Below are 144,179 nucleotides of genomic sequence, written 5' to 3'. Positions count from 1 at the left end.
TGGTTTGCGGTGTGGTTCCGTGTCTGGTTTTCTTGTCCACTTTCTCTTGCGGGGGTGGTTTTGATTTTCTAGCGGTGGAGGAGGTGGCCACTTCTCTCCTGATGATAATGAATTGTTTCTCTATATGTGGGTAGGATCAGTATGAGGGAGGTGGTGAAGGTTCATTGTACATAGGAGTAGTTTCATTGTCCAGACTAGTCTGAGAGTTTCTCCACAGTTGTGAAACTTCAACATTCTGTAATAATTGTTGGGTCTGATGTGTAACCCATGAATCAAAATGTTGATGGACGTATTATCAGCTGTTTTCCTAAACTCATGCTGCTGACTATGTGAACCAGGAAATTGGGGTTATAAAATCTCTTGCCATTCATTAATGTGTAAATTAATTAATTAATGCATCTCAGCCTGGTATGGTAACTTTTCTGCTCTGGACCAATGGAACCTACAGAGAGTGGTAAACACTGCCCAGTCCATCACAGGCTCGTCACTTCCTTCCATCCAGTCTGTCTTCATGGTGCATTGCATCAGGAAGGCTAACAGTATCGTCAAGGATGCCTGCCACCCTGGCCATTCCCTTTTCTCTCTTCTACCTTCTGGGTGAGAAGATACAGGAGAAGCAACAGGAGCTTGAAAGCCCAGATGGCCAGATTCAAGAACAGCTTCTTCCCCACTGCTATCAGACTCTTGAACCAATCACCTCTTCCACATCCCCTTCCCGGTGGTGCTGCCACATTCTCAAACCCTTAATTCTACCTCTTCTGTTATTGTCACTTTTTTAAAAACTTTTTTTTGCACTACTTCAGTTTGCACTACTATACTGTGCACAATTCCGTTGTTTTGAGCTCGTCACTATTTATTGTTGTATTATTACCATGTATAGTATTTACTCTGTGAGCTTCACGCGAGCAAGGAATTTCATTGCACCCAGGTGTGTATGACAAGAAACTAATTCAAATCTGAATTAATGTATAACCTTGGGAGAGTTAACTTATGTATTTCTATTTAAAATGGCAGTAAGAGCACCTTGAACATAAAGTACCCCTACCTTCTCTTTAAACATTTCTTCCTCTTCACATTGAACAAAGTTGCCTTTTACAAGTTTGTTTCTTATTTCTAACTGTGCTGCTCCTTTACCCACTTGTATCTTGTGGAGTGAAATTCGATTCTAGATCTGGTATTTCCTGCGGAGAGCAACACTTGGAGGAGGGTAGAAAGGAGGATGTTTGACCCTTTGAGCAGCACTCACTAATGGGAGCACAGAATCAGTGACTTTGCCCTAAAATGCTGAGGCTTAATGCAGCCTGACACATCATCTTTGTTCACACCACTAGGTGGAGACTGTTAACCGAGGTCGTGAAATGAACAATAGCGATCATATCTTTCAACCAGCATCCCAGTCACCGACATCACCATGCATACGTCCTGTCCCATTGACAGTACAGACCTACCACCAGTGATTGTCGCAGCAGCTTACAGTTACATAACATCCGAAGATATTTGACATAATGAAGCAAAACTTTGCCATAAGCCAGATATGAAGTTATAATGACAAAGGACTAAAAGCCTGGTCAAGAGCCATCTTTTAATGCCTTGAAAAGTATGGAAGGTAACAGAGAGGTTTATTGAGGGAGCTCCTTGTCACTAAAGGTAGGGTCAAAAATGGCAGGCAAAATGTATTCAGATATGATACGATGTATTCAGATATGAGAATCTTAGATAGTCACATGAATGATAGAAAAATGGAGGGCTATGTGGGAAAGAAGGGTTAGATAGATCTTAGAGCAGGATAAAATGTCGGCACAACATCATGGGCTGAAGGACCTGTACTGTGCTGTAATGTTCTATATGACACGAGTCCACAATAAGGATGCAAAAACAAACTGAATTCTGCTCCCTACTAATGTAAATATTAGGTAAATAGTAAGTAAATGAGTGCAGATAGAAAGTATTAACAGATGAATTGTCCATAATTGATCTTATCACCGTGGGATAGAAGCTGTTCTTGAGCCCAGTGGTACGTGCCCTCAGGCTCCTGTATCTTCTGCCTGATGGGCGAGGGGATAAGAGACAATGACCCAGATGGGAGGGGTCTTTGATTATGCTGCAGCAGTACAGTGTAAAGACATAAAAATCTATAAATTACAAAAGTAAATAAATAGTGCAATAAAAAGGAATAATGAGGTTGGGTTCATGGGCCGTTCAGAAATCTGATGGCAGAGGGGAAGAAGGTGTTCCTAAATCATTGCGTGTGGATCTTCAGGCTCCTGTACCTCCTCCCTGATGGTAGTAACGAAAAGTGGGCATGACCCAGATGGTGAGGGTTCTTAATGATGGATGCCATCTTCTTGAGGCACCACCTCTTGAAAATGTCCTTGACGTTGAGATGGGTTGTGCCCATGATGGAGCTAACTGAGTTTATAACCCACTGCAGCCTCTTGCGATCCTGTGCATTGAAGCCTCCATACTGGGCAGTGATGTAACCAGTCAGAATGCTCTCCATCGTACATCTGTAGAAATTTGCAAGAGTCTTTGGTGACATACCAAATCTCCTCAAGCTCCTAACAAAGTAGAGCCACTGGCGTGCCTTCTTCATGATTGCATCAATGTGTTGGGCCCAGGACAGATCCTCTGAGATGTTGACACCCAGGAACTTGGATATCAGAAGTTGGAATTAGCATGCTGAGGCAGGTAACAGTGATAATTAGAGCTGTATTCCATCTTCCCCTGTGCGCTCTTGGTCTATAGTGAAGTAACATGCAGAATAATGTGGAAAACACGGAGAAATCTAAAAGTTCTGTCTGGTTTATTCAGGGTCCTACTCAGACAGTGCACATGTGCACAACTATACACACGTGATCAAATACACCATGCAGTGTTGTCACAATTATTCACATATGCCACAGCAACCATAGCTAAAACCACCTGCAAATTTTTAAAAGAAATTCAGGAGAGGAATTACCATTGTTATTTATTAATGACAGAGAAATAAAATGACAGAAATTTCTTAAATGTAATGATTGACCTATTTGTATTAAATTAATTTTTCCCCTTGAGAGGCAATTCTTTGAAAAACATTTCTCACACAAATCCTATGAAAAGCAGAAGGTAACAGTCAGAGACAAACTCAGTTTGGCTTTAAACTTCATTGGGCTACTGTTGTTTAAAAAATCTGCTGAGATCATGTGTAAGAGGTTTGTGGATTATTTTACATCAGTTTTCACATTTTTTTACAATATTTTCCAGTGCAGACACACAGGATGTTACAATATTTTATCCAGCATACAGTCGACAGGAACAGCAAAGGGAAACATTCAGAAAAGAGATTGAAGCTGATTTCATACTAAACTATAGCTTTAAAAAATGGTCTGATTAATTTCATTGGTACATGGATTGGAAAGGTTTAGAGGGATATGGGCAAAGCACGGGCAAATAGCATCTTGGTCGGCATGGACATGATGGACTGAAGGGCCAGTGTACATGCTGTATTACTCGATGACTCTATGATCAAATGTAACCTTTGCATGGAATGGATTTAGACATACAACCCCTGAATCAAACCTGCCCCCACCTGCTCTGCAACATCACTGACATTCTTAATTCCACCCCCCACACACACACTTTTAAACCCCTACTTTCCATCCATATTATACTTTACACCCTTAAGTGATGCCTCTGCTCTATTACTTTTTGCTTAAGTCAAGCAGTCTCTACCTGGCTTTGTCTGCAAGCTTCTTAATGACTGAAAAAGAGCTGAGTTCAGTATTAGGGAGTGATCTTTTAAATTATTTAATATTCTCTGCAGTTTGCATTCAAATGTGTTGAAAGACGAAAGTTTTATGAATAACCTTTGCTGCTTGATTTTGATCCCTTTCCTAGATGGATAAAGCAGGGTAGAGCAGCTTGATACTACATTGAGCATCTTCACCACTACTGTACAATTATCTGGCTATAGATGCCTGAGTAATATACTTTATAACTTCAGTCACACTAGGTATAACCATAACCTACATTGCTGCCTATAACTCCTACCTAAAGGAGTTGCTATCTATAACAGAGGCAGCTTCCTTCTGTTTATTACCTGCGATAAAATAGTAAATGCTATTAATAATACACAACAATAGCAATCAGAGGAAGTTGACCATTATAAAACAAGATTATAGGCAAATTTGACAACCTTCCATTGTGTTTGTATAATTTAGTGTATTTTTAGTGATTGGTTCTCCAACATGGATTATAATTTTATTTGCTAGTGTTAATGCCACTTCAGTATACAATGCAAAGGCCTGAATAAAACAACATGCCATTTGTGTCATACTGGTTGATGTTTAGAAAACTTTCTAACAGGTAAAAATTGGTCCTGTGGATTGCTGGAAGCCTTGGGTCTTCTGAAGACTAGATATTCATGCTCAAGATGTCTTTATCACATATTGGATGCCTTTCCTTAATTGGTGAGATCAAACTTTTTATTCTAGCAATATGTAGCAGCTTTGTTTTTATAGTTATCATTTCTACGGAAGATGTTTTAAACTTTCCTCCAAGATTACTTTTAATGATCTAGCCCTTGATGGTTTATCCACTGCAATGACCCTAATGCCATTAAGAATAACCTTTTGCAATGTCCTTCTTAATCAGCTGATGGGCTCACAATAAGAGGATGAGGATTAAGGTTGCCATCTGTGAAGCTTTCACTGTTCTCCTGTGGGAGCTGTGCTGCTCTACCTGGGCTGCGTTTGTCCTTCAGGTCCTCACAACTGCAAGAAAGGACAAAAGAGTTAAACCTATAGTCTACTACTGTTAGTTCAACCATGCTTCTAATTCTTAGCAACACAAGAGAACGCAGATCCTGGAATCTGGAGCAACACACAAGGTGCTGGAGGAACTCAGCGGGTCAGGCAGCATCTATGGACGGACGTGGATCATCAGCATTTCGGGTTGATACCCTTCTGGACATCCAGATGAAGGGTCTCGACCCAAAACATTGATTGTCCATTTCCCTCCATAGATGCTGCCTGACCCACTGAGTTCCTCCAGCATCTTGTGTGTTCTAATGGTTTTGCCTTTGATTATCCTCCAAATTAATTACAGTCTTCCAATTTTCTATCATTTGCATAACTAATAGACATGGAACATGTGGGAGGCTCTAAAATGCTGTACAGCATTCACTGTCGTCATATAGGGAACACAGGAATAGCTTTGAGCACAGCAAGGTTACATAAACAGGAGTAACATAACTAACCAGGACATCTGTTCAAGGTTTTTGGGCGGAGGTTAAATATTAGGCAAGACAGAATGAGAACACCTTTACTATTCTTTGGCTGATGCCACAGGATCACTTACAATACATCCACCTGAGAGAGAAGGAAAGGAATCTATTCAACATTTGATCTGGAAGATTAAATGGAGGAACAGGGGGATTTTGGGGTCCAAGTTCTTCCTATGAAGCAACATTGGGATCTTGGGATCCAAGTCCATAGATCCCTCAAAGCTGCCGCACGTTGGTAGGGTGGTTAAGAAGGCTTATGGTGTGCTGGCCTTCATTAGTTGGGGGATTGAGTTCAAGAGCTGCGAGGTAATGTTGCAGCTCTATAAAACATTGGTTAGACCACATTTAGAGTATTGTGTTCAGTTCTGGTCATCTCATTATAGGAAGGATGTGGAAGCTTTAGAGAGGGTGCAGAGGAGATTTACCAGGATGCTGCCTGGATTAGAGAAAATGTCTTATGAGGAAAGATTGAGCAAGCTAGGGCTTTTCTCTTTGGAGCATAGGAGGATGAGAGGTGACTTGATAGAGGTGTATAAGGTTATGAGAGGCAGAGATAGAGTGGACAGCCAGCACCTTTATCCCAGGGTGGCAATGGCCAATACCAGAGGACATCAGTTTAAGGTGAGTGGAGGAATGTTTAGAGGAGATGTCAGAGGCAGGCTTTTTACACAGAGAGTGGTGGGTGCCTGGAACGCACTGCCGGCGGTGGTGGTAGAGGCTGATACAATAGGGACATTTAAAAGACTCTTAGGTAGGCAAATAGATGTAAGAAAGATGGAGGGTTTTGGGCTGTTAGGAGGAAAGGGTTAGATTGATCATGGAGTAGGTTTAAATAGGTCAGCACAACATTGTGGGCCAAAGGGCCTGTACTATACTGTACCATTCTATGTTCTATGTAAGATGACAACTGTGACTGAGCAATGCTCTCCTGTCACTGCTCGAAAGTATCAGCTGGGATTATGTTTTCAAGTGGGGTTTGAAACGTTCTTAATCAAAGACAAAAGTGCCACCAACAAGCCAAACTTAATGGAACCAAAGAATAAGTGTGCTATGGGACTGAAAATAGACCTTCTGCCTCCTGTTTTATGGATGTATTCAAAACATGTTGGGGATTAGCTTAGTGGACAGATGTCATATACCCAATGAACTCATCAGATCTAAACTTAAGTTAAATAATTGTTCATGCGACCCTGTGTCCTCCCTGAAACTGTCACTGGACTCCTCACACATAATAAAACCAGAAAGTTCTGGCAATACTCGGCAGGTCAGGCAGCATCTGAGGAAAGAGAAACAGAGTCACCATTTATAGTTGAAGACCCTTCAGCAGAATAGGGCAAGAAGAAAACAAGTTAATTTTAAGTTGCAGAGAGGGTGAGGGAGGGATGGATAGGGTGAAGGGAATACCTTTGATAGGGTGAAGCCAGGGTTGCTGTGGGGATAAGCTGTAGTTGTAGTCATTTGGTTGACAGGTTTTATGAGGGTCTTCAACCTGGTAAGTTAACTCTGTTTCTCCTTCCACAGATGCTGATGTGTGTTCCTGACATTTTCTGTTTTTATTTCCAATTTCCAGCATCTACAGTTTTTAAAGTTTCCCTTACACACAATGCCTGCTTCGTCCTCGGTCGTACAGAAGTTTGTTATTTCAGAGCCAAAGCTGGGCTCCTCTGCTCAGGATTCTGAAGGTGATCCTTACCGAGCTCAAATAGGGATGGGCAACAAGTGCCATCCTTGGCACTGATGCCGACATCCCAAAAATGCACATAAAGTCTCGGACACAAATCGATGATGGAGGAATCAGAACTCCCACCCCAATAACCATCTCCCAGCTAAAATCTCCCTAATAATTTCAACCAAATGTAAGAAGATAAAATGGATAGCATAGCTCTTTTGTCAAAAAATTTACACCAGAAGATACACAAAATATGGAAGCTTATACATTCGCAGAAAAAGTTACCTGGACATTCTCCTTTTGCAGTTTTAATGCTTTCATTTTTTTGTATCTGGCCATTTCTTCCATCTGCAAACCGTGAGTACTTTGCCTAAATAAAACCATGTTTAGTTGAGATGAGTTGTTGCTGGTCTTAGAACAGTAGAAGCAAAGCAATTTGTAGTCCAGACATTTACAGCAAAGATGGATGCCAATTGGCCCACCATGTCCATTTAGAACAGAATAGTCTTTCCTTCTTCACTTTCAACCACTCAGTCAATTTTTATAGCATCTGCAAATATCTAAATAATGCTCACACATTTAAGTTCCAATCTTGGACATACACCACAAAAAGCAAGTGAGTCAGCACTGAGTTCTGAGAAACCCCCATTCAAACAGCCCACCAGCCAACAGAAACACCATCACCGAGCCAATTTTGGATTCAACTCACTACTCTCCTTTGCATCCCATATGATTTTATTTTCCTAATCACTTTGTCAAGCACCTTGTTAAAATATCTGTAAAGTGCATGAACTGGACTATGCTCATCAACTCCCCTTGTTACCTCCTTCAAAGTGTCTCAATCCAGTTAGTTCGACATGACCTTCCTCAACAAGTCCATGCTGATTGTCCTTGGCCATGCCTCTTTAAACAATGACAATAAAGGCTACTCAGATTTTTTTCTAATTACTTGCCCACTACCAATACTAGATCTTTAATTAATCAGTCTATCCCTTTCTCCCTTTTTGAATAGCGAGACCACATCAGCAACCCTCCTCTCCTTTGGCAACATGATGGTAGTTAAAGAGGATGTAAAATGTTAATCAGAACTACAATATTGGTAACACAATTTTAATTGTTAAGGTACTACCATGAAGATCTGTCATTACTTTACTTACCCAGGCTTCAGTTCTGGAGGATTTGGTAGAGGCTTGGTAAAGCCAGTTTTCCCCACCAGCCAGTAGGTCTCATCAAAGCCTGTGCCCTTTCAGGAACAGAGAATGACACTGTATCAGTTATATTTTCAGTGCCAATGAATACAAAGTGAGGGAAACTTACTAGGAAGCAGTAGAAGGAAGTTAGTGCATACCTTCAGTTCAGTCTTCTCCCTCAGCTCCACCTTATAACCCTCATTCAGACTTATAAGAATTTTAACAGTTGTATGATTGACATGAATACGATAGGCTATAAAGAAAAGCATCAAAGTTATGCGACATTTTTTGATGCATTGCATGAGCTGTAGTATCCTTTCACCTAACTTCCATCACCATCACCACCCCAGCCCCCCCTGCCGGAAATACATTCAACATACCAATCACAAAACAGAAAGCAAGACCATGTCTTTTTAAATTTTTTTTATTTCTCTCTCATGAAGGCTACATTATACTATCTCACAAAGGAACTTTTGTTCATTTATGAACTAGTTACCGTTATGAGGCTGTGCAAACAGGTAAGGCATCACAACCAATCCTATTCTCACCTAGTACCCTCTACCCAGCAGAAGGCCTTGGATAACAATTGGTATGGAAATGCTTGGTGATTATTCCCATTCTAAACTGATTAAAACCAATGACAGACTTGCAAAGCTGACAGCTGAAACAAAGTGGACTGGAGTGTGAGCCTAGAAGATTCTCACAGCTTAGTCGTGCACTATCTCCCACTGAGTCAAAGATGACGACATGTAATTCAAACAATTTGACATTAGTCAACAATTATGCAGCCCAGCAAGCCAAATGGGATAATCTGATAATCTCACGATTTTCCCCTCATCTACATCTTTCCTTTCTAAAACTTGAAAATTGCAAACCTGGAAGTCAAAGCAGGTTCTATATTTTATACTCAATCGTTCTATAACTGTTCATTCTTGAACAAATGATGTGCTATAAAGTGCCCTTCTTGCATTGCTAATCAGTCATCAAAGTCGGTCACTCACGTTGCCCTGTAGATTCCATGCGTGAGGCTGTAGTGACGGTGTCTCCGAAAAGACAATAGCGTGGCATGGTCAGACCCACAACTCCTGCAACTGATGGTCCTGCAAAAGTCAATATATTGTCATATCGGTCACAAACAGAGGAGGTGAAATTTTTTTTGGAGCTGCATTATATAAATGGTAATAGGCAATAAGCAAGATCTTGAGGATATATTGCATCTTCACCCAATGTTCTCCCTCTGACTCATGCTCTGGAATGGTACCAAGATGCCAGCAGCCCTCTGCTTCCCTGTGCAAGTGGGCGATCTTCAGATATTTAACGGAAGCTAGTTAATCACAGAGAGTTTCACAGTAGTTCTGAAACTTAATCTGATATGCATGCACATACATTTTTCAGCAGGGTTTACTGATGACAATCGGGAGTGGGAACTTTGCCCGCCTTGCTCTTCCACATTGCCTCTCCTCCATTTGAGGCAGATCATAGCCAGAGGTAATATTTCTAGCTACTGCCTACTTGGTTGAGATGAGTTGTCTCAGGAGAGATCATGGATTATTATTCAATCAGTCTTCCCACTTCTAGTTCAATAATTCTTGCCTGTTTCCTCATTTGAATGATTCATTTCTACATCTGGAGGTACTAACTATAGTGTAGGATACTGAGACAGGTCCTTTTTCTGCTCTACAATCTTCCTTTTCTCCAAAAGCTCATGGCAAGTTTGTAGCTACAATTAACAGATGCAAATGGTTGGCTTATTTTCAGATGGTTAAACTCAATGCATGGTTAAAAGGAAAAAATGCCATTAGGAGTCTGACATTTTTATTAGGAAGTGTTCATAAAAGAAAGAAAAATTCACTTATATATTCATTTACATTTATTAAGTCCTGATGCAGGGTTTTGACCCAAAAAGTCGACAATTCCTTTCCTCCCACAGACGCTGTTCAACCCACTGAGTTCCTCCAGCAGACTGTTTGTTGCTTCATTTATATAGTGTCTTTCATACCCTCATATTGTCCTAAAGTGTTTTAGATCCAATTATTATTGAAGTGCAGTCACTGTTGTATTATAGGAAATAAGCACACCAAGATCCCACAAACAGCAATGTCATATTGCCCAGGTAATTTGTTTTATGGATGTTTTCTGAATGATAAAGTTTGGTCAGGATGCTCTCCAGAACTCCACTGCTTTTATTCAAAGTGCTGGAACTTAAGCTTCTAACTGGGAGGTTTTGTTTTAACATCACATCTGAAAGAAAGTATTTGCAATACTGTAAGCAATATTACTAGATCATGGGTAGCACCAGATGACTTGGCCTCATCTTCAGGCCCATTCCACCCAGTTCATTCGGATCTACTAACCAACAGGATAGGCTCAGAACCCAATATCTACTAACACCCAACTCATCCTGATTACTGAGCATTCTGAACCAACATCACTTCTTCACTGAAGACTCCTGACAAGATATAGTTTGCAAGTGTACAGCTTTATCAAATATTTAAAGAGCTGTATAATGTCATCAGCATGGTTACTAAACCATATAATCATCTAATCTGTGATGTAACATTACACTGGAAAACTTACTGATCTCAAAATCTTCTTGCGTGGCATAAAGTTTTTGTGCACATATGTAAATTCAGTCCAGGTATGTGCATCACACTCGTGGGGACCACTGGACAAATGGAGTGACCACAGACAGTGTACAACTCATGCTCTATATCCTTTTGCACAGTACACACCCACAATGATGCATGACAGCCACACCAAAGCAGGCCTTAACTGATAGGTTGAGGCAGCTCCAGCATTAGCTAAGGGGAGCCCATCTTACCTGTTCGGACTCTGTGGAGTCCAAGGTATTGTCTAGCAGTTATATCCTTTGATTACATTACTTAGCATTTGCCCCAACCACTAACCCTGACTCCTGCTCTATTTGTCACACTCACTCCTGGACTTGTATCCAATTAGCTCTGTACTCAGCCAATCAATCCAACACTGATGTAGCGGTTAGCATAACATTATTACAGTGCCAGCGACCTGGGTTCAGTTCCGGCCACTGTCTGTAAGGAGTTTGTATGTTCTCCCCGTGTCCTCCGGATGCTCTGGTTTCCTCCCACATTCCTAAGATGTACAGGTTAGGAAGTTGTGGGCATGCTATGTTGGCGCTGGAAGTGTGGCGACACTTGTGGGCTGCCCCCAGAACACTCTACGCAAAAGATGTATTTCACTGTGTGTTTCGATGTACATATGACTAATAAAGATATTTTATCTCATCCTGTCCCCAATTGCAGCCCCTATCCTCCATACTAACCCATCCTCCAACTCTTCTTGGCTCTTTCCCCATCTGCTGAGCCACAACCCAAATTATTTCCTCTGCCACAGTGCAGCTTGGTGATGGAAGATTTTTCTTCACACAAAGTGTGCAAGTCCTGTTGTGTCCGGCATTATGCTTTAGGCTTCATGCCTTTCAATGCTGGGGGTATTGTAAAAAAACTAGTCCAATCTACTCCATAGATTTACCTTAATGTGCCTTTACAGGCTCTGTAGAATTTTGAGTTTATAAACTTTATGAAATCCAAACAAACACAGTTTAAAAAAAACATTTTTATGACGAGGGTTTTGCACTCTTTTATTAAAATTATACACTCTGGAGCTATTTATTACAGGATCATATCAAGACTGCCACATCAAAATGTCATAGTACACATCACGATGAGGAAAACATTAAGGATAATTCCCTGTATTTTACACCAGTTCTATTTCCACTATTGCCCTGCAAGACATGGACTATAAATAATGTCTCTGTTTCTGTACTGCTATGGAAGAGTAAGGATTTGAAGAGCTGTCAGTAAAAAGCCTCTGATATAAAATATAGCCTAAATTGAATTCTCTTCCTCCTTTACTCTCCTGTAGTTATAGACACACTTGTAACACACTGAGTGGCTACCATGTGGTACCCTACTTCACATGCAGATGTGTACAGCATCAGAGACATAGAGCCGTAGAGTTGTACAGCACAGAAACAGGCCCTTCGGCCCACCATGTCCATGCTGACCTTTTTGCTCATCTACACTGATTCCATTTGACTGCATTAGGAGCTTATTCTTCTATGCCTTGCCTTTTTCAGTGTCTGTTAAAATGCCTCTTAAAAGTAGTAACTATGTCTGATTTCACCATGTCCTCTGGCGACACGTTCTAGATATCAACCATTCTCTGTGTAAAAACTTATCCCTCAGATCCCCTTTAAAATTCCTTCTCACCTTAAATCTATGCCCTCTTGTTTTTGACACCCCTGCCACGGGAAAAAACATTCTATCTACCCTATCTATGCCCCTCATAATTTTGCATTCCTCTATCACATCACCTCTTAACCTCCTTCACTCCAGGGAAAACAAGCCCAACCTATCCAATCTCTCCCCATAACTAAAGTCCTCCAACCCAGCAACATCCTGGTGAATCTCCTCTGCACTCTCTCCAACTTAATCACATCCTTCCAGAACTGCAGACAATACTCCAAGTGTGGCCTAACTGGTGTTTTGTGAAGTTGCAACATAATGTCCCAACTCTTATATTCTATGCCCCAACCTATGAAGGCAAGAATCCCATATGCCGCCTTCACCATAGTTTTACATGTACACATTGTCACATTCTCTTATGACATAAAGGGAGGCTATTCAGTCCATTAGGTTTATGCCAGTTTGCAGAGAAATCCCATCAATCCCATTATTTCCCTGCAACCTATTTTCTCTCACACGTTCACATGTAAAATATTATCACTTGCTTGCCATGCAGGGAAGTTATCCCTGGTGTCCCAACCAATGTCATTCAACATCTGGTCACAGTCACATTAGTGGTTAACTGTGCCCAAATTGGCCGCTGGAGCTCCTTGCCCTATGGGGACATGTGGCCCACTATAAAATTACAATTGTTTCTTTATTTCCAATTTTGTGTTATCACTTTTGATTATTCTGCATACCAGGGACAATTTATCAAGGCTTAGAGCCTCGCTAGCAGTAGACATAGATTGGACTATCAGAGCAACGACATCATAGTTCTACATCCATCTATATGTTTAGAGTTAGTAAAGTTCCAGGCGGGATGTGGAGCATTGCAAAGCTATCCCCAGCATTTGATCCCCAAATGCTAATCCTTCCTCTTTGCCAGTCACTCTTGCCATATTTTTATATTTTGCTATTGTTATCTTCCAAACTACATAAACTGATTCCTGCTTTAACAAAAATGAATGTGAGGCATAAACACTAATATCATGCAGTGTTTACGTCAGATCTTTCCCGCTCACAATGTGCCCCAACAGTGGGTGGCTTACCTGAGTGCAGCCCTATCCTTATTCTGACTGGCACATCTGGCATGTGTCTCATTTTAAAGGTGCCCACTGAACTCAGGATATCCAGAGACATGTTTGCAATCTCAGCTGCATGCCTGTTACCATTCCGCTTTGGAAGGCCAGAGGCAACCATGTAAGCATCCCCAATTGTTTCCACCTGTGTGGCAAACACAAAGATTTTAGCATTTTCCATATTTGTCTCTGAAATATTCGATCCTGGCCTTTACAGTCTGGAAGTAATAACAACATTGAACAGATACTTGATCAATCTACTAATACCTCAATCCAACTTTTCTTAATTTCCCATGTTGATAGAAGCCATGTTTCCTGATCCTGACTTTGCTGAAACTGCTCTGAAAATGGGTGCCACTAGAAACATAGGTGATTTTCCTTATCTTTGGAATGTTTTGACCAACATCCTTACTGATTATATAATTAACAATAGTTCACATTCCACTCTACCACTGCTGGTTCTTTCAAGGAGGACAATAAATGTCTCAGATAGAGAATTTATCAGTTGAATTCATCTGTTTCTGAGGATCGGATTATACTTATCCCATCTTGGAGAAGTGGTTTTATTATTGATTAGTTGAGCCATGGGAAAAAAACATAAAACTTATTAATGCAGAGAGATGAGCTTATGCACAAGTTAAAGCGCTCTATTCATCGGTGAAGTATCCATTGTTATCTGAAGTTATTGCACCATTCTTTAAAAATTGTTCATAATTTTCCATCTTATGTAACTTCCATCAATTGGAAAAGATGGGTTCAGAGAAAATAGGATTTTATTTCTATTGTATATTAATCTGAAATAGCCAGACTTCAAATAGAGAAGGCTCTCACTATTGAGATTGAGAGCCATACTTGAAAATATTAAAGAAAACCCTTTGCTGGCAAAGGAAATAGGTTTAAAAGTGTTTATGTATGCAGCTTAACAGACAGAGGAATGTTTACTGTAGTGCTCCAGTGACTATAAATTAATTGTTAAATGCAGATGGCCCTTTGTTGCAGGATTGCCAAACAAAATGGTGATGCATTTAAATAAGGTAAGAGATCTCTATGAGTGTAAAGACCAAAGGGAGGATGTAAAATTGATTCACTAAGGTAGATTCTCTAAGTTAAACCAGAGATTTGGAGTGTCAGTTGTAAGGAGACACCACAGAAATTAGGAGTCTTTTCATTTGCACTGAAATGGTTAGGACTAGATCGGAACAGACGAGTTCAAATTCATGGGGATTAATCATACCATATATACAAACCTATTTCAAGCTGTAATAACTGCAATTATAAAGGGCCCTAATGAGAAAGCATTTAGAACATTGTCTACATATCTGCTCTCCCTATCCAAGGAAGAAAATGCTTGCGAAAAAAGAGAGTGTAATCACCAGATTGAATCCAGGGATGAATTAAGCTTGACAGGGTAAATGCAGGGATAAGGTTTTCCTTGGCTAATGTATCCAGAATGGCAGCCTCAAAATAAGGGGATGGCCATTGAGGACTGAGATGAGAAGAAATTTCTTCACCTGAGGTTAAGTGAATCTCTGGAATTCTCTCCCAAACAGGGCTGAAGTGTTTCAGTTGCTCAGTGTATTCATGGCAGAGATAAATGGATCTTAAGGGAATCAGGGAAAATGGTTCAGTACAGGAAAGTGGCACTGAAATAAAACATCAGCTATGACCATATTGAATGACAGAGGAAAGGTGAAGGGCCAGATGGACAACTCCTGTCAACTTCTATTTCTTATGTAAGGCATAAACTTAAGATTACTGACAAAAAAATGAGGAGAGAGAATTATCTGATTTACACATCATTAAAATAATTGAATTCAGAAACAAATGAATCAATGGGTTATTCAATATATAAGAAAATAAAGGATTTTTTACATTTACTGATTGCATTAATGTCTGTATAAAGAAGGCTAATATTCGTGATGGTTCTATTGTCGTAAAATATCATTACTTTTAGTCATACTGTTTCTATTCTGTTCTATAATCCTTACGCAGAATTCCATCATTGTAATGTTTCTGTTCCATAACAAACATAGGAGTGGAAATCCCTCAATCCCAATTTATGGATGATCTTTACCCCAGCTCTGTTTTGCTTTGCTCCATATTGAGGCTCCCCAGTGGCACAGCTAATAGAGCTGCTGTTTCATTGCTTCAATGATCTAGGTTCAATGCTGACTTCCAGTGCCAGCTGTGTGGAGTTTGCACATTCTCCCTGTGACTGTGTGGGTTTCCTCTGGGTGTAGCAGTTTCCTCCCACATGCCAAAGATGTGAGGATTGGTAGGTTAATTGGCCACTGTAAATTGCCCCTGGTGTGTAGATGAGTGGTAGAACCTGAGGGGAATTGATGGGAATGTGGAAAGAATAAAATAGGATTAATGTACGTGGGGGCTTGATGGTTGGCGTGGACTCAATGGGCTGAAGGGCCTGTTTCTGTGCTCAATAACTCTGATTGGGACTAGCTTAGATGGGCATATTGGTCAGCATAGATGAGTTGGTCTGAAGGGCCTGTTTCTGTGCTGTATGACTCTATGACTCTATATCCTTTTATATTTGCACTAAACAAAAATATCAGTCTCAAAGATTTCAATTAGCTTAGTAAACAGTCTGTTTGGAGCAAAGCATACTAAATTTTGAGCAACAATCAGATAACATTTTACAGGGAGGGAAGAACGGAAGAAACCTGCATGGTTCAGAGGTTCTCAATGTGTTCATTCCTGTGGGTATTGCTGTGGAAACTGGGCAGACAAAGGATTGTGTCCTGGCCTGCTTAGTTCTTAGTCTGACTTGATCCACACAGCAAAATACCAAGATATCTTTCAGTAAAAGAGATAAAATCAGAGGCAGTCGCGTCTTTCAGATGAACACTGATACCTACTGGCAATGAATTCACTTCATTGTTGTGCCTTATGATGTCATGTAACAACAAGTGAGCTATAACCTGGCTGGCAACACACTCTCAATAACTTGTTATCTTACATTTCCCTCATTTATAGGTGCAAAACACATGTACCCTTGTGTGACCTCCTTACCAAAGGCTAGATTTATGCAATAGGATTGAGCACAATCATTTTTTTAAGATTTAGTACACAGCTTGGAATGATAGACATGATATAGCCTTGTCCTGGACATTTGTTACACACAATCACCAACCTTAAGGAAAGTGGCAGCCTTGAATCAGCCAAAATATTGTTTTATAGGAAAGCAGAGAAAACTGTAAATCAGGTAAATCTTTATAGCTTCCTTAATCTGCTAGTGGCTCAAAGCAATTCAACATTGGTTGGAGTCTTCACTTCTGGTAAGACAACATTGATCAGGACCTGAAGGTCCTGTTAGAGATTCATGTAAAACCTTATCTTCCCATCAATGTATATGTTCATAGTCTTAAGAACCCCTCTATTCCTGTCACCTGGTGCAAAACTACACCACAAATTGATTAATGGTGGTAGCAAGAGACAGTTAACAGTACTATTGGAACCACTGAGGGCTTGTTAACCTATAGCTAAATAATATTGATTGATAACTGCTGCTCCCATTTACTTACCTTATAGACGTCATGATTTTCCAACACTGCATCAAAAAGCGTATAGAGGTCATTCAGTAGGTCGACCACTTCGATGGGCTCACTCATTGCTGATATTGTAGTAAAACCTACAATGTCGCTGAAATACAGGGTTACCTGGTCAAAGTACTCAGGCTCAACAGTACAGCCAGTCTTCAGGGACTCTGAAACTGATCTAAAATTGAAGTACTGTCTTATTACAAAGCTTCTAAGAATGCAAAACTGTGACAAATTTTGAACACACTAAATCGTTAGTATGTTGTTGACTTACAACATAGGGAATCTGGATTTGCCAGGTTCAAACATGCTACGGAGTTCTAATGCTTGCTAAAGAAAAAGAACTTTAATAATTTCAGATAGTACATTTTTAAATTATTGGTAGCGTCCTCTGGTAAAATTCATGATAGGATTTCATAAGTAATTATAAGCAAACAACAGGGTCCATTGGGGAAATAAAACAAAGCATTTCTTGGCTCCCTGCAATACCATAAGTAACCTTATGTCATCGGATGTAGCATTATATCAATGGGCATGTGAAAGTACATGCAGGAAAGGGAAATTCACAAGCAGGAGTGCACATACTGATTTATGTTTTACTTGGGCGCATTCCCATATTCACCAATGCAATATGATCCAAATTTAGGCACCAAATATTAGTAACAACCTTTCCCAGGTTAGAGTGACCAGCTGCAGAGTGATGTTTCCTATATTTTCTTCCAGCTGTGTGCATTAGGTCCACATTCACATAAAGATCCTGTGCTACACCAGAGTGTATCCTTTCATTTCCTATATACTGCCATATAGTTTATGGGTGTCACTGCAGTGAATTTTGACCAGATAATCAAGCATGAGGGGCAAGGCGCCCACTACCATTCTAAGGTTTAACCAGCATCCTATGGATCTACCTTTCAGCAAGATTCAATGAAGTGAGAACCTTGGTTAATTTTTTTTCTCCCCACTAACCTAGGTACACTTAAAATCAAATTATGGTGCCCAGTCCTATGTGGGATTTGTTAACAAGGAACAGGCCAGGGATGAAAATCACACATCATATTGTGAAGTCAAATCCTGAGCCATGTCTTGAACTTTTAAAGGAAAAATGGGAATGATGAAATAAGTGTAGAAAGTTCCATCAAGATTTGCAACTAATGCATAGCAATTTGAAAAGCTCAACAAAAGGTTATACTCACTGAGGTAACATCTGGGTCAGGAGTTTCTCTGTCTTCTGTTTCTCTATTTCTAATTCCTCAGTTCGCTCTCTTATCAAATCTTCTAAATTACTGGAATATTGTTCAAGCATTCTCAGCATAGAGTCAATGATATTGGTCTTTCTGCCTTTGTTAATGTTTCCGAACTGCAGAAGCAAAAATAGATGTGTGTAGGTAGATTATTCACACAAAGTCATCTGAAGAGATTAGCATCTAAAGGAAGAGGAAGGGTTATAGTAAAATGGAACAGGGTTTCTATAACTGAAATCAGTCTAATTTAAAGCAGAACCTACAACAAGGTAAATTATTAAAATCTTACGTTATCAAAGACCTCATCAAAGGATGGTCTTTTTTCCGGTAATTCATTCCAGCACTGCCTCATTAACTGAATACATTCCATGGGAGCCTGATCCGAGGTAATAATGGGCCTGAGTAAAGGGGGAGGCTTTTTTATAGTCTGGATAATTTCTGCAGAATGGAATTAATGTAATTTCAGTAAGTTTCTTTGCAATTTTTTTAAAGTGTTTTCTTCTTAAGTCATTGACTGCCTGACTTGTTTCACAACAAACAAAGAAAAGGGAAAAAAAAACAAATGCTGGAATCATGATTTTGTTTTAAAAAATCAGAAAAACCTGAACAGATCCTTTGATATCTATAAAGTGAAAAGATGGGTTAAAATTCAGGTGTATTTTGGTCAGAACTGCAAGATAATGAAGCAACTTGGCGGATTGGAAGTATAGATTCTTCTTGGTCTGAAAGGTTTAATTGAGTAATTCCAGATCACACATTTTCAAATAACACCTTGCAGGTTTCAAAATATCCAAAGCGTGATTAATTAAGCCCTTTCCAAATATTGGTGGAAACAGCAGAGATCACTATGATAAAATCTTAAAATACTCTGATTAAACAATATAAAGACACTAACAACGCAATCACTCACAGCCCTTCTGGCCTATTGAAATCAATAGAGTTGAATTCCCTGACTCAGGTCCAATCAGGCACAGGTTGTTTGAAGACACAAGAGACTGCAGATGTTGGAATCCGGAGCAACAAACAACCTGCTGATAGAACTCGGTGGGTCGAGCAGCATCTGTGGGGGGGGGGGGGGGGGGGGGGGGGGGGGGAATTGCTGACGTTTTGGGTCTAAACCCTGCATCAGCATGAGTGCAGAGGGGAAAGAGCCAGTATAAAGAGGAGAGGGGGAGTGATGAGACAGGGGCCAGAGGTGACTGGTGGGCCGAGGGGGGAGGGGGTGATTGTTTGAATACTTTCCCACTGTATGTGGTGGGGAAATTGCAGAATCCTTGTACTTCGCTCCCACATTCCATCATTGGAGTGCCTGGTTGCAATTCTCTGCAAAATTGTTCATCTGTTGATGGATCAGGGAACAAATGAGGAAAATCTTTTTGAGGGAGTTCTTATGATCTGGAATCCAATGCCCCATAGGGTTGATGAAAGCAAAATCAATCAGTGGCTTCAGATGGGAACTGGATAGGCTATTGAGAGAGATAAATTTACAGGGCTATGGGGAAAGAACGGGCAATGGGAATGATAGGATTGCTCCACTAAGAACCACCAGACACTTGAAGGGCTGAAAGGTCTCCTTCTGTGCTGTAATAATACTGATTTTATGATTCTATAGAGAATACATTTGGCCCAACATTTCTGGTCAATGATCTTTTATCTGTTACCCTGCAGGTCATTGATCTGAAATGTTACCTCACTGTCCACAGATGCTGCCGGACCTTTTGTATATCTCCCGCATTTTCTGTTTTAACCCTCCCTTGCCCAGAGAGATCAAGGCCTACTGTAACATGCAACTGATAACAGACTAATAGGATGTAACTCAGAGGGACCCAAGGATTGAGCCAAATCTATGCATATTACATTTCTATTCCAGACGATACACTTAATGTTTAAGCCTTGGGGGTTGGGTTTGCAGGTGGGGGTCTCTGCATGTTCTTAAACCACATAAATGAAATACTTACCTTCTGCAGACATTTCAAACATGCAATATGGTGGGCCTCGTACAACCACCTCCTGCATTATTATGGAGAAACTATAAATATCACTTTTGAAGGTGCCATTCATTAAAGGGTTGGGTTTTCGTAGTATCTCAGGAGCAGTCCACAAAAATTCTGAAATAAGACAAAAGTCTATTATTCTGGAAGTACAATATCAAGACGTTGTATAGATATAAAAAAATCAGAAGAGGCTGAAATATTAGTTGCTACTGCTCTGATCATCTAAGTTATAAGGCTTGTTCTTCTTGGATGAAAGGAGACTTTGAGGTTATTACTGAAAATCAAAGCCAGTTGGGGGAACTAATTGAAACCAAGTAACATTGTGAAGAAGAATTAGGTAGAGTCTATCAATATTTATGATTATGCGATCATTCATTTCATTCACTGAGTTCATACTTTGCAGTGTTACTCATATTCAACTTATTGGATAATTCTAACTATTCCAGTGAAAAAAATGATTTTACCAATAGTACAAGTTAAAAACTAAGACAATTATGTTGTCAGAGATACATTGAAGAGAACAACAGGTGGGGTAAGTGTTAAACATAACTTGGGGCAATGTGGGAGCATATAGAGTTTGGTTAAGGATAGTGATGGATAGTTTCTGATCATTTTAACCTCCTGAATTAGGGCTTCTCATTTATGAATAATAGCTCCTTGGGTAAGCCACTGGATCATCATCATCAGGATCTGTGAAGCATCCTTATATTTATTTCTGAAATCAAATAGGAGGAAATCAGCTAAAAATGTAATTATACATGCCAGATCCAAATCAGAAAAATAAATAAAACACTAACCTGCACTTACCTTTATACTCAACATTGGTGACCTCATTCATGGCCAGTATAAAGTTGATGGGCCAAGGACAAAGAACTTAGTATGTTAGTAGCAAATCTACTGGTGGGGCAGGAGGTCAGATTCACCAACATCAAACCTCGCCTTGTCTCTGAGAGCCAGAGATGAGCTTCCCTGTGCGGATGAGATGGCCAGTGGTTCTCTTCAAAATTGCCAACCACTGGTTAGCACAATCCAGTCCAGTGCATTTGTCCAATGAAATTTATTTCAACAGAGGCATTAACCCATTTAAAATGGATATACTTACAAGCTGCTAAAACAGTGAAAGATGGAATGTAGAGTCACAGAGGAATACAGCACAGAAACATGGTTGGCTCACTGAGTCCACACCAATCATCAAGCTCCCATATTTAACTCTAATTCTACGCTAACCCATTTACCCACCTTCACCCCCTCCCCCAGATCCTACCACTTATTTACACACAAGGGGCAATTTACAATGGCCAATCTATCCTACCAGCTGCTGGTATGTTAATAATTCTATGCAGATCTTTTCATAGTGTCATTTCAAGGCTCAAAGTAAAGTTAGGCTGCAAAGTTCATCATTCGCAGAAGTGTGGTAACCAGTTACTGTGGCAACAGTCGTGTTGGTCATGGTCCTTCTGCATGAAAATTCTTATCCGCTTCAGCTTGTCGTATGATTGCATTTGTTACATTAATGGCCAAGAGATCCATTCTATTTAAATGGAAGGACCCTATACCTCCTACCACATTTCAATGGTTTTCTCAAACTATAACATGTTTAAACTTAGAAAAAATTAGGAGTGGTACTGTTGATCCTTCGCTTAAATTTGAGGAAGTTTGGAGTCCATTTATTCAGTATTTCCATATGATGTAAGCAGACCTTTTTCAAATCCCTTTCAATAACCTTTGAATATAGAGGAGCGGAGCTAATGACATAATAATGTTTTTTTTTAACCGAAGAAATATCAGCCCAGCTTTTTGTTTCGAAGTTTTTGGTTTGCTTTTGTTTATTTTTTTTTAATTTTGGGGTTCTCTTTTCATATAATTAAATTTCTTTTCAAATTCTTTTGTATCATGTTCACTTAGTAAGAGATTAGGAGGTTCAGATTATATATTTTACTCCCTGTGAGTGTATATGTCAACTGTTATTATTGTTATCCCGATCTCTTCGCACCATGTGTATAATCACTATTGTTATGTATATTAATTTGAAATTTAATTTGAGATTTAATAAAAAGATTGAAAAAGAAAGAAAATTCAATGACACTTGAGGCCTACAATGTCAGGCATCACTGCTCCATTGTGGAGTGTGCAAAGGAAAATAACAGATATGTCCAGGAGGTTATGGAGTGAGAGAGGTCTGGCAGTCAGGGATGGGGTCTTTGGGATAGGGATTGGGAGATCTGTGGGTGATGGGGTCTGAACATGGGAATGGGGGATGGGAGTTGGGGAACCTGAAGGAATATAGATAAGTAATCAAATTAATGTTGGGTCCCTAGCATTAGGCTGTATCAGGCTACGACTGACTCTGCAGTTCCCAAAACCTGGTTAGATTTGAAAATACCTAAGGAAAGGCACCGTTCAGAACTAATTTCCCTGGCAATATGCTAAAGGAAGTCTGCACAGTGAATGATGTCATTAGGTGCACAAACGATTCGTAAGCATAGTCAAATGTCCAGATTGGTGCCATTCAATCCAGAAATTATAGCAATCACATTCTACTTTGTAAAAACTGACTTTCACACAGGTAGCTGTACACATCCAAATTCCAAGAGCTTACAGCATGCCAACCAGGCATAGCTCATAGGACAAGTTGCTCATGGAAAAAAACATTACATAAAGCTATATCAAGGTGAACAACTAGGAACCATGCTGAGAGCAGTCTCCTCTGCTTGCTTTACCTTCTGCTGGAGGCTCCATCAATGGAATGTTCTGGGTTTTCGCCACCTCAACATAGCCATAGTCCGTCACTTTAAGCACAAAGCGGCCATCCACCACACAGTTGCGTGACTTCAGGTTTCCATGTATGTAATTATGATGGTGCAAGTACCGCATACCCTGTGGTAATAAACAAAAGAAAAATAATATCACTGTTTAACTAAAAGCTGTAAACAATTTCCAGTGAGTAACCATAAAAGCATTCTTACTCCTCAACAAGCTGTGTTGTGTACATTACATCATAAAAATGAGTGCTATGTCATGGTAGTTTGGTTGACAATTGGATGCCATGTTGAGCTGTATCTGAATGTGTTGGCATTGTCCTTCACGGTCAACTACTGAAATACTTTGTTTTGGTACATGTGTATGTAAAGTCAGTTTTACAAGACACAAGGGTGGACTTGCACTGCCCCTTTGTTTGTCTCCTATCCCCCCTCATGACCTTTCTGAGCTCATCTCAACTATTAGTCCTTCCTCCTCTTCCCTACCATTCAACTTCTTCCAAGGCTTTCATGTTAACTGATATTGTTAACAGTCTTCTCTCCTCAAAACAGGAGGGAAACTTTAAAAGTGCTTTCTTTGGAGATCATAAAGAATCCAACTGAGATCATTCTGAAGAACAGCAGCAGTGTTATTGCTGATGTCCTGCTCAACATTAATCCATCAGTCAACATCACAAAAATAGTTTATCTTGTCATTATAATGTATAAACTAATTCATGGGGAGCTTGCTGTATACAAATTGGTGGTTATATTTCTTGCATTACAGCACTTTAAAAGTATTTAATTGACTATAAATCTCTTTCAAAGTCCTGATGTTGTTACTGGTACTTTATCATCTCTATACCAAGAAGAAAGGGACTATTTATCTATCATGAATATCATCTACCTTGATCAGATCCAACAGAAGTGATGACTTGAACATCCAGTCCAATTTTACATCTTCATTTCTCAGTAGATCGAGCAGGCTCCCACGAGTGCAGAATTCTGTCACGATAGCAAGCAACCCACAGTCATGGAAGAAGCCAAGGAAAAGGTTTATGTTTTCATGTCGTAGGTCCTTCATCTAAATCAATAAAAATCTATCAATCAGGTTAACAACAGAAAAGATGGATTAAAATCAATAAAATTAATATGAGTAGTCTTTCCAGTGTATGCTGTTAAATGTAAACTTGCCAAATGAGAATGCTGGCTGGATATGTATGCTTCATCATTGTACTTCAACAAACCTGCATCTCTACCACAAAGGAGAAGTATAGATATTCTTTACTCCTTTGTTGTTGGCTGTGCTTATTTAAATGTTTTGCCCGGTCTGCCCATCAGGTCCCAATGGAGTAAGATGTAAAGCAGCTATTGACAGCACTTCCTAAGAATTTTCAGTTGTACAATGGTCTCATAAGCTGACTTGCTTTTATTTTTGTCTTTCTTCCTCGTATGGAAGTATCTCAGTTCCACTTTGGTCAGCTGAAGCAAGACTGGGAAATATCAGTTCTGGAAGTTGCAGGACAGGCATATGTCATATATGTCATACTGCTCTTTTGTTGATTGCAAAGGATGTCGTGCTGCTTAACTGTTCTATTGTCTTTAGCCAATTAGTTTAGTGAGTTCTCAACTACCTTTTTGTAACTATTTGGATAGCCTATTGTTTAGAACCTTTTGATCCAGTAACCTAAATTATACCGAAGTAAGTCATATCCCATGAATGGGATTTCAGCTTTATTTAAACAAAAATAAAGTCAGCCAAATATTTTTCAATTAAACCACAGATCCCTTATCAGATTGACAGCCAGTGGGTGGGATGATGACATTCTGAGTTTTATAAAATTGCTTCTCGCTAATGACATGTATTTATTTTAAAATATGCCATACAGTACCTTGAGATGCCGTTGAACAGTATTAGTTCAGACATATAACCTCCTCAATCTGCATTCATTTAATGTCATATACAAATTTTTCTATTCTGTATATTCCCTTCACCTACGTGGGGTTAAGGGAAATAGTTTTATCAGGAGTACAATAAGATGTGCTACAGAATATTGAGGAATATGGAAGGATGTTATTTATCATGCAAACATTTAAAAAACTGTGTGAAGATAGCAGAAATAGTAATTTAGCATAAGCATGCTAAGCATTCAGATGACATTACTAAGAGTAACCTCACCCTAAAGCTCAGTAATGGCATTGGCTAACAGTCCCATGCAACCTCCCTCCCCTTTGCTCATCCTAGATAAGATATCTTTATTAGTCACATGTACATCAAAACACACAGTGAAATGCAGGTTTTGCGGAGTGTGTTCTGGGGGCAGCCCGCAAGTGTCACCACGCTTCCGGCACCAACATTGCATGCCCACAACTTCCTAACCCGTACATCTTTGGAATGTGGACGGAAACCAGAGCACCCGGAGGAAACCCACACAGACACAGGGAGAACGTACAAACTCCTTACAGACGGCGGCCGGAACTGAACCTGGGTCGATGGCACTGTAAAGCATTATGCTAACCGCTACACTACTGTGATATATCTTTAACTGATGGTGTTTATCCAGAGGAAAATCAAAAGAAGTATTCTATTCAACCTTCTAGAATAGCCTAAAAGGGATGAACTTGGTCATAACCAACCATTAAAATATTAATCGTAATTAATCCTGCAATATAAAATATTTGTTTATTAATCCTGTTTCAATAGCACCATTGAGCAAGGAAAGTGCCTTTAATTTGCCTTTATCAATGGTCCTATGAATAAATCATGAGGCATCAGGTATTTGGGGTCCTGAGACTTGCAGCAGGCCAAGGAGCTGAGAAAACAGGGCAGCCAGGTTAGCCTGAGGGAAGTATCATAAAACTTGTACATGGAAACTCCCTTCTTAAGGTGCACTGGGTGGGAGAGTGGGGTGAGGTGAGGTTAGGTGAGTAGGTGCTGAGAAAAATGGCACAGGGTTTAGGGTGAATGGCAGGGAACCTCAATAAAATGGCGACTGGAGTCTGTGGCAATGTGGTAGCTGGAAAATCAGTATTGGTGACAACATAATAGCCAATGGGGTGAGGCCAATAGAGTCCACGACAAAATGGCAGCTAGGGCTCCAAGAAGATGTTTTGGGCTGGATTTGACTGCAAAATTGTGTTTTTTTTTCATTGATCTGCAATTAATGCCAAAAAATTAATCAGTTTATTTGAAATCACTTCAATTGCAAATGATTGCACAACTTAAATTTTAGTTTTAAACTTACCATCTCAAATACAGCTTTTGTGCTTGGTTTTATGTCACCAAATTCTTCATAAGGGAATTTTTTCAGCCAAACCCAGTCACCCTGGAAAGATTAAACTACCTGGATTAGGATGTATGCTTTCCCATTCGGGGTGCTTTTATTTAGAACAACAATTGCATTTAGTAAAAAAGACGTGCTAAGGTGATGTTAATATTGAGAAGACCTTTTATGTCCATTTGCCAACCACTTATAATGTTGTAATCCACCAAAAGCTGTTTTCTGCAACATGCTACAGTAACAGGCTTGGCAGGTTTCTGCATTCATTTGCCTGCTAGTTTTCACCTGTTGTTTCACTTGGGATTTTAAAATTGCTTATACCTTTTAAATTGTGTACATAATGGTTTAAATGTTGAAGTTTACCAACCTAGACTATTTCTTCAGAAAACCCTCTGCAGTGGACATTAGTGTTGTACGTGTACATCTGCTGCATTGGACTAATGATGCAATGCACAGCTGTGTACACCACAAGCAGTGCTCCATAAAGCATTCTCTATGTGCCTCTCCAAGATGGGGCCACATACTCAATAATCATAATAAAGACAGAAAATGTTGGAAATACTCACCAGGTCATTATGGGAAGAGAAACAGAGTCAGTGTTTCAGGTTAAAGACCCTCTGTCAGAACTGGGAAGAAGTCAAAAGAAGCTTGTTGCACCACAGGGATAGAGTGGGAGGGGAAATGTCCCTGAGAGGGTAAAACCAGGTTGACCATGGGGATAAGCTGTAAACAAGGCTATCTGGTCAATAGTGAATGGTAACAGAGAGGGAGAACACAAACAAAAGTGCCTAGACAAAAGAATGTAGGAGTTGCAAAGTACAGAGCAGAAGGACATGCCAGGCAGGTCAGGTTGGCATGTCATCTCCTACCAGATGAAAAAAAGGGAAAAAAAAACAAACAAGCTGAGCCAATATCAATTCAATAACCAAAGTCAATAATCAATGCAGATGCACAACTAAGGGTTTCTTGTACAAATTTTGTGGGGATGGGGCTTCAATATCAACCTGGCACTTATCAATGATTTCTACATTAGAGCATAAGAATTATGTACATTATAACTAGAAGGCCACATATGTACAAATGATATAAAGATTACCTCATAAACTGCTACATTTGAATTTTCATAGGTGGCAGGTGTAAGGCTTCTAAGTGAGTATGATCGTATTTGAGATTTCCTACTCCTTGTCTCGGAAAGACTTTGTGCTCCTTCGCTAAGTTGACTGTCCTCAGTGCTGATTTTCTTAAAATGAGACGTAAGAATTTAGGACGGGATAATATAAGGGATGATCATGGAGGATACTGATTTTATTCATTCCTTTAAGATTCATTTTACAAATTCATATACTATAATACAAATAATCTAATCTATATATGCAATATAATCAGTAATCTAATTGAATAGCAGTCAAACTACAAACCTTTTTACTCATCTGTGGATTTATAAATGTCACATCATTGAATGTCAGTAAAATCCTATCAGGGCCTTTCATTAATTTTATCTGAATTATTTGCCGCCTGAAAGTGTAAAAAACAGAAATCAGACAAAAGCAGCAAAAGAATCACATCACTTAGCTATGATGGCTCCACTCTGTTTAATTTTTAATCATACACAGTCTTGTTGTAACCTGAAGACAAAAGAGACTGCAGATTATGGAATCTGGAACAAAAACAGAATGCTGGAAGAACTCAGTGGGTCAAACAGCATCTGTGGAGGCAAAAGGTGGGACTTACATACCAGTCTCCACCCTATCCCTTTGCACTGCTATAAATTGGCTATCTTTCCTGTTCCCTCTCAGTCCTGATGCAGGGTCCTGACCTGAAATATTGACTTAAATCTTTTGCCTCCATAGATGCTGCTTGACGCACTGAGTTCTTCCAGTGTTCTGTTTCTTCTTGTAACCTGCCCTCATGGTGCCAATCTTGCTCAGTGCTAGGACTCTTGTCTCTGTGTCAGTATGTTGGTGCATCAAGTTCCAATCCAGAGACTTGAGCACACGATCTGGGCTGGTATTTTAGCACAGAGCAGGTAGGGTGCTACGCAGTCAGAGGTGCTGTCATTTGGATGAGAAGTTGGACCGAGGCCTCTCAAGTGCATGTGAATATTCCAATGGTCCCTTTAGAACATAGAACATTACAGCACAGTACAGGCCCTTCAGCTCATGATGTTGTGCCGACATTTTATCCTGCTCTATGATCTATCTAACCCTTCCCTCCCACATAGCCCTCCATTTTTCAATCATTCATGTGGCTATCTAAGAGTCTGTTAAATGCCCCTAATGTATCTGCCTCCACCACCTCTGCCGGCAGTGCATTCCAGGTACCCACCACTCTCTGTGTAAAAAACTTACCTCTGACATCCCCCCAATACCTTCCTCCAATGCCCCTCATTTTAGCCATTGTCGCACTGGGAAAGAGTCTCTGACTGCCCACTCGATCAATGCCTCTTATCATCTTGTACACCTCTATTAAGTCACCTCTCATCCTCTTTCTCTCCAAAGAGAAAAGCCCTAGCTCGCTCAACCTATCCTCATAAGATATGCTCTCCAATCCAGGCAGCATCCTGGCAAATCTCCTCTGCACCCTCTCTAAAGCTTCCACATCCTTTCTATAATGAGGTGACCAGAACTGAACACAATACTCCAAGTGTGCTCTAACCAGAGTTCTATAGAGGTGCAACACTACCTGGCAGCTCTTGAACTCAATACCCCGACTAATAAAGGCCAACACACCATACACCTTCTTAACAACCCCATCAACCTGCGCGGCAACCTTGAGGGATCTATGGACGTGGACCCTCTGTTTCTCCACACTAGTCCTGCCATTAACCTTGTATTCTGCCTTCAAATTTGATCTTCCAAAGTGTAGCACTTCACACTTTTCTGGGTTGAACTCCATCTGCCACTTCTCAGCCCAGCTCTGCATCTTATCAATGTCCCATTGTAACCTACAGCAACCTTCTACACTATCCACAACACCACTGACCTTCGTGTCATCTGCAAACTTACTAATCCACCCTTCCACATCCTCATCCAAGTTATTTATAAAAATCACAAAGAGCAGGGGTCCCAGAACAGATCCCTGCGGAACACCATTGGTCATTGACCTCCAGTCAGAATAAGCTCTATCTACCACCGCCCTCTGTCTTCTATGGGTGAGCCAATTCTGAATCCACACAGCCAAGTTTCCCTGGATCCCATGCCTCCTAACTTTCTGAACGAGCCTTCCATTAGGAATACCTTATCAAATGCTTTACTGAAATCCATGTACACCACATCCACTGCTCGACCTTCATCAATGTGCTTTGTCACATCCTCAAAGAATTCAATCAGGATCATGAGGCACAACCTGCCCCTCACAAAGCCATGCTGACTGTCCCTAATCAGCCTATGCTTCTCCAAATGCCCATAGATCCTGTCTCCAAGAATCTTCTCCAGTAATTTGCCCACTACTGAAGTAAGACTCACTGGCCTGAAATTCCCAGGGTTGTTCCTATCTTGAACAAAGGAACAACATTTGCTACCCTCCAATCATCTGGCACTACTCCTGTGCCCAGTGAGGACGCAAAGAACATCGCCAAAGGCACAGCAATCTCTTCCCTCGCTTCCCATAATAACCTTGGATATATCCCGTCCGGCCCCAGTGACTTATCTATCCTAATGTTTTTCAAAAGTTCCAGCACATCCTCTTTCCTCACATCGACATGCCCTAGCATATCAGCTTGTTGTACGCCATCTTCACAAATGTCAAGGTCTCTTTCTCTGGTGAATACCGAAACAAAGTATTCATTAAGGACCTCCCCTACCTCTTCTGACTCCAGGCACATGTTTCCTCTTTTATCCCTGATTGGTCCTACCCTCACTCTAATCATCATCCTATTCTTCACATATGCATACAACACCTTGGGGTTTTCCTTAATCCTACTCGCCAAGGCCTTCTCATGCCTCCTTCTAGCTCTCCTAAGTCCATTCTTAAGCTCCCTCCTGGCTGCCTTGTAACTCTCCAGGGCCCTGTCTGATCCATAAACAAAGAGTTGGGTCCTGGCAACTTGGCCAATGCTTATTTCTCAATCACCATCACTAAAACAAATGACTGGTCATAACTGTACATTTTTTCCTTTTCTTTCTACTCTGTTCCACTATTAATTCCACACCACTCCAAAATTGTGGCACCATTTTATGCTACATTTCATTAAAATTGTATCTCATTATTGGTTTTATTCTGTTTCACTTTCAACATCACTGGTTTATTGTTGGCTGTTCTACGTAAGAACATAAGATATTGGATTAGGGAAGATGTGAAATGTTTTGGTCAGGTTATGAAGTCGATTTTCCATTTCTGACTGGAAAGAGTGCCATTGAAATAGCACACATCATCCAGCTAAAGCTGGCATTGAGTTGGAGTTTAATTTGAATGTTTATACCGTGTTCTGTAGTTTATACTTTGTATAAAATATCCTGCCTCCAGATCTGAGCCAAATGGGCAGTCATCCCTTCAAGTGGAAAATTAATTCCAAAGACAAGGCTGCAGCAGCCTCCTTACTGGAATGGCAATTGAGTCCTAGTGACTTAATAAGACATGAACTTGAATAAACTTACAAAACTCCAGCCTGTTCCTCAAGCCTGCAGATCAAAATTGGGATCTCCATAGGCTACAACCTGCTCAGTTTTAACTACTAAGTTTCTGTTTGACATGTAGGGTTAAAATCTCCTGATCTTGTTGATTCACATTCATGTGATGGCAACAACACACTTGAGATCGAAAAAGAGAATCATTTTTAACCGCTAGACCTTAAATTTCATTAAACTTTCACTATTAAGTATTTGCCAAGGACTATACCTTATAAAGCAAGCAAGACCCGCACCGAAGAGCATAGCAAACATAATCAACAGTGGCACCGTGACAGCATAGAAAGGATCAATGCCTAAGACAAAAATATGGAAAGGTAAGTCAAATGACATAAGAATAAAATTAAAGAGAAATAAAAGTTTTCCACTCATGAATACTAGAAATATATGCAGGTTTATTTTAACGGTCCTTTCCATTATCCCACATGTGGATGGCCAAAAATGTACAAAAAGACTATTTCTAACCTGGGATTGGATAAGATAGCTTTGTCATCTCACTACATGTTGTGTGAAACAATGTTCCAAAGTAAAGGTGATCATTGTCAATTCCCCATTGCACCTGTTTTCAGCAAATAGGTACTCTGGAACAGGGATTTCCAGAAGCCCCTGACAGAAGATGACCTTGGTGCCCAACCCTTCAATCGATCCTGCTTTAATCATCTACAGGAGCATTGATGAAATGCATAGATACAGACTAGGCCTTATAAGGCAACAGAGGCAATGGAAGCCCAATCATGCCCAACAAAAGTTCTCTGAGGAAGTATCAGCCAGAGCCGATAGAGGAGAACCCTAGAGATAACATTTGGATTTTCAAAAGGTGTTCAACAACGTGCTACATGAAAGGTTATTTCACATGATAAGAGCTCATGGTGTTATCCTAAACCTCCTACTACATTACAATGGTTTTCCCAAACTATAACATGTTTAAACTTAGGAAAAATTAGGAGTGGTACTATTGATCCTTTGGTTAATTTTGAAGAAACTTGGAGCCCATTTATCCAGCATTTTCATGTGATGTAAGCTGACCTTTCCGAATCCTTCTCAATAATTTTCTATTCGAATATAGAGGAGCGGAGTTAATGACATAATAATTTTTTTAATCGATGAAATATGACAGCTCAGCTTTTGTTTAGTTCTTGGTCAGTTTTTGTTTATTATTACCATTCATTTTGTTTTGTTACTTTTTTTTAGTTTGGGACTTTTTTTTCTTATATAATCAAATTTCTTTTAAGTCTTTTTCATGTTCAATTATTAAGAGATTGGGAGGTTCAGATTACATATTCTACTCTTTATGTTTGTATATGTTAACTGTAATGATTGTAATCCCGGTCTCTTTATAACATGTGTATAATTACTATTGTTATGTATATCAATTTGAAATTAATAAAATGATTGAAAAAGAAAGAGCTCATGGTGCTGCAGGTAATACATTAGCATGAATAGAGGACTGGCTAACCAGAAGAAAGAGATGAGGGATGATAAGAGGGTCATTTTCAAGATGGTAATCTGTAACTAGTGGGTGCCACAGTGATCAGTACCGGAACCACAACCAGTTGTATGATGTAGAGGAAGGAAGGAAGTGAATGAATTGTAGCCAAAAGTGCAGAGTGTGTAGAAGTATGTGGGAGGCCAGCTGTGCGGAGGATATGAACAGTTTACAGAGATGTATTGATTGGTTAAGTGAATGGACCAAAAATTGGCAAATGAAATAAAATTAAAGTAAAATGTGATGTTGTTCACCTTGGAGAGAAACAGATTATTGTTTAAATGGAGGATTGCAGCACGAAGAGATATGGGGGCTCCGAACATGAAAAACAAAGCTAACATAGTGGTGTTGAAAGTAATCAGGAAGGCTAATGGAATGCTGGCTTTTATTTGGAGGGGGATGAAGTATAAAGATAGGACAGTCTTACTTTACAAGGCACTAGTGTGACCATATTTAATGTACAGTTTTGGTTTTTGTTTGCACCTTAAGGAAGGTATAATACATTTGGAGGCAGTTCAGAGAAGGTTCACAAGGATAATCCTGGGTGTGGAGGTTTATGGACAAAGGTTGAACAGGGTGGGTCTGTACTTATTGGAGTTCAGAAGAAAGAGAAGCAATCTTCTGAAACAAATAAAATTCTTAGGAGACAATGGGAGGATGTTTCCCTCTTGAGAACGTCTAGGATGTGATGGCATAGAGTAAGAATAAGGAGGGACTGTTTAATATTGAGATAAGGAAGAATTTTTTCTCTCAAAGAAAGTCTTTGGATTTCTACAGAAGCCACAGAAGCTGAATCTTTGGATAGATAAACACTGAAATAGATAAATATCTGATCAATGATGTAATCAAGGATTGTAGGGAGGGGCAGGGAGTGAACTTGAGGAAAGTTGGATCAGCTGAGATATTGAATGACAGAGCAGGTTTGAGGGACCAAATGGCATACTCTTGTTCTCATGGACTTATAGAACACAAAGGAACAAATCTTAGACAGCTTTTGGAAGATCTAAATTGTTTTTGATGTTTTATAATTCACTGGTGCTTGCCCAAAACTGTAATATGCATATTAATGGATATTACATTCATTTAAAGGGGCAGACGGTTGGGGTGTGATCACACTAGTCTGCTTCACTTGGAAGCTGTTACAAAGATGTGCAGGGTGAGGTTTGGAGACCTCAATCACTAACAGAATTTTGAAACCATAAGTGGAAAAGCAAAATTATTTTCATTCAGTCAAAAATAAATACCTACTATAACAATTCCAGTCTGTTCCTTAGAACAGATGATAATTCTGAGAGTATTAGAATTATAATTTTAAAAATGTATAAGAACATCTGTGAAATGTTTAATTTGTCATTTGTGAGGGAAAACAAATTCTTAAATGATACTAAAGAATCAGAAGGACAGGTCACTTCACCTCCTGTGCAGATTTTCCCACGGATGAACCAACATGCAGAGTCGGTTTTTGGCAGGACTCCATTAGGAAAGTGAATTACTTGCCCTGTTAACCATATTAAATCCGCTTCCATATCAACAAGGTAAGTGCGATGCAGTTCATTTCCTTCGCCATCAGTGTCCAGGATTACATAATCAGCGAAGCTTTCCCCAGTTTTATCTGTCCAGATCTTTTGGTTAAAGCCTTCAAACCTGATGTTTTTGGAAAATTTTGCGATGTTGCTGCCAGAGATCCAGGCTCTGTGTTTTTTACTATTGTGCATAGCTTTGGCAAGAAAGTAGATTGCATTGTAGATTGTTCCAAACAGAGGTGACACCTGGTGAGCAAAAAAAAACTGTTTGAAAGCCTTTTCTATTTTCAAATCCACCATTGGCAGTGGGATGTAATTAAATCATGACAAGTTTACATTAGCAGTTTCCATTGAGTACGTGGGTATTGGGATTTATAAAGCAAATATTAAAAATGAGGATAGAACATATCATTGCAAAATAGTTCATGAATTATATGTACATGCCAGGATGTAGCTATATGATATAGAATTATGGAAATTTATGACACAGAAAAAGGCCATTAGGGTCATCATGTCTATTCTGGTCCAAAAAGAGCTATTCAGACTAATCTTACTTCTCAGTTCTCAGTCTATAGCCTGGAGGCTATTGCACATAAAACACTCATCCAGGCTCTCTTAAATATGCCCAGGATTTCTCTTTCCTCTGTATTTTCAGGTAGTGTGTCCTAAACCTGCTCTTTGAATTAATGCAATTTGATTTAAATCAATTAACCTTTCTGCTATGGGAGATTTCTGATTCATCATGAATGATAATTCTATACACCTTTATTAAATCTCCCCTTAGCATCTCCTGTTATGAAGAAAATAACCCAGTGTAGCAAATCACTCTTCAGAGCTAATCATTTTCAGCCTGGGCAACATCTTCTGAAATTCCTCAGAACCTTCTCCTGATGCCAGCACATTTTGGAATGTAGTGGTCAGAACTGTACAAACAAGCTAGCAATGGCTAAATAGTAATATGTGTAGTTGTAACATGTACTCATTGATCTTATGTCTTATGTTTTGACCAATACAAGGAAGTATCCTGTACACCTTCTTAACCACCTTATTTGCCGATCTGTGTGCCTGCCCTCCAAGTTTCTTTTTCCTTTAAAAGCACACAATATATTGAGTATTTCTTTGACTTGTCTGCTTCCATCACGTTTCTCTAGATTGGATTTCATTTGCCATTTTTCTGGATTCCTTCCCCACTATCTGCTGCATGAATAATTTTTGTATCATCAGCAAATTTCATGGTCCAGCATTGATTCTAAATCATTGATAAATACATCAAAAACAAGGCACCTAGCACTGAGCCCTGTAGGACCGCCCCTGCGAACAGCCTTTCAGTCATTAAAACCCATGCCAATGAATACTTTTTGCTTCCCACTACTGGCTCAATCTTAGATCCAACATGGGTCCGATGGGACAGTTTGCAGTATGGCACTTCTTCAAAACCAGTATAGATTTTCTACTAATTTGACTGTACTTTTGTATGTACTGCTCTCATTCTCAAAAACCTCAAACATGACTTCCCTGTAACAAATCCATGCTGTCATTAATTAATCCGCGTCTTTCAAAATAATGATTTATATAGTGCGTCGTTTTTTTTTCTATTAATTTAGCCACCATCAATGCTGGGTTGACCAGCCTATTGCTATGTCTTTTTGCAGTAGAATGTGATAACTTTTCCCGTGCACATTCTGCTTGGCCTTGACACTTAGATCAAGCAGAATGGTACAACTGTACAAAGGATATGTGACTTAACAGTTAAATGCACTAAACAACATGGATATTGAGTCCAGAAACCCAAAGATTCCAGAAGTGTGCTAATCTCAGATGTTGTACAGAAGGATGCTTCAACTTTCTACTCAGGAAGTAAGTTCCTCCAAATAATTGTTTTTCACAGCCGGTAAGAAAGCAAGAATGGCCGTTAGGATTTGGGATTAGTAGGAACAATCAAATGGTTTTCTGAAATGTGTGGTTCAATTAATCCGTGAGAACAGGTTACTAGGGCAAGGAACCTGAATTAATTATACCCCCACCTCACTTCACTGTCAGTAAAAGTGGGGAGATGGTTATAAAATTGAAAAAAAAATGTTCAAAATCAAGGGTACCTGCTCAGGCTTCAAATGTGTTGCAATTTCCTGCTTTTGCACATGTTCCTGAAATGCCTGATGAAATGACTTTCTTGTAGAATCCATAGTGATAGTCAGCACTGAGTCATAAGCCTTCTGTAGCTTGGAGTTATTCACCAGCACTGGGTAGGGAGTGTTTTCATATGGGAGGCTGTATAGAAGAGTATCATATGGTATAAAGATGTAGCTGCCATCAGTCATCTGCAAGTCATGGGCAACTTCCAAAACCTGTTTCTGAACCCTGCCTCCAATGAGAACTGAATGCATACACATGATGATCACTGAAAACATACAGAAAAATTGTATTATGAAGGTATTATTGTAGATTAAAGATTCATAATCTATTTTATTGTCAGAAAAGCTATTATATCTTCCAAACACCACTGGCTTGAATATACTTATTGCTCAAGTTTTATAATCTTATACAGTTCCATGCAATACTCAATCACCCTCCATACAAAACTGATATAGTCAGCCAATCACATTTAATTTTCCTTGTATTGAGAAATGCAGCTGAAAGGCCAAATGTCCAGGGTAGAAACACTTCTAAAATGATCAAGAATATGATGTCACCTGTGGCTCAGTTGGAGCACTCTTTGCTCCAAGTCAGTTTCAGTTTAAGTCTCACTCAGAGACATGAGTGCATAAATCTAGGCAAGCACTCTGTTAAAGTACTAATGGAGTGCTGTCATCTGGGTGAGATGTTAAATGTGCTTTCTCAAGTAGATATAAAAGATGCCATAGGACTACTTTCTGGAAGACTAGGGAAGGTTCATCTCTTAGCCCAATGATATTTATCCCTCAATCAAAATTTCTAAAACAGATTATGTGATTATCACATACTGCTTACAGTTGCTTGCTTCCACAAACTGGTGACTGCGTTTCCCACAGTATGTAAACACTTCACTGTGTTGATGTGATGTGTTGAAAGGTTGCAATAGAAATGCTTTATTTTCTTCTGAGAAAGAAGAATCATGGAGGGTACTTACATTTACACTGCACCTTTTCATGTCCTCAAGGCATACCCACACTTCAAGGACTGCAGCGGTTCAAGAAGGCAGCTCACCACCACCTTCTCAAGGGCAACTGGAGATGGGCATCAAATGCTGGCTCAGCCTGCAAAGCCCAAATCCCTTGAATGAGTATAAAACAAGGATGTCTCAATGCATGAATTGTTGCATTATAGTCTCTGCAGCTACGAAATCAAGGGTATTGAGGGGCTAAGATAGAATGTATTGAAGCAGAAGGTGGGATGAAGTTTTAAATTTAATAGAGTGAGAATTCACAAAAGAAGCAGTGTTCCTAGGAGGGTTTATTGGAAGCAGAGGAAGAAGTGAGAACAAGCTTTAGGACAATCATTGCTACTTAACTGAGCAATACCCAGTAAATGTAATAGAAAAAGTTCAGACTTGTTCATTTGAACACAAAGGAATTGTTGATGCCATGTGGTAAGTCAGTGCCACAGTAGTTGTTACTCCAAACAATTAGCCAGCACTGAAAATTAGCTTTATAAGTATGAAGTTTCACGTCTTTGGAATTAATCATTGCTGGAATTTTATTTTAAAGTGCTTAATTTTGTTTTACTTTTTCTGTCTCTTTTATCTTTCTCACTCTCTCTCCTAAATCTTTTTCATTTCTGCTTTTACTTCACTGTCCATATAATATTTTACATTGACAAGATTTGGAATTTAAGAACGCAAAGAGGGCACTTTCCTTTATTGATTGAGATATCAAATATAAGATTAGGGAGTCTCTGTTTCTGATAAAAAAAGTTAAATAAGCCTCAGCTGGAGTAGCATGGAACTGTTCTGTTCACCGCATTATGGGAAGGAGGTGATTGTCCAAGAGGGAGTATAGAGAAGATTTATGAAGATAATGCCAAGACCAGAGAATTTTAGGTATGGGGAAAGTTTGGTCAGTCTGGATACTTTTTTCTTTGGAGGCTGAGAGGAGAAAAACATGATGATGCTGGAGGAACTCAGCAGGTCAGGCAGCATCCGTGGAGAAAAGCAGGCGGTCAACGTTTCAGGTCAGTACCCTTTTTCAGGACTGAAAGGAGAAAAAGGGGAAGCCCAACATATAGGAGGGAAAAGCAGAGCAATGATAGGTGGACAAGAGAAGGGAGGCGGGGTGGGCAGAAGGTGGTGATAAGTAGATGCAGGTAAGAGATAGTAATGGGCAGGTGCCGGGGAGGAGGGGAGAGCAGATCCACCGAGGCATGGGTCAAAGGTAAGGAGAGAAAGGAAAAAAAGGTAGAAAAAGGTAGGTTAGGAAAGGGAAGAAGAGATGAAGCATGGTGGGGGGGGGGGGATTACTTAAAGTGGGAGAAATCAATGTTCATGTCATTAGGCTGCAAGGTTCCAAGACAGAAAATGAGGTTCTGTTCCTCCAGTTTGCGCTTGGAATTGTCCTGGCAGTGGAGGAGGCCGAGGACTGACATATCAATGATAGTGTGGGAGGGGTAGTTGAAAAGAGGGGATAGGAAGTAACTATTCACCTTAGCAAAATGATCATTAACCACGGGACTGTAGCACTTGGAGTTATGGAGGAAGTGCTGGGGAGTAGGATTACACTCGTTAACTCTTCTTTGGTCAGCACAGATACGTTGAGCTGATTTCTATGATTCTTTGATTCTATATTACATTTCTTAGTTTAACACTGCTGGTCAAAGACGAGCTATCCAGCCTAATTCAACTTCCCAGCTCTTGGTCCATAGTCATGTGCATTCCACGTACAACGTACATGGTATACATCACACACGGGCTGATCAGCATTTATTGTCTATCCCTAATTGCCCTTGAGAAGGTGATGAATGTTACATTGTGAGTTTGGAAGAATAAAATAGAAGTTATAAGAATGGTTTCATTATTCATCCAACAACCAGGTAAAGATACACTGAAAAACTGAGCAGTGCTGAAAATTTGCACAATCCTTCACTGTTAGAGTCTTCTGCTAGTTCAGGGGTCAGCACTGTGCTAATCAATAGAGCACACGTTGTAAATTTACACTGATTAGTTCAACTCCAGATAAAAATTTATACATACCGCGAAGTTTGTCAAGAGATTTTATTTTCTCTAGAACTTTTCTGATACTCGCAGGTTCTTTGGCCATTGGCAACACAATTCGCACAGGCAGGCCTCGTTTCCTGAGAGCACTACCCAAGTTCACAGCTGTATCCACCCAAATGTCTTCAGCTGATGAGATGATGGCCACGTGTGCCCACCGGAAGTATTTCATCACTTTGAAGAGAACTTGTGTTGGAGATGGCAATGTTCTCGCAAATGTTGGGTAATTTATGGCATCATCCAATTCATAATTAACACAAGCCCATGAAAATATAATTCTATTCCAATTTTTCCCCAGAAGGGAAGCAGCATCACAGTAGCCTGGATTTACTGGGCCAATGAATCCAGACACTATGTCTGAATACCCAAGAAAAGCAACTAGTGCTTTGGAGGTTTGACAGTCTTCATTTAATATCACATAATCTAAGTGGTTGCCAAGATTTAAAGAAGAATCCTTATTGATTTGATCAATAGCCAATTTAGCAGCAACATCTGGAAGAGCTTTGGCAAAAATAGGGTCACATGCCCAGGGTCCAATGACCCCCACCTTGTATGTTATACAATGTATAGAACAAGGAAAAGTTAGTGCAACCAGAATGGTCCAATAAAAATGGAATGGGGTCAAAGTATAAGATGCAAACTGTTGGAGCTTTTTCTTGTCAATCCAGATTGGATGGTTTGATAACTTCAAGATAATGCTATAGAAGTAGGAAGAACACTGTAACATGGTTATCCTACAGCAGTCCAGATTAAAAGTAGGAAAACGCATTTAATGCTTAGTCCAAATTCTTTCAGAAATACTTGCAGTGTCCTGCAAAAGAAAAATAGACACAGGTTTATTCTTCCTGCAAACGTTCACATATTTTCATTTATCCTTGAATGTATATTTTGATATTATGATAGCATTGCTCTTCTTTGTCCGGATATACTTTCCTACATATCCTTACTAAATCTTGTATCTTTGCTCTGCTCAATCAATGGCTAGATCCAGGCAGCTAAATCCCTGATGAAGAGGAGCATCAGAGGAAGTACATTGTGGTGGTGACTATGCATCACTTATAATGGGGTGAACATATTTGTTTAGGCACCCGTGATTTCTTTTATGGCTTATATATGAGCAAAGGTCTTTGACGGAAATAGAAACTGGCACTCAGTATTCATTGCAACACCTCTTCAATTTGTTGTTTTCTAACATCTCAAAGCTAATATGATCCATACTTCCTTCGGTCTGCGTTCCTCTTTTAATCTTACAGGCACTTAAAATTCAAATTCAAGCATCACCCAAGCACTGCTACTTCAATTTATCTCATCCACTTTCCTACACTTCTTGACTTGTGGCCTGTTGTCCACAATCCAGCACAGTTTATTATTCAAGCTCAGTGCAAAGCATTCCATTGTCTTCCAGTACTGCAAATTATTTGCTGTTGTGATCTTTGATAATTTCTATGAATTAAATTGGATGGATAAATCTAAGTCGGGCTAAAATGGATGAAATTATAAAGATGGCTTCCAGTACAAAGATACAGCAAAGTTAATGTTTAATTATAAATCCTATGCGAAGATCTGTACAAAATCAATGTGCCAGATCTTTCATATATTTTGCAGCTGGATACACCAATTATGCTGTCCAATTGACAACATCTCTAAAACATTGTGCATTGAAGATTTTGCACACTGCACAACTGAATACACAAAAGAAATGATCTGCAGAGTTGAGAGGCAGAAGAAGCAAAAGGAAAATGCTGAAACTTAATATGCCAAGTTGAAAGTAAATGACTAATGGAACATTGTAATTCTGTTCATTTATATCCTAATATTTCACTGCAATTGTAATTCTAACTACTGTTATTAAACTAAAACCCATATCTACAATTCATTGTACAGCTTCTTATAATGATGACAAAGCTGGATTAATCCACCAATATCATAGTCTAAAACATATTCCTTTGTGCATTTTATTAACATTGTTATGAATGACTTTTAAAATATTGAATAGAAAGTTAAACTTACCAATTTTTAAGGTGATGAAAGGAGTCTGTTACTGGCCTTCATTCTCAGTTTAACAAGGTCTAAGACTTTGGATGCTGATCTGATTAAATTCTATCACAATAGATTTCTTAACACCTTGAGCAATTCAACAGTACTGAAACAGATTCCTCACTCTTTTTCTCTTCATTATACCTATCTTAGATATACACGGTAAAACATTTATCCATAAAATGCATTTGCAAAGGAAAAAAGAACCTCGTTAGATATTACAGATTGCAGCTTATGTTCTGGGCATGGAATAGCAAATACTTTAAACCAATATATACCAAAGCTGTGTAGGTCAATGACCTTAAGATTAGTTTCAATTGCACAGCAATACTAAGTCTCAGAGCAAGACAACAGGATAAGTGTAATTAATAAGCATGATGTGTCTGTGCATTTATGCCAGATAATTAATGGTACTGTATCAACCCCTAGATCATAGTTGCAGTTTCTGACCACTAGATGGGTCTGTCAAATAAGTTTCCCAAATCTATTTCCATCTTGTGTGTACAATGTAGAGACTGCTGTGATTAAATATCCAATAATGTATCTGGTACAATGTATGTAACTATGGTACCGCGGTAGTTTCTTAGCGTTATTAACCTTGTGTTAGTGTTTATGTGAACAGTTTGGTGATTACAGATAACACTGGAAAGATGGTGTTTAAGAATAGGTAACGTATTTAAAATTCTAAAGACAACTATGTTGAAGTAATGATTGTAAAACAGGATATGAACCAGGTGTATATTAAGGCTCTCTGGAGAAATGATCCGCTGAAATCATCAGTGCTGGATTGAATGCTTCAGAGTGATTAAGTACAAGTTATAGTGAAGACTTTTGTAGACAAAAAGATGAAGACTGAGTTTATTACAGTTAGTCAAATTTATACTTGTATACATATATCTGTAAATAATTAGTTTGTAATTTGATACATGTTTCTACTTAGTTAATGAGGTTTGCAGACTTATTACCTTTTCTTAATAAAGAAAAACAATGCAATGTGCGTAAGTGTACGAGCACCATGCGATATACCTTTTGTAAGTAACACTGCTGTTACTTACAGTTTATGCCGTCAATGAATGTTCTACCTGTTATTTGTTTTTTCAGGCAGCAACACTAAGAAGCCTATAGACCCTATATATTTTATATTTAAACAATATACTTACATGGTTACTGAAAGGACATCACACTATAGAATACCGAATAGTCTGCTAGTTGTTAAAAGAGTGAATATTTCATAAGCAATAGAAAATGTTGTCAATTACTACCTGCATTTCTAAGTCTTTCCACAACCATCCTTCCCACAATGTGTCTTGCACTTGAAAATGCAAGTAAGTCCAAAAAGATGGTATTTATGGGAATCCGGAGATCAGGACAAAAAATGGACTCTGGAAATGAGAGATTTCATATGAATTTCATCCCTCTGAAGTTGATTTAATGCAAACTAAACTACTGCATAACGTATTTATGTCTGGTTGTACTATATAAAGGATTGCAATATCATTCCTGTTCACACTGACCCATGCTGGCTCTCAGATCCCCAATACATGGTAGTATGAACTAGATTTTTTATTTGTCAATAGGAAAAAGCTTAATGAGGAATCCCTATTTTTGTTGCATTGAGCAGGATTTTTGATTCTTTTCTTAGGAAGTGAAGGTAAAGAATGATCTGCATCAGCTGACGCCCATGATTCTACATCTTAATCCACAACAGTTTAAACCCATTGCAATTATCAGTGCCCGGAAATATAAGTCATGGGCTTAAGTTTCTTGCAGAGGCATAATTTTAACGATACAGTGACGAAACATACTCAATGTGTACCGATTTGTGTACTCTTATGAAACATACTTGGTAGACAAAACTTAAGCTCATAAAGTGCACACAGTGGAGAAAAACGTCTGAGGAATGGCCCATGCAAGTACTATCAAATAATGGGCACTCAGCTAAAGAAAGAAATTTCAGGGGTGACCAAATGCTTGGCTAAAATGGTAACACACATGGTTTCAATGAGGCTCCTAAACAAGGTGAAGGGCATAGCAAGGAAAAGGGAGTAGAGCAATGGACTTCCAGAATGTGGCATTTGGTTGTTGAAAACACAGATATCATTGGTGGAATAGAGGCCAGAATTAGATTGTGGAAACAGAGGGAAGTTTTGATAAGCAGGTTGGAGGCTACAGAGATAAGGAGGGGAAATGTACTTTCTAGTTATTGGGGAGCTGAGAACCAACATAATTATGGTTCAACATAATTAGGAATGAGTCATGACAGAGTTTGGATTTTGATCTTGCTGGAAGAAGCAGAAGTACAAAATGCTGGAAACACTCAGCAAGTCAGGAAGCATCCGTGAAAAGAGAAACAGGTCGAAGACCCTTTTGTGAGAAGTGACCCAGGATCACAGCTAGAGGAAACTGCAGCTCATCAGTTTTAACAAGAAAACATTAATGTATATGAATAGATGGCAATTATTAAAACTCAAAAATCATACAAAAGACCACATCAAATTGAAATTATGCTTCAGAGAATTTGAACATCTCCATTTATGCCAAGAAACTGTACAGAGTCACGGTCTTTTTTCCCAGGATAGTGGAATCTAAGACAAGAGGGCATAGGTTTAAGGTGAGAGGGGAAGGATTTAAAGGGGATCTGAGGGGCAGGTTTTTCACACAGAGGGTGGTGGGTATATGGAACGAGCTGCCAGAGGAAGTGGTAGAGGCAGGTACAATTACAACATTTAAAAGACATCTGGGCCGGTACACGACGAGGAATGGCTTAGAAGGATGTGGGCCAAATGCAGGCAAATGAGACTAATTTATGTAGGCACCTTGGTTGGCATGATCAAGTTGGGCAAAAGGACAAAGGCTATTTTGTGCTGTGAACTTCTATGATGACCCACCAATAATTACAGGAAATGAGCAATGGCTAACATTTAAACATTTAATACATTAAGCAGCCGGCATCAAAGACCCCTCCCACCCTGGACATTCTCACTTCTCCCCCCTCCCATTGGGCAGAAGATACGAAAGCCTTAAAGTACCAGACTCAAGAACAGCTTCTATCCCACTGTCATAAGACTATCAAACGGACCTCTTGTACGATAAGATGGACTCTTCTCCTCACAATCTACCTTGCCATGGCCTTGAACCTTATTGTCTGCCTGCACTGCACTTTCTCTGTAACTCTAACACTATATTCTGCATTCTGTTATTGTTTTCCTTTGCACTATCTCAATGTACTGATGTGATGAAATGATCTGTATGGATGGCATGCAAAACAAAGTTTTTCACTGTACCTCAGTACATGTGACAATAATAAATCCATTACCAATTTATATTCCTTTAAGGCAAAAAATAACAACAGGATAAGAGGTCCACCCATTTAAAGATAGTAATTGATCAAAGGAAAAAGGCTTATAAATGCCAAAAAAGTTGTAAATCTGGGGATTAGGAATGGTTCAAAATTCATCAAAGGAGGGCTCAGGTACTGATAAGGAAAAAGACAATGGAGTAAGAATAGTCGAGCAAGAAACAGCAATACAGACTGCAAAAGCTTCTATAGACATGTAAAAAGGAAACAGTTAATTAAAGTTATTATGGTCTCTTGCAGACTAAGATGACATTGTGGAATAAGAAAGTGCTGAGAATATTTGTGTCTGTCTTCACAGAAGACACGGAAAATCTTCCAGAAATAGTAAAGAATTACAGGTCTAGAGGGAATGAAGAATTTAAAGAAATAGCATTACTAAAAAAAAATTGGCCCTGGGGAAATTAAACAGATTGAAAAGCAAAAGTTCCCCAGGACCTGTTGACTTGAATCCTACGGTGTTGAAGGAGGCGGCAACAGAAGCAGTGAAAGCACTGGTTGTCATCTTCCGATATTCCATAGATTCCAGAATTGTTCTCACAGAGATAATCCACCATTTAAACTAGAAGGGAGAGGTAAAACATGAATGCACTAGTTAGCCTGCCATCAGTAATAGGGAAATTGCTGGAATCTATTATTAAGGAAGTGGTAACAGGGTACTTAGCAAATAATAATAGGATTGGGCAGTGTTAACATGGATTTATGAAAGGAAAATATACTTGGCAAATCTAATATGAGTCTTTTAAGGTTGAAACTTGATGTATAGATAACAATGAACTGGTTTATGTATATTTGAATTTTCAGAAGGCTTTTGATAAGATGACATTCAAAATATCATTAAATGGATTGAGGATTGTCTAACAAACAGAAAACAAAGAATTGGAATAAACAGGTCATTTTTGGATTGGGAGGCTGTGATTAATGGGATGAATCAAAATCAGATTTATTATCACTGACAAATGTCGTGAAATTTGTTGTTTTGCAGTAGCAGTACAGTGCAAGACATAAAGACACAAAAGTTACTATAAGTTACAAAAATAAATAAATAGTGCAAAAGAGGAATAATGAGGTAGTGTTCACGGGTTCACGGACCGTTCAGAAATCTGATGGGGGAGGGGAAGAAGTTCTTCCTGAAATGATGAGTGTGGGTCTTCAGGCTTCTGTACCTCCTCCCCGATCGTAGTAAAGTGAAGACGGCACATCCTGGGTGGTAAGGGTCCTTAATGATGGATCCTGACTTCTTGAGGCGCCGCCTCTTGAAGAGGTCCTCGATGGCAGGGAGGGTTGTGCCCGTGATGGAGCTGGCTGAATCTTCAATCCTCTGCAGCCCCTTTTGATCCTGCACATTGGAGCCTCTATACCAGGTGGTGATGCAACCAGTCAGAATGCTCTCCACTGTACATCTGTAGAAATTTGCAAGAGTCTTTGGTGACATACCAAATCTCCTCAAACTCCTAATGAAGTACAGCTGCTGGCATGTCTTCTTCGTGATTGCATCAATGTGTTGGGCCCAAGATAGATCCTCTGAGATGTTGATGCCCAGGAACTTGAAGCTGCTCAGCCTTTCCACCACTGTCCCCCCAATGAGGACTGGTGTGTGTTCTCCCAACTTCCCCTTCTTGAAGTCCACAATTAATACCTTGATCTTGCTGACATTGAGTGTGAAGTTGCTGTTGCGACACCACTCGATCAACCGATCTATCTCACTCCTGTACGCCTCCTCATCATAATCTGAGATTCTGCCAACAACAGTGGTGTCTTCAGCAAATTTACAGATGGCATTTGAGCTGTGCCTAGCCACACAGTCATGAGTATAGAGAGAGTAGAGCAGCGGGCTGAGCACGCATCATTGAGGTGCGCCTGTGTTGATTGTCAATGAGGAGGAGATGTTATTACAGATACGCACTGACTGTGGTCTCCTGATAAGGAAGCTGAGGATCCAGTTGCAGAGAGAGGTACAGAGGCCTGGGATTTGAAGCTTGTTGATTAGTACTGAGGGGATAATGGTGTTGCACGCCGAGCTGTAATCAATAAACAGCAGCCTGATGTATGTTTTGCTGTTGTCTAGGTGCCTCAAAGCTGAATGGAGAGCCAATGAGATTGAATCTGTTGTAGACCTGTTGCAGAAGTAGGCAATTTGCAGTGAGTCCAGGTCCTTGCTCAGGCAGGAGTTAGTTCTAGCCATGACCAACCTCTCAAGGTACTTCATCACTGTACATCTGAGTGCTACCGGGCGAAAGTCGTTGAGGCAGCTCACCCTGCTCTTCTTGGGCACTGGTATGATTGATGCCCTTTTGAAGCAGGTGGGAACCTCCAACTGCAGCAATGAGAGGTTGAAGATGTCCTTGAACACTCCAGCCAGTTGGTCGGCAAAGATTTTCAGTACCCTGCCAGGTCCACCATCAGGGCCTGATGTCTTGCGAGGGTTCACCCTCTTGAAGGATGTTCTGATGTCGGCCTCTGAGACAGAGATCACAGGGTTGCCAGATGCTGTGGGGATTCACACAGGTGTAGTGTTATTCTCCCTTTCAAAGCGTGCATAAAAGGCGTTGAGCTCATCGGGGAATGAAGCATCACTGCCATTTATGTTGTTAGGTTTCGCCTTGTAGGAAGTAATGGCATGCAAACCCTGCCACAGCTGTTATGCATCCGATTTAAGTACAGAAACAAGAAGACATTTCTTTACCCAAGGGATGAGGAATCTGTGAATCTCTCTGCTCAAGAGGTTGCTGGAGGTTCATTCTCAGTACCAAGCCTGATGGATTTTAAGTGAATTGAAAGATACAGGATTAGTGTTGGAAAAGAAATAAAGGACTGCAGATGCTGGAATCTAGATGAAAAAACAACAAGACGTTGGAGGAACTCAGCAAGCCAGGCAGCATCCGTGGAGAATTAGCAGCATTAGTGTTGGAAGATGGTCTTAAGGGAAAAAGTCAGCTGTGCTCTTAATGAATGCCAGAGCAACCATAAGGAATCAAATAACCTATCCCGTTTCTGTATTCAAGGTTCTTAAGATCTCAAGACTGACAGAAAATCTTGGTTTATTTGATTTAATGCACAATACCAAACTAATGCCATAAATATGCATATATTTAAAAGGCTCGATTGATTTCTTTTGACAAAGAGCAGTATTTCATGGAGGTAGTGGTCAGTGGCATCAGTGAAGTTGCACTTAGTGGCCTGGCTAACTGGGCTGCTCAGCCACTCAAAATGATCAGCTCATGCTGTTAATAGACAAACCAAGGCCCTCCCTGAGACTGAAGCGTATAACAACACAAACTCTGTACATGCCAGCACCTGAAAAGAAGACAGGTTTAGACAATTCAACACTGTCCTTATTTACAGAAATCACAACATCCAAATTATCTGTACCAAATGCAGTTATTTTAAATAATACAGCAACCTAACAAATAATGTGATTCGTTTAACATTTTTTTTCCTGTACATACAAATCTTTTGCTAAACAATCAAAATTGCCCATCATCACCTGGCCAAGGCGGAACGGGAATTCAGTGTCGGGCTGTTCGGGGAGGTTTCCCGGCGCTGCACAGCGGAAGTGCCGGTGGCCGTTGGAAGCAGAGCGGGGAGGCGGCGAGCGGCTGATGGCCGGTTCCCTGGTGAGAGCGCAGGCGTCCGGGACCGGGCTGGGCGTCCAGCCCGGGGGAGGACGGAACCCCGGAGCAAACCCGGTGTGGGGGCGGCGGCGGATGCGGGGCCCCTACTGAGCATCGTTGCTTCAGGCCGGGGCCGGGGGAGGGTCCATTGCGCGTCCCTGTCAGGCAGGGCGGAGCCGGTGGCGCAGCGGGTTTAGCCGCTGCTTCGGGGCGCCGGAGACCCGCCCACCTCGGGCGCTGTCCTCCCTGTGACCACGTGGGCTTCCCCTGGGTCCCTACTTCCACATTCCGCGGTCGCACCACTGTAGATAAGTGAATGATGAGAGAATGGGTCTGTGGGGAAAGTTGAGTGGGCAATGTTGTTATGAAGTTTAATGTAGTGGTCAACTAGTGGTCAAACTGCAATAGCCAGAATAATCTGACCAATACCTGAGTAATCTCTCTCAACTCTTCAAAATATTCCACATCAATTTGAGAGGACAGTCTGGGTGTTGGTTTCAACAAACATCCCGCTGGAGGAAGTCAGCGGGTCAAGTAGGATCTTTGATGGGGGGTTGGGGGGGAAGGAATTTTTGAAGTTTTGGGTGACTCAAAAGTCCTTCATTGTCAGATTCCAGCATCTGCAATCCCTTGTGTCTCAATCACACACACACACACACACACACCTCAACCTGCTGAGTTCCTCAGAGAGTTATACAGCACAGAAATAAGCCCTTTGGTCCAACTGGTCCATGCTGATCAAGATGCCTCATCCAAGCTAGTGCCATTTACCAGCATTTGGCTCATAACCTTTCCAATCCTTGTACCTGTTCAACTGTCTTTTAAAAGTTGTTATTGTACCTGCCTCAAACACTTCCTCTGGCAGCTCATTTCTCATAAATACCACCCTTTATGTAAAAAAGAAGTTGCCCTTCAAGTTCCTATTAAATCTTTCCCCTCTCACCTTAAACCTATGCCCTCTAGTTCTTGATTCCCCAACCCTAGGAAAAAGACTGAGTGCATTCACCCTATCTGTGCCCCTCATGATTTTATACACCTCTATAAGATCACTTCTCAGTCTCCTATGCTCTAAGGAATAAAGTTCTAGCCTGTCCAACCCCTCCCTATAACTCAGTCCCTCAAGTCCTGGCGATATCCTTGTAAATCTTTTCTGTATTCTTTCCAGTTTAGTAACATCTTTCCTATGTCAGGGTGACCAAAGCTGAACACAGTACTCAATACTGAACACAAATGCAATGTCCTGTACAACTGCACCACGACCTCCTAACTTTTATACTCAATGCCCTGACTTTACAAGGCCAGCATGCTACCAGCTCTTCCAGCAGATTGTTTGTTGCTCCAGATTCCAGCATCTGCATTCTCTTGGGTCCCTGCGTATTGGTTTAATGTGTCAGCTCTAAAAGCATCTCTGACAGTGCAGCTCTCCCTTGGCATTACATTGATATTTCCAGCTAGATTTTGCGCCCAAGTCTCTGGAAGGGTATTCAAGGTCAAAACCTTCTTATCAAAAAAACAAGCTGAACTTATTGAAAATCAAATGCTGGAAATCCTCCAGATCCTGGCAATCTAAAATTAAAAACAAAAAATGCTGGAAATACTCACCAGGTCAGACCACATCTGTGGGAAAAGTAACAGTTAATGTTTCAGGTTGAAAACCTTTGTCAGAACTGAGTTTACTGCTGAAGTTGAGAATTTGGCACTCTTGCAAGTCTTGTACCAATGTCCAACTGTTTCCTTATAAATCATATAACACAGTAACTTCTAATTTTAAGGACTTCAAAACTCATGCAGACCAGGCATGCAGAGCAGCAGATAAATTTGTCAACATCTATTATGAAACAATGGACAAAAGAAGAAGAGTAAGTATCATTCAGGATGTGAACTTCCATAGTTGCACATAGTTTTCTTTATTACCTGTTCTTAATTATGCAATATTCAACTCTGCCAGATCAAGGAAGAGAGACCAAAAAGATCTCTGGAAAAGATAGACGTTATGGGCACCACTGGGTTCAATGTCTACATATTATCATTAATATTGTGCTTAAAGTTTTCTTTTTTAGTAATTTTGTTTCACTTTGGTATTTTTTTCATTTATTATCATTGGCATAATGAGCTATTTTCAGTTACTTCAGCTTCCAGTTTCTATAACAAATTTGATCTAAACTGGTAATAGCCATAATAATAGTCAACATTTCAAAGCTCTACTTACCATTAGCTTTTTTAATATTCTGAACTTTTTCCACTGAGTTATCCAGTTATGTCACTAACAGTATATTCTATTATGTGCTATCAAACTGTAGTCTATACATTGTAATATATACATTGTCGAAGCAACATATTTAAGCAAAATATATGGTTGAGATTATAAAATATACTAGCAAATCCTTGCGATTCACCTGCTTCCCTTAAAAGCAGTTAAACCTCTTCTCTTTTGAGTATGGAACTTGGATGACCTTCTGAATGCAGCAGTGACCAGCAAACCAAATTGTGGCAACAGTTTGAAATTATCATAAGGCAAGGAAGCTGAAAGTGACTGCACCTTCTCCACTTTGGGAAAAGGAGTCCAGGCAGATGTGTGAGGCTATATTTGAGATTGCAGGAGGGCAGAGATGTCGGGACATTTGAGTGTAGTCTCTTCTATTTAAAAGGGAAATGGTTAGTAAAACCTGTTGGCTTTGTTATTAACTCATTTTACCACATCACTGAGTTTGAAAATCATGCTGCAGACAAATTTTCAGCATTCCATTATTTGGGGGAGTATATGCCAATATAAAGTTTCTAGCACAAACAAAATTCCTGCTGTAGATTACATTTCCATCCACTTCATTCTGGATGTTAAAATACTTTGCAGTATGTGCTAGAATGTTTTGTTATGGATTAAGCCTGCTTTTGACTGCAGGTTCTAAGTTGTGCAAAAGAACTTCCAGGCCAGGGTCTTCATCGTTCGTATTGCACATTAAAATTAAATACTTAACTGGCTGAAAGTGGGTCCCAAAATACACTTTTATTGTCTGGTACATTGCATATTCATCTCGTCATATCATTGAAATGCTAGGTTTAATTTTAAGTCAGTTGCAGTAGCTCTCGGGTGCTAATAGTGTTTGAGGAGCTGGAGTTGGCAAGGTGAAAGTCTGAAGGGCAACACCCTAATAATGTGTTCAAAAGATTAATGTTTAGCAAAATAGCCATGCATTATGCTTTCTGCTCTTCCATTTTGTGATTTTATTTTAAACCTGAATTTTATTCTTTCACATAGGGGTTAACCAAATTGTATCTGGATACAGCAACCTTAGTGTGGAATGGCAACACAATTTCAGGCCATCAAGCACTTACTGAATTTTTTGAAATGTTGCCTTCCAGTGACTTCCAAGTAAACATGCTGGACTGTCAGCCAGTTCATGGTAGGCTTCATTCATACTTGTTAGAAATTGTATCAAGTATACTTCTCATAACTGCATGTATACTACTTATCTTTCAGTGCATCTGAGTACTTTTCTAACTTTGCATTTTTGTTAGGAATCTGAACTTGATAATGTAGAAAAATCTGTGCAAATCAAAGCAATGGAATAGTGGTTGCATGAATTGTCCATGCAGTGTGAGATGGCTTCCAGTTATTAGGCATTCCTCCCCTTTAACTGAAGAAGAAAAAAAATTCAGTATCTTTTGGAAAATAAGTCTTTGGAAAGCATGAATAACTTTTCTTTCTCCATAATCTCGTAACTACTCAATTTATTTTCAGGCTTGTTTATTTACCTTTTATAAGCATCTGCTTGCTATAGCAGGATTATTACAGGCTGCAGCCATTTTCTAAGATATTGGCAAAATATGGACGTTAAAGAAATAATGCAATCAATTTAAAATGTTCAAGGCAGTTTATCATGTTTTCTGCAAGGGAACAATAGTTGTCATATCTGGCACCTTCATTTTTTAAAATTTTACAAATGACAGATCTTTATTCTTTATGTCGGATTTGAAATTGGTGGCAAAGAATGGAAGGATATTTTTCCCCTTTCTTTCACCTGCTGTGCTTCATGTGAATTTTTCTTCTCTATCCTTACATAACTGCCACATTTACCTAAATAAATGACAGGAACTTCAGGCATGAACATTGACATCCTCAAGTTGTGTTAAGCTGGTCTTGGTATCAAATGCACCTTGATGTCGGAGTCCCCATGGAATCTAGTGAGAGAGTACAGAGTTACTACATGTGCCCCCAATTTATAATAGGAAATCTACTCAAAATCCTGCTGCAGGTCAGATAATGCACAGACACCATCTCTATTGATGTCAGTGGAGGAGAACAACTGTGAGGGACTAAATATATTTTTGATTTTTCTGTTGGTTTAGATGTTTTCATTTCTTAAATGATATGAATGTTGCTAAATGTAAGAAACATTAAGTTTTCAAAAGTCGGATGAACAAGGATACTTGGCTTAACTTGGTTTTTTACCAATTGTTTTCTGGGCCTCAACAGGAGGAATGCAGCCAGCTTCTTGGCAATTTCCCACGGAATGTCCAAACCCATTTCATAGGTCAGCAGCTCCCTGCTGACTGCAGATTCTGGACCTGTATGTTCTTGTGTAAGGCATGGAATGGCAGATGGATTTTGTTCACTTTTTCACAATGTGCTTGTCCGATGTTACAGAAATTGTCACACTGGTATTGAAGCCATTTGTGTGTTGTCAAGTTCAGATTTCTATATTGATGTCTTACCTTTAGTACTTTGACTAGTTTTCTAAGGGAGATTCTGAGGAATTCTGTACCCCAGAGAGTTGTGGAGGCTAGATAATTGGGGGTATTTAAAAAGAAAGTAGCTAAATTTTTGAAAGGTCGGGGAATCAAGGACTGTGGGAAACTGGCGCAGAATAGGAGATGAGCCCTGGGGCAGGTCAGCCAAGATTATATTAAATGGCAGGGCAGGCGGAAATGACCTACTCCTGCTCTTATTTTCTTATGTTTACTCCACATTAAAACTCAAAGATTAAGATATCTTTATTAGTGACATGTACTTTGAAACACACAGTGAAGTGCATCTTTTGCATAGAGTGTTCTGGGGGCAGCCCGCAAGTGTCGCCACGCTTCTGGCGCCAACATAACATGCCCACAACTTCCTAACCTGTGCGTCTTTGGAATGTGGGAGGAAACCGGAGCGCCTGGAAACCCACACAGATACGGGGAGAACGTACAAACTCCTTACAGACAGTGGCCAGAATTGAACCCGGGTCGCTGGCGCTGTAAAGTGTAACACTAACCACTACACTACCGTGCCTGCCATGCATAAATTTAATGCTGGGAAGTTAATTGAAAGTATAATAGCTTTGTAGTCAATATTTATATTATGCAGAGTTATCTTGAATTCTACCCAGTACTTTAAAGATACAATTTTCCATAAATGGATGGAATATATGCCAGGTCACTGTATAACTTGTTAGCTTGTGGTTATTCCATTGATTATTAGATGTGTTTCTGGAATTGCTTTGGGACTCATCCATCTTCTCATGAAGCTATTGATTTGTTTTTTCCCTAATTAGAGCTTGCTACTCAGGGGCAGACCACTGTACTTGTGGTCACCTGTGGCACAGTGAAATTTGATGGAAACAAACAGCGATACTTCAATCAAAACTTCTTACTTACTGCACAAGTAACTCCACAAAATACAGTGTGGAAAATTGCAAGTGATTGTTTCCGCTTTCAGGACTGGGCCAACTAACTTTAATGGAAGGAGAATGACACATGTCACTATTTTGGATTTACTTCTGGAAATAGTGGAAGAGTTGAAAGAGTAAACAAAGCTTGAATTGTTTAAAACATTGTATGAAGTAAGGTTGGCAGGAGGGAAGAGGAAAAAATATCCTTTGTAGGGAAGCATGTTGCCACCACATCCATGCTGATATTCAGTGTTTGGGTTTGGTTTATAATAAAGACACTCTGAAGTCTGTAAGGTCTGGTTTTAATCTGAAATCTGTCATTTGTATTATTAATATTTTCAGTTCCATATTGTGCTTTTGAAATGGACTTTAATAAACAATTTAGTTAAACCATGTTTTTGTGTTGCTTCTGTATTAGATTCTCTAATGGTTTAGAGCATTTCCCCCCATCTCTGCTGGGACATCGGGTCAGGAATACAACATTCAGCAACTTGAGTCTGTTCCTCATATGATAATGTTGGTGGTGATCATCCTTGTTTCCTTGTCCCAATGGACATTCGTTGTGTGTGTGCTTGGAAAGGGAGTGTTGATACCCCTTGAATTAGAAGCATAGAGGTATAGAGCACAGAAGACCATGCAGCCTATTAAGTCTGTGCCAGTTCTTTTGAAGAGCAATCCAGTTAGTCCCATTCCTCCACGCTTCACCCATATGGATATCAATTTTGTGGAGGTGCATTTTCTCCCAATTTCTTACCTTGAATTCAGAACAACTCTGGCTGTGCTGCAGTCTGATGCCGTATTCTCCTTCAGGGTTTTGTTGGCCAGCAAACAGGAACAGAACACTGGCTTATTTAGCCTTGGCTTCTCATCACAACTGTAGTTCTCTTGTCATTCCAGATAAGACTAATAACTGGAAATGAAATCTAGGGCCTATATGGTTTGCATGACATTAGGGCCCAATGAGGGCCAGTATCTTAGTTGAGCGTAAATAGTAGCATGGGTGAGGAACAGCAAGAGCTAAACATTGCTCTCGTAGAATTTGGGAATTGCTTTGAAGCTGGGAAGAAAGATTTATGATCAAGTAAGTGGAGATACGGAAAATGACTCAATCACTTAAAGAACACAATGTGCAAAATAAACATGAAGATTTAACTTCGTGATATTTATGTTTGGATGGTTTCATTTTATTCCATTAGTCGATCTCACTCTAATCTTGAAACCACAGAATAGTTGGTTGTAACCTGTGGCTGCAAAATTGAATGTCACCTCATTTTATAGCATAGTGATACTGTGCCTGGTACTTAATGCTACACTGATATGCTTCAACTATATCTTCATAGACGAGTTCTGTATCCAGATGGGTTCTGAGCAGAGACCACCCCCCCCCCCCCCCAACCAGTTGCATAGGTCTTGTTTGTGTGAAAATGATTGTCCTGTTATATGTAGTGACTTAAAATGATAACTTTAAAAATCATTTTAATTAAAGGTTGCCAGAGAGAGGACAGTAAAATGATACTGCCAAGGACAATTGGTGACATTGTCAGAAAGCACTGTTTGTACAAAGGCATTGAGAACAGGATTGGTAAGACAGCCAAACTGTTCAGTCTGGCATAATTCCAAATTTCATTGAAATACTTGAAAGCATATTGTTATTTCTAACCAAAACAACCTTCACTGGAGTGTAGATACACTTCAGGTTCTCTTGAGCATCCATTAACCACTGACCATTAATGGACACACGTGACACTGCACATGCTGTAACCTGGTGCAAAAAAAAAACTGCTGGAGATAGTTAGTAGGTCAGGCAGCATCGATGGAGGCATGGTAGTGTAGCGGTTAGCGCGACGCTATTACAGCGCCAGCAATCAGGGTTCGATTCCCGTCGCTGTCTGTAAGGGGTTTGTACATTCTCCCGTGACTGCGTGGATTTCTGCCGGGTGCTCCGGTTTCCTCCCACATTCTAAAGACATACGGGTAAGTTAATTTGGGATTTAAAATGGGCGGAAGGGCCTGTTACCATGCTGTAAATTTTTTTAAAAAGTCAACATTTTGGATTGAGACACTGTATCAGGATGACCCAAAACAACCCCTTCACAGATGCTGCCTGACCTGCTGAGTTCCTCCAGCAGTTTGTTTTTTGCTCAAGAAATGATGGATGATGTACCAGTGATGTGTAAACATGGATTTACACATCAATGAAATGCTTCAAATTTGTTTCTTTTCCTTCAATCGCTATTATCATGTATTCATTATATATTAAAATTCGTACATGCTGCTTGATCCTTAAGTTATATTCCTGTATCATTGATTTATCATGACTGCTGCATTACTATATTTTCTTGCTTTGTCCTAATAATGCTGCTGCTAAGCTCATTGGTGCGAGTGACTACAGTTAACTTTAAATTCACTCTGAAACTTGCTTGTTTCCTGCACCATTGTTTTGGCCTCTGGCCAGCTGTTTGCTTGAGCTCCCACTCAGCCTTGTTGTTTCCTGGGAATCTACAAAAATTACCGGCTTCAGGTGAACTCTTGAGTCTAGGGCACGTTTCAGCTTCCACTATTAATGTTTGGATTCACAAACAGAAAGGGCCCCCAAGGCACAGAGAGGGCCCAAGCATTTGGAAAGCAGGAGGGGTGGTTGTCTCCGATGTGCTATCGTGAGTAGATACAAATAAACATGATACTTCATTTTTTTTGTACTTCATGCACCTTACTTAAGAATATTGTATTTAAACAGTTATAGTTAAACTATAATTGGACATATTAAGATTGGTCTCATTCTTAATTCTTACAGGAGCCTGAAGTCCCACACCACCAGGTTCAAGAACAGCTACTTCCCTTCAACTATTCGGTTCTTGAACCAACCGGCAAAACCCTAATCACTACAGCTTAGTAACAATATGATCACTTTGCACTAAAATGGACTTTTTGGGTTCTAATTGTGTTCTTTCTTGTAAAAGTTGTGTATAATTTATGCTTCATTTATATTTTTCTTGTGAGTGCTGTTTATACACGTGCCTGTAATGCTGCTGCAAGTAAGTATTTCATTTCACCTGTGCATACATATACTTGTGTATATGGCAATAAATTTGATTTCTTGAATGATACTTAAAATGTATGTGTGAATTTATTTCTCTGGAATCTGCTGTGCAGATGTGACTGTGAGGATTCAAAGATTTACAAGGATGTTGCCAGGGATGAAGGCATTGGGTGATGAGGAAGGATTGGCTAGGCTAGGATTGTTTTCTATAAAATAAAGGGAGTTTGAGGGGAGATTTCATCGACATTCTCAAAATTATGAGAATCCTAGGTAAGGGGGAATGGGAAGGACCTATTTCCGTTGGCAGAGAGGTCAAGTTAGATATAAGTTAAAAGGGGAGTGGTTGTAATATTTTTTCATCCAGATAATGGTAGATGCGCAGAACTCTGCCAAAGCAGGAATTGTCATCATATTTAAAATACCTGATGAGCACTTGATGTACCATACTCCATCAGGCCTCCTGACTGAGAGTTGGAGAGTGGGATTGGTCTAAATTCTTTTTCACTGGTGTGGATATGATGGGCTGAATCATCTCTTCCTGTGCTATAAATTTAAATGATTTATGATTCTGCAAACCAGAAGTCAACATCCTTCACAGACGCACAGAAAGGACTTCATTCAGCCAGTCGAAACAGTGACAGCTCTAAATAGTGCCACTCCCCTGGCCTCTTTCCATAGGAATGCAAATTATTTTGTTTCATCCAGTTTTCTTTTGAACACCATCTGCCTTTCTCCCTACCCCCAACAGTGCCTTCCAGACCCTAACCACTTGCTGCTAAAAGAAGCTGTTCTTCATGTCATTTCTGGTTCTTTTTGTGAATCAACTTCATTCTAATTCCCTTAGTTTTTAATACCTCTGCCAAGGGAAGCAATTTCTATCTACTCTGCCTTTAGCTTTCATAGTTATAATCACCTCTATAAGATTTCCTCACCACCTCCTCGGTTCTAAGGAAAACAACGCTGACCTCTCCAGTCTACCCCCACAATTAAAGTTTATATCTAGAATCATTTTTGTAAATCCCTTCACAATCTTTTCCAAAGCCTTCATGTCTTTCCTAAAGAGTGGCACCCAGAACTGAACACAGTTGTCGCTTATCCTTCTAAGTGTATCTTGCCCTTCTGGTACATCCACTGAACAACCCATCACATCTTCCTTTAGCATTTTCTTCCTCTTGCACATGTTTAGCTCAAAAGATCAAAGCCAAATTTTTTCTTCCCTTTTCTGTTGTAAAAATAAGTTTCCTGAGCTTAGTAAGACTTATTATGAAGAAATAAAGAGATCAATGTTCATGCAAAAGGACAAGATTGTGCCTTTAGATGCTTAAGTAAAAGTAAAGGTGAGAGATCATTTATTTGAAATGTTAGCTCACGTTTCCCTCTCTTTCCACAGATCTTGCCTGACCTGCTAAGTATTTCCAGCAGGCTTTTTTCATTTCAAATTCCCAGTGTCAGGTCCCACCCATAAGGTGTTGTTTAAAATGGACATATTTGGGAATTCTCCTGACTTCCCTGAGTTGAAAGAAGTACAACATAATGTAAATGTGACGGATGGTGGCAGAAGACAATCTTCTCTTTTTGCATGACTGTTTATATGTGTAGCCTAGGAAACATGAGATTATATAAAGTGGTTGCATATGCCAGAGAAAGGGGCTCATACAATAGAATGGTGGTGGCTGGGATAGTTTATGTGGGAAATGAAATTTATACCACATCAAAGCAATAGATGGTGGGCTGATTCATATCTGTTCAATTATGCACTTAATTTAGTAATATTAGTACTTTCTTGGCCTTGAAGATGTTCCTTTAATCACCTCACTTGTTTAAGAACATCTTTTATTAAACCTTTTGATTTGGAATGTTTTAAGCATCATAGATTTTTGCAATAGAAATCCCAGTGGCTAAAAAGTTATCATTGTGAGCATACAGATCATTTTCACAAGTGTTAATCAGTGGGATGGGTCTGCGTTCAAAGTGAGTGTGGCCAGCCATGAATTAATCTGAAGCACAGATACTGTTGCTATTTTCATTTTTGGCACAACATGGTGGGCCGAAGGGCCTGTATTGTTCTACGGTTCTATTAGATACTACTGTTAAACTGGTAGTTTCTCACACTGGGGCTACTGGAGGTACTGTTTAAATAGGTCTGTTTTTACAAAGACTACAATAGCCCTTTGATCTGCAAATTTGACAGATCCAATCCAGCACCTGCTATTAGTTGGAAATACCCGTTTTGCCAGATTAATGAATGTTTTGTCAGAATGTTAATCCTGGCATTCAAGGATTAACCTTTCAGTTTTTTTTACAAGATGCATTTAATTTTACTATACATTTGTCCAAAAAAAATCATTAGTTTTCATGCAAGTACCCAGAATTACAGAGCCAGCGATTGGGGTTCAATTCCCGTTGCTGTCTGTAAGAAGTTTGTACATTCTCCCGTGTCTGCGTGGGTTTCCTCCGGGTGCTCCAGTTTCCTCTCACATTGCAAAGATGTACAGGTAGGTTAATTGGGTTTAAAATGGGCGGCTCAGACTCATTGGGCCGGAAGGGCCTGTTACCACGCTGTAAATAAAATTTAAAAAAAAATTTTAAAATATCAAAGTCCTTGAACAAGTAAAGAATTTAAACACAGAAAGACAGCAATATGAACAAACACATGCTTCTAAAAGAAAACTAAAGGCAGCAGAATAAAATATGTAAAACAATGCAAATCTGCCAAGACATAAATGTCTTTCATGGTTTATCATTTATATTATCTGAAATTATAAGGGAGGCAAATACATTTGTATTATAAATAATAAATGAGATATATTTGTTACAATAGAAATGTCCTAATTTCAAAAGGGCGGTGCTCCAGCAGGTTTCCTCACAAACTCCCAAATGATTTCTGTTTCTTGTACTCTTTGAAATGAAAATTAATCTCACAACAGGATTCAGTTTCCTTTTGTTACCTAATTTGCAGATTTTTACGTCTAATCTGATAATGTCTTTGCATCAATCTTTCTCCAGTTCTCAAACAATTAATTATTAACTAACACATTACTGTAGTTACGGCTGGGAATGAAATTCCTTTGGCTATTAAAAATTTAATGTTATCTGGTGCTGTAGGTGTAAAGTCAATGAATTATTGACAGTACATTCTCTGCCAAATTTAAAACTTGAGAATTGAAACATTACAAATAATTGTTTTTATAGTGTGATGGCCTCAACAGATTGTTGGTTTTGCTAAAATTTATGAAATGTCAAGAAAACTATTGACTATACTGAAGTGTACAATTCCATTGTAGGGTAAAATAGTTCTGAGAATTTAGCAAAGAGGAATTATTCTCAAAATCATACATATAAGAAATTTAATGAGAATTTGTAGATTATACCTTTATCATGTTAAGATTCTTATCTTCCAATAATTGCTTTTTAAAAATTTTAATCAAAGGAACATATTTTCTGTTAATCAGATTGTGGATTAACATTAACATTTAACTCAGTTAGATGCTTATCATAACTCTGCTCTGACCCAACAAAAAGCCTTAATGTCAGCTTTAGAATTGCAGTGGTGTGAAATGTTTGTTTCTCAGCAGTGATCTTCTTTGAGGCTCCTTTAATCAATTTAAGAGATTTAGTGTCAAATTACAGAAAATGCTAGTCCACAATTCTGACAAAATGGCTTCATTCATGCTCCTTAAACCCGATTTTATTTAGGATCTTTATAAGCTTCTCATAATTCTGGTGTAGATTGGCAAATACATTCCAAAGATGAAAGGGCATTGTTTTAACCCACAGTGCTACATAACCGGAAACTATCCTTCACACCTAGTCAATCCACATTGATGAGGGAGAACTAGGTAAAAGGAAAAGCATACACACTCCATGCAATTAAATATGTGTGTAGTTCGAGAGGTTTTGATCATTCCTAAGGTGAGGTTGCTACAAGCAAGGATAACATTTGTTGCCTTTCTAAAAACTAAGTAGATTAATAGACTGAGCAGATGGATAGATTGTTCACTGGGGCTTTCCAAGAGCCAATCGTCTTGTTTTGATATTGGAATTACTGATAGATCAAACAAGGTGAGAGCATCAGGTTTCCTTACATAAAGGAAATTAGTGAAGCAGTTTTGTTATATTTCAACTTCATGTTTACTTCTACTATGGTATATTCTTTGATTTCCAAACTGAAGAACTGAATTCAACTTCCGAAATTTCCATGATAGGATCCATATTTACGTTCCGAGTGATTAGTCCAGACCTCGTTCTATTCTGTAACCATAGTTTGCAGATAATATCCAGGTTGCCTTCGATCAGTTCAGGCAACCTGATCTCATTTGTATTTTATCCCACAGTCCATTCCAGTGTAACACCCAGACACAGCAATGAACACTGAACATGTTTCCCAGAGAGGTTGGCATGAACATCACGATTAACTCCTGAAATTTACAATGATGTTAAGAGGCCAGTGGACCATAAATAACCCAGTACTACTAGATCTTTTAATATGAGTTCTTCTATTCTGTGAAAGAAATATTGAAATGTATACTATGGATTTTTTTTTAAAAAAGCAGTAAAAAAAAAATCACAATTTCACGTCATTGAAAATAGTTCAATTTTAATTTTATCTTGTTACCTTTTTTAATGATGTCCCACTGTAAAGGCCTACCTATATTTGCCAATATATTACTGTTTCTATTTGATGATTGTGAGAGTAAAAGAGTTAATGTTTCAGGACAATGACCTTTCCTGGCCTGCCCTTCTGCACTCCTCATTGAACCATGGTTGCATAATACCCCTAACCTGGTTGTGTGCAGCAGTAGTTCAGCCATCTTCTAGTTATTTCAGTGTGGAAACTGTCCAAGTGAAGTTTACAATGCTAACACTATCACTATAACTGGCCTGAAAGGGAAACAGAATCCCACTGTGAAGGCTGCTATCAAAACCTCAGCAAAGGCCACTTAGGGGCTTTGAGAATTTTTGTCTTCATAATGGAAATTTTACAGAATTAAGAAAACTCCCAAAAGGACAACGAGAGGGTAGGAATTTTTCCTGCGTTTGATCTGGACTATGCTGCCTGAGAGGGTGATAGAAGCAGATTCAACAGTATCTTTCAAGGGTTAACTGGAAATATTCTTGAAAAAGAAAACAAGAATTGCAGAGCTATGGGGAAAGAGCAGGGCAGAGCAGTTAATTCAAAGAGTAGGTGCAAGTGTGACTGGACTGCTCCAGTGAGGTAAGTTTCAGTAGGTTTTATGAATAAGTTCTGAGAATTTAGCTGGGGCCTGGGACTTCCATTCACTGCTTTTCTCTGTTTGCACTAAATGATGTTATTGCTCCAGACGAAGACAAGATGGAGGTGAGCCCTGGGAATACCAGAGCTGAAAGTGAATGGTGGAGAGGGAAGGGGCGGCTGGTGGTGGTAGGGGTTGTACTTGGCTCCTGACTTAATTTGAAGCTGAGAGCCAACAAAGGTCTCTAAATCCAAGAGGCATCAAAAAGTAGGCTCTCAATACAAGAGTGCAGAGTATGTCAGGACTCTGATCTACTTATTTTTCAGCATTTATTCTATGCAAACAGCATGAGAAGTAGAGGCAAATGGTTTGTTTGTAACCAGGCCTTGAATTTAGATGCTGATAGATTTGGTTTTTACTGCATTTCATTTTTTTCTCACAGTCTTACAGTTCAGTCATTGTTTGTTTTGTTCTGTACGGATGAACTGATAAGGGAGCTCTTTGTTTCAAACAGGATTTCTTTGACAAGTACAGTTGTATATCATATATGGGTCTGTCATGGCACATTTAAACAAAGATAATTTTAAATATGAGTCATCTATTATCTAACAGCTTCACAAACCTCTTCTTCTTTAGCAATCCCAGGCTCAAGGATGACTTTCTTCCAGCTGCTTCTGTGGGTTCTGAGGTGACTGAAGAGGTCAGTGCAAGATATTCAGTCTCTGCCAGAGCTGGGATATGGTGGACTCCTTCACCCATTTACGGTGGGCTTCTGTGTACTCCCAAAGAATTTGCTTGAGCTTCTCAGTGCCGCTCCGAATGCTCCTTCTACATTTTGAGTGGCCATGATCCAGGGATTTCAAGCTAGGTGCATTAGAGTCAAAGAACTGTACAGCACACCTACCACTCACCTACCCACTAGGGACAATTTACAGTAGTCAATTAACCTACCAACTCATACAAGAATGTGCAAATTCCACACAGACAGCACCAGAGGTTTGGATTGAACCTGGTTTGCTGGAGATGTGAAGCAGAACCTCTACTAGCTGTGTCACTGGAAGTTGCACCATAAACTTCCTGTTTGAATATTCTATGCCCTCGCTAATGAAGGCAGGTATCTCATACGACTTCTTCACCACCCTATCCATCTGCATTGCCACCTTCAGGGACCCTTGGACTTGTACACTCTGGCAGAAACCCAGGGGGGATAGGTACATGGAGGGGAGGGTCTTAGAGGGATATGGGTCGAATGCAGGAAATTGGGACTAGCTGGGTAGGCACCGTGGTTGGCATGGACTCCTTAGGCTGAAGGACCTGTATCTGTGCTGTATTGCTCTATGTCTAATGCCTCCCTATAATTTTGTAAACCTTAATCAGGTTCCTCTTCAGCCTCATCTTTTAATATCTTTATTAGTCACATGTACATCGAAACACACAGTGAAATGCATCTTTTGCATGGTGTTCTGGGGGCAGCCTGCAAGTGTCGCCACGCTTCCGGCGGCAACATAACATGCTCACAACTTCCTAACCCGTACGTCTTTGGAATGTGGGAGGAAACCAGACCACCCGGAGGAAACCCACGTAATCATGGGGAGAATCATACAGACAGCAGAGGGAGGATGTGCAAACAGCACCAGAGATCACAACCGAACCTTGACTGCTGGAGCAATTAGACAGCACACTACCTGCGGTGACACCGTGCTGTCCTTCCATCACAAATTGGATTTGAGAGACCATTCAAATCTAGGAGAAAGCATGAGTTGCGTTTTAGGTGAGAATCACTGTTGTAAGCATATTTAAGGAAAAGTATAATTAGCTGTGTCTCCTTGGCTGTGTCACACATTTAAAATAGCACTTCTACCTGGAATGATAGGAGCTATTCATCAGCCAAAATCTATTTTTGCTCCTGAATTAAGCTTAACATATGGTTAAATGACAATCCTTTGAAAAGATTTTTGTCAAGATAGAGTTCAGGGCCTTTTGATGTTAGAAAAATCCGTAGATCTTCAAAATACTCAGCTGGCCAGGTGCTGTCTGTGGAGAGAGAAACAGGATTAGCATTTCAGGTCCATTACATTTCATCTGCCAACTGTGTTTCTCTCTCCGCAAGTATTTTCTGAACTGATGAATATTTCTGGCATTTTCTGTTCTGAGATTATCCTTGAAATTAGAGAATTTACATTATATTTTCTGATAATTCTGGCTGCTGTGTGTAAGGAGTTTGTACAGTCTCCCTGTGGTTACGTGGGTTTCCTCCAGGTGCTCCAGTTTCCTCCCACATTCCAAAGACATACAGGTTAGGAAGTTGTGGGCATGTTATGTTGGCGCCGGAAGAGTGATGACACTTGCGGGCTGCCCCCAGAACGCTATGCAAAAGATGTATTTCACTGTGTGTTTCAATGTACATGTGACTAATAAAGAGGAGGCTGAAGAGGAACCTGATTAAGGTATACAAAATTATAGGGAGGCATTAGTCAGAGCAATACGGCACAGATATAGGCTCTTCAGCCCAAGGAGTCCATGCCAACCATGGTGCCCACCCAGCTAGTCCCAATTTCCTGCATTCAACCCATATCCCTCTAAGATCCTCCCTTCCATGTACCTATCCAAGTGCTTCTTAAATGACACTATTGTACCTGCCTCAACCACTTCCTCTGGCAGCTTGTTCCACATACTCACCACCCTGTGTCTGAAAAAGTTGCCCCTAAAGTCCCTTTTAAGTCTTTCCCCCCTCACCCTAAATCTATGCCCCCTAGTTTTGGACTCCCCTACCCCGGGAAAAGACTGTTACTGTCCACCTCTCATAATTTTAAACATTTCTATAAGGTTGCCCCTCATTCTCCTACGTTCCAAGGAATAAAGACTCAGCCTGGCCAATCTCTCATTATAACTCGGGCCCTCTAGTCCTGGCAACATCCTCGTGAATCTTTTCTACACTCTTTCCAGTTTAACCACATCGTTTCTATAACAGGGTGACCAAAACTGTACACAGTACTCTAAGTGCAGCCTCACCAACAACTTATACAACTGCAAAATAATGTCCCAACTCCTATACTCAAGGTCCTGACTGATGAAGGCCAGCGTGCTAAATGTTTTTTTTCACCACTTTTTTTTTACTTATGACGCTGCTTTCAACAAACTATGCATTTGTACTCCTAGGTCCCTCTGTTCCATTACATTCCCTAGTGCCCTACCATTCACAGTACAAGTCCTACACTGGTTTGACTTTCCAAAATGCATCACCTCACACTTATCTGTATTGAAATCCATTTGTCACTCCTCGGCCCACTTCCTTAACTGATCAAGATCTCTCTGTATCTACGATAATCTTCTTCACTATCAACAGCACCTCCTAATTTTGTGTAATCTGCAAACTTACTGATCAAGCCTTGTGCATTTGCATCCAAATCATTTATATAAATAACAAATAACAAGGGTCCCAACCCCAGCGGCACACCACGTCACCAGTGTCCATTTCCGAGAGACTTTCAACCACCGCCCTCTGCTTCCTGCCTCCAAACCGATTTCAAATCCTCCTAACTAGCTCTCCCTGGATTCCATGGGACCTAACCGTCCAGACCAGCCTGCCATGTGGAACCTTGTCGATGGCCTTGTGAAAGTCCAAATAGTCAACATTCACTGCCCTACCATCATCTACTTTTTTGGTTACCTCTGCAAAAAACTCCAAAAGGCTCATCAAGCACAACTTCCCACACACAAAGCCGTGTTGACTCCTCCTAATCAGACGATCTATCCAAATGCTGGTAGATCCTGTTCCTCAATTCCTTCCAGTAACTTTCCCACCACTGACGTCAGGCTGACCAGCCTGAAGTTCCCTGGCTTGACCTTGCTACCCTTCTTAAACAATGGAATAACATTAGTCACCTTCCAGTCTTCCGGAACTTCACCAGTGACAAACGATAAAGCAAATATCTCTGCAAGGGCCTCCGCAATTTCTTCTCTAGTCTCCCACAAAGTCCGAGGATGCACTTGGACAGGCCCTGGGGGTTTATCCACCTAAATGTGCTGTAAGGCTGCAAATACCTCCTCTCTGGTAAAATGAATGTTCTCCAGAACATCTCCACTTCTTTCACTTAACTCTTGAGCAACCATGACTTCCTCCTCAGTAAACATGGAGGAAAAATAGTCATTAAAAATCCCACCCATCTCCTGCAGCTCAAGACATAGGTAGCCCTGCTGATCTCTAAGGAGACCTACTCTCTCCCTCGCCACCCTTTTACTCTTAATATAGCTATAGAACCTCTTGGGATTTCGCTTAACCGTACCTGCCAGGTTCATCTCATACTCTTTGCCCCCTCGATTTCCCTCTTGAGTATTTTTTTTTATATAGTCATCAATTGATTCACTTGCCCCAACCTCCTAAACCCAATGAATGTTTCCTTCTTTTTTCCTGACCAGAGCCTCAGTCTCTCGTCAGGAAAGGTTCCCTGAACTTGCCAGGTTTACCCGGCACCCTAACAGGAACATGCTGCTCCTGGACTCTTCATATCACACTCTTAAAAGCCTCCTATTTGCTATTTGTTCCTTTCCCTTCAAACAGGCGCACCCAGTTGACCTCTGCTAGATTCTGCTTAATTCCCCCAAAATTAGCCCTGCTCCAGTTTAGGACCCTAACCTGTAGATCCTATCCTTTTCCATCACTATCTTAAAACTAATAGAATTATGGTCACCAGAGTCAAAGTGCTCCCTGACTGCCACTTCCGTTACTTGCCCTGCCTTGCTCCCCAAGAGAAGATCCAGTATTGCACTTGATAGGATAAATGATAGGAAACTTTTCCCCATAACATAGACGTCTAAAATTGGAGGGCATAGGTTTAGGTATAAGGGGCAAGAGGTTTAAAGGAGATCCAAGGAAGAAATTTTTCACCCAGTTGGTTAGAATCTGACACTCAGCGTGTGAAGGGTTGGTGGAGGCAGAAACTCACAACATTTAAAAAAAATATCCAGACAAGCATTTGAATCATAGAAGTTGATGGACCAAATGCTAGTTGATGGAATTAGTACGGATGGGGATGAGATGGTCAGGATGGACACACTGGGCCAAAGGGACCGTTTCTCTGCTCTATGAGGTTCTCCAGTTTCTTCCCACATCCCAAAGAAATTCTGGTTAGGTTAATTGGCTACAGTAGAAATTACCCCTAGTGTTGGGAGAATCATTGGGGAAGAGGGGTGTTAATAGTCATGCACATTAGAATAGGTTACAGGGAAATAAATTGGTTGAGGTGATTATTCTGAGAGCTGGCAGAGATTCAACAGGCCACTTGGACTTTTACGGAGAAAAAAGACTGCAGCTGCTGGAATCTGGAGCAAAAAAAAGTGCTGGAGGAACTCAGCAAGTTGGGCAGGATCTGCAGAGGGAAATCGGACAGTTGATGTTTTGCTCCAAGATCCTTCATCTAGATTGCCTTTGAGGAATTGTCCTAAGTTGCCTCCTTGAACCAGGCTCCCTGTGCTGAATGACTTTAAGCTTCTTGAAGGTGCCAGTGCTAAACTCTTCCAGGCACCAAGAGTACTCCATCAGACCTTTGCCATGAACTGATGCTGGAGGAAAGGCTTTGATACAGTATACATATGATTAATTTACTGTGGTTTCTAGTCAGTAGTGACACACAGGTTGTTGATGGTGGAGGTGGCAATGCCAACCTTTGAAGTTATGAGAATTTAAGAAATTAGTTCTGTGACAAGAGCTCCAGGTATTCGTGAACTATGCTCAGTAAAATTTCATGAAAATTCCACTTTGCTGAATGAGATTTCAAATTCCATGCCAAATCAGCTCAACTTATCTAATGCTTTGGCCCTTAAAAAAAAATTGGGCATGGTAATTCCAAATTATTTTAGTTAATTCATTTTACATTTGACATTTTAGTCTCTACCTTTATATTGTTTGTATGTCCCAAACTATATTCACATTAGAATATTAACGTGTGATTTTTACCTCCTGGTTTGTTTTGAGAATTTTTCCAACATGATTGGCTATTCAGCCAGTTTGCTACAACTTTTCTCCACTCCAGTACAATTGAATAAGCTTATGCTTTGGGAATTTTTGATGGATCAGCTTTGGGTAATTTTGGAAGGCAGCCAATACTATAGCAATGTACTAAGATTGTCTTATCAGAAAAGAAGTGCATAAAGAAAATTATTACATTGACTCTGGTATATTGCTTTACTGCTATGTGGATATTCAATAAAATGTAATTAAAACACAAATTTAGTTGGTTTTAAGATCCTTCCCGGTAGTGCATGCGATAACAGCGTATTGCTACTGGTTTTTGGCAACCAAACTTTTTGTTTTAGAGTAGGTTCCAAGATAACCAAACACAATTACCCCCAACCTATTAAATACACAACTAGAGCAGCTGGGAACGGGATCCCTCGGCTGTCAGCTCAGCATTGGCATTAGCTGCTTCAACAAATAAGATTCTCACTCATTCTGCTCTACTCAATTATACAAGTACAACTTTTGGAAGGAAAACAATGAAGGGTCAGGGTTAGTGGAAATGGGACTCCACAGATATCTAAACAGTTCATGGAGCAAACACACCAAGACTAGAAGGATCAGGTCAGTAGAATTGTCTTGCCTTAGATTCAGTTATGTTAATTCTTGACTATTTGGACGATCAGTGAGATGAAAATAATAGTTACATTTATAGAATTGAACAATAGCAAAGCAGAAAGTTATTGTAACTCAAGATGTCATCCTTACAAATATATTTGACTTTTGCAAAAATACAGCTATTTTATTCACAAGAGTAATTAAAAAAAAATATACATAAAGATGTAGGGAGAAATATCAGGCAGGTCTTCATTTATTCACTTAGTTATAAGAACATTCTAGACATTTTGACTGCATGACAACCTAATCATCAACTATTGTAGATGCATAGCCTTGTTACATTGCACATCAGAATCATTCAGCAAAGAATCATTAACTGAATTACCAACGACCAAAACTGGTTTGTGACTGAAACGTGCGTGAAGATAGTTATAAATGCATGGTCTACAATAATAACTTAGCAGCAATTAATCGAGATTCAAAAGGGGAAAATCTTACAATGAATAATCCACAGAAACACTGCAGCTATCTTTTGAAAGAGCTAGGCCTGCATGCATGGAAAAGTAAATACAAGTGCTTAAAAAAAAGACAATGTTATGATTGCAACAGGCTTTTTCTTACAACTATAGATCAATGATTTGGACTAATAAATCTAGTACAAATTGGTCAAATGCAGTGATCCCAAATTAGGAAAGGCACTGGAACCAGAGTTAGGATTATATGTGTGCCTGTGTAGAGAAAACAGATAAAAGGACAAGAATTTTGAACAGGAAGATAGAATGATCAAATTATATTGGAATATCCAAGAATAAAGCTCAAAATCACATAGGAGACTAAATTGACTTTAAAAATCTGCATCAACATCTTGCAACCAGTGTCAGGTGCTTTAGCAGTATACAAGCCCAGTAAAATGAAGCAATTAGTACCTTTTAAATCAATTTTCTCCATTTCTGAAGACACCTGGACACATGGGTGCAAGGCAACCCCTAACCTTTAGCACTGTGCCAATCTTCATGTATGATCTTATCCATTAGTTTCCATTTGATTTTATTAGTTTTACAAAAGTTAAAGCTGGAAAACCCAACATGTCAACAATAACACTTGCAGTACATACATGGCCATTATGAGGTGTGATAAATAGAGGCTGCACTGTGGCTTCTTTTTAATCCATCCCCTTCAGTGACCTTGTACTGTTGACATTCTGTGGTTGAATTTTTCTGAAACTGCAAGTCATCCAGTAGTTAACAATATATGTCAAGGACAATTAAGAATGGGCAATAAACACATTTGTACCTAAATTGTCAACATCCCAGGAACCAAAATCTCAATCCTTTTCCAATCTCAAATTCACACATTCTTACAACCCAGATGCAGTAGCTGTGGGTTATTTAGTCTCTCACCAGTTCAGTGATGCTTAATCCAATTGATTTGTTTAATGTTGCTAAGAATGCAGCCCCAGCAATGTAGCTGGTATCCTCCAGCCTGTGCATCTTGGAGATACCTTCAATCCAAGGCCCATTCTGCAGCAAATAAAGCAACTCATTCCATGATGAGTGCTTCAAGAGGGACCTCTGTATAAAATGAAGACAGCAACTATCAGCAATTGTGCTAAGAAACTGGTTTTATTTACACAGATCCATGGGGTGGAGAAGGTTCACCCTTCAACTCCACAGGAACAGTTTACACAACCGGCTGCCATATAACTGTCAAATTAAGAGAAGTGGCCATCAGCAATCAAAATGTTTGATGATAATAAATACAGATTTATATATTTGCTATTTTACAAAAATGCAACAAAGACATTAAAATACCAATATAGAGTTTTAAAGCATGCCAAAAAATGACTGTACTTCACTAGCAAAATTGCCTAAACAGTGATGAAATATTTCAACACATGGCAAGATTTTGTCCTTGAGTATATTACAAATGAAATAAAGGTTACTTCTGATTCACCAAATCTCTGGCAACCTATTTTCATGTTTCTCACGACCTACATGTTTAACCCATCAACTTATTTCCCTGTAACCCATTTTCTCAGACACCTGTCAATTTGCCTCTACTTCTTCTACCAGCTACTTACACTGGGGTAATTTACAGGAGCCAAAAACCAGTAATCTTTTGGATGCAGGGGGTCACAGGGAGAATATGTCAACTCCACACAGGCAGCATACAAGGGCAGGTTTGAACCTGGTTTGCTGAAGCTGCAAGTAAGCAGTACTAACTGCTGCATCATTGTGCTTACCCCTCTCGTCGATTACATCTCATTGCAAACACCAGATGCCCCTCTGCAACTTATTTTCCAAGTGGATAATTAGATGTTGTGGTCCAAAACAGTCAAACCCCATTTGCTTATTGCGATTCAACCAGTTGCTTCCTGCAGGGGATTCTCCAAGAAACATAAACCCCTCCCTCCTCACAATCCCTCCCAATCCTGGCTGACTGGCTATAACTTGGGAAAGAGGGGGGGCAATAAGCATGAGACTGAGTGAGTTCTGTAATATTTAGAGCAAAAGGGGTGTTATATAAAAAGGACAAATCTTTCTTAAATAGGTTTCCAAAAAAAAATTGCTGTCAAAAGAAACTGATGGATGAAAATCACTCCACTAAAAAATCACTGATGAATTGGTGCTGATTCAGAGCAAAGATTGTTAAAGTACAGTCCATAATTGGAGATGGCAGTATTCAGTATTTGAAATCATGGCCTACACCATCTGTAGCAACAATCTTTTTTCTAAAAAACAGATAATGAAACAATGGCATTTCATCCTCAAATATTTGGAAATTGTTCACTGGAAAATATAGTGCTAAAAACCAACCTGAAAAAAAGATGTCCTTGTTTGGAAACATGGGTTTTTAGATGTCAGATGGCTTCATGGATCACAGCCTGAGGCACATTTGAGGACATCGCTCAACTTTACATCATCTTTGGCCTCTTGATTGTTTTCCAGAAGCAGTGATGAAAGCGGAGGTGTGATGTCACTATAATGTCAACACACTCTCTATATCGATAGTCAATATAATAGCTGGGAAAAATATCAAGGCTGTCCTTGCCTGGTACATCAATTCCAGTAGGGATCATTGGACAACATTCAAAAAAAAACTGAGTTGTGTTTCTCAACCCAAAGATACTTGTGCAACATAACAACCAGTTCAGAAATGCAACACAATGAGCAGTGTAAAACCAGAAACCTCAAAACATTCACTACAATATCACAATAAAATGTCTAACTCGTCCTCCCATTTACAAACATTAAATAAAGGACTATTCACAATGTACAGCAGTTTACAGCAAGTGATTCACCACAAACACTTTAAGTAGACTGTGTATATGGATGTTCAGAATGCTGCTCTAAAGAACCAGCTTTCAGAAAGATACATCCTCAAATATTTTATACCTGGATATATATAAAAACATTGAAATCATGTTGTTTATACTAGTCCCTGACCTGTTTCATTCCAATGTGCGATTATAAATGTCCAACATTTAAACTTTCATTAAACATTTCACATCAGCTACTCCTTATAATATTCTTAAGGTGGTTGGGGGGGGGGGGGGGTGGGGGTTGGTGTGGTAGAGGAGGGCTACATTTACTGATGAAGCAAACTGTGATACTCAGTGGACAAAGCCTGGGCGGAGTTTATAGTGGACTCAATTGGAATTAGTGGCTAAAATCTTACAAATGCTGTTCACAAATGTGGCTCATTAGACGGATGCCAAATGCTTCACTTTTGGCATGAATTGTCTCTGGCATAGCCTCAGTGAAAACCTGCGGCTGGTGAATTGGCTTTAACATTGAAACAGAATAATATATACAGGGATGTCAGCCACAAGACCAGATACTGGCAGTATTATTTCAGAAATGCTGTGCAAAGTAAGAAAGGAAAACATTTGTAAAACATAAAACTTATTGAACTGATAAAACTAATAGACCATTTTGCAAGAGGGCTTTCCCCTTTTCCATATCCTTCTTTGCAAATCTATCACTGGAAAACCAAATGGTAGTTGTGCAGATTTGCACTCCCTGGAATTACCAAGCATTCCTGGCTATAGAGCTACTACAGTGCTCCTGCTAATGAATTGCAAATAGTGTACATTTGCTTGGAAGGAGAGGGGAGCAGGAATCCTCATTTGTAGGTCCCACATGGACGGGAACAAGTTGGGTAAAATTCACAGTACAGTAGGACAATGGAAGTACTCAGCTGCCGAAGTCATTTCAGGGCTAAAGATACAAGAGTGAAGATTTATTTTCACAAGTGTCTCTCTTGTGTTACTACATTGACAATAGCAAGGATAACCACACTTGGTCATGAAATGGTTAATTACTTTAGAGGGGCATTTTCTCTCTTCTAAAAGGGTTGACTCGTTCTTGGATAATGCTCCATGGGTGTCAGTTGCTGACCTGCATACCTGTTGTGGCCTCAAGTGGGAACTGAAGATGGGAAAGTGGGGTGTGCAAGAAGGGGGGAGCAGGGCACATATGCAAAAGGGGAGGGAGACAAACTTTTCTATGCAGTTTTCTCAATGCCTACTGGCTCCCATCAGCTAGCCAAATTCTGCTAATCCTTTCATTTTCTAATAGGGCATTTTTTAAAAAATATATACGAAAAGAATCATTTGGTGATGCATTGGTACAAAGCATATTTATAAAATGAACAATTGTATGGTTCAAGTAAAATTTTTGAACAAAGTTTAGGCTTTAAGCAATGCACTGAACCCAGAGATTGCATTGCACCTCAACATCATGTTTGTAGCTATGTAATATGTATATTCAAACAACTATGTCCCAAAACACCCAGCACCATGTTTTCTGAAGGCCAGAAGGATTGTTGTGCTGCAAGAGGACAGAAAAATACCACAGTAGTTGGGGCACAATCTGCCAGATGAAGTGGGGAGGTCAGTGAGTATGTTACTGCGGTTTTGTAAACTACTTAACCAGAATTTTCACAAAGACGACTAAAGCTGTTCACTATTTTTGAATACATTTTTTATCAAGGTCCTGATTTTAAAAATATCTGCCTCCGATCAAGGCATTAGACAATGTAGACTGGTATGGACAGCAACAATTTGTATTTTTAAAAGAAAAAAATTTCCAGCAATGTTCTATACAAACACAAAATAGTTATAGTGCAAACATCACATCAAAAAAAAACCTGGTGACATCACCTGACTAGGGGACTTGAGTAGATCAAGGTGCAGTGGAAAAAACTTTTTTCTTTAAGAATGTGTAAAAGAAAATGATTGAGGTTTTGTTTTAACAAAAAATGATTATTTACACCAATGATAAACTCAATCCTTGCCTCCACTCCCAGCACATATTGTATAACCAGTGGTCCTTATATAACGACAAGCACAAGAATGGGGTAAAAAAATTCAAAAGCCTACATGCAAAAGGACAATCGTCACTAGCAGAAGGCAGGTACATAGTACAACCTTACATACCAATTGCTTGTCTTCAAGCAAGACTGAGTACATTGGCGAAAAACCATTAAGTAGAACATTGTCCTTTTGGTTCATTAATTTATGTTTAAAGTGAGTCACTCATTCACTGGCTTTTAATTTATAGGTACACTACTCTGCAGGCACCAGAAAAATATCCAGGTGTTTGAAGGGTTATTTCCCTCCATACATCCTCTCAATGTCATTGAGGTAGTGGTTCCTTAGTTCCTTCCGCTTGAGCTTGAAGGCATCCGTTACCAATCCCGTTTCTGGCGTCCACGGCTCTGGGCTCAAACGCACCTTGATGGGGACTTCGAACTTCTCCAGTTTACCTGTTGCCAGAGTGCACAAAAATCAGCAACGTCAATGTGCGTGTTCTTTAACTGGACATCTACCCAAAGGGTATTTAAGTCTCTATCCTTCTAATTATACACTGTAACCGGCAATCATAAACTTGCACTTGTGGCAAGGGTAGTCACACCACTGATCACCTCTTCTACCCACCTTGAAATAACTCATGAAAAATTGGGAATATCAGCAGTTGTATTTGCATCCTTCCTCTATTCTCCATTTACTACCTTCTTGGCAGGGCTCTAACCTGCAATCCCGATGCTCCAAAAGGCCACAAAGTGGGCATCTTAATTTTGACACAACTGTTATCCTAAGTATTTTGCACACAATGGCATTCCATTAAAGTGTGAATGTCACATTGGTTGTGCCACCTGTATCTTAAGAGCAGCAACTGATGACCAAACACATGGAACAAATATTTGCGCTTGTTTGGAATTGCTTAAAATAAAACATTGATTGGATATCCCAATTAAAAAGCAAACCAGAAAGCACTGGCCAACAATACGCAACACTGCAGCCTTCTCTATCGACTGTGAACCCAGCAACCTCTGTACTCACTGGATGCTGACGCTTCTTTGATCTCCCGCAGCACCTCAGCCTCCATCTTGCTGTCATTACAAATTTCCTCCCAGGTTCCCTGAACTTGTTTCTGCTCTGCGAGAGCAGTCAGTTTCTTCTGATTGGGTACCACAAAACTGATCACATAAGATTGTTCACTGTAAAGGAAGCACAAGTGCGGTTTTGAGTTCAATGATAGTGTTAGAAAATAGATTTCCTATTATGCACATTTAACAGTCATTCCCTTTATGCTCTCTGTAAGAGTGGTAGGTGGCTGGAACACACTAAGGGGAGGTGATAGAAGCAAATATGATAGCAACAGTTAACAAGCACTTAGACACACACAGGCAGGGAACAGACCACGTGCAGGCAGATGAAATTAATTTTGATTGGCATCATGGTCGAAATAGACTTTGTGGGCCAAAGGTCCTGTTCCAGCACTGTGCTATTCTACATTCTAATGTGGTCATTGAGGGATTTACAAGCTTGCCAAGATTTTTATCAAATAGCAAGAACACAACCTCCTGTGTCCTGTGATTGTTAAAATTTTATGGCTTCAAAATGTTTCTACCACTAACTGGTGATGGGAATTCATCTGCTTTGAATCATCCCTCAGGATAATGAATAACCAGGAAGCAGGCTTCCTTTAACACTATAAAAATAGGCAACCAGGTGTAAAAACTCTACCTCCTGTGTAATGCTGCAAGTGGTGGAAGCTCAAAACATGACATTTTTGCATGTGTTACCAGGCACCCTATTCTGGGTGCACCTGCACCATTTCAGAGGTACCAAGGACACAAATGACCATGTGGTAGTCTTTTACACCCTACTTAGAATGCTCATACATAGCCAGCAATCAGGCAAGGTGCTCCAACAGAAAATTTGTGGTTACTTACCAAAATCTTTTAAGATCCTGACAAAAGTTGTAAAAATCACATTACATAGTGGTAGTTACGGCGGAAGAGTTAACGTTTCTTTAAAATTTGTTAATGAAATCATACGTCAAAGGCTGACTAGTTGCCTATCCATAGAAAATGATGGCCAGACAGCATTTTCAGGTCTTTCAGCCAAAGCATTAACTCTGCTTCTCTTTCCACAGATACTGTCTGACCTGCTGTGTTTCTAGTATTTTCTAATTTTATTTCATGTTTCCATCACTTGCAGTTTTTTTTATTTTCATCAATTGTGAAGCAAACTGTAGGCAGTTAGGTTATACTCCAACTGTTTATGGGAAATCATTAGACTGGTTGTTGAGAAATGCCTCCAGGATTGCATAAAACTGTCAGCATTTCTCAGCAAGTGTGCCACAGATTCATGAACTCCAGCAGTAACAAATCCCCAACTTACTCACTTTCAACAGATGTGACTTCAACTACCTTGATCCCAAATCCTGGAATTCCTTCTTTAAGTCTCAGCCCCATCTAACACTTACGGGTGGCAGTGGCACAGCTAATTGAATCCAGGTCTATGGTGCCTCACAGCACCAGAGGCTTGGGTTAGATTGTGACCTCCAGTGCCACTTGTGTGGAGTTTGAATATTTTCCCTGTGACTATGCGAGATTCCTCCAGGCACTCTGGTTTCCTCCCACATGAAGGCTGGTAGGTTAATAGGCCATTGTAAGTTGCCCCGTGTGTGTGAGTAGTAGAATCTGGGGGGGGGTGGGTGAGTTGATGAGAATGCAGAGAGAGTAAAATAAATAGGATTAACATAGGATTGGTGTAAATGGGTAGTTGATGGTTAGTATCGACTTGGTGGGTTTCTGTGCTGTTCCTCCTTATGACTTTTGAGCCAGGCAGTAATCCTCTGCTGAAATTTCCTCCTGTCTCAATGTTGAATTGTTTGATGACATATGAAACATTTTTGCTTCTACCCTGTTCTTACTCCAAATATCTATTCCCTCGTATGAACACTTCTGCCAGTTCACTTTTGGAATCCGTGTGTATGTTAACTCCCACAGTTTAAGTAATTTTGGTAATTTCTCGTTTCTCTCCATATCCACAACCATAAAAAAAATCCTTGCTTGCTTTCCATTTAAAAATCTGTCATTATTTTTCCTTCATTACACCACAACCTCCCAGTAATACCAGCCCTTTTACTGGAACAAATTCCCAGAATCTGGTTACTCTGAGAGGATGTGGAGGCTTTGGAGAAGGTGCAGAAGAGGTTCTCCAGGAGAGTATTAGCTGTGAGAGGTTGGAGAAACTTGCATTGCTTTCTCTGAGCATCGGAGGCTGAAGGGCAACCTGATGGAAGGGTATAAAATTATGAGAGGCATAGATAGGGTAGGTAACCAGAGTCTTTCTCCAAAGGTGGAAATGTCGAACACTAGAGGGCATAGGTTTAAGGTGACGGGAAAGTTCAAAAGGAGATGTGAGACAAGTTTTTTTTAAAAAACAGATTGGTAGGTGCCTGGAATGCACTTCTAGAGGAGGCAGTAGAAGTAGATAACATAGCAATGTTTAAGAGGCATTTAGACCAATGAATAGGCAGGTAACAGACCATTTGCAGGCACATGGGATTAGTTAGATTGGCAACATGGTCGGCACAGACATGGTGGGCTGAAGGGCTTGTTCCTGTGATGTACTGTTCTATATTTTATGTTCTTGTACAAATGATTTTTTTTTAAACATTTTCCTTATTAGCATCAAAATCATTTTATATTAACCCATTGATTCTATTTGCTGTGAGCCAAATCTCCCAAAATAGAAAAAATGTAGCCAACTGAGGAATGAAAACAAAACTTCCAATAGTGTTATTGTAGATGATAGTTCATACAGTTACTGGAATGTGACAGAAGTCTGACCCTACCTGTTCGCGTATGCACATATATTATCAATGAGGGAACAGCTCTTCAGGGCAGACTCAACTTTGCCCAAAGACACATATTCTCCAGCTTGTAGCTTTACTAAGTCTTTCTTTCGATCTAGAAAATAAACAGTTACATTATCCTAAAATTAGTTCAATTAATGAAGGGTTACATAATGATGGATTAACACAATAGAAGTGGCACTCTGTACTAACTCAATGTAACTGCACTGTGTAATGAATTGACCTGCACGATCAGTATGCAAGACAAGTTTTTCACTGTACCTCGGTACAAGTGACTATTATAAACCAATACCAAGGAGATATCCATGCAGTTATCTCTCACAGGTTGTCAGATGATATCAAAACACAAGAGCAAACACCAAACAAACTATCTGAACCTCAGGACATGTTTACAGCCTTTTAATGAAGTATTTGAAAATATTTTTTTCAAAGGTCAAATTGATTGTCTCTTAACAGAATCTGCTGTGGCTTAACTGGTGGTTCTTTCATTTTAAATGACTGGGAGTTCATGTCCCATTCCAGAGACCCAGGCACAGAACTCTAGGATGAGACTCCACTGCAGTGCTGCAGGAATGCTGTCAGAGGTGCCATCTTTCAGGTGAGACATCAAGCTGTGGCTCTGCCTACTCTCTCAGGTGGATGAAAAAGATCAATTCACACCACTGTAAGTTAGGGCAGTGGAGATATGCCCAGTGCCCTGGCCAGCATTTATCCTCTGAAATTACTAAGAGTAAATCATCTGTTCTCAATCACATTGTGGTTTGCTGTGCGCTGACTGGCTGTTGAATTTCCAACAATCACAACTGTTACTGGCGACAAAGTACTTTGAGATGTTGGCCATGAAGGAATTAAAATTCTGCAAAACAGCGAATTGGAATGAGTCAAGGAGGGTGGAAGTAGACGAAACAAATGTCTGTTGTTTGCCATGCAGTGGAAGGAATAGAGGCCACTATTTTGAGACTGTTTTGGTGACCACCATTTTGTGAACTGTTTCCTGAACTGGTTCTTGCTCAGGGAAGGCTAGATCAGAGCAATTGAAAGTGAACATAAAGCTCCTACCTATCACTTGCTGCAGATTTGTGGAAGAGCAGTCCGTCTCTGAAATGAAGTAACCCAAGCCCAGTGTCCAACTTGAGCTGGCTGTAACTGGTTTAAAGTGGCCTGACTCAAGGAGGAGCAAGGGAATGACATCAGAGGCAAGTCCTTATTTGGGAGAAGAGCAATGAGGTAATGCTACTTGTAGCCTTGGGCCAGAGCCAATGAAAAGTGGACACAGGCTAGCCAGAACCAACAGAAATGAAGCACAACAGTGCAGAACTAAAAAGAGAATAATGAAGGATTTTCTGTGTAGAGCAGCGAGAACTCTGGAGATCAACTATCGCAAGGAAGACCCCCATGCCTGGGCAGGGAGGAGGCAGCTCAATTGTTTGGCCAACAGAAGATCCCCTATTTTGGAGCAGGGGTGTGGGGAAGTGCTGGTACAAAAGGAACAATTGCATTCAGGAAGCCAAGTCATTCACCCAGGGTCAATTATAACAAAATACCTAGTTTACGTGGATACTTACACTGATACAATAAAGTTCAAGTTTTGAATTAAGATTCAACTAACTTAGGTAAGTGACCACATGATCAAGGCAAGAATCAACAGGGACATCCCACAATCAGTGAAAGGCTTTTTCCAAATACAAATCTCTTTAATAATATAGGAACAAGTGAAACACTCCACATTATGTGTGAAGATCCAACCAATGTTCCTGCTGAAATCATTTTCTTTTCCCTGAAGGTGGTGACTGAAGGGCTCCACTAGGGTTTCAAAGCAAGAGCTCCTCTTTAGGTAGTTTAGATAATGGCAGCAGGCCAGGGATGTAATGGAGAGGGTTTTGTGATCTCATGCAGATTGTGTGTTCACCCAGAGGACAGAAATATGACACAGGTTATCAATCAGCCAAAGATACCCACGGCTGCTCTTTCTGCAGCTCCTATTGTAGCCCAGGGAAAGCCAATTAATTAGAAAAGTGCAGGGATTGAATCTGAAACCCTGCTGGTCTGGGTGTTTGTTTCGCACACTGTGGACTAATCAAGGAACACAAAGCAACAGATACAGTCAGATATTCAGTGAAAAAAGTTTGCCTGCATCCAGTCTTGATCGCACCTTGCTTAAGACACAATCCCAGTTCACTCAGAGAAACAAAGGACTGCAGATGCTGGAATCTAGATAAAAAAACACGATGATGCCGGAGGAATTCAACAGGCCAGGCAGCATCCATGGAGAAAAGCGGGCAGTCAACGTTTCGGGTCAGGACCCTTCAGGACTGAAGATAGGAAAAGGGGAAGCCCAATATATAGGAGGGAGAAGCGGAGCAGTGATAGGTGGACCAAAGATGGGAGGCAGGGTGGGCACAAGGTGCGCACCTATCACTGCTCTGCTTTTCCCTCCTATATATTGGGCTTCCCTTTTTCCTATCTTCAGTCCTGAGGGGTCCTGACCCAAAACCTTGACCGCCTGCTTTTCTCCACGGATGCTGCCTGGCCTGCTGAGTTCCTCCAGCATTGTTTTTCATCCCAGTTCACTCCTTCAGATAATCCCTTACTAACCTCACTTAATATCTGCTATCAATTAAGTCAACTAGTGTGCAAAACTCAACCATCCAAAAGAACAGCATGGTTTGATCACTGCTGAGGGTGGGGACTTCAGTGAGTAAGGGGACCAGCGAGGTCAGGGAAATGGTAAGTGGAGCCGGCAGAACTTGACACTGGCATTGGATATAAAGTGTGAAAAGTGATGTTGGCAGATGGCAGGGAACTGGTTGGTGAGCATCTGATGAATATTTTCTGACAAGTTGCTACAAGTTATCTATAAAGGCGAGGCATGAGAGGGGCATGTGCTTCTTGTATTTGTGGGAAGCAGTAGACGCTTCCAGTGAGTTGGACAGGTGTGTGTGTGTGTGTGTGTGTGTGTGTGTGTGTGTGTGTGTGTGTGTGTGTGTGTGTGTGTGTGTGTGTGTGTGTGTGTGTGTGTGTGTGTGTGTGTGTGTGTGTATTTAAATGTCTCCAGCTTAAGCTCAGGGCTTTGGAGATGGGGCAGTGGCTGGAGTCACCGTGGTGCCCGTCTGCGGACCTTGTTGATAGCACTTCAGGGACATGGTCATACCACAGCTTAAAAGTGTGTAGAGAGAGAGAAAATGGGTGACCACCAAGCATCCAAGGAGGAACAAGCTGGTAGTCCAGGAGTTCTCCAGAGTCCATCTCACATCCCATCAGATTTTCACATTTGAACACTGGTGACAATGGTGCATCAGGGGGATACAGCCAAACCCAGGATAGTGGCACTATAGGTGACTTGACTGCACAGGACAGCAGGAAGAAAAGTGAAATAAAAATAGTCATAAGAGGATTCAATAGTTAGGGAGACACAAAGATGCAGTTGTGTCTATAGATGTGACCCTAGAATGGTATGGTGTCTCCCTAAAGCAAGAGTTAAGGACGTCACTAAATAAATGTAGGGAGGGAGTGAAGAAACAGGAGCTGTAGTTCACATTGAACTACACACAGGTAGAAGATGAGGACTTCTTTTGGGAGCTAGCAAAGAGCTTCAAGAAGCAGGACCTAAAAACATCTCTGGACTTTTCCCAATACTACTGCTAGCAAGAATACATGGCAGGAGAGAGGGCTTTAGACTGAGATTCTGGGACCATTTCTGAGGTAGGTAGGATCTGTACAAGTCAAACAGGTTTCCACCTCAACAGGACAGGAACCAATGTCCTTGCAGTCGGATGGTTAATGCTTTTGGAGAGGGTTTAAACAAGTTTGGCAGGGTCATGGGGACCCAAGAGATGTCAGGAAGGAAAACAAAGTTGGAATTGTAAGTTAGAAATATAGACTGGGCAAATCAAATTAGTACTAAGAGAGGATGAATTCCTGGCAATATACGAGATAAGATTTCTATATTAGTATCAGCTAGGGAACAAGCTATTTTAGATCTAGTACTGTGCAATGATAATGCTGTTGTAAGGGGGTCCAGAGGAAGGAACAACTATATTATGATAGAATTTAAACAAATTAAGTGTGAAAGTGATGTAGCTCAATCTGAAAGCAGTGTTTTCAACCTAAACAAAGGAAATTATGAAGACATGAGGGGCAGGTTGGCTGTAGTAGATTGGAAAACCCCATTAAGCAATAACACTGGTAAGGCAATGGCTAACATTTAAGAAATAATACACAATTTGCAATAAATATGCAGTCCATTAAAACACAAAGGCATAACAGGAAAAATGGTCCAACTATGAATTGCAGGAGAAATTACTAAATCAAAGAAAAAGGCTTAAAGTTGCCAGGAAAAGTGTGAAGCTAAAGATTGAGAGCATTTTAGAAATCAAAAGATCACTATGGAAAGAAAGGGCAAATAGATGTAAAAGAGAAAGCTATTGAGAAGTTAAAACATACCAAGAACTCCTGCAGGTATGGAAAAAAGAAAAAGGCTAGTGAGGGTATATGTGGGTTCTTCACAGAGAGATGGGAGACTTTATAATGGGGAATAAGGAACTGACAGAAAAATTAAACAAATACTTAATGTCTACCTTCACAGGAGACCCAAAAAAACTTTGCAGAAATACTGAAGGACCAGTGTCCAGTGTAAATGAGGAAGTAAAAGTTATGAGCTTGAAAAATGATAAATCCCTTCCAGGAGCCAAGTGCTTGGGGAATAGCTTTTCTTTTCCAGGAGCCCTTGAAAGCAGATAATGAATGAGGGATCACAATCTCAGAACAATGGATAGGTCAGTTAGGACTGAAATTTTCTCCTCATTTCAAAGTGAATCTTTGGAATTCTCTACCTCAGGACTGAGCCATTGACTCCATTCAAAACTGAGATTGATAGATTTCTGGATGTTGAATGAATCTAGGGCAGAATGTGGGAAAATGGTGTTGAGGAAGATCAGCCATGTTGAATAATAAGCAGTCTCAAGGAGTCCTAATGCCCTGCTCCTGCTCCTATTTCTTAGGTTCTTACCAATTATCTGTAGGCAGCCATCTGGGTGGAATTCACCAACATCTCCCGTGCAAAACCAACGCTGACCACTGCTGTCCTCAAAAAAGTCATCATTGGATGAATTCCCTTTGAAGTACCCCACTGCCACATTTGGCCCACCAATCAGAACTTCTCCTCTTGGATTTGGCTGGTCACGGGTGGTATATCCCCCTACAGTTGAACAATAAACAATTAGTAAGAGTGAGAGAATGGAAATAAGCTCTTTGGCCCATTGAAACTGCAGCAACCAATTCTACACTGATCACGTTTTATTCTCCCAGAATCCCATCAACTCCCCCCAGACTCTACCACTTACCTACACACTACAGGCAACTAACAGCGGTCAATTAATCTGCCAAAGCCACCAGTCTTTGAGAATTGCGAGGAAACTGGCGTAGCTGGAAGAAATCCATACAATCACAGGGGGAATGTGCACAAGCCACAGAGACAGCACTGGAGGTCAGGATCGAACCTAGGTCACCGGAGCTGTGAGGCAGCAACTCTGCACACACCACACTGCAACTGAGCTCATTCTGAACTTTTCAGGAAGATCATTCATTTAAAAACAAAATCCAACACATGTACATTTCCTTTAATTGTCATGCTGAGGGTTTCTATAAATTAACTAAAAAACTAAAACAGTCCATTTTGTATTTGGTAAAAACCAGTGAGTCACCTGGAAAGTCACAATCAACCGTAATACTGACTGTCCCAGCCCAAAATGACTCACTTTCATCACTAGTCTGTTCAGCCTGTTGGTGGAAGGGAATAAGAGGCCTCAGAGTCCACAGACATAGGGGAAAGAGGGTGTTCATTAAGTTTTAATCGCCCACCGTAAAAACAAGAGATCTTGTGGAGAGAGGAATTGGATACCACTGCACTCTGACTGGATTGAACAGTCACAGAATCTCACATCCAGGAGGAGACCATTCAGGCAATTATGCCAATGACAGGTTTTTGTACAAGCTATCCAATTAGTGACAGTCCCTTACGTTTCCTCACAGCCCTGGTGAGGATCACAGGGACTACGATTGTTTTGGACCTCCAGACAGACCTTGAAGGGGGTAAGGAATAATAAACTTTGTTTTTAAAAAAAGTGACTGACTGCAAAATAGAGCCATACGTAATGCGAACCGGCCATTTGGCCAGTCAAGTCCATGCTGACCATCAAACACCCATTCACACCAATTCTTCTCATATTCCCATCAAGCACTGCTCACCCCGGATTCCACCACTCAGTTGCACACTGGGGATGGGCCAATTAACCTGCCAACTCGTGTCTTTGGGTTGCATGAAGAAACAAGCGCACCCGCGAGAAACCCACAGTTACAAGGAGAAGAACTCCACACAGCACTGGAGGTCAGGATTGAACCCAGGTCACTGGAGCGCTACTGTCATCATTCATATTGTGGCAGAGCTCCTGGACTGCCTGCCACTGTTAGAATATTTCTATATCGTTCCTTTCACAAGCTCTGCATCTGACATGAAAAGTACTTTGGTTAGTGAGTTGTAACAAGTATGGGCCTTCACTTTTTGCTTAGGCATTTATGCCTATTCTAGTCAAAACACATTCAGCCCCTTGAAGCTGTGCCAGCTCTTTTGAAAGGTAATCCAATCAATCCTTTCAAATGACGTGGATGTAGATCTTATATGTACCTTCTTCCCAGTCTCTCAGCTTGATTTCACAGCAGATAAGTGGAGCTCCAACTCTGCCTGTGCTGTAATCTGATACTGAAATTGCAAAGATATCATGGTTAGATTTTGGAATTCTTTCAGAAATCAATAAAGGTGCCAGAAAGTACATTTACAGAGCCAATGGTGCAGATAAATTGTGTTCCCTTGTGTACTTGAATGTTTCCATGCTGAGACATGCATCATATCAGTCTGTTCACTTGAATTGTATGGTATTTAGCGTCAATTCTGCATTCCACATTGCTAAAGAACAACTTTAGTAATATCTTCATTGACACACTTGGTACAGCTTTAGACAGGTTGGTCCAGTTCACCGGAAGGAGTGAAAATCCTAAGTAGTAATCAACAGCAGCATACAGATTGCTTACTGCAATCTTGTCAATTATGACAATTTTGATTTCAAACTATACTTGTGCAAAAGAATTTTAAAAAAATTACTGAAAAGCTGCCGAAGTTCTGACTAATGTTCAGAGGCCATCTGTGTCCTGCCATTCCATTAGGTGGAAAAATGGAGAAAGGAAAGCAGATAAATACACTCAGTTCCTGCAAAATTCAGCGGAAATTCAAGTCACAAATCCATGTTAATTTCATTATAATTGCTGTTTCCAAGTCTTGATTAAAATGGATGTTCAAAACACCAAAAGTGAGATTAAAATCTCTAATCAAATATATAGTGGAACCAGGATGGGCAGTTTGAGTGAATAGATCAGAACTCCAAGGCATTTGTACCCAGTGTTTTCATGTTTAGATATTGAAAGCCAAGACATGGAGATGTGGGGAGAAATTAGTCTTTGTGCACTGGTGCTAAATGATTCCATGGAACCTAATGTTTGGAGAAGAGTACAATTGGACATCCATGCACACATCTGGCATTAAAGGCACAAGTCTTCCCACTAGTTTCCAAAACACACAACATCCTGTTCCATGTCAGCCCATAGACTAAGCCACATGAAACAAGCCAAAACAACAAATCTTGTTCTCAGTGGCTCTAGGACTGTGTACAGAATATAATTTTACACACAGACACAAGAATAAAAATAGAGCAAAAAATAAGAATTCATTCAAGTTCACTAAATTAAAAAAAAAAGCACCAATCAATAATTACAATTACCCATTTTCCTCAACAACAATCACCAATCAATAATTACAATTACCCATTTTCCTACAACACCATTTTATACCTTGTGGTATATCAAGTCTCGCCAGTTAATTTCCTTCAATCACTTCTCTTGCCCTCCCAGAAGCCATTACCCCACTCCTAGTAGCACTTTATCCTTCAATAGCTCAAGCACTCACCTTCAGTGATGGAACCAGCCCCACATGTTTCTGTCAAGCCATAACCTTGACCCACTGGACAGCAGAAACACACATTCATAAACCTCTGCGTCTGTGGAGAAAGGGGTGCACCTCCAGACAGCATCATTCGAACATTTCCTCCCAACAGGGCTTTCACTTTTTTAAATAATAACCTATTATAAAACACAAAAAAAAACTCCTTAAAATAGGTCTCATAAGATTTGAAATCTCAAATACCCCAAAGTATTGGGAAGGACATTGGCATGAAAACTCTTCCTTCAGTACATCTATAATATTTTATGAAGTTCCCCAAACTACGTTTGGAAAGATAAGTTGGTGATATGCACATTTGGCTGACAACACTTTAATATGTTCACCTGGCCTGACACCCAAGTTTCTAACTTCTTGGACTTTACCTTATCAAAACCTCCGCTCAGCAACCTACATCGGTTGTCTGGCTGGCAACAGCTCAGTTAAAAAAAGTGAACCTGGTTTTCAAATATGTTCATGGTCCCTCTAACTCGCTCTGAAACCTCCTCCAGCCCTATTACCCTTGGAGACTTCAGCTTATTTCCAGTTCTAGCCTCTTGCACAAGCCCAGTTTTTTCATCATTCTGCCACTGGTGGTTGTGGCTTCTTAACCCTGAAACCTCCAAATTCCCTTCCAAAACTCCCCACCTCTTTGTAAAATGCAGTATTGAGATTCCATCCTCCAGCAGACATCAGCTATTTGAATCAGTATTTATTTTCATTATTGAAATATACAAGATGTAAGTTACTACAGACCCAAGTAATATTTGTATAATCCAATCCTCACAAGTGCAATCGTGTTCAACAGCAGTATATAAATGTAGTTGCATTCAGAGTTATTACTGAAATTGGACTATTTTGGTTTACCCTCAAATGTACACCATTGCAGAGCTCCAAAGTGGATTGACACTAACAACAGAGGGGCCTGGGTATGAAACAAACAGTCCTGGGGTATCTCTGGAAGAGGCAAGGAGTAGTTTTCTTGCAAGAAGTGGACATGAGAGACGAAAGATGCTGTGGAACACAGTTCAAATGTTTACATCTCCAAACTAAGGTGAAGAAAATGATAGATTCCTTAAAAGTAGGTATTCAAAATCTACCATTTGTGACAAGTTTGCAGTTGTAACCATAGTAAAGTGCATTCAGTTACTGAAGGAAAATGATTTGGTTTCTGTTAAGGTTGGGCATTGAGATTGTGCATTTTAGGTTCTGGTCAACTGCCAAACTGCCTTTAGTCTGCCCAGAATAGCATTTATCTAAAACAGAAAACAAATCACTTATTTGCCAACAAGAGTTGGCAGAATCAGAAACTTGCCCGTGGGCAGGAAAGGAGCAGCACATGGCTGAACTATCCTCACATGAGCATAACTACAAGCCTCTCTCATCTGCCAAGAGGGTCCTCAAAATGTTTGGTTTCTGTAGGTATGGAATCTCTCGCTCCTGTCTCCTCATGCACCAGGTAGGAACATCCATGTCCCTGCCCAGGTTGGCACAAATCCAGAGGCTAAATCCTTTGTCTGTTGGCAAGAATCCAGTGTTCACATGAAAAAAACTTAGCAACAGTGGAACTGCAGCAAGAAATGAGTGAGGTCTACTTGCATCTCACTATGACAATTATCTACATTAAAAATGCTTTCTAAAATAAAATGCTTTTTTTGGCAATACAGTGCAATTAAGATCGAGATTCAGAGAAATCATTTATGTAATTATCTAGTTTTCTTACAGGTTGCAAAGAGGTGCATCATAACCCCTTTTGATCTGTTCCAACTTGTAATCATAACCAAGTTTGAACATGGTTCTCTGCAAGTAGTTCATTTCCTGCACCTTGCTCATGAGGTTCTTATAAATTCGGTCCATGATTTCCTGAAAAGACAAAAACAGCCACCTTACCATGACGGAATATTCAAAGAAATGTGCTTCCCCCTCTCCCACCACCCACAGCCTATAATTATTATAGTGGATCAATATTCCCATGTTTGTTAGCAAACCTTCAATGTGGAATTACACATTAGAGAATACTGATATTTAGAAGAATAGCCTCCATCAGATTACGATTTTATCTGCCAAAATGGTAATTTGGACCCTACTTATAAAGCGAATGTTTTGAAAGAACTGACATAATCCACCACGGATCTGCATACCCTCTCCCTTTGAGTTTTGGGGATTCTTTTCTGCATAAATACAATGCGAGTTAATGTTTTACTAAATATTACACTCCAGGCTAAAACACACAAAGGCATGTCAATATTCAGACTCTTTACTCACCGGGACTGCTGCCATCAGTGTTGGCTTCAGGACAGTACAGTCCCCTTTACTGCCCTTTTTGATTTTGGTTGACTGTGAAACAATAGAGAACATTCAGAAGTGGTGCCACTTTTTATTACATTCAGCTAATACACAACTTGTTGTAGTCTATAAATTAAGTGCAGCGACACACAAGCTCAGAAAGAGTGCAGAGCAAGTGAATTGGGAATGTGGAATGTAACATCCCACTATAAAAGCAAGCCATTTCCACTTGGCATGACCACTTAAAAAGTTTTAATTTCATTCTGCAGAAAGGAAGTAGCCTACTCCGTCAAGTAGAAATACACAAAGTCATCAGCAGCTTTATAAAATTGCTCTCTGATGGGAACCTAATTGTAAGGACTAGCAGAAAACCTCCTCTAAAAGGCTTTGTAATACAGTAATGTCCAAAATATTGCTCACCTGGTCAGACAGTGTTTGGGGGGATGAGTAACCAATTCGACAGCCATAAGCAATGCAAGAGATTTCTGCAGTGAGTTCCAGCACATGAGCCAATGGCAGATATCCAATGTATGTATCTTTGGGTCTAGAAAGAGATTCATTTTGTCACGTTTACTAGAAGCTGCAGAGGACTGATGCTGAAACATTCAAATTATTCAGTCCAAGAGGTTAGTTTTAGCCATATGCAAATCTGGATTTAGGTAATAAATTATGCAAAATTCAGATAATGACTCAAAACTTATTAAATGTCAGGAATTTTGATTCCAAAATTTCAGAGCTTCTCCTTTTTGAAAAAGATTTCTAAAACTTAAATATAGATTGGAAATTTCCTAACAACTCTGAATGAAAATACAAGGGCTGGGTACATACCTAGCACATCCTCAAAACATTCATGGTACAGATTTAAAATACAAGTCCAGAACCAAACCAAATAGGCTGGAAAGGGAAAGGACTTGCCTTCTACTCGAGAATTCCTGGGCCTAGCCCTTTTCACCCAGCTCCCTCACCTCCCTTGTCATTCAACTTTTCCGGCCTCTGAACCTATCACTTACCTTCCCTTGAGTTCTCTCTGGATCCCTGTCCTCCATTTTTAGCTTAGTTTGAAACTGCTTTTGTCTTCAACTTTTCATAGTTCCTTTAAAAATCTATTGACTATAAACATTAACTGTTTCTCTCCACAGATGCTGCCTGACCCGTTGAGCTTTTCCAGCACTTTGTTTCATTTCAGGAGTCCAGCATCTCAGTGTTTTGTTTGTATTGAGATGGTAACACTTACAACCCCTGAATGTTCCAAGTAATTTACAAACAAAATTCCTGACATGAAAATAACTGGCACACATTATTAACAAGGTCAATTTTGACAAACAGCATAATTTGTCCAGTAAGGTTATTAGATCTTGGATCAACTAGTAGTATGGTCTGTGAAAACTAAATAAAGAAATACTACTGCTACTCACCCCAGCTCAGGTATCCTCTGACATTGGCCTGTCATACCCGCTATTAAGTTACTGTGCACCATCATCACTCCCTTTGGCCGACCCGTAGAACCACTCGTATACATGACCACTGCCAAGTCAGATGGGACAGGCCGAGAAGGAGTCGTGTCCACTGCGCAGGAAACATTGTTAATCAGGGTTAGCTAACTTATCAATAGAGAACATCTTCCACATGGCTACAGTTCTCACTTTTAAGTTGTGCGTACAATAAGTCAGAGGTCTATTGCTTTTAAGGTGCGATTATGGACACTGCACCTAAACAAATAATGAAAAGACTTTGTAATCATGTCAGAATACGAGAGACATTTTTGGGAAAAGAAAGTGAGAAGATTGTCTAAGGGATCCAAGAAACAGTGGTTATTATAGACCTCTACTGTGATGTGATGTTTTGTGTTTGAAGCCCACGATTTAGAGGAAAGTGCTACAGGTGTGTGTGCAGTAAGAGTACTGGTGGGAAGAACTCTGACTCGAGTTATTTTGTGGCTGTTAAAGTGAGAACATATAGGGATGGGGATTTGGTATAGTGCAAGAAGCAGATGGGATGTGAATCTATTGTGTAGGACGGCATTGTAGAATCAAGGAGTCAGAATTATACAGCATGGAAATTAGGCCTTTTGGTCCATCTCATCCATAGCTGAGCAAGTCCCATTTGCCTTCATTTGGCTCATATCCCTCTAAATCTTTCCTATCCATGAGCCAAACCAAATGTCTTGTTTATACATTTTGGAAAAGGATTTGAGTTCTGGGAACAGCATAGCTAGTGTTTTTATGGTGTGTCAGAACTAGGATAATGGTGATGAGATCAAGTGCTTTGGAATGAGTCAGAAGACTGCACTGCGAAGAGTTCAGAGTTTCCAGTTCCAGCCTACAGAAGCCACATTTAATTGCGCAAACTGCAAACTTCATTCATTGTCATTCTTCCCAAAAGGTTTAAAAAGGTGGAAGGACTCCCATAGCACAAGATAGAAAAACTTCATCTTTGGCCCTAACCTTTCGCAGTACAAGCTAGTCGCTCAGCTCAATGTCAAGGGCGGTGTTCCTTCCATGCTTTTTCATTTAACCTTATCACTAAATCTTTTTTTCCTCAGGGACTTGCTCACTTTCCCCTTAAATGCATTGATGTAATTCACTTCAACCACTCCATTTTATTATATTTCTTCACATGGTGTGGGCATTGTGGCAAGAACAACATTTATTGCCCATCCCCGATTACCCTTGGATGGAGTGGGTTGCTATGCCAATTCAGGGCAGCAAAGAATCAAACATATTGCTGTTTGGAGTCAAGCACAAGCCTCAAAAGGCACCAACGACATCAATTTTTTGTTAAATGGAGAATTCAGTCACCACTATAGATGCAAGCTTTTCATCTCAAATTATTCAATTAACCAAATTTAAGATGTATTAATAGCCATGGTGGAAGTTAGTTCCACAATCCAAACACTCCTCAGGTCAATTTTTTCAGAATTCCCTATGGATTTCTTTTGCTGATTCTCTCATTTAAACAGAACTTACACTGTGGCACAACTGATTTGGAATTGTTCTTGATCATGATCAGGAATGTGAGCTTTGCCCCAGAAAAGGTTGGCAGGGCAGGAAAAAGGTTACAGCTATGTGGCCACACAAGCAGTGCCCAGTAGAGATAGGCGCTGGTAACACCCAGTCTGAAAATCAACAGTGACCACTGGTCTCTGTTTAATAGCTAAATCTTTCCCAACTTCTAGAAGGGGCTAAGTATCTGAAAGTTCAAATATGCTGAGACGGTGTGAAAGATGTTACAGGATGTACACAATGCTGAACTATGTGATTCATGTAGGATTTATTATGAAAGCAGATTGAATATAAAACTATTCATCCTTAATAAAAGGCCTTTTAATATCACATAGCCCTTAAAAATTTGATCAACACTGAATATTCCTGTTCAGCAGGACAAGGATTAAATAGCACAAGGTTAATTTGCTCTAATGCAGACATCCTTAGAATAGTTCAATGAGGCAGCATGATTGCACAGCTGGTAGAGCTGCTGCCTCATCGCTCCAGAGGACAGGACATAGTTTCAAGGGGTTTTAAAACAGTGATACGTTGAAATTTCTTCTGAGGATGTTGAATCTCAAATTCTCTACTTCAGAGTTGTGGATGCTAGCTCATTAGATGTATCTAAAGTGTAGATAAATTTTCAAGAGATTGGGGGATTGAAGGCTGTAGGGATCTGACACGGAGTTCAGGCTGAGGTGAATGTGCCATGATCATATTGAATGGTGGGGCAAGCCAGAGGGACTAGCTGGCCTGCTCCTATTTTCTCCTGTTATTGTGTTCCATTGAATAGGGTACAATTATGACCTTTGGTACCATCACTGTGGAGTCTGCATGTTCTAGTAACAGGATGGCTTTTCCCTGATTACTCGATTTCCTCCCACATCCCAAAGATGTGTAGTAAATTAATTGGCTGCTGTAAATTTCCCCCTAATGTGTAGGTGAGTGGGAGAATCAGGGGAGAGTTTATGGGAATATGACAAAAATAAAATAAACATGTGCTTGATGGTCAGTGTTGATTCAGTGCTTATTTCTGTACTATGACTTTGCTTATTTCCTGAAGTAGCGTCTATAGTGGATGAGCAGCAGCAGCAGTCACTTCCAAACATTCCTTAGAGCAATAGTGGTAAGAAAGCCCTTTTGCACGTACAAATCTCTGGCTTGGCTCCCAGTTCTTCCACAGAAGCCATACTGTGAATCTGAAGGACCTCTGGGTATCCTGAAGTATTGATGGTCTTCTTGTCCACATAAATGATGTGTTTCAGATTCTGAATTTTTGGTAGCACATTCTGTCAAAAGACAAATACACAAATAAAAAGATTGATGATATGTCAGACATTACACAGTTTTTAAAGTTACAGTTATGAAGGTCAATTTCATACCATTCAAGATAATGGAGGTTTATAGCCTCAAAAGTCATCTGACCATTTGGGTCTGTGCCAGTCCTTTTCTCGAGCAATCCAAAACTAATTTCATTGCCCCATTCTCTCCATTCATTCTTGCAGCTTGCTTCACCTCAAACACTGATCCAACTTTTTCCTCCCATGATAGATGCCTTGTCTATTGCAGTGTATTTACACAAATACCACTCTGTCCAAGCAAACTCTCCTTAACCTCTCCCCTCTTTAGGGAATTGAAACAGATAGCCTTGCATCATCCTTCCCAAAGTTCTATCCATCAGTCAAAAGTGTTTATAATATTAAAACCCTCTGGTAAATTGTATATTCTCCTTCTGTTCCAGCATCTTTGTCCCTACTCCTAATTATAGATTCCATCCAATGCTATTACTTCTGTGTTTTATGCCGTTATTTATAAAACCTTAAACTTCTTTTAGAATTATTTGAGCATCTAGATTCCTCTTGTTTTCTACAACTTGCACCCTCCTTCCATTATGTGTACTCCCAGTGCACGTTTCCTCTTAAGCACCATTCTTACACTTATCCTCCATGTTTGCAGTTTTTGTTTCAGGTCTCCAGCACCCATTGTATTTTGATCTATGGTTATCCAGATTGTCCTTCAGTTTTAACTTGAACCACACAGTTCATTATTCACATTCCACTCTTTGTTGCTCAGTTTGTAGACCAGGAATATTGAAAAACATTTTTCTGCAATCTTTCTTTCCCTCAATCAGGGATAGAACCAATGCCTCTTCCTTCACTCCAAATCTTTCAGCTACAAGGTTTTAACTTCCTCTTCAAGCTCTAGTTGTAAAAACTCTTACAAAATGTTTCTTTACTAACTTCAATGTACCTCCATCTTCCTATTTTAATTCCCCTCTTCCTGCACACAAGCTTATCTGCACCAATTCACTTTTCACATGACTTTTAGATTACAATATTGTCTCATTTCTTGATTCTGCTCATTTTGACGCCTTTTCCTATGACATTGTGCATGATGAAATTCAGGCAAAGTACAGAAAAGCTCTCTCTCTCTCTCTCTATATATATATATATATATATATATATACATACACACACACATATATATATAAAAAATGCTCAATCTTTCTTGACCTTTTGTATTAAAACATCTATTATGTATTAATCCTTTAGTAACAATCTTAAGTATTTGTAACAATTTAGTAATATTAACACTTGATAATTTAGTAATATTTAGTGACAATTGTTTAGTAATAATTTTGTATCAATTATTTAATAAATCTTTCTTGACCTTATTCTGATCTTCATTTCAAGATGGAAAGACTTGCCAGAAATATTTATAGTGGCATTGCAGGTAGTGCAATTGTCTTGTAGTTTAAGTGACCCAGGATTGATTCTAACCACTGGCCCAGTTTGCTTGGTGTTTGCATGCTCTCCTTGTGGTTTCCACTGGACACTCTGGTTTCCTCCCACATCCCAAAGATACGCTGGTTGATAGTTTAATTGGCTACTCTAAATTATTCCCAATGTAGGTCACTGGTGACTGGTGAGAGAATTGGAGATGGGCTATTAACTGGCATGTATGAGAGAATGAATTACAGGGAACTAAGTGGAGGTATGGAATTATGAAGAGAACTAGTCTGAACAGCCTCCAATATTTAAAGGAAATACGAGAACTGGTATTAGATTGTATACTGATCAGAATTTCATGCCACTGTTGACTCAACAGAAAATGGGAATTACTTTAACTAATTAATTTTTAGCTAAATTCAAAAATTATGACATAAATGCATTGTTGAAAAACAAAACAGAATTACGCACTGAAGGATCAAAATGCAGGTTTTTAATTCACTTTACAAGGTTTCTAATTGATGCTTTCCTGATACAACATTCTTTTGCACATGCTTCAGCGTATTCTTTACTATATGGGAAAATTCCACCCTAAACCTGTAAACATTTATAAAAGACAAAGGGCATAGTCAAAAGAAGCCCCTTGTGGAAAATATGCCCAAGGATAGATCATAGATAAACTCAAAACATTGCTTCATTATTGCATAATGAATTCCTAATTCCAAGTTATTTGCAACTCATCTGTGTAAGAGGCAATGGGCTGTGTAGAAGTCTTAAAACTCACCTTCAGCTTTGTGTCAAGGAGCTCCGCACTTGTGATGAGATGAGTTACTTCAGACTCATTTAGTCCGTAAGCTACAGCATCTTCTCCAAGGGTGGCATAAATTGTCACAACTAGGTTGAAGCAAAAGAACACCAAGTGAAATATATGCAAACTCACAGCAAGAATAGGAATCAATTTCAACATTAATATTTCACATACGAGAAAGGCAAAAAGTCTCCTGATGGTAGTCTTAAAAGTTAAACTCAACATGGCTTTGGTTGATTGGTATTACAGTACAGGAGAACATGTGGCATCATCAGAAGTGCCACCCTTCAAAATGAGACAGTAGGCCAAGAGCCTCTTCCCTTTCCAATACACAAAAATTTAATCATGCTGTATTCAGAGTAGAAGGCAAGTTTGACCTTAAATGTTAACAGTTTCTCCCTCAGGTGCTGCCTGATCTGCTAAGTATGGCTGGCATTTCCTGCTCTTATCTTAGGTTTTTGGTTGTGTTAATTTTAGACCATTTCAGTCAAGTGCTTCCAAAATTCCAAGGTTCTAACTCTACTATACTAAATTGTCAGTGCAGGAACAAGGTTACAATGTTGGAGGTCCTGGCTTTCAGTTAAGATATTAAACCAAGGGGCTCTTCCAATATAGACATAATCACACTATCTTAAAAGCAGAAGGCAGGTTCTATTTTTGGTTAACACTAATCAAAGTAGATCAGCTGGTCAAGAGACAGCAGATGCTGGAATCTGGAGCAACAAACAATCTGTTGGAGGAACTCAACAGGTTGAGCAGCGAGGGGCAGGAGAAATTTGGGGGGGGGAGGTGGCGGTGAAGAAATTGTCGACATTTTAGGTCAAAACCCTGCATCAACTGGTCACTTGGGTACAAGTTTAAATGAAGTAAAACTAGGTAGAGCATGCCAAATTCTAGTACAGTCCAGTCTGACAGCATTTGCGTCGAAAGTTAATTTTAACAACAAGAAAGACCCACATGACCGTGCAGAAGACCTTTTAAAGTTAAGAATTTGAATAATGCTGACAATGGTTGACCAATGCAAACAAGTATATTCCATCAGCAGAAGGAATTGAAGAGTCTTCATAATAGACACTGAAGACCAGTTAATAGATCACACTTCTTGCAACTTAAACTGAAAAATATTCAAAATCCCCTAATTTATTGTGACTGGAATATGACATCCACATTGTGTGGAATTATTAAAAGTTGTGCTCTTTAAAACAGAGCACAGATGCAAGTCATTACCAGAAATCCCATTCGCATGTGACCTACTTGGCAAATGTGCCAGGTTTGATTCTCCCCAATCGATTACTCAGCTACGTGAGACAAAGATAAACAATGTGTTTCTTTCCATCTCGTCAGGAAATACAAGCTTTACTCAATGACTTGTTTGGCAATCGTTGGTGTTGTCAAAGCAATTCTTTGGCTTCTAATCCAGTTAGAAATTATTAACAGTATGAATTGAGGGAAAAATTGTTTATAGAAAAAGTCTCTGTATTAAATCTGTTCTTCTTTTAGCAAGAATAGTAATGGACTTTGTGCATATTTGGTTAACATTCTTTTCCCCCCCAAATTTAAACAACTGGAACAGGTTACCTAGTTCAAGTGTGGGAAGTTAACACTGAATTGGAGCACATTGCAATCTAACGTCATGGAAAGACAGACAAACTGGGACATGAACTTCCCAATTTACTCAGCAATTCCCCTCTGTGCTTTGTTTCTTTATAAAAGATGGTTTAACAAATATTTAACTGACATTCACTGGAAAAACGAGATTATTTTACGGTCATCATATTGCTGCTGGGGGATAATGCTGTGCATGGATTGGGGCTGAAGTTTTTTTTATGTTACAAGTGATAGTGTGTTAAACTGTTCATTAGCTGGAAATAGTTTCAAGACATCCGGAATGCTCCAAAGACATGCAAATTCCTTAAAAGTCACAACAAGCTTACTAAAGCCTTTCAAAAACTTCACTGTAATCTCTTCTTCCTCCATGGGTTTGAGAGTGAATTGATGGTTTACCTTTTAGGGAGTTAAAGATTCATGTAAAAGTTCTACCCTCTTTCCCCTTTCAAAGTAGGTTTGAAGTCACCTCCAATCTCAGCCCTGAACGTAGAACAGATGTGCAAAAGGAACCTGGGGTAATTATCTCATTACTTATTTCTCTTGTAAACCAGTTTCAATCTGTGTCTGTGACCTTCCACGTCAGCCTAGTGAGGCAGAGAACTATGGAAATTTGGAAGTACACACCCACATCCAAGTAATGGTCCCCCACATGCAGAAATCGCTTAAGATTTGTTTTTTTTGGTTTAAAATGTACTGAACAGCTTGCATATATTCTGTAGTTCTTTTGAGCCAATTGCCACCTTGTACTTCTATACCTGATATTACCACAAATGGTCTCTTTAAATGCACAGTCTGCTTGGACATTAATAAAATTCTCTATACATCCATGTAAGTTATCCCGATTAGTTCAGTTACTAGAGTAAATTCCAGCGAGCTGCCCCTCTTTCACCTTGCAGTGAATCCATCAAATACTTACGTGGAAAATTATACTTGAAGCAAGCTTGAGCTGCAATCATCCACTCAGCCCTGGTTTCACAGAAGATTCCAACCATATCCTTTGCCTTCAGTCCCAATGCAGAGAGGCCACTGCCAAAGAGGTCTACATGTTGGTTGACTTCCTCATAGTTTAGCCATTTATATTCCCCGAGAATCAGCTGCAAGAAAGTCATAATATGAGCTATTATTAACAAGGCATAAGATACTGAGAGAGACACACCTTCCAAGTCTTATCACAGGGGTATTTAGCAAAAGCAATCTCATCCCAGAATCTGTAACCCTAGCAGTAACATACAGTAAACTTGATCAAGTAAATATCAAAGCTCTTGAAAATTACGGGTTTTAGCTATTGAAGTCTTCATACAATGAAAGGTAGAATAACAAAAGGCATCTTGTGCATTACACAACCTCTCCCTGACCTGAGTAAACATCTGCAGGATCAACTGCTTTGGAGTTATTTTGCTGAATTAGACTGCATGACATTTGAGGGAAGGTGGGCAAAATCCCAGTTTCTATGGTCGAAGAGTTTGTGGGAGTAGGGAAAGGTGAAATATGGATAAAGATGCAAGGAGGAATACAAAATACTTGGCAACTATCTGCAAATGTTACAATTTTAATGTTTCTTGGTGCCAAAAGGTAACTTTCATTTTGATCTGTGAAGGAGCTGGAGTGAGCATAGAGCTGTAGAAAATCAAAACACTCAAACTCCTCAAGGGGAGTGAAAAGACATTCATAAGGACATTCACTGTCTGCTTCCTTACGGAGGGTGGCAAAGGATATTGGCTCTACTTTCACCCTTGTAGGAAAGTAGGGATTAAGTCAACATGAACAAATCAACATGTTTGAACAGAGACCATCATTTGTGACCTTCACCCATCTGATCCAATAACATTGTTCACTGTCATTCTGCAGACCTAGACATGTTATGCAAGTGGAGCAACACAAAATGCTGGAGGAACTCAGGCAGCATCTATGAAATGAAATGGACAGGTAACGTGTCAGGTTGAATCTAGATCGACTGTCCATTTCCCTCCATAGATGCTGCTTGACCTGCCGAGTTCCTCCAGCGTTTTGTGCATTGCTCCAAATTCCAGCACCTGCAGTCCTGTCTCCAGGTTATGCAAGTTGTTGCTCTGAAACTCCAGCTCTTCTGCACAAGGCTTTTCAGTCTGGTTGTACAGGGAGACAATGTCATCACAGCCAAAAAACTTAAAACTCCTCCCTTTCTGCTCTGGATATTGCTTACACAATTTGCAAGTTAGCACTGCCAAGAGTTTCTTACCTTCTTAAATACTTTGCCATTGGTCTGGACTTCATTTTCTTCACTCAACATCTCCCGTGTGCCCAAACAATCATTTCTCTGAAATTTCTTCACAGCTGCTTCAAAGAGTTTGTCCAGTGTATCCAGTCCAGGGAAGTCCACTCTGGCAAGGGAGTCAAAGTGGTCGACGGAGCGGTAAGGACTGCCGGGTTTATCGGATGTGGCCTTTGCCTTGATTCGTTTTGCCATGGCCTTTTTATTCTTTGCATCAGAGAGGAAATACCATGGGACAAAGGTGAGGGTTGTGTATAGCCACATCAATAAGTAGATAGGAAGCAAGAAAATGTAGGGCACCTCTTGTTTAAGTTTCATGATGGATTTGTTTTTCCTCTAAGTATCAGGAATCCCAGAGGCCAGAAGCTTTCTAGAATCCACTTGATGCCTCTCACTCTCAACTGACTATGCTTTTGGGTCTTGGCAACCTTGGCTCAGTTTCCAGAAGCAGCTGCAGTATGACTAAAGCAATGCTGGAGTGTGACGTGATCAGGAAAGAGAAAAGACTAAAGCGAAAGCTACACCGCCGTTTTATAAGCCAACAGCAGACACTGGTCAGTTCACAATAAATGGAATGCAGGAGAAAGAAAATAAATTGGACAAGTTAGTACCATGGTCAACATACTAACTATCCTAAACACCAACAAATTTAGCAGTGAAAAGATTCAAGTAGTGTGATGCAGTGAATTGGGAGGCATGTGCAGGAAGAGTCAGCAGGGGCAAAGGCCCTTATTGTTGATAGATAAATTGAGGGTACATGCTTTTGCATGCATGTCTCTTTAACATACCCATTCAGAAGCAGTCAGATTGAAATTCCTGTGCATGTCTCCACAGTGAATCCATCAGTTCAGAAACTTGCTGATGGAGTCCAGCTAAACATTAAACCACATAAGCCACAGAATGCAGCTCAAAACATGAAGCTCTTATCCCATGTTAACTTGCAGAAGTGCTTACAAAAGTCATTTTAAATACACAAATCAGACTTGCAGGACTGTGGCTTTTCCTTTTAAAAACAGTTTAGCAGTTTTCTCTTCACGTTCTCTGTACCACTTTGGCAAAATAGAGCAGGGGAAAATTATTTACGATCCAGAACAACAAACGTCATATGTCCAGAGCTTTCCTTTGTTAAGAAAGGAAGTGTAACATTTTCACTATGACCCTGTTACAGTAGCACAACTAGTGATAAGTATACAACCCAAGCATTGGGAATTTTGGGATCTTTCAGGTTATTAGCCCAAAGGAAAGGGGAACAAGGAATGGGCCAAAATAAATATCCAAGTATACCAGTGAAGTGTAACTTCTCTTTATGCCTACTGATAATCAAGTCAGAAACAATTGAAACAGTGTTCCTTAAAAATCAGTGTAATTTGAAGAATGTTCATGTAAGAAACTTTAATATAGTTTGAGAGAGAAAAATCACCTGAGCTAAAACCCAGACCACAGCACAATTAACCACATCTAATTTACACAGCAGTTGCATCAAAAATATCCTTGAGGTGCCTAACAATGCACATGAAAAAAAAAAGAAAACGTGGTCTAAATTCTGGACTTGGGGCATAGAGTGCAAGTTTGTGCTCAAGTATAGCAACACAGAAGTCTCACAGGCAGTTAAATTAGTGGTTATGACAGAGCTGATGCAACAGCAAATCACTTCCTCTTCTAGCTGTTCTACATTTAAAAAATCTTATCACCATTTAACAAAATTACATCATTTCAATTTAATTCTTTCAAAGGAGTTAAACATGTAGTCTACATCAGGTGACTGTCTCCCTGTGAAGGAGTTACGCTGGTGAACAGATCACTGGAAACACATCTCTACGTGATGTTCAAGTACTTACAAGGAATCCTACTTTGGCAAGTCTTCAGGTCCTTCTGGAGTTCCTGTTCTTTTGGATCGGTTTAAACCTGCCAAAAAAAACCAGAAGTCAAACAAGAAGTTCACATTAACAGGGCCAGAAACTCTACAAATTATCTACACTTTGTTAATTACACTTTCTTCTGAACTAAAAACTGACTCAGTGCTATTGTTCATTTCAGAGTTTAAAGGTTGTGGGTCGAAGTCCTATTCCAGAGACTCGAGCAAATAAAACACCATGAATTCTATTCATTATTGTCAACAGCACCCTCAACCATCTCAGGATAATGAGCAGTACTGGCTTTTGCATTTCAAAACTTCTAAAACTCCACATTTTTCTTCTGGTAATTTTATACAATTATTCTACTTCCCCCATCTCAGTCGGATTTCATGCACTTCTGCTCTCATTCCTTCTCTTCCTGCACAGAATTAGTACAGGGTTACCCTGATTCTCACCTTCTACCCTAGCAGCCTCCCTGTTCAATTGATTATCCTTCTGTAATTTCCAAGGACTGTAGCATGATGTCATCACCAGACATCTCCTCTCTTCCATTTCTGCAATCCAAAAGGGATAGTCCCCTTTATAACACGTTGGTTAACAATTCCATCTTCACCAATATCCACTCCCCCTTTAACTCCTCACTTCCCAAACGCTTTTCCAGTGAAGACGCAACTCCTTCCAATTCAGTGCACTACATTTGCCGCACACAATGTGACCTCCTCTAAACTGGGGGTACTAAATGCAAATCAGGTGCCTGCAAGGGTGACCCAGAGTTATCATAAGCCCATCTGTTTTGTTCCCCATGACACTCCCACTCTGACCCCTGACTGGCTTTCCAACAAAGCTCAATGCAAGCTCAGATGAACAGTCTTCATCTCTGACTGGGCACAATGCAACGTCCAGACTCAAATCTGGATTCAACAGTTACAAATGAGCAGTTCTGGCTTTTGCATTTCAAATTTCTAAAACTTCACATTTCTCTTCTGGTAAATTTTAAATAATAACTCTGCTTCCCCCATTTAAAACTTGCTTCTTTACTTGTCCCATCAAGAATCTTTCTCTCCTGCCATACACCCCCATGCTCCAGTCCCTCCAACCTCCTCCTCGGCATTAGAAAGTTGGCTTTACTTCAACCATTTACACAATTCTGACAATAGCTCATCAGCCTGAAATGCAAACTGTCTGACCTCGAGTACTTCCAGCACTTCCTGTTTTTAATGGCAGCTGATCAAAGCCGATTTTCAGTCCAGCTCATTCACAGTACCCCACTGTCAAAGGCTGGCCTCATTAGAAACCAGAGCCTCATTTCCCCTGTTATGAAGACATCAAGTATCCTGTGACACAATTTAAAGAGCATTGGAGATGTCACTGCATTTTAACTCATCCCTTACAAACGTAACACAGCACCATACTTCTCCAGCTTTGCGGTGCCTTCTATGCACAAATTTGCTGCAAAATCTCAACATTACAGCCATAATTGCACCTCAGAAAAAAAGGCATTTTGTTAGTTGTGAAAGATACCTTGAAACACAGTGAATTCTGAAAGGCGTTATATAAATGTCATCTTCCCTTTCAGCACTCTATGCATGACTATCTTAATATAGAATATTTAAACATTTATTTAAATTTTATGCCTACCAATTTCCAGGAGTAGCCACTTACTTGCTACAGAAACAGGACACACCCAGCCTATAACCTTAACATTACCACAAGCAACATCAAGGATCAGATCCTTGCGTAAATAGTAACCCACCTTGAAAGCACACACTCAGTTTGCACTAATCAACCAGAAGAGACACAGAAGCTGAAGTATACATTGGGTTTTGTTATGTCATGCCATCTAGTGCTCCGACTCTGAAGAAGCTGTACAAGTTCAGGCACAGTATGATTAAGATCTGTATGTTTTACACATATGAGTTGGTGAGGGCAATTTTACACTATTTTTCTGATAGCTCATCCTCATTCTCTGCTGCTTTATCAGCTATGTATATGTAAACATTCACAATGAAGGTTGTTTTAACAGGCAGTAGGAACACTTACAGTATGTGCCCTAGCAAGCAGATCTCATTATCATGTAGTCACCCTCTTGGTCCCATTATGGCATGGAAACATAACCAGTCTATATAGACCCTTCACGTCACCCCATTCCTAAACTTTTTTTGGTGTACTGCGAAGGAGGGTTTTAATGCTCTCAATTGCCCTTCGTCAAATTCCCTCATCTTCCAACAGCCCAGGGAATCAGGTGCCATGCAAGAAATTACTGGCACAAATACTGTATATAGCTGTTATGGTGTGTGCCCAATCCAGACTAAACATTTGTGTAGATTACAGCATACAGGAGGGAAGGATTTGCCAGAGAACGAGTAAAAACATTCATCCAAGTAGTATGGTGAGGGTCTGAAATTGCTGCCCAAAAGGTTTTTTGGGTGGGGGGGGTGGAGAGAGAATCTGAGGGGGTGTGAAGATAAGGAAGAACCCCTCAACATTACTTAAGCACCTGGATGAGGACTTGCAGAGCAACAGCCTGCAAGACCATGGGCTGAGAGTTAGTATATGGGAACAGTCCAAACACAGTTTCTGCCCAGCATAAATCACAATGGGCCAAATGGTCATCCTGGTTCAGTAAGCTTCTGCGATTCTCTCACATGTTGTAACTCTCTCACATGTTACGACCACTGAAGTCATCAACTTTAACAAAAAAAAGCACCTATATTTTGGCAGGGTCCAAGCAGCACTTTTGAACACAAGTGGATTTATCTATCTATATCAAAAGCCAACTTCCTGCTTTTGCAAAGTTTATGTTTGCATTCTAGAAGAGCTATTAATGCAGTACAAATTCAAATACTTCGGAACCTGTTTGGAAATGGGTTCAGATGAAATGAATGCCAATGGGTGGGGAAGATGAGAAACAGCCGAGGTAGCTGAATTAATAAACTAGGAACAACATGCTCTCATGCTTAAGTAGTTTCTGCTAACTTAAAACATTAGACGACAGAGTTGGAAAAGCAGATGTGCAGAAAACAAAAGAACAAGACTTCATTATGGTGTCTGTGACTGAAAAAGGAATTGATTAACATTTCCATCACATGGCAGAACATTTATTGTTGGCATGAATGGACTGAGGTTATTAATGGGTTAAAACAAGAAAGCTGCACTTCAAGGGCTCCTTCTCAGCCTAATATTTCAACTTTATTTATTGCAGAAGGTTACTGGAGTCGAGCCAGTTGTACTAAAGTAGAACCACAGCATTGGGTTAAGGAGCATGCCACTGAGCATCAGAAAACAGATCTGCGGTCACAATCCTTCATCCTATTTCTCCCCCAACTACAAACTCCTGTTGTGGTGTTGGTGTAAAAGTTAAATCAACATGTTTACACCAAAATATAGTTGCTATAGCAGGCAGGGTCTCCTGAAAACTTAAATCTGTGCTCACCTGTACATCAGGAGGCTAGCATGCCACAGGCCTGACATTCGGGAGACCACAGTCAGTACAGATCAGCAACAACACAGGCACCTCCCAATGATGTGTACTTAGCTCACTCCTCTCATGACTGGCTAAGCACAGCTCAAATGCCATCTATAAATTCACCAATGACACCACCGTTGTGGGTAGAATCTCAGATGGCGACGAGGTGGTGTATAGGAGTGAGGTAGATCGGCTGATTGAGCGGTGTCGCAACAACAACCTCGCACTGAATGTCAGCAAGTCCAAGAAACTGATTGTGGACTTTAGGAAGGGGAAGTCGGGAGAACACCAGTCCTCAGAGGGGTCAGCAGTGGAAAGGGTGAGCAACTTCAAGTTCCTGAGCGTCAACATCTTGGAGAACCTATCCTGGGCCCAACACATTGATGCAATCACAAAGAAGGCACGCCAGCGGCTCTACTTTGTTAGAAGTTTGAGAAGATTTGGTATGTCACCAAAGACTCTGGCAAATTTCTACAGATGTACGGTGGAGAGCATCCTGACTGGTTGCATCACCACCTGGTATGGAGCCTTTAATGCACAGGATCACAAGAGGCTGTGGAGGGTTGTAGTCTCAGCTAGCCCCATCACAGGCACAACCCTCCCCACCACAGAGGACATCTTCAAGAGGCAGTGCCCCAAGGCAGCAGCATCCATCAGTAAGGACCCTCACCATCCAGGACATGCCTTCTCATTACTACCATTGGGGAAGTAGTACAGGAGCCTGAACTCCTGAACAGCCACACTCAACAATTCAAATAGCATCTTCCCCTCCACCATCAGATTTATGAAGAGTCCATGAACACTACTTTGTTGTTCCTTTTTTTGGACTATTTATATTTGTAATTTATGATAATTTTGTCTTGCACTATACTGCTGCCACAAAACAACAAATTTCACGTCATATGTCAGTGATAACAAATCTGATTCTGGTTGCCATTTAATCACAAAGATCGCATTAGATGCATGACACATTCGCTTGTTCATATCTGAAAGATGGCAAGTTCCATCATCGCTTCCAAATTAGCTATTGGGATATATTTATGGATATAAAGACACAGGTTAGTGACAGCATAAATACTGAGAAGAAATTTAAAACAAGTTCATCATGGAAGTTACTTCCAATAAGGTTGTACAGAACTCTATGAACACTGGAGAGAGGGGAAGCTCTCAAATAATACGCAGTCCTCCTACTTACTTCCAGTTAAGTTGATAGGATCACATTTGGTTTGGTTTTCTCAAAAGTAGCACTATTTTTGAAGAACAAAATCAGTAAAGCCAACTTCCATTTAGAATTGAAAATGACTTCACTTGCCTCAATGAAATTGGCTGGAGCCGCATCTTCATTCACCTGATGCTCAAGCTACCCATTTACACAAAGGCATTCACAATGTCCCGTTAGCAGGCACATGAATATGATGAGAAAATATAGTCTATATTACAATTCACTTCTAATAAAAAGGTCATTGACCTTAGACGCCAATTGTTTCTATCTCCACAGTTGTTGCCTGACCTCACTGGGCATTTCCAGTACTTTTTATCATTTCAGATATCCAGCATCTGTAGTATTTTGCTTTGGAATCAATGTTTTATTCATATCTTGATTACATTACTGAATATCAAATCTACCAAGATTCCCCAGTTACTCCTCAACTTCAACTTTATTTTTCAAGCCCGCACATTGTCCATTTCCATTCTTGTTTGACTCGCTCATTTTGTTGATCTCATTCTGTTCCTTCACGGCTGCTTCCTCCTACCTTCCTTATCAACAAACATGCAACGAGTTTATAAATCCACGTCACTGATATCAACAAAACTCAAAAAGCAAACAAAAATGAGTGCTTCATCTGCCGTTGTATGAAGGAGGAACGTTAGCCAGAATAAATCAGAATCCCTTCTTCAGTTGTTGTTGAGGAGGTGCCAATGAACCACTGTCTTGAGATACTGCAGCCTATGTGAGAAAGATAGTCCGACAGTGCTTCACCACTGTGCTACCTTCATTATGCTCTTTAGCATTCACAATACCACCAAGCCTTGCGACATACACAAATTTAAAAATTGCAGCTTGCACCTCCAGATGTTAGTTGCTCAAGCTGCACTCATACAAGCATGTGGCAACTGTACCACTGCACTCTTGACTCAGGCCTTGCAGATAGTGCAAATGTTTTGGGAAGGCAGACAATGAGTCACTTTTGGTAAAGAATACCCAGAATCTGGCCTGTTTAAGTGACTGATGATATGTGGCTGCTCCAAATGGTTTTGTTCATTGGTGAACAACCCACTACTTGACTAACAGATGCTGTCTGCTCTTCACCACACTCCCCGCCCACCACAACCTAACCCAGGACGCTGATGTTGGAGGCCTAGACAATGTTAATGCTGGTAAACGTTAAGGAGAGGTGGCTGAACTCCCGTGTTGAAGACATCATTCCCCAGTCGCTTGTGTGGACGGAATATCACCTGCCTTCACGGGCCAAGCAGATACCCACTTGTGGAAGGGAGAGTGCATTCTCAAATGTTTTATGAAGGTTGAAACACAAAAGATATTTCTCAGAACTGCAAACTCATTGCCTGGCCCTGCATATTGAGCACAAGTATGCAACCTTCTGCATGCACTATTCTCCCTCCTGTCAGATAACTAAATTCCATGCACTGCATACAGCAAATCACATACTAATATCTCTCAGCTAAAATTCCCACCATCAGCTTAGCTTTGGCCAAAAGATCAGAATACTTTCCCCCCCAAGTATTTCCCTCCATTTGTTTGTGACATTATCAAATTCCCACAGTTTATTCAAAGAAAATTCAAGCTCCACTGGCCAACAAATATCCAACTTTCAATCCATCAAACGTATGTTCTTCTGAACTGTGTGATGGCTTTGGTTACTCTGGGGCAGGATCCAGTCTGGAGTTTCAAGCAAGAATGCCAGATGAACTACAGAAGGATTTAATTACGTACTCTCTCTCCTCAAACAATATTAATGCCTCACTTTAAACAAAAAAGACAATTCAATCCCATTGCACCAGCAGAAAGAGTTTTGATTGCCAGGGAGAATCAGGCCAATCAGATAAACATTAACCATGACACGTTTGTCCTTGCAATTTGGATAGCTACACAAGGAAATAAGTGATGAGGTCAAGGGAATCAGCTTGCCGTGACTGTACATAGCGTAGGAGTGAACATTGGGTGGATGGGAGCAGGAGATTGCAAACTGACATGTGTAAACAAAGGCAGCAGGCCAAAGTCACAGATGGGAGTTCATGCAGGATCACCTGTCCACATGATTCACTGAATGAGTGGATAGCTACAAAGAGGTCTCCCAATCTCTTGGATTTCTCCATTACAGGTGGTTAAATTACAGGACAAGTATCCAGAAGTTTACACAATCTAGAGACACAATTGCCATCATTGCAAGCAAGGAGTTTAAACTTAATTAAATAAACATGGGTTATCAGTGAAAACCCATCTGGTTCATTAAAGTCCTTCAGGCAAGCAAGTCTGCTGCTGTTACCGTAATGAATAGTACGCAAGTCCAAATGGACCTTCTGAATGGGTCTAAGAAGCCACTCAGTTCAGGCAGAGACATTTAGATCCAGTAAATGGTTAAATTTTACAAAGGAGCACTGGCCTTTATTCTCAGGGGTTAGAACATACTCAGGATAGTTTCTTCACCAAGACCTGGTTTTAACTTTTGTATAATGTCTCAGAGTCTCTAACTAGCAAAGATATTTCTTCTCTGCCCTATCAGCTCCCCTTAACATCTTGAAAACTGTCTTATTCACACTACCACCTTCTAAGTTCCATGCAATGTGTTTAATCGCTCCATGAACTTTAACACTGGCTGCCCAGATATCACTGATAAATTTACAGCATTCTTCCTCCCAGGACAATAGTGCCCAGAACTACTAATGGTGCTTCAGGTCCACTAACCAGGTCTTGGTAGAAGCTGGGCTGCAGCTTTATCCTCTTGCACTGCAGTCCCAAGTACGAAGGACAACATTTTTATGATACACAAAGATCATCAAATCGGTTTAGACCTCATGTAAGCTTTTAAGCACACACTCTGTTCTGTCCTTTTTAGGTTTTAAGTGGGTCGGTGTATTTGCTTACGTTGAAATCCATTTGACATTCTGCTTACTCTCTCAATTAACAGTAATGTGCAACTTAATGCTGCCATCCACACATCTTACAAAACTGCCCTTGTGTCATTGACAAACTGGCAGATGAGCATATAGGACAAGTTCAGCACATCCATTTTGTAATAACTTACTGTCAGTGCCTTCCCTGACCAGTGTATCCAGAACTCTGTTGGAAGATGCTATGTTCATCAGACACACAGCATCAAGACCAAGCCAGGAAACAAGCTGCTGACATCCAATCTTCCATGCCCAACTCAACTCTTGCCATCTCCCTTGTGGAACTTCTCATATTTCACCACAGCTGAATATGATTAAAGGAACACATTTTGAGGAGCTCATGTCCAACAGAATCCACACGGACACAGTGAAAGGAAGAACGCTGAAAGATCGCGGACAATGACATTTTTAGATTGGTAGTGATTTCCAATCAACATTTACCTACCCTCTGGTTAAACATCTTCCACCTGAAACATTAACCGTTTCTCTTTCCACAGACATTGCCTGACTTGCTGAACTGAAGCATTTTAGAACATCAAAATCTATTGTTTTTTTTGATTTCCATTTACCAGCTTATGTAAACTTAAGATCATAAATCTAGCATAAAGTTCAACTGCATTACTTTGACCAAAAAATAAAATCACTTCTTTTCAAAAGGAAGAAAAGTAGCTCAAGTTTATTCAACAGCACCCTACTTTGTCCTGGAGTAATTCACAGTTAAAATGTTAGAGTAAATGCCTCCTTAAGAAAAATAAATCAAAAGTTAAACCATTACCCTTACCAGCAGGATGGATGTATCGTACACTAAGCAACTCCTCAGATTTCCAGCCAATGTTTTCAGCCAGCTGCAAGGGTCTGGAATGCAGCATGTGGAGACAGAGCTGCTCTTTTTATAAGCAGCATGCTTGCTACACCCTCAGCACTAGCTCACTATCCTCAGCACTAGGTGAAAGGGGAGCACACTTGGGCAGGAAGTGATTCAGAAATCTAACTGGGACATTTTGTCACAGCAGAATTTGTTTCAAAGGAAAAGGGAAATTTGAAATCAACATTATCGCAGACCTCATGAATGGCAACAAACCAATTAAGTCACATGGATTACAAGCAGACAAGTTTTACTAAAGAAAAGCTTTACATAAAGAAAACAGTCAACATGACAACAAGCTGGCAAAGAACTGTCTTTTCCCACATCAGCCTTGGCTGTAGGTAACATGCCTCCTCAAAGTCAACAGCTTCTGAAATCAAGACTCCAGGGATATGTGCACATATTCTAGGCTGATACTCGAGCGTCATACTTTTTAAGCAACTCGTACACAGAACGAGTGGTCACAGCAAAGGCCAGGTCTATGGCACATCTCAGTTCCCTCCAGAAGGTGAATGTGAACTGCCTCCTTGAGTGAGTTTAGTTCATGTGGTGAAAGTACAGCCACAGTGGCGTCAGGTAGGGAGTTCCAGTTTTGAGGCCCTGGGGTGATGAAGGAATGGCAATACTCGGCCAAGCTCTACTTGGGTATAAAATTAAAACCAGACTCTATTGTGGACAATCCAAGCTCCATCTGAGCCTGAACACTTCTAAACTCCTCTTCCTCCTCCCACTCCCAAGAGGTCTGCAGAAAAAAATTGAAAAAGAACTATATTGCTCATCCTTTGATGCTGATTAAATACGGAGGGGACGTGATGATACTAAGCAAATCATCTGGATCTGGATAATGTGCTGAGCAAGGCCCAGTACAACCCAAGCCCAACACACAGTGGGGTCCTGTCAGGCTTGTGAAAAGTGGTCAGGCTCTCCTTCCTCGTAACAAGTGAATCAAAAGAAACTACAGCACAGATATGAGCCCCTTTGGCCTCTTGTCCATACCTACCATGATGCTCATGTATGCTTTTCCCATTTGCCCACAGAAGGCCAATATCCCCCTACCCAAGTACCTGTACAAATGCCTTTTAAACATTAAACTTGCAAATATCTATCACAAGTTTTACAGCACACAGCCAAAAGCAGGAACGACACCCAGCAGAGAGCAGTTAAAACACACCAGAACCCACCCCCTCAGTTCCTATTTTGGCCTTCATTCTGAACAGGCAGCTGGAGTAGCCTGCTGTGAGAGAGCAGAGTCCTTCTTTGTATCGGCTGGAAGAAGTGGCACTGTCAAGCCTTTAACTGCAAACTTCACTCCAGGCCAAGCATGTTGGGACAAGTCAGGTGGAAGTGCTGAGATGCAATAAAGAATATCTAAGGTAAAAGCTTCGTGGAGTGGGAGGAGCAAGTTGTCAATGAGATGGTTGAGTGGATGAAAGATTTATAACCGACACTAGCTCATGGCAGTGGGATGTTAATCCATCAGCATGACCTGTTGCCAAAATCCCTCCCTTAAGACTGGCCCCCATATTTTACTCAGGTATTCACAGGTGGAGGGGGAAAGATGCAAGAAAGCAGAAAAGAATGGAATAAAAATGAATGCTGGCTGTGCAGAGATCCTGAAAATGAATATTTGGTGAACAAGCCACATTTACTTCAGGGATTGATTCTGCAGCAATGAAGGAACTGGAAATAGTCATTCCAAACAGAAAGAGCAGCTTGCAGAGAAACAACCATATTGAATCAAACAGGAAGAAAATTCAGCAAATTGGCAATAGCAATGGATCACAAAAGACCATCCTAACATTAACCACAGTGGAAACAAACATGCTGACACAGATCTCCACAATTACTTTGAAGTTTTATGATGCATTGCTCATGGTAAACAACATTAATTTGATTCAAGACTTGATATGTTGATTTTTTTTGTCCAGTGTAATGAAATATCACTTCTTAATAGGGGAGCTCAAGCTTCATGGACTGAGATGGAGTTTGCTGCTGTACCATAGACAAGACTATAAAGCAATGAAGCCCCTGAGCAGCACCAAGGTGAGCAGGCCAATGCAGAAGAAAACTTAAAAGTGGGATGTATGTGGGAGCAAGTGTGCCACACAAGGCTTTCCAATGAATGGTGTAAAAGCAGTCAAGAGTAACACATAGCCTTTGAGATTTAACACTCAACATCTTGTACAGAACCAACCATTCAGGCTGAAGCTTGACAATCAGCGAGTAAAAGCAGAGCAAGAGGAAGAAGCAACATGAAGTTCTAGTTAGATTTGTTTACATCAGCTGTGCTCACTGTTCACAGTCAGAAGTGATAACTGAAGCCCTGCAGGTTAACTGCCAGTAGATCATTCACAGAGGAAGAGGAAAAAAGGAGAAATTTTGGACTTCACTGACAACTGAACTTGAACACACACACACACACACTAAAGACAGGATTGCAATACTAATTGCAGGCTAAACCTTAAAAATATGACACATGGCAGAGGTTATATCTAGCAAAAACACAAAAGCTGGGGATTAACAACAGGAATTTATTTGGAGTGAAGGAGTAGGATGTGGGATGGTGGCTGCTGTCAATATCAACATATTATGTTTAATAAAGCTCCTGTGTAATGTGCAGGCAATAAAAAAAAATGGTGTAACTTGTGGAAATATTTTTAAAAAGGGGGGCAAAGGAATGTGGAAGGAAACTAAAAGATTTAGATGGCCAACAAATAATTCTCAAGAAGCTCGACACCATCCAGGACAGAGCAGCCTGCTTGACTGGTACCTCAATTCATCCTATACATTCATTCCCTCCATCAGGGCATTGTGTACCATACTCAAAATTCACCGCAATTACTCAGCCAGGCACCACCTCCCAAACCCATTATCTCTACCCCAAGGATGACTAGGGCAGTGAATGCATGAGGACACCACCACCCACAGGGATCCCTTGAAGTTGCACACTTGGAAATATTTCACCAGTCCTAAATCCCAGAAACTCCTGCCCAACAGCACTGCAGGAGTATATTCACCACAAGGACTGTAACCGTTCCAAAAGGCAGCTCAGTGCCACCTTCAAGGGCAAGTAGGAATTGGCAATGAATGCTGGCTTTGCCAGCAGTGCACAGATTCCAAAAATGGATATTCACTACTAGGTGAATCTGCCACATTTACTTTATGCATTGATTCTATGGCAATGAAGGAATTGGAAATAGTTATTTAAAAATGAAAGTCATGAGGGATTCTCTGGTCATGAATTTTCATTAGTGAAGAGACAGTTCATTACGGATCCAGAAATGAAAGCAGAAGACCAAGCCCAACTTTCACTTTATATGGCCTGAAGAAGAACTTTGATGGGAAGGGAGGTGGGTAGGGAAAGAAACATTTCCAAAGCAATTCCCTGCCCCTCCCATTCAAAAGGCAAGTAGGAATTTTCTTGGAATTCTGGGAACATTCTCCCCTCAACAGCAAAACTCAATAAGCCATGCATCTTACTTCAATGACCATGGCAGCTGGATTTGTCTGTATAACAGTGGCCACGTTGTTGGAGCATCCACCTCAGCAGCTGAAGACGAAGCCAGCAATGGTTGGGAGAAAGGAATAGGAAAAATACAAAAGGCCAAAGTCTTGGGAGTGGGAAGTTTAGGTTGGAGGAGTAGTTTTAAGGGACAGACAGTGGCAAATAGGGAGAGCAACACCATAACTTAATCAAGGGCAGGAAATCACATGAGCAGTGCCTGATGCAGGATAACTCAAAGCAGAGTTTTGGATCAGTTTATGGCAATGTTGGATGCAAAACCTGTCAGGCAAAATAAAATTAGAAGAGTCAGTTCCATAGATTACAAGGGCAAAGATGAGGATCTTAAGTTAACAATGTTGACAAGAAATTGCTACACCAAGCATTTCAATGGGATGAAATCATTGTACCATGCAAAGTCAACACGATGAAAAATAAAATTGCTGTACATTTGAGCTGTGCAGAACCAAGTGCACCAACATTGGGCACAAGAGTGAATGTTCACCTGATCAGTGCCTTCAGCTCTGAGAATCCTTTGTTTTGAGAATTCAGTAGGAAGCTCTGCACTGCTTTGATACAAACACAGACTCAAAATAAGAACCCTTATTCCTATTGGTAAATCTGTCCAATTTAAATACAATTTACCAACCACTCTTTTCCTTCAAATTATAATTAAAGAACTAGTTCACTTAATTTACAATCCTCAAGCATTGTAAAGGAATGCAAGAAGGGATTGAATAACATTGCCAATACAAAATTTGCTTGCAGCTATCTTTTTCAGATGTGCCCTTGCAAGCCTTGCCCCTGGGTTTAGTCATACTCCACTCAACTCCAAAATGTGTTGATTTGCAGAATACAAAGATTAACCAAGTAAAAGGTCACCAATAAAATTGATTACCTCACCTCCTTTCATGCTGCAGAGAATGGATCCCGCATTGCTCTCCATTGGAACCTGGATTTGTTTTAAAGATAAACTTGCGCCCCAGTACACGTTGCTGCAACATGGATGTGGCTCTTTGGCAAAACCCTGCTGAAGATTGCAGCCTCAAGCTAAAGTAACATTCCTTGGGTTGACACCGTTAAACTGATAAGGGTTCATTGTTTGCTCCAAATAATGATGACAACTACGACAAGACATGACATTGGGTTCTCCCCCAGAATAAAAGACACAGCACAGAAAAAGACCCTCTGGCCCACCAAGTCCACACTGACCAGGAACCAGCCACTTACACTAATCCTACATTAATCCCATTTTTTTTTTTAAAACTTACATTATTTTTGGTATTTTTTTTACTTTCAAGAGCTTGAATTTTTACCCCCTCCAAAAAAAAACTCAAGAACAAGCTCATCTCCCAGACCTAGGATTCTGCACCCCCTCTGCAACTAGATCCTTGACTTCCTGACCAATAGCCCGTAATCAGCAAGGACAGGCAGCAATACCTCAGTCATGATTATCCTCACCACCCAAACATGCCCTCTTCACTTTACTGCCATCAGGGAGGTGGTATAGGAGCCTGAAGACCCACACTCAACGATTCAGGAACACTTTCTTCCCCTCCGCCACCAGATTTTTGAACGTTCCATTAACACTAACTCGTTATTTCTCCTTTGCACTATTTATTTTTGTAACTTAGTAATTTTTATGTCTTTATGTCTTGCACTGTACTGCTGCTGCAAAACAAATTTCACAACATGTCAGTGATAATAACCTGATTCTGATCCTCAACACCAGTACGCCACAAAGCTGTGTCCTCAGTCCCCTACTTTACTCCCTATACACTCACTGTGGGGCCAGATTCGGTATTAACTCCATTCACCAGTTTGCAGATGACACCACCGTTGTGGACTGGATCTCAAACATCGATGACACAGATGATAGAAAGGACATAGAGAACCTAACATCATGGTGTCAAGATAACAACCTCTCCCTCAATGTCAGTAAAAACAAAAGAGCTGGTCATTGACTTCAGGAAGTGGTGTGGAGTACCCCCCCCCCCCCCCCCCCCCATGTGCATCATTGATGGCAAGGTGAAGATGGTTGAGAGTTTCAAGTTTCTAGATGTGACTATCATCAATAATATGTCCTGGTCCAATCACGTAGATGCTATAGCCATGAAAGCACACCAGCACCTCTACTTCCTCAGAAGGCTAGAGAAATTTGACATGTCCCTGTTGACCCTCAATTACTTTTTTTTACAAGTTTTTTTTTAAAAAAACAGATGCACAATAGAAGGCATCCTATCTTCATGCATCACAGCTGCAAGACTGCAAGAAATTGGAGAGTTGTGAACACAGCCCAGTCCATCACAGAAACCAGCCTCCCCCTCCATCAACTGTCTACACTTCCCGCTGCCTTGAGAAAGCAGCCAAATTAATCAAGGACCCCTCCCACCCTGGTCATCCTCTCTTCTGCCCCTTTCATTTAGGCCGAAGATACAAGAGCTTGAGAACACATACCACCGGGCTCAGGGACAGCTTCTATCCTGCTGTTTTAAGAGTCTTGAACAGACCTCCTGTACAATAAAGGTGAACTCTTGCTCTCTCTGTCTACCTCATCATGGCCCTTGCACCTTATTTGTCTACTTGCACTGCACTCTAACACTATATCCTTTCATACTACCGTGATTTACATATGTACAGAATGATCTGTCTGGATGTCATGCAAATGAAAACTTTTCACCTCATCTCAGTACATGTGATAATAATAAACCAATTAGGAGTGAATATCGACACCTGCATATTCAATTCTATGGGCAAGGAAAATGAACCATTTCATTCTTCCATAAAGTTTTCAAACGATCTTGAACACTTAGAGTTAGCCAGGTATATCCAGAACTGACCATAGCACCAAGAATTCATTTGGGCCTGTAGAGATCAACAGGAATTCCATTGCAGTATCTGATAATGCAGCAATGTAAATGAAGCAGACAACATGCTTGGACCTGAACCCTACAACTGGTGCATGGAGCTTTCAAGAGATTTACAGCGGGTGACTAACCTGGTGTCTACGAATACAATTAGCTGCAAAATTGGGTAGTTCTTACAGTTGTAAAATGCTGTGTGTGTACTAAATATGCAGAGAAAAGGAGAAAAATACTGCACAAACCTTTGAGTGGATTCAAACCTTCCAGCATTTGTTGTCAATTCATCTTACTTTCCACACCACCTCTCTGTGCAAAGATACTTAATTCAAGTTAGATAAAAGGATAGGTGTTTCAGTGGTCCCTTATAAAAAGGGAAAACTATCCCTTCAGAGACCTCCTTCACCATCCCTCTACATGGATTTAATTTTTTTCTTCAATTATTTGCCAGTAATAAACAATGTTTTCTTTATTAACTTTACAACACAATCTGGTAACATGTTGAGAAAACAAGATTATTCAGTGAGATGACTTGGAATGCCCAGTTACAAGAGATGAACTTGAGATGTCATTAGGATCGACTACCAACTATGCACACTCTTCAAATACACTCAGCCGATTATTCCCTTTGGATTGGGCCCAAATGTCCTTTTTTGATACCCCTCATGATCACATGTATAACATCACTGAAATCACAGTGAATATAAGAAAATATAAAACGTAGGCCAAAATTTGGATATTCAGACAAATTACTAATTCCAACCCATTTTAAAATATTTAAGACCTGTATCGATATAGGAAGCCTCAAAAGAGTTTTACAGCTAATCAGGTGTAAATATAAATCAAAAACTACACTTGCTGGAAGTCTGACAAACAATACAGTAAATGCTAGAAACACCCAGCAGCTCAGACAGCATCTGTGGAAGAGGAAACAGAGCTAATGTTTCAAGTTGAAGACCCTTCGTCAAAGTCAAATTAAAACCAACTCTTTTTCTCTTCCCCATTTCTGAGGAAGGGTCTTCAACCTGAAGCATTAACTCCTTTTCTCCCTCCATAAACATTGCCAGACTATTTTCCAGTATTTATATTTCAAGTGTAAATGTAAATGTTTACTGTAAAACAAAATGTGATAACAATTTTGGGCACAACAGGTCCCCCAAACACAATGAGATAACTTGTTTTAATAATGTTGGTTGAAGGATAAATAATAACCAGTTAACCTAGAATAACTCCCTAGCTCTTCATCATAACTTTTTATACCAACTAGAGAAGGAAGACTAGGTCCTGGCTTAACATTTCATCTGAAAGATGGCAAAGACTGTACCTTCAATCCTTTTGTATCCCCACAGCACTTCAATTGCAGTACTGGTCTAGATTTTCATGCCCAACTCTCTGGAGTTGGTCTTGAACCTACAATCTCCCAACTCAGGTTGAGAGCGCTACCCCCCAAGCCACAGCATGTTTAGATTTCTTCTTCAAATACAACTAGATTAGAAGTGATTAAAACAACAAAAGCTCATCTGACCCCATTGTACAATGTTGAATAGATAAAGTACAAAGTATGTGATCCAAATTTACTATGATGGGACACTAAGGAAAAATAATTTTAAATTATGCCAGATCTGTTGAGAGGCCGCAATCTACAAAGCTTTCATCATACATATCTACTTGCTTGTGGCAGTTTTCAAATTTAAGTAGAGTTAGAGAAAAAAAATTAGATAAAAAGTAGAATTTAAGAACAAAACTGAACAATTTGTGAACATGTATTTTGCTTTGGGCAATATCACACTTCATTTATTAATTCAAATATAAGCCTTGGCTGTAAACCTGACTTAAGAATGAAGAAAATAAGAACAGGAACTTGTTGCTGCTCTGTAATTATCTTGACTTCTTGGATACGTAGGGACATTTAGCTTTAAACACTGTACTTGTGGCCAAGTTTAGAAATAGGTGAAAAGGAAGACTACATAGTTTACAGTAAGTGAATCCTTCATGAACTCCAATAAATTTTAAAAAAAAGATACTTACTCAGCGTCATTTCTGAGTTTTTCTGGTGCTTACGAAATAGTTAGGCAGAACTTTTAAAGTGCAGGAAAATGTCACAATCTGCTTCGGAGAGAAACAGTTGGAAAAAAAAGTGAACACTGATCCAAAGGAGCTATGACGTAGAACGATGAGTTTGGTTAGTGTTAGCTGTGCCTCAGTTGAGAATACTCATCTCAATCCCACTTGAGTTTACAGTTTAGTCTGATAGTTTACTGCAGTACTGAGGTAGTGCTCCATTAGCAGATATGCAGCCTTCCAGGTAAAACATTAAATGTGGGACTTGGTTGTGCTCTCAATTAGAAATAAAGATATCTTTTAGCACTTCTTCCAAAGAGCAAGGGAGTTGTTTGAGGTGCTGCATATTTACCTCTCACATGATTAAAAACTTATTTGACCATTTTTACTGGGACCCTGATGTACCCAATGGGTTATGTTACTACGCAAGCACCCAGAGGTCTGAATTATTTTCCTGGAGGCATGAATTTGAATTCCACCAGGGCTGCAGAGCTATTTTAGTTGAAATAATTAAATAGAATCTGGAATATTTTGTAGCAACTGTGAGCGAGGAACTACCAGATTACTGTAAAAACAGATTTGGTTTAGTGAAATCCTTCAAGGAAATCTACCACCCTTAGCGTGCCTGGCATATAACTCACCCCAGCCCACAGCCACATGGTTGATTCTGAAACAGCCCACTGAGCTACGAAGTTTAGAGAGCATTTATGGATAGATAATCAATGCCAGATGCCGCCACAAAGAATAATTATGAAAAAGACTTTTCCTGTTTTCCACATCACAATAGTGTCACTTGCACTAGGACACACTTTGTAGATACAAGTTGTTCCTTTTATTTAAAAATGTCGCAGAGCACAATGGCTTCAGGTCTGTTTTGGTTTGAACTTTGATAGACCTAAACTATTGTGAAACAACTTTACACAATACTTTGTTAATTTCCCTTAACTCGATGACTAAACATCTGCAGTCCTCAAGGATAGAAAATCCCAAAAGTCCCCTTACCCTTTTGCATGAAGAAATTTCTTCTCATTTCTGTCCTAAATGGCTGACCTCATTCTCTGCAAATGACCCGTTTCTAGTTACCCAGGCTACGGGGAAACATCAACTCCACATCTAGCTTTTCAGCCTTGAAAGAATTTTACATGTTTAAATGAAATCACTAATTCTTCTAACTCAAGAAAGTACAGACACAGTCTACCTAATCTCTCTACATATGACGAATGCATCATCCTAGAAATCAATCTGGTGAACCTTCGTGGCACTCCTCCATTTTAAGTACATCTTTCCTTTGGTAGGGAGACTACACCTGTACACAATATTCCAGATGCAGTCTTACTGGGACCCTATGTTATTGCAACAAGATATTTCTATCTTTGCATTCAAATTCACTGGCAATAAAGGCCAACAAAGTTTTGACCTTCTCAATTGCTTGCTGTACCTGCATATTAACTTTTGAATGATAAAACACACAATATTCACCATTTTAGCAAGAACTCTGTTTATTAGTAGCCTGATATAATAAGACTTCTGAATTATTCCATTCAATAGGCAAACAAATAGCCAGGTTCATTGGCAGAGCAAGCTCAAAATTAACAGTTGTACTACCTGATAAGAACTTCCTGCAACAAATATGAACAAATGGGAAAGGTAGACTAATTTTTCCAACACTATCCTGAGTTATGAAAGGAAAGGTAATAAGGATAGGAACCCTCCTCTGAGCACCCTCTCCTTACCAGTTCCAATTCTCCAAACAGTTGCTGAGACAAGGCACATTCAATGATCTTGGTTACTTTTATTTAAAAGCCATTGACTGGAAATGTTTCGTTCCCTATAGATGTAGCCTCATCTGCTGAGTATTACCAGCATCCTGCTTTTATTTCAGATAATCAGCGGCTGCAGCATTTTGATTTCCATCTATTTTTCTATAACATAATACAAGTTACTATTCTGGCTAGATATCAAATTCAATTGCTTTCCATAGCCTCAATTCCAACATTTTTACCTCCAGTACTTAGGAACCACAGGCAGTAATAACATTCTCCATCTCCCCAATGTACATAGTACAATACTGGACTTTATCATGAAGCACTGAGCATCTGCTTTAATCTCAGTTCAATCTTCTTTAAAGATACTGAAGAAACACACTTTGTGATGTTTACATTGGTACAACCACATTACAGGAGATAAAATATTAGAGCACAATTGGTAAAATAAGATATAATTAGCAAAATATCTTATTCCAAAATTTAGACTCCATGTATGGTAATACAAGAGAATAGGCTAAAGCTCACTTATTACTAACATCATTTTGGCCAGGGGTCCAATTCATGCGTTTGATGCACTTGCTTTCTTTTATTAACCTAGTCTGCGACCCTGCTGGTAATCTTTAAGAGTTAAATAATTTGAAATCAGACTTGCCATAAGTTTACACTCCAGATCAATGGTGCTTAACACAACATGCATCTGGCAACAGTTAGAGAGTGATTTTGATGATAGCATTCATAGCTTTTCTGCCAGATTGCAGAGATTTCCAAGCTTTGTAAATTCCCAGTGATACTTCCCCAGCAGTGTCAGAGTGCCCTGGACATGGGAGAGAGCTGGGTGCACATTGCAGCCTGAACACTGCATTATCACAGCATGGCACATTGGGAAAAGGCCACCCTAAATTGACTGAAAGATATGATTGCAGTAGTTGTTACATTACAAAACCTAGCAACACAAAGTCATCCTTTCACCAAGATCTTTAATCCCTAATCATTTATTTTTGTTTTAAAACTCTTTTTGCAGGCAATTAAGAGTTAAGCACACTGGTGTGTTTAGAGTCACATATAGGCCAGTCTTGGCAAGGAGAGTAGATATCCTTCAATGAAGGACATCAGTAAATCAGATGCAGGGCAGAAAACCCTCTCTCAAGGGTTGTTACCTTCAGAACCCAGAGCAGAAATAACATTTTATAATGTTAAATGACCAATTCCATTTAGCCATTATTTTTCTTTCCCACAACCATGCTAATTTTAGACTTTCAAATGCTGAAGTCAATGACTAGTTGAAGAGCATTAAAGTTGCAGTATTCTGATTTAGATTGCACAGAAGTATGCCATGCAGTAGGGGATTACCCTACAGTAATAACACTCTTCAAGCAGTCACATTTGTAACTTATAAATTGTTGATACTTGGCACAATGTGGAAAGGAAACCACAATTCAATCTACAGTTGGTATGGGGAAGAGAAACTAAAAAGAAAATTCAGATCTAAAAACTATGATTCAATCTTTCTTCATATAATTATGCAGCAAGCCGAGAAATAGTTTAGAACTTTATCTGGTCTGTGTGCAATATGATTGGTTGATTAAGTGAACATCCTACTATTTAACGCTGCAGTGAAGGAAAGCAAAGACAGGAGAAAAAAAATATGACCACACCACTCCACACTTCTCAAAGTAGGACAGGCAGCTTCTAAACAAAGGATGCATGGCATTATAAAATGATCTTACTGCAGTGCAAGGTGTGGACTGAAAGAGGAAACTCGAAGCAAGAACAAGAAGTAACTAGGAGGTTATGAGCCACGTTCAATAAAATGGTGATAATTCAAAAGGCTCATTACACAACACTCGATTAGCCCACTCATGACAGATTACATGGGCAAACCACATCTGGCCTGGGAGGTTTGCATTCTATCATTATATTAGTTCATTCCAGATCTTTAAATATACTGCAATATTCAACAAACATTACATCACCTTCCCTTTATAATGAGACAGGCAGTGACACCTCTCTGCTGCTACAGCAACATTTTGATGGACTTATTTGAATATTTTACACATACACACAAATATATATATACTGCATGCACCACAGAGTATACTCTTACAGGGAGAGGGGTGATAAAGTGAGATGGGGAAGAGAAGAAAGGATGCAAGACATAAAACACTGTTTCTGGATGCGCCGAGTTTCTTTCCTCATCAGTAATTATCTTGTGCCATTGTCACAGGACACCTTGGATCACTTATTAAAATACTGGGCTGCAAGAGAGGCCATTGATGGCTCAGCTGACGACACTGAATGGAGCTTTATTTTTTGTCATTAATCTGCCTAATGCTGGTCGACAGCTGGTTCCTGGTTGCAAAGCTCCTACTCAGTATTTCACTTCCCTGCTTTAGGTTAAGGCTGTTCCCTCCCCTTGCCTGGCCAGCCAATCAGCAGGCAGCTCACCGCTCACCCCACACCGTACGGCACTCACCACCCCCAAGTCAGCCAGTGCCAGCAGGTGCACTCTTTCCACTTGCTAATAATATCATGCCTCCAACGAATTTAATTCACAGTAGTTGCAGCGAGCAGTTCCATCCTCCTTGAATATTTATCGACGAGACAAGCTTTGAAATGAGCTTTTGCTGCATCATTTTTAAATCCTTCTTCCCTGACTTCTGCATCCTATTCTCTGCAAACTATCTGTTGCTACACATTGTTGAGACTACCCTTCTCTGCAAAAAGGAAAAAAATATTCATTTTTGTTGCACAAAATAATGGCTCACAGGGTTAAGAGATAACTTAGAGGGAAGATAGTAGGAATAAACTAGAGACTTATGAGACTGCAGATGCTGGAATCTACAGCAAATCCTGACGCACGGTCTCAACCCCAAAAGTCAACTATCCCTTTGCCTCCACAGATGCTGCCTGACCCACCAAGTTCCTCCAGTTGTTTGTTTTTTTTGCGGTAGGAATAAACTGGTCATTGTCAGAGTGACAGGCTCATCCAAGTGGAGTGTCAAAAGGTATTTCCTCCTCCTCAATTTATAATCTGAGGAATCGTTTGAAAAGACCATAGCACAAAGTGACTTGCTTTGCTGATGATACTGACAGGAAAAATGAGTTGCTGGAGGACACAGTTGCAAAAGGAAAAATGTTAAAGTGAGCAATGGAGTAAACAGGGAATTCAATTTGATAGGAAGGGAAAAGCAGAACAGATTTTTAAACCATGAAAAATCATGCTACACCTGCACATCATGCAGACCTTCCAGGCATCGAGTTAGAACACAAATCTCAGCCATGAACTATACAGGGTGCCAGTATCAAAGGTGAGCATTGCCCTTTGGCGAGCCACCGGTCGACTGAAGAGTTCGGTGTCGATTTCTTGAGGGATAAACCTTAAGTGAGTTCTATGGAGGTGGCAACAGGGAGGGTAGAACATTGACGCATATTTGTATTTTGGCAAGGACATTGACACATCCCATGCAACAGATTGCTCAGGAGCAGTGGATCCCAAGGAATGGAACAATTTGGATCAGGAGTTGGGGGAGTGGGCAGAAAGCCAGGGTGGTGGTCGAGCAAAATGTTGGTTACTGGAGGTCTGAGAGTGCTGGGCTCCTTGCTTTTTGCAGTGCAGTGAACTGGATAAATATCAGGAACATAAACAGGGGGACTGCTGATAATGCCAGGATTGGCATTATGGTGGTGGGACAGGAGCATCAGGGTTCAGGGCAGCAGGCAAATGTTGGTGGGTTGATTAGGGGGCAGGATGTGGCAGAGTGCTCAGTCCAGAGGGGCGCAATGTGGTGCATCTGGAGGGTGGTAAGTTGGCAGGTAGGGGGTACATGATGGGTGATGTGAAGGAGTAGAGGGATCTTGCAACACATGTCCAAAGATCTACCAAGGTAGCAGGGCAGGTAGGATGTGTGGGAGTGTATACAGGGTACTTGCCTTATACTGGCCAAGGCATGGGAGATCACACTGAAGCATTGCGCAACCATTATAGGTGTACAGTTCCAGTCGCTGTATTGTACGTAGGACATTAGAGCATAGAGGCTACAGAAGTTTATGAGAATGGGGAATTGTTGTTAAGGGGAGGGTGTCTAGATTGGTCGTTTGCTTTGGCACAGAGGAGAACGAGGGGAAATTTGACTGAAGTACGTAGAACTGTAAGAGACCTGTGCAGGGCAGTTGGTGGAGATCAGTTTCCCTTGGTGGACGAGTCAGTGATAGGGATGAAACTGGGCTGATTGATGAAGGGATTAAAGGGAAAGGAAGAAAAAAAAATGGAGGGGATCTGGAGTCTGCTGCCTGGTTGGAAAAGGTGGGGGGGGTGGATGCGGATATCTTTTAAATGAAGGGTACCTGGATGAGCACTTGAAGAGGCTGCAGGGTTATGCACCAAGATCTGGGTAGCAGGATTTACCCAGCCCAAGGTCTAATTTTGGCAGACATGGAAATACTGGGCCAAATGGCTTTCTGCTGCACCATGAATATCTAGGATCCTATGAGCTTAGAAGAATAATGATGCTGAAAGGGCTAGAGATGAATGTCGAGTAGCTGTCTTCGTTGCCTGGTTTGTTAAGAACCAGGAGACATACAACCACAAAGGTAGAATCTTGCAGTCCCATATGAGAAATGCAACATTTTTGGGCATGAGAGGCTAAGCTAAAAAATGCTCTCACGTTCCTTGACACATTAGAAAAATGTAGTTACCATCAGGGAGATAAGGGAAGGCTGGTCATCTTGAGAACATTCAATAGAAACCAACTGGACTGATAATGGATATTGAAGGCTAGTGAGACAACGTAGGGGGTGAAGATTTGAAGATGGGCGAGCCAGACCGTCTGAATGAACCAGGCCATCAACATTTCCCTTGTGTCGAGTCAGAGTAATACAGCATGGAAACAGGCCCTTCAGTCCAACTTGTCCATGCTGATCATGGTGCCCACCAAACCGGTCCCATTTGCCTACATTTGGCCCATATCCCTCAAAATCCCTCCTATCCATGTACTCATCCAAATGTCTTTTGATTGTTGTTCTTGTACTTGCCTTGATCACCTTCTCTGGCAGGTCATTCCACATACACACCACCCTCTGCATGAAGTTGCCCCTCAGGTCCCTTTTAAATCTTTCACCTCTCACTTTAAACCTATGCTCTCTAGATTTTAGTTCCCCTTCCCTGGGGAAAAAGATCATGTGCATTCACACTACCTATGCCCCTCATGATTTTATACACCTCTAAGGTCACGCTTCAACCTCCTACGCTTCAAGGAATAGAGTCCCAACCTGCTCAATCTCTCCCTATAACTCAGGCCTTCAAGTCCTGGCAGCATCCTCAAAGTTTATCTGCACTCTCCAATTTAGTGAAAGTGTCAGGGAATAACCATCAGATTAAATTGCTTAGCAGTTAAACCACTAAGAAAATCTTGAGAACTCAAGTGAAACCATCTTGCCCATCCTATGGTCCACTTTATCCATCCTATCACCCAATTCCTTTAATTTTCAAAAACCTACCAGAATCAGCATGAGCATCCATACCCAACAATTTATAATTCTCCAGGTGAAAGAGTCCTAGATAGTCAAATACATATACTGTTACCATCTCCCTAGTTCTAAACTCATCAACTGGAGAAAACACTCTCTCAGCATTACATTAGTGCCCAGGGAGGGGCACAGAACATCAACAGTATTCATCCTTGTAAAGGGACTGGATGGCATGATCAATTATTAAGTTATTACTGTAAACAACCATATGTCAGCTAACAAAGCAGTGAAAGTAGCATAGTGTTGAACAGAAAAGCTTGAGCCCAAGAGGGATCTTGATCTAATGAGGGGCTTACTGAAAGCTGGATTGTATCCCCATAGAACATTCATTGGAACTTGCAGCAATTTCCACATAGACATTCACAAATCTGTTCAGCAGTGACAGCACTTCCCTGACCACAGCCACAATCTTGAAAGAATGAGAATATCTGTTATACACTTGGACAGAATGGTGGACAATTGATGCTTTTAGGATGAATAACACAAATGACTTTTCCAGCTGCTTCAACATATCACTGCACGTTTACTGATGCACACAGTCTCAAATCAAATTATTCCAACTGCTTATATTTGCATTAATGCACTTACATCCTTTACAGTATTCTCAAACCAGATTACAAGGAAAATGAAAATCATAATGTTGGTTTATTGTCACATGTACCGAGATACAGTGGAAAGGTTGTTTTGCGTGTCATCTAGATAGATCACACCATACACAATTACAATGAGGCAGGAAAAAGAAAACAGAATGCAGAATACAGTGTTGCAGTTACAGAGAAAGTGCAGTGCAGACTGACAAACAAGGTGCAAGGGCCACAACTAGATAGACTGGGAGATCAAGAGTTCACCTTTTTCCATATGAGAGGTCCATTCAGGAGTCTGCTAACAGAAGCTGCTCTCAAGTCTGGTGGTTTGTGCTCAGGCTTTTGTACAAACCTATTATTCTGGATTATATCATTTTACAAATGGGACAGGGAAGACAAAAGGGGCACTACAATTTTAAAACTCATGTTACCAAATTTCTAAAAATGAACGTAAGCAATCTGCAGTTTGTACATTAAATAATCTGAAAACCTATGGGTATGAATTGCTTTTCACTAACTGATATACAAAAACCAACATTTAAAAAAGTAATAATAATTGCAATTCTTGTTACAATATTAGTTGCATACCTTGCCCTGCAAGGTCACCATCTCTCCCTCCAAACTGAATGTAATGACAACAAATTCACCAAAATTTAAGAGCTGCTGAATAAATCCCTCTACCACATAACATTCCATTTCATTTCAGTAAATACACATCAGTCAAAACCTCATTATATGCATCTCTCAATATTTCAATGAGAAATAGCATGCAGATAGATCATGATCTGTGTCCAAGACAAAAACTGGCTGCTGTCTCCAAATTATTGACGCAATCAATGACCGCTGATAACCCCAGTCATCACTTCGAGAGGCGGGCTACAAAGATGTCATGTGAATGATTTGGGCAATGAACCAACACACACACTTCTTTATACATGATTACCATGTATTGCAAAGATCTGGATTAATGGCATCATGCAGGCGACAAAGAATACCCTTCAGTGAGCTTTTATAAGGTAGAGACTTTCAGATGGTTTAACAGCTTGATTAAAACAGCAGCAAATTGCAAACCAACTGCAGAAGAACAAGCAATCCTTTCAGCCTCATGTACTGTTCATCACCTGATAATTTAAACATTAACATTTTTAAACAAGATTACCGAGACAGTGTAACATGAGAAGTGTAAAGAAATGGTAATACTTCATTATACTGCACCATTAATGGGAAGCAAGCTACTTTTTGTTTTGGAAAAAAAAGCAAAAAGTCATTAACTCTTGGTACAAATTATCTTGATTAATATCTTTAAAAAAATATTTGAGATGAAGCACAAAGGAACAAGATTGAACAATGGTTTTGCAAATAAAATACGAGCATAAGAACAATGGGGCAAACATTATGTTGATCAGCTGGTGCAACTTGAACAACCTAATACCCTGCTGTCGTACTAGAAACACTCGATCAAACCCACTCCACTGGTAATTTTACACCCTTCTACTCTTCCTCCTGTTACGAGTGGTAACTTGGAGGTGCCACTCCAGATAATTAATTTCTGGCAAGAGACAGAATGCAGTTCATACTCAATCTGTTCAACTGTGGAAGGCATTGCAACTAGTCATGTTCCTACCTGCTCCAAGAGCGTTGAAACCACAATTTCTCCCTCCTCCCCCAACTAATCCAACCGCAGCTGCTCCACAATTGACCAAACTCGAAGTAGAAAAGGATTGTGACCTGCCTTACACTAACCCATTTACACAACCACTAAATACTTGTTTTACATACAATAGTTATACAAAAGGTAATGGAATTTGATACCTAAGTAAACAAGATTCCTGCATTAAACTGCACAGCATACAATCAAGTTCCAAGTCCAGAATTACAACAACTAGCACAAAAAGAAAAGCACCCAGAGGGCACCAGGTGAAAAGCAAACCTGATTCAAGGCATTGAGTGATCCTATTCCTGTGGGATTTTCATTCCTTCAGCAGGCAGACAACCCACCAAGTTATTGAGAACTAATACCACCTTTGCCGAATAAAATCTCAAAGGAACAGACATAACATCAGCTGAAAATAACACTGGTTGGTAGAGAAGGTTGTATGTCTAGAGGGCAAAAAATGGACAAGGCAGTGTAAAAAGCCATCTGTTCCAAATCAAATGCTATTGTCAGGCTGGATTGCCCTGCAGTCATAGAAACTGTAGCATCTACTGCACTCTCTATTGAAATCTCTGGCACCACCCTATAAATCTTTCTTCCATTGTCAAAAACCAAATTTTCCTGGAAGACATTTTTCCCAGGAATTAATTGGGTCAGTCCAGCCCTAGAGGCACAGCTTCAACTAGATCACACTGCTTTAAACTGTTCATCACCTATTATAAACAGCAAATACCTTGCACAAAATATTTCTTAAGCCTGCTTCATAAATTGCCACATGATAGCAATGAAAGCAGAAAATGCTGGAAATACTCAGTAGGTCAGGCAGCCTCTGTAGAAAGAGAAACAGTTAACAGTGCAGGTCAATGATCCCTCATCAGAAAATTGACAAAGCAAGTATTTTAAGTTAGAGACAGGAAGGGATGCAGATAAAAGGGACTGAACAAAAAAATCCAAATTGACACTTAGCAGCACCACTGATGATCCAGCCACTTAGATAAAACATTCAATAGGTGCTGGTCCTTGGGTGACCGATTCCACAGTGCAGAATCTAAGGGCAGTCTAGAGTTTCTCTGCATCATCCTGACCACTTCTGCCAAAACAAAACATCCTCTCACTTATCAGATTGCTGCCTGTGGGATCTTGCTGTGCACAACCTGACTGCCAATTCTCAACAATGATCTCACTTTAGAAGCACTGCAAAGACAAGGTTCTTTTATATTCATTATCCAAAACCAGAAGAGCAAGATCAATAGTCACCAACAATGCAGTTGGCAAAATGCCAACAGCAGGTAAGTATAAAATTGGTCAAAAATCACTGCATCCCCATCAAGCAATCAATGTTGTTTCCACCTTGCCACGCTGTATAGCCTTAACTAAATGCATAATTGTTTAGCTCAGAATGGCTAAATGCATAATTGTTTAGCTCAGAATGGCTGAATGCAATTTACCACAGTTAAGAAACACATGGATCCCAAGTGGTTGCAATATGATGCTCGGGCTGCTCTTTTCAGCAAGCAGACATAAGATGTCCGTGGGAAGAAAGCAGGGCGGCTGCCCAGTAATAACAGTAATTCCCCAAGGTCTGGGGCAATACATTTATATTGCTAATTGATGCCACTGATCAGATGAAAAATACAAAGGCAGGATGTCAAGTATGCAGCTAGTGTACAAAAGCAAGACTGGCAATCCAAAATAAAGACAGTAGAAGCTGCAACTAATCACCAGATGAGAAAATGTTTGTGAAGAGAGAAACAGGATTAATAATTCAGTTCTGCTAATAGGTCATCATTTGAAAACATCAACTCCACAGATGCTACTTGACCTGCTGAGCATGCTCAAATGGCTGCATGGTCAGTGGGGTTTTCCCTCCCTACAACCTACAGAGTCTAGAATCTGGATTCTTACTTCCAGTTAAAGACTCATCTATTTAGGGGTGGTGCAGGTAATGCAAGTATCTCACAGTTCCAGCAACCAGAATTCAATTCCAACCTCTGGTGCTGTTGATGTGGAGTTTGCACACTTTTCATGTGAGCACGTGGGTTTCCCCAGGGTGCACTTGTTTCCTCCCTCTTCTCAAAGACCTGCTGGTCAGCAGGTCAATTGGTCACTGTAAATCACTGGTAGCAGAATCAGAAGGATGTTAATAGGTATGTGAGAAAATAGGTTATAGGGAAATTATTGAGAGAATGCTTGAGAGCCAGTACTGCTTCAAGGCTGAAAGGCTTCCTCCTATGCCATAAAGAAATGAATACTGAAATGAAATTAAAAAAATGTGAGGGCTGTAATTATAGACATTTCTTCATACAGAGAATATTGAATGTTAAATTTTTACTTCAAGAAGATTGAGGATAGATAGATCTCTTCATTACAGTCACGTACCTCAAAACACACAGTGAAATACACCTTTTGCATAGTGTGTTCTGTGGGCAGCCTGCAAGATGCTCAGTCTTGACGACATTCAAGGCCAAGATTGACAGCTTTTTGGATGGCACTTCTCTTAAAAAGGTCCCTTTTTAAATATATTTTCAAAATAGCTATTTAACACTTTTGGGCCAGATTCTGTGAGGTTCTTTACATTGTACACCTTAGCCGTGTGGAAACCCCAGAGAAAAGCTACAAACACTGTTAAGACAATCAGGAAATGTGATGGGAGACTAGCAAAGGTAGAAGATTAGCCACACTTTACTGAACAGCAGACTGGTTTGAGAGGTTGTAAAGATAAGGCTTCAGGGGAAATTTACAATCAGAAGTTATTCTCACATGAGATTTTGCTTGGTGAACCATTCCAAAAAATGATTCTGCGAGGCAAAGTACTGCTATTTTAACCATTAATCCTTTCCTGCAGAAACATACCCCACTACAAGAACACCTGTGGTTCATACTCCACTTGCAAAAGTAACAGACAGCTCACTGGGTTAACACAAGCAAGTCAATCCTTCAGATTCTCCCCAGATTCCACCATTCACCTACAACAGGGGTAATTTACAAACTAATCTACAAACCTTAAATGAACCCAATTGACTGGCTGGAACTGCCACCTTGTCATTTACAACTTTATAGAAACTACTAGATATAGACAATCACTTGCTGTTTCTCAGCATTTGAAGGAGAATGATTTTTTTTTAAAAAGTCACAGATTTAAAAAGTCACAGGGAGCTGAAACAATAGTAATGTGTTAATTTACTAGATTCACAATAAAGATACAATGCCATGATCAGGCACCAATTAAGTCCTGTGCTACAATTAAAAAAACATTTATTTTCATATTTTCAGGGTGCCTCCCGCCAATTTTTAAACAGGTTTCAGCAAAAGTGCTGGAAACTATTTGCTCCAAATTCCTGCCTTGCCAAAGAACTAATGGGACCCCGACTCAGATATCCTCATCCTTGATTTTTTTTTAAAAAGTGCTCAACTTTTAGTTGGTATCTGCTTGAACCTTTTCTCATTCTGGCTCAGAAACTGTATCAAGATAAACTGAACACATTTAATTTTAATATACTATTAACATTGCTGAATAAAGAGTGGAATTCAATCAAAACAAAATTTAGTAAGAACATACAAGTGATTACTGTACCTAAATTTTCAAAGTAATCACCAGGTATAACCCAAGATATTTCCTTTAAAGCTCTAAAAGTGTACACACAGAAGATTCTCATTCATCTCAAGCCTTTGCAATAACTGTACCTTGAATTCTGTAGTTCTGAGGCATAAATTTAAAAGATAAATTTTGGCTTGATTGAAAAACTATATCATCCATAGTGAGAGACCAACCTATTAGCTTCTACTAGCCTTGAACAGCCTGACTTGATTTTCAATATCAGCTAGCCTTGATACTATAACATGCCAAAAGTTTAGCAAGCACCAACCCTGAAACGTCACAATTGCAAATTTATTGGTTTATGATGGATTATATTGTGAATGCCAAAATTCTACTTAACGTTTAAATTCACTTCAAGGGTTCAGAGCTGCTTTAACACAAGTTGGTGCAGAGCCAGTCTTGACCTGTCGAGCCAGCCAATGGCCTGATGTACCAGTATAGGATGTTCATGAACATATGAAACCAGACAAATGTTAATGATAATTTCAAGAGCTCCAACCTCTGCTCACTTTGTTAGAATTGACAAACATTAAGAGAAATAAAAACCTCCACTGAAGACGTCACATCTGTGAGCCAAGTCCTGCATTATCAGTCACACCTATACAAGGTTTGGCCGCCACATTAGAGGAGACATTCAAAGTCAGATGAAGGGCAAGGGAGGTTAACTTGCTTTCAAGAAAAAATGTTAACAGTAACACAACTAGTCAACTTGTAGCAGTATAAATAAATTCCTAAAACAGTGGATGACATGCAAGGGAAGAGGAATAATTTGAAAAGGTCAGCACTTGAATCATTTATAAACAAATAAATGCTGCAGCATGCAAAGAATCACAATACCAAAGTCCGCGAGTTGTTTGCATATTCAATGCGCAAGCCTCGTTAAATTAAAAAGGCATTAACCTTTAATGCACTTGCCTAACATTCCACTATTATCAGTCTTGGTAAGTGAGTCATCTCAAGTCAGATCTGCGAGCTAGGCTCCTGTGAAAATACAAGTGTCTTTGCCAACTGAGGCAAAGTTCAACCTGTTCAAAACGAATCAAGAGGTGACAAATCAAGTTACAAAAGCAAGACAAAAGCTAAAATTCCTTTTTCAGGTGTATCAAAATCTTAGTAATAGCTGATAGTCAAAGATAAACAAAGAGGGGAATAAGTCCACAAATGCAATAAGTACCTGGCCAAAAAGCAGGTGCCAGAAGGTGCATTTTCTATAATACTACCACTTATGAGATTTGGATGCTTATGAACGAACTATCCCAATCAGCCAGGAATTCAAGTGCTGTTCCTAAAATCAGAAATAGTCGGCCATTCTTTTAAGCGACCATTGAACCTGAAGTCTTTACAAGGCAGTGTCAGAATTTACTCAAATTGTGTGTCATGCAGCTGTAATAATAGTTACTAAGGCTAATTATTGGTTACCAATTAATTACAAACTAATTACAAGCACACCTCTTTTCAGAAGTATGTTAAAAAAAACCTTGAGCTTCAAGAGTAATATTACTAAAAACCCAAAAATGGCATAAGAAATACTGGCAACTTGAAGCAATTGAAGAAAGACAAAAACTCTGAATTCTGTGATAAGGGAATCATGTAGTCTTAGAATAAGTTTTGTTTATCATTCTTCAGAATCCTTCTAACTCATCAATGTGAGGAGAACCCGCCCAGTCTTGCTACAGGAGAAACAAAGGACTGCAGATGCTGGAACCTAGATGAAAAACAAAAACACTGCCTGGCCTGCTGAGTTCCTCCAGCATCGTCCAGTCTTGCTACATCCATTTACCGTTGCCCCTCTCCAATCTAATCATGGACATTGGCAGCTTCCATCACAACCAGGGAACCTGGAAGTGAATTCCACAACCCCACAATTCTAGGCAAAAACAATTCTTTTGTCTTCTGTGCCAAAGCTCCAATTTAATCTTTCATCTGTAGCCCCACATTCTACCCACCCCACTGACTCTGGAACCAGCCCAACAACTCTCATCAGAATTTTCCATACATACTTTATTTCACAAGTTTTCCAAAATTTCCTTCATACCATGCAAACAAGTTAAATTGTGTAGAGTCTCAGATTAAAGGGTAGGCAATTTGGGACTGAGAGGAGGAGAAATTTTATCACATGGAGGATGGTGGTTCTTTGGAATTCTGTACTCCAGAGGGCTGTGGTAGAGGCTCAGTCATGGAGTTCTCTTAAAAAGAGAGATCAATATATTTCTGGAGAAGAGGGAACACGTGGATAGTGCAGAAAAGTGGCATTAAGGTTGAAGATCAGCTACAATTTTCATGAATGGCAGAGTAGGCTCAAAGGGCTAAATAACTTACTTCTGTTCCTACTTGACTGCATGTCGGAAGGAATAGTCAAACGAAGTTTCGAAATAGCAATTAGACGTGTACTTGATTGTAAATAACGGTGATTAAAAATCTATACAAAACCAAGTGCAAAATGAAAAGTATTGAGGCATCCTTGTTTGAATATCATTATTTCAGTCCAGTTTCTGAGCTACGATTCCATAATAATTTGGATAATGAACTCATTTGCAAGATTTGTCAGGAAAAATTTGGGCAAGATTAAACCGAGCAGCTCTTCTGAAAAGATGCCACAGTTACAATGAATACCAAGGCACAATGGCCTTCTCTGCTGCAAGATTCTCCGATTCTAAGGGCTAACGTTCGTTTGGTTAGATTTTGGAACAGGACCATTATTTCTACAATAAGTAATTTTAAAAAAACTTTTTTTAATAAACAGCTTTATACACCTGTTTAGAAACAACAGTCATACACAGATATTCCCAACAGAAAAGAAACATAAGGGAAATTTTCAGCGTAGTTTGACAGATTTAGCGGGAAGTGAAAAGTATTATCATTTAGCTTCTTTCAATTTAGAGTTACTTTTAAAAGCCTACAACTGGAAAAAAAAACTGCAGAGGAGGGGAAACGATGAACGCTTCTCAAAAATGTTAAATAATGAGCTCATCATCTCCTGACTCAGTGCAAGAGTAACGTCTTCAACAGGAAAAGATGACCAAAGATAGACTGGTAAGACGCTGGATTTAAAGTTTTAACTACCTGTTCTCAGTACAAAGGCTGCAAGGCATATATATAAAGGCACACGGTGAGAGCATTGCTTACTTCTAACTACTTCTTGCACCGGACGGTAGCAATGAATGGCCCTTGTAGTTTGGAACGTGGCCCGGATTATGTTACTCGGCCGCAGTGTAACAACGCTCCACTTTAGAACGTGGCCCGGATTAGTTCACTCCAGGATCGTTCACACTCGGGCAGGCGTGCGAGTGTCTGCAGCCGTTTAACCAGAGATTAGTGAAAGCGGCTTTCTGGGGTCGGAGTAAACAAGTCGACCAGGATCAATCTCAATTAAAGCAGATCTGCCAAAGGATGACGTGCACTTATGTGTATCAGATTTCTTCTTAAACTTGACTGGCTTTACATACACTCCTAACATCAATAGGCATCTTACATGGGGTGCTCATGCGTACGCTGCTCTGAAAGACCCAGCGATTCTCCAGAAGCAGCTCCTTTCCCCCTGACATTTCCTCTCAACCTACATCATGCTATTAGGATGAAATAAACTTACACTATTTGCAATAAGGGGAAAGCTAAAGTGTTGGCACTCCATATCCCAAGACGTCAATGCACCGCTGCCCCCTTACCTTGAGTCTCCTCACTCCACACGCTGCTCCAGGACTGAAGCAACCAGCCACACAGTGTCAATGCCCGCGAGTAACCTCCGACCTCCAAAGGGGGGAAGCCCGGAAACACGGGCATACGTCATCTGATTCGATTCTCAGCGGCCAATCGTGGAGCCGTGTCCTTTAGCCCCGCCCACTCCTATCCCCCGCCCTGTTGCTGTTGGAACCGCAGTCCCAGATTCTGTGAGTAATGCAGATTGCGTGAGTGATACTGTGCTCATGAATTGCTCACGCTCTTTTTGCAGAAGTAATTTCTATGACCGTTGTTCAGAATTAAGCATAGGTCATGCATTTCCACGGGCTTTGTGACTTGCAATCCCCAATGCCAGTCTTCCCAGTGTGTGCTTTCTACATTTCAAACGCCTGTTATTTAATTTATTGGTTGCATTTCTCAAGCTACAGTTAAATAAATATTTTCCTACCTACATTACAGTCGCCCTTAATTTGTACAGTCGGGATTGAGAATTTGTTCGAAAGGCCGAGGCCATTGTTTCTGTCATACACTCTGTTCGCAAGCAACTGACTTCCTGCCAGTTGTCTGGGGTTGAATGAGAGAGGAGACTGCTCTCCCGAGACGAGCTTGCAACCACGTATCTACTACCCTGAATAATAACGCCGACTTCCACTTCCATGACATTACCCATTTCAACACCTGCCTCAACTCCTAGCTGCTGAGATCCACACCATTCTAAACACTAGGAAACTATTCTGGTATCCCATCTGCCACCCTCCATAATGTCGAGATCACCCAAACATCTGTTCAACGTGTCTTAGCTCATGTTATTTGTTCATTGTTACTTGTTCGTTGACCTACATTGGATCGTGGTCCAGTATTTAAAAATTCTCATCTCTTCTTTCAAAACACTCCAGGGTCTCACTTGCATGCCTCCGTAACGCTTGTTTGTAACAAATTGTAACAACACTGATTGTAACAAATAGGGAGTATGTAATATTGGATGTATACTCCTTAATTTTACATAGGTTGATGAATTGCTCTCTATATACTGATACATTTTATTGTTGAAAGAGCTAGAACTAGTTTCTTGTCTGCAAATGGGCACACAGAAACCAAATGCTTTCTCTAATTTCGTTAAAAGGCATTTTATTAGTCAGCTATCCTCCAGTACCTTATAAAGTCAAAGTCAAGTTTATTGTCATATGCACAAGTACATATCTGCACAGGTGCAATGAAAAATTTATTTGCAGCAACATCACAGGCACATAGCATCATATAAGCAGCATTCACAAGAAAAAACATAAATTATACTCAAATTTTACAAGAAAGAACACAATTAGACCAAAAAAAAACAAACTCCATTCTAGTGCAAAGTGGTCATAGTGTTGCTAAACTGTAGTGAATAGGGTTTTGCCAGTTGGTTCAAGAACCGAATGGTTGAAGGGAAGTTGCTGTTCTTGAACCTGGTGGTGTGGGACTTCAGGCTTCTGAACCTCTTGCCCGATGGTAGTTGTGAAACGATGGCATGCTCCGGGTAGTGGGGATCTTTGATGATGGATGTTGCCTTCTTGAGACAGTGCCTCCTATAAATACTACCAGTGGTGGGGAGGGATGTGCCTGTGATGTATTGGGCTGAATCCACTACTCTCTGCAGCTTCGTATGTTCCTGTGCATTCAAATTGCGGTAGCAGACCATGATGCAACCAGTCAGGATATTTTCAACGGTGCACCTGTAGAAGTTTGTTGGAGTGTTTGGTGACAAGCTGAACCTATTTAACCTCCTAAGAAAGTAAAGACTCTGGTATGCTTTCCTTAAGATTGCATTGATGTACTGGGCCCAGGACAGGTCATCCGATATGTTAATGCCCAGGAATTTAAAGCTGTTGACTCTCTCCACTGCCAATCTCCCAATATAGACTGGCACATGTTCACCCTCCTTCCCCTTCCTGAAGTCAACAAACAGCTCTTTAGTTTTACTGATGTTGAGCGAGAGGTTGTTGTTGTGGCACCACTCAACCAGGTGTCCTATCTCGCTCCAGTAAGCTGACTCGTCACCACTTGTGATTTATCCAACAATAGTCATGTCATCGGTGAATTTGAAGATGGCATTGGAGCTGTGCTTATCCACACAGTCATGTGTGTATAGAGACCAGAGCAGGGTGCCAAGCATACAGCCTTGAGGTGCACCTGTGTTGATCAGCGAGGAGATGTTGTTACCCACCCTCACTGATTGAGGTCTGCCCCTGAGCAAGTTGAGTATCCAGTTGCAGAGGGAGGGAGAGGGGCCCAGGTCTTGAAGCTTGATGATGAGCTTGGATGTGATGATTGTGTTGAACGCCGAGCTGTAGTCGATGAACAGCAGCCTGACATACGAGGAGAGCATTATTGAGACATAGCATCAGATAAAACTATGACATTTTGGAGCAGTGCCTGAATCTGAATACGAAACATTCGATGGTATCACTTCCAATTAAGATGATGCGTTATTAAGATAACTGTAGGCCCAGTGCTTACTGACAGCAGATGTATAAGGCTCTTCTGAACCCCTCACAACTCTTCTCCAAACTCCAACCTCTTCTGAATCCCTTCCTGATGAACTTAACGCATTCTATGCACGTTTTGAACAAATGGGAAGTGGATTGTCACCATCCACCCTGACAGCTACCAATGCAGCTGAACCTGTGATCACAGTGGAGGACGTAAGATCAGTCTTCCGGAGAGTGAACACGAGGAAAGCACCTGGCCCAGATGGTGTCCCGGGCCGCATGCTCAGATCTTGTGCTGATCAGCTGGCAGAAGTATTTGCGGACATATTCAACCTCTCCCTGCTTCAATCTCAGGTTCCCTCCTGTTTTAGGAAGACCACTATCGTCCCGGTACCAAAGAAAAGCAAGGTAACATGCCTCAATGACTACCGACCAGCGACTCTGACATCCAACATCATGAAGTGCTTTGAGAGGTTGGTCATGGCACACATCAACTCCAGCCTACCAGACAACCTGGACCCATTGCAATTCGCCTATTGGCGAAACAGGTCTACAGCGGATGCCATCTCCCTGGCCCTACACTCAACTCTGGAGCATCTGGACAGTAAAGACACATACATTAGACTATCGTTTATTGACTACAGCTCTGCCTTCGATACAATAATTCCAAGCAGGCTTGTCACCAAACTCCGAGACCTAGGACTCAACACCTCCCTCTGTAACTGGCTCCTTGACTTTCTAACAAAAAGACTGCAATCAGTGAGGATAGGCAGCAATACCTCCAGCATGATTATTCTCAACACTGGTGCCCCACAAGGCTGCGTCCTCAGCCCTCTACTCTACTCCCTATACACTCACCACTGTGTGGCCAGATTCTGCTCTAACTCCATCTACAAGTTTGCAGATGATACCACCATTGTAGGCCGTATCTCAAACAGCGATGAGTCGGAGTACAGGAAGGAGATAGAGAGCTTAGTGGAATGGTGTCATGACAACAACCTTTCCCTCAATGTCAACAAAACTAAGGAGCTTGTCATTGACTTCAGGAAAGGGGGCGGTGTACACACACCTGTCTACACCAATGTTGCTGAGGTCGAGAGGGTTGAGAGCTTCAAGTTCCTGGGAGTGAACATCACCAACAGCCTGTCCTGGTCAAATTACGTAGATGCCACGGCCAAGAAAGCTCACCAGAGCCTCTACTTCCTCAGGAGGCTAAAGAAATTTGGTTTGTCCCCTTTGACTCTCACTAACTTTTACCGATGCACCATAGAAAGCATCCTATCTGGATGTACCACGGCTTGGTACGGCAACTGCTCTGCCCAAGACCGCAAGAAGCTGCAGAGAGTTGTGGACACAGCCCAGTGCATCACGGACACCAGCCTCCCCTCCTTGGACTCTGTCTTTACCTCTCGTTGTCTTGGTGTAGCAGCCAGCATTATCAAAGACCCCACCCACCTGGGACATTCTCTCTTCTCTCCTCTTCCATCGGGTAGAAGATACAGGAGCCTGAGGGCATGCACCACCAGACTTAAGGACAGCTTCTACCCCACTGTGATAAGACTATTGAACGGTTCCCTTATCCAATGAGATGGTCTATGACCTCACGATCTACCTTGTTGTAACCTTGCGCCTTATCGCACTGCACTTTCTCTGTAGCTGTGACACTTTACTCTGTACTGTTATTGTTTCTACCTGTACTACATCAATGCACTCTGTACTAACTCAATGTAACTGCACTGTGTAATGAATTGACCTGTACGATTGGTTTGTAAGACAAGCTTTTCACTGTACCTCGGTACAAGTGACAATAATAAACCAATACCAATACCAAAAACTGTTGGGGGCATAGATAAAACAATCTCCAGTTACATTATTTTAAGATTTATAGCCAACTTAGGGTAAAATTGCAAATAAATCATGGAAACGTACAGCACGGAAATAGGTTAATCCCATTTGCCTGTAATAGGCCCATATCCCTCCATGCTTTTCCCATTCAATTACCTGTTCAAATGCCTTTTAAACATTGTAATTGTATCTGTCTCTTCCACCTCCTCTGGCAGTTCATTCCAGATAACCACCACCCTCTATGTGAAAAACTGCTTTAAATTTCTCCCCTCACCTGTGCCCTCTAATTCTAGACTCCCCTGCCCCCGAGAAAAAGACTCTATCTATTCTATTTATGCCCCTTTTAATCTTATAAACCTCTATAAGGTCACCCCTCAGCCTCCTACATTCCAGTGAGAATAAACCCAGCCTATCCAGTCTCTTCTTAAACCTCAGCCCTCCATTCCAGGTAACACCCTGGTGAATCTCTTCTGCACTCTCTTTATTGCTGCCACATTCTTCCTGTTGTGCGGCGACCACAACCGTACACAATGCTCCAATGTTTTGTTCAGCTGCAGCATGACATCCCAGCTGCAAACATAATGGAATGGAGGGCTGAGGTTTAAGAAGAGACTGGATAGGCTGGGTTTATTCTCACTGGAATGTAGGAGGCTGAGGGGTGACCTTATAGAGATGGACTATGACCTATGACCTCATGACCTCACGATCTACCTTGTTGTTACCTTGCACCTTATTGCATTGCACTTTCTCTGTAGCTGTGACACTTTACTCTGTACTGTTATTGTTTTTACCTGTACTACATCAATGCACTCTGTACTGACTTGATGTAACTGCATTGTGTAATGAATTGACCTGTAAGATCGGTTTGTAAGACAAGTTTTTCACTGTACCTCGGTACAAGAGACAATAATAGACTAATACCAATACGTCCCAATGGAAATAGTGGAAAGTGGAACAGAAAGCACAACTCCAGATGCTAAGAATCTGAAACAAAAATGGAAAGAAAGCAGCAAAATGTGACTGATAAAGCTATCTTAACTTGCATCTGAGTGGTCCTTGTTCCCAATCCCAGTTATTAAAACAATCTTGTGCTCACGGTTTGGAACAATATTGGAACAACAATAAACTCCTGCACTTCTGCTTAATGATGGCCACAAAAAATTCAGACTCACAGATTTCTGTCTGATTAAAAGAGCCACAGAAATATTGCAACATAGCACGGAAGTCTGCCATTTAGTACATTAAAGCTGCCATTCAATCTGTGACCTTCATCCATATGTCTCTTAATCCGTAATTCCTTTTGTTGGCAAAAATCTTTCAATATTGGGTTTGAAATTAACTAAAGTTTAATTTAATAGCATTAATTGCCATTTCCTGAAGGAAGTTCCAAACTTCTACCATGCTTTATATATAGATGTGTTTCCGAACATCACCCCTGAGAGATCTGGTCCTGATTTTTAGGCTAAACCCCAATCTGCACTCGATACTGCACTTAACCTACACTGCATACTCTCCAGAATGCAGTGCCTGGAACTGCTTACGTTGCCCAAAGTGTGTTCTAACCAGAACTATGTGTAAGTCTGGCATAATTTCTAGCCATTTATATTCCAGTCCTCTAAATATAAAGGGCAATATTCTATCAGCCATTCTTAATTATTTTGTGTATATAGCTCTGAAATTGTAATATCTCTACAAGGTGATCTTAATTATATGTTCACCTTCACATTAGGATGAGATGGAAAAAGATCAGTGTCAGTATACTTTCCTAGAATGTACCTTGTACAGCAAGGTCATCCACCTTCTAGGTTGTTCTTCTAAACACGAGTCTGCCATTGTCCTGCTGTGTCATGCTGCAGGAATCCAAAATAATAACAGCATCCAGTTCATCCATATGTGATTCTGTGAAGGTTGTGCTAGAAATATAAATTGCGGTTAGTTGCTGTTGAGCATGTCATCTTACCCTGTAAAGTCCAACTAAAGACAAACTGGAAGATCTCGGCTTATTTTCTTTTGAAAACTAATAAAAAGATTGAAAAAGAAAGAAAGCTTATTTTCTTCTCTTATCTCCACAATAAAGGAAGTGATTCCATCATTCATTTTGAATATGCTTGGACTAAATTGTTGATAATTACAAATAACTACAACTAAAATAAACTTAGCTAAAAATGCTTGCTATTATTTATGGGTGGACTAGATCACCAAGCTGAAACTGATTGGTCACTGCACAAAATTTCAGTCTCATGTCCCAGGAGTGCTTAATCGCATGATCCATGTTGCTCTGCAATACACAAGTAAAGGAAACCCTGTCATCTTGTGCTCTCCTGATGAGGAAATCAGGGCAGAAGGATGGTTCACTCCAAAACTGCCTGGTTGAACTTCCAGTCTGACATGACATGACTTAAAAATGGACATTTTGCCTTTTACACTGAAAAAAAATTCAATTTCATAATCCTAAAAGAACACTCAGTGCAGTTGAGTAATCTAGTCATTACCATATTGTTATTTATGGAGTCTTGCTGTGTACAAATTAGTCACTGTTTTTCCTACACTACAATATGACTGTAGTTCATGAAGTACCTCATTGGAAACAATGTGTTTTGGGGTGTCAGGAAAAGGAAGTTCATATCCCTCTCTTTCTTTCACATTAACTAATACAGATGCCATATCTCCCCTTAGAGTCATAGAGCACAGAAAAAGGCCTTTCGGCTCATACTCTTCCATGCTGACCAAGATGTATGTTCAAGCTAACCCCATTTCCCAGCATTTGGCCCATATCCCTCTAAACTCTTGTCATCCATTTACCTGTCCACATACTACTTAAATGTATCTAATATACCTGCCTCAGTCACTTCCTCTGGCAGCTGGCTCCAGAAACCTACCATCTGCTGTGTAAAAAAAGTTGCCCCTCAGGTTCTCATTAAACCTTTCGCCTCTATGTCCTCTAGTTTTCGATTCCCCAACCCTGGAAAATAGACTGCTTACCTTATCTATGCCCATCATGATTTTATATACCTCTCTGAGATCACCCTTTAGTCTCCTACACTCCAAGGAGTAAAGACCCAGCCTGTCTAACGTCTCCCTATAACTCAGTCCCTTGAGTCCTGGCAACATCCTTGGTAAATCTTCTTTGCACTCTTTCCAGTTTAATCACATCCTTCCTATAACGGGGTGACCAAAACTGAACACAATACTCCAAGTGTGGCCTCGCCAATGTCTTGTACAATAGCAACAAAACTTCCCAACTTCTATATCCATTGCCCTGACTGATGACTAGTATACCAAAAGCCTTCTTCACCGCCCTATCTACTTGTGACTCCACTTTAGAGGAACTATGCACCTGTATTCCAAGGTCCCTCTGTTCTACAACAGCACCCAGTCCTACCTAGATTTGTCCTTCCAAAATGTAACATTTTGCACTTATTTGAATCCCATTTGCCTTGCTGGGGTTATCTTGTGACCTAAGCAAAATATTTCCTCCATCCTGTCCAAGCTTTGCTGCAGCATAGACCCTAAATCTTTTCAACAAACATGATCTCTAATATGTGTGTTTTTTGTTCAGCTTTTTTTCATATTGGGATTTGGGATTTGGGAATCTTCCACTGTCTGGGATTTGGAAAGAACCTTAAGCAATCAAACCTGTAAATGCATTCTACAACCATGATCCATCTGTTTGTGAAACTCAACAGGAAGATACATTCCATTTCCTGAGATGTGAATGCTTGATAGGAGGCTAATGTGATGCAAAATTGCTGCTGAGTGTGTTGTATCACAGTACCAATGACTGGCTTTAGCACATATCCTGCACATGCTATTCGTTTTGGCCTTCCATATTCAATCTGTGCTGATTCCAAATGATAAGTAAAATGAAGACTTGACTCCAATGATCCACAAAGGAAATATTCGTTCCTGGAAAAATTAACAGGTTGCTGGTTTAACAGTGTGGGGAAATTGATGGAAGACATTACATGGAATGGAAATTAATATTATTTGTAGAGTTTATCATTAGACATTTCAAACACAACATCAGAAAATGGAGATCCTGAGTTCTTAGACGAAATGACCAGAAATGGATGATGGCAAACCATCCCTAAAGTGGAAAAGATCAGATTCTTATGGGTTAAGAATAGATATCATTCTGGATAAACAACTGTTGAAGTCACATATGCAGGATTGTCAATTTTGTGCATGTTGAAGGACGTTTCCACAAGAGATTTTATTCTTGAAGCAAACCTTTTCAGGTGGGATGTTCCAATGATGCTTACACCATACCAGGGTCTTGTTCAAGGTTGTAAAGGAAATGAGTGATCCTGGGATAACATTTGACAAATTATTAAAAATGTGCATTTTTAAGAGGTAACTGTAGGAAAGATTAAGGCATACTGTGCCAGGCTGATTGAATATAAAGCAAAGTGCATTACAGCTGTGGTACGTGTACAGTTGAAGTATTGTGTCCATATTTGGTATTCAGTGAAATTTATGGGGCTCTGAAGAATGTGGTTTGAGGGTAAACATACTTGTTCTAAAAACTCTTTGTTATCAGGATAGAATCCAAGAATTAGGGCTACGCAGGCTTGGTCAATTCAGCTTTTTAAAGTGAGGAAGGCATTAAGTTCAGATTACTTGAGATGGATGGAATCAATTAAACCAGAAGACATTCATATAATATTCTAATACACAGAGTTAGGTTAGGATGTATTCTCGGAGTTCTTTTCCTCTGGAACATGTTGTAAGTATGCTTTCCTTTAAAAGGCAACATCAGATATATTCCTGAATGAAAAAGTCACTTCCATTCATCAAAGGTAAACTAGTTAATTGAGATGATGATGAATGACAATGTCATTGACTCCTTGAAGTTTTTGTGATTATTTAAGGCAGAAAATATCCATTTCTTTCAAAATTAATGTTATTTTTACCGCATGCAATAGACTGCTTGATAATGTTTGGCTATCATCTTGGGTTGAATGGGATTGTCGGGTATAGATTTCCACTAATGGGTTAAGAATACAGTCCAGATGAAGGGTCTCGACCCAAAACATCGACCGTCTATTTCCCTCCACAGATGCTGCCTGACCCGCTGAGTTCCCCCAGCATCTTGTTTGTTGCTACAGATTTCCACTCCTTGTTTTCATATTGTAGGCTCAGCCAGTATTGGTCTGGATGGTCACTTTACAGGTATTGGCAGTACTAAAACAATTACACAAAGTTAAGGTGGATAAAGAAACATCAGTTAATCTGAGCCAGATAGCATGTAATACTTTTTAAGGGTAAGACTGAGAAAATAAAACATATCGAATGATAAAATTTGTTAAGGGAAGGTCATTATTGACTAATTTGATTAATTTTTTTTTAAAGGAGGAAATACAAAAAGGTCAATGAGGGCAGCGTGTTTGATGCCGTCTACATGGATTTTAACAAGGCTTTTGACAAGGGCCCACAGAAGGAAAGAACAAGGAGGTATAAATGTATGCAATACCTTTAAGCCAAACGAGTAGAACATAAGAAAAATGAATAGGAGTAGCTTGGGTTCTGCATTTGTAGTTCTGGTCACCACATTACAGGAAAGATTTGATTGTACAGATGAGAATGTGGTGGAGAAAGTCAAAGATGTTGCTAGGACTGGAGACTTTTAGTTTTGAGGAAAGATTGAATAGGCTGGGGTTACAAAGAGATTCTGCAGATGCTGGAATCTGGAGCAACACACAAAAAGTGCAGGAGGAACTCAGCAGGTCAGGCAGCATCTATGGAGGGAAATAAACAGTCAACGTTTCAGGTCGAGACCCTTCATCAGGACTGGGATTGTTTCCTTTGCAAGAAAGGAGGTTGAGGGAAACTTAATCGAAGAGTATAAAACTATG

At 40.2% G+C, this 144,179-nt stretch overlaps 3 protein-coding genes across 7 annotated transcripts; 1 reads left to right on the top strand and 2 right to left on the bottom strand.

The window, feature by feature from the left end:
• Positions 1 to 2,786: 2,786 nt before the first annotated feature.
• On the bottom strand, positions 2,787 to 39,894 carry LOC127573115 (retinal guanylyl cyclase 2-like). The gene is made up of 19 exons (XM_052021025.1): positions 39,073 to 39,894; positions 36,008 to 36,309; positions 33,803 to 34,157; positions 31,114 to 31,198; positions 27,696 to 27,792; positions 27,374 to 27,517; positions 26,242 to 26,322; positions 23,904 to 24,080; positions 22,979 to 23,135; positions 20,223 to 20,372; positions 18,554 to 18,702; positions 18,217 to 18,380; positions 17,009 to 17,201; positions 13,440 to 13,614; positions 9,124 to 9,222; positions 8,281 to 8,375; positions 8,090 to 8,175; positions 7,218 to 7,302; positions 2,787 to 4,751 (listed from the first exon to the last, which is right to left on the bottom strand). The coding sequence occupies exons 1-19, from the start codon at positions 39,860 to 39,862 to the stop codon at positions 4,746 to 4,748; spliced, it is 3,390 nt and encodes a 1,129-aa protein (XP_051876985.1). The 5' UTR covers positions 39,863 to 39,894; the 3' UTR covers positions 2,787 to 4,745.
• Positions 39,895 to 48,028: 8,134 nt separating this feature from the next.
• On the top strand, positions 48,029 to 54,137 carry nxt2 (nuclear transport factor 2-like export factor 2). The gene is made up of 4 exons (XM_052021478.1): positions 48,029 to 48,102; positions 49,872 to 49,958; positions 51,356 to 51,500; positions 53,631 to 54,137. The coding sequence occupies exons 1-4, from the start codon at positions 48,088 to 48,090 to the stop codon at positions 53,807 to 53,809; spliced, it is 426 nt and encodes a 141-aa protein (XP_051877438.1). The 5' UTR covers positions 48,029 to 48,087; the 3' UTR covers positions 53,810 to 54,137.
• A 16,040-nt stretch (positions 54,138 to 70,177) lies between these two features.
• On the bottom strand, positions 70,178 to 134,099 carry acsl4a (acyl-CoA synthetase long chain family member 4a). Of its 5 annotated transcripts, none has more exons than XM_052020995.1 (16): positions 133,999 to 134,099; positions 100,299 to 100,365; positions 98,428 to 98,667; positions 97,126 to 97,303; positions 94,578 to 94,687; positions 92,215 to 92,353; positions 89,496 to 89,646; positions 88,501 to 88,624; positions 88,060 to 88,131; positions 87,518 to 87,657; positions 85,765 to 85,937; positions 84,433 to 84,507; positions 82,759 to 82,947; positions 77,730 to 77,844; positions 74,921 to 75,078; positions 70,178 to 74,343 (listed from the first exon to the last, which is right to left on the bottom strand). In XM_052020995.1, the coding sequence occupies exons 3-16, from the start codon at positions 98,653 to 98,655 to the stop codon at positions 74,186 to 74,188; spliced, it is 2,010 nt and encodes a 669-aa protein (XP_051876955.1). In that variant the 5' UTR covers positions 98,656 to 98,667; positions 100,299 to 100,365; positions 133,999 to 134,099; the 3' UTR covers positions 70,178 to 74,185. The 5 variants fall into 5 exon arrangements, with proteins under 5 accessions (XP_051876955.1, XP_051876954.1, XP_051876957.1 ...); XM_052020994.1 differs by having other exon boundaries at positions 98,428 to 99,011; positions 133,999 to 134,078; XM_052020997.1 differs by lacking the exon at positions 133,999 to 134,099 and adding an exon at positions 133,460 to 133,479.
• Between the last annotated feature and the right edge of the window lie 10,080 nt (positions 134,100 to 144,179).

The sequence above is a fragment of the Pristis pectinata genome, chromosome 8 (assembly GCF_009764475.1).
Source record: "Pristis pectinata isolate sPriPec2 chromosome 8, sPriPec2.1.pri, whole genome shotgun sequence".
Classification (NCBI taxonomy): Eukaryota; Metazoa; Chordata; class Chondrichthyes; order Rhinopristiformes; family Pristidae; genus Pristis; species Pristis pectinata.
This window is presented reverse-complemented; position numbering and strand designations above follow the sequence as displayed.

What these genes read in the sequence shown, in the direction of transcription:
- LOC127573115 (XM_052021025.1), bottom strand. Translation starts at nt 39,862, where the DNA reads ATGCGTTTTCCTACTTTTAATCTGGACTGCTGTAGGATAACCATGTTA. An exon ending in ATCTCTTGACAAACTTCGCG is followed by an intron (nt 36,310 to 39,072) that starts GTATGTATAAAT and finishes GTATGTTTTCAG; the next exon opens with TGATCATCATGTGTATGCAT. An exon ending in CAAAAGCTGTATTTGAGATG is followed by an intron (nt 24,081 to 26,241) that starts GTAAGTTTAAAA and finishes TTATTGATTTAG; the next exon opens with ATGAAGGACCTACGACATGA.
- nxt2 (XM_052021478.1), top strand. An exon ending in CAATGGACAAAAGAAGAAGA is followed by an intron (nt 49,959 to 51,355) that starts GTAAGTATCATT and finishes TCTTTCACATAG; the next exon opens with GGGTTAACCAAATTGTATCT. An exon ending in GGACTGTCAGCCAGTTCATG is followed by an intron (nt 51,501 to 53,630) that starts GTAGGCTTCATT and finishes TTCCCTAATTAG; the next exon opens with AGCTTGCTACTCAGGGGCAG.
- acsl4a (XM_052020994.1), bottom strand. Translation starts at nt 98,778, where the DNA reads ATGAAACTTAAACAAGAGGTGCCCTACATTTTCTTGCTTCCTATCTAC. An exon ending in TCCTTGACACAAAGCTGAAG is followed by an intron (nt 92,354 to 94,577) that starts GTGAGTTTTAAG and finishes GTCTTTTGACAG; the next exon opens with AATGTGCTACCAAAAATTCA. An exon ending in CAAAGAAGCGTCAGCATCCA is followed by an intron (nt 74,344 to 74,920) that starts GTGAGTACAGAG and finishes CTCTGGCAACAG; the next exon opens with GTAAACTGGAGAAGTTCGAA.